This window comes from Cygnus atratus, chromosome 2 (assembly GCF_013377495.2).
Source record: "Cygnus atratus isolate AKBS03 ecotype Queensland, Australia chromosome 2, CAtr_DNAZoo_HiC_assembly, whole genome shotgun sequence".
Taxonomy (NCBI): Eukaryota; Metazoa; Chordata; class Aves; order Anseriformes; family Anatidae; genus Cygnus; species Cygnus atratus.
Window position 1 is genome coordinate 110178735 of NC_066363.1, and position 130355 is coordinate 110309089.

Here is a 130355-nt window from a genome sequence, read left to right on the forward strand (position 1 = left end):
GCTTCATAAATGATTTTTTGTTAGGCACAGTGGAAAAAGAACACCATATAACAATTCCAAACGAAGCCATCTGGCTTTGTGTTTGTCTAACAATGTTAACAAATATCCCACATTTAAAAGAAATATGAAGCACTATTTCTGTGGTGTGTTCATTTACTTTATGTCGAAGGAGCATAACACTTACATACATATTTTCAATGAAGCACATATTTCTTCATTTTTTTCCCATGACATTTCATGGCTCCATTGCCCATGTTTCAGTGATCTCGTCCTTCGTTGTGGTTAACATTAATATACTCAGAAAGATGAACCAATTCTCTCAGCCATGACCTTACTGTGCAGTACTTCTGTGTGTGCTCCCAGCAGAAGGTAACTCACCCAGCCAGGACTGCAGGTAAAACCCCTTACATCAAGAGAAAATAGAAGGGAACTGCATTATCAAGATGCAGCTATGCTATAAGCTCATGTTCTTAATTTACTTCAGAGCAATTTGTTTGTCTCTCTCATACCCTCATGGGTGTACCCTTCCAGCAAGCAAGCACACTGAATGATGCAAGATAAAGATGCTCCCATATGGAAAATGTCTCTCTGTTGGCATTTTGATATTGCTTGTGGGAAGGAAAAAAAAAAAAAAAAAAAAGAGCAGAAGGGATTTCAAGCTAAATTTGTGCTACTAGGAAAGTCTTACAATTAGTCTACACCCAGTGTTCCCTTAATGTGTGGTCTCCAAGACTTCAGAAGGGAGACAGTGAAACAATTGTGAAAAATTAAGAAAACACACGCAAACACACATATTCCCACAGATGCAAATAAGGGAGCAGGCAAAAGGGGGGAAAATAAAACTAACCGGTGTGGTTTTGAAGCTTAGCCTCAGTATTTGGTTGTAGTGAAAACTATTTTGGTAATGCCATGCAAGGTGATCCTTGGACTTTCCTTTCACCAAATCATTACATGGTACTTCAGTAAGGAGGACTGATAAACACAGGCAAGTGCCTTTAGTGAAGACACAACTTCCAGTGATAAACAGAGTTTTGTGTTTACACAGCAAAAAGACTTCATGGAGCTACATTGCAAATACTCACAGAGTCTGTTGGCAAAATTTGTCAGTTTTGGGAATTGCTCCTTTCTGATAAGACATATGCCAAGCACACTTCACAGCGTGAGTCTTGTTGAAAACCACCAGGAGGGAGGCCAACTTTGACGAAATAGCTCTGCTAGTAAGTGAAGATGGGCATCTCTGCGCATGAAGCAATATTTTGTTTTGGAGGGAACAGCATCCCTCTTGCAGTCTCCTGAAGGAGCTTGTACCTGCCTGGATTATTATGCAGTGAACTGCCCCTTGTGTGAGCGTGGGTGAGGATGGGCAATGTCCAAGGACTTGTGCTGCTGCAGCCCTCTTCTCCCATCTCTGAAGGAAGCTGCTGGCGGTGGATATTAGGAAATACAGGAGAGCTTCTGCAGGACACATGTGTCTGTCAGGGTCTGCACCTCTTTAGGCCCAGCACTGACACAGCTGAGCAAGCAGAACTTTGTAGAAGAGCCAAGCTTTAAGACAAACAAACAAATATATAAAAGCAATGTTTATATATCCAGCTCCTAATGTGTATGTAGCACCCACCTACAGAAACCCTTCTGGAAATTATCATTTGACCCACTTAAAGGATGAGAACAGCTTGTCATATATATCAGCCATTGCAATCTGTTGTACTTGTTTATAAGAAAGAAGAAAGAGTCCAAGGAGCCCCTTGTCTTCAAAAGGCCAGGAGTTGGGGCAGCCACCAGCAGTGGTGGGATTCCCGCAGATGTGAACGTGTTCCATATCAGGCCACAAGGTCTCGTTCTGGGAATCCCAACGTTTGCGTGTACACACACATGTGCTTAGCTGATGCAACTTCAGTGCTGCTATCAACAACTTCGCTTCTTCTTTTTCATGGACATCTGCAATTTTGACTCATTTCTTGCAAAACTGCCCTGCTAACCAGGACTAGCTGTCTAAAATTAAAGATCTTAGCTGATCTTAGCTTTCTTTTCCTTTCCCTTTTTTAATCCTTACTGTGGTTTCATTAATTCTGCCCTCTTCTGCTCTTGTGACTTCAAGGAGCTCAAATAGGTGCCGTAAAACAGGGAAGAAGAGCACAGAAATCCTGTACAGTGGCATTTTCATGTAGGTTAAAGTGTCAGAGAGAGCACTGAAATCTTCTGTGCCTCTGCCTCAGACTTTCTCTTTTCCACAACTGCGGTGACACAAGTGTTTTCTTTGCCATTAGCTCACCATGTGGGAATCAGTGGCTTAGCATGCATAACAGTACAGCAAAAGTTTAGAATATGCTACGAAGCTTAATGACAAAAATATGTGTAGAATCAAATAAATCAAAATCTTACTTTTGGACTGGTTTCTGTGGGCGGAAGGTTGTTCTTTCATTTCATTTTAAAGCCTTAGTTCATTCTTGCAATAGTAAGCTGTTTTGTTTCTAATTTGGTCAACTTCACTGTTCTTCACATGCAATTATCTATAAAAAGCTAAAACTACACTAACCATTAGACAATGGATTTAAGATACCTCTCTGCTCTCTTGTCTCCTGATCCAAGATCTTTTTAAAAAGTATGTGATGTTTACAATTTGATGGAAAGTGATATCTTTTACTCATCTCACAGGGCTTAGCACCCGGGGCCCCATCAAATGTATGTCTCTTAATCACACAGCCAAAGAGTTAAGCAGAGAAAGATGATTCTTTTTAACTCAAACTCATAGAAATATGTCTTGTGGAGGCCTCTCGATATGATGTAATACAAAAAATATATATAAACATAGGAATTATTCAGTGAAGTTTTGCAGTCTTGACAAGCTATCCATTATGATGGATCTTTTTCCTGAGAGGGAAAGCTAATCTTAGCATCAGAACAGAGCCATTTTCAAAATCAAAAAAAAAAAAAGGGGTGGGGAGGGCTGCATTTATTCACAAGTAGTTGAAATTTGTATAGACCTTCAAAACATTTCAGACGAAGAAAGTCTGTTGAATTTTGCATCAACATGTAGAGGACAGCAATAGGAACATTAGGGCTGGTACGAAAGGCGTAGGAGTGGGAAGGTCGAGGTGGGCAACCACCTGCAGAGCAGCAGGGGAAGCAGTCCATGAAGATCCCAACAGATCTGTAGGCCACTCCTCAGGACACCAGATGGGGAAATGCAAAGATGGGACATGCTGGAGTAACTAGTTATTCTCAACTCCTAGATGGTAGGAAAAAAGCATATCTAAAATCAGGTCATTGTCGCCAACCTGAGAAGAAACCAGGAGATGTGGAGAAGACTTCATAGGTGGCATCCCTTGTCTTACCAGCCAGGGAGTCCTGACCAGACCACCTGGATACTCATGTCTGGATCCCTGAATGCTGGACGGGCAGTTTAGGTATATGTCCCTCCTCGTGCTTGTCAGCATCAGCCTATGGGCACGAGAGTGAGAGTATGACTGAACTTTGTTCAGTTTTCCAAATAAAATCAGCTTTCCTTGTATAGGTCCTTGCCTTGATCTTTTCCACAGTGCTGCTAGTGTTGCAGCATTATTTTCTACAGATGTATGGGAAACTCTGGCTTTCAAACAGCTTTATGTGTTGTTATGAATCAGCAATCACTCTGATGCCTGATTGCAATGATCACAGGCAGGTTCCAACATAATTTGCCTCTAATACAGATACAAAGAGGAGTTACACTTCCAAACCCATCATATGTTTGTTTAACTGTATTGGATTTAAACAGCTTTCCTTTCATCCAATAAAATACAAAATAAAAATAAAAATAAAAATAAAAATAAAAAATAAATAAATAAAAACAAAAACAAAAATTAAAATTAAAATTAAAAAAATAAAAAAATAAGAAAAAGTGATCCCCTTGGCATACAGTGAAATCCTGACTGTGCTGAAACCAGTGGCAAATATCCCATTGACTTCAGTGGGGCCAAGATTGCAGTGACAGCTTCTGGGGTTCCAAGATGTTGAATGTGAAATTTTAAAGTAAAGGATATCTGTAAAGTTGGTGACTTACTCGTCTCTCTAGAGCTAGGAGAGCTTCCTGGTGGTAAACCACCATCAGAAGAGCAAAAGTAGTAAAAGTGCTCTAAAAGAGCCTCTTCAAAGAGCAGCTGAATGTCAAGTAAATATTTAACAGCTTTTAAAGAATTAAACAATGCAGATTCCTGTAAGAGACAAAAAGTAAATAAGATCTTTTCCATTGACTTCAGCGGCAGCTCACTCTGCCTCTCAAGAAACAAGCAGCAATATCTGCATCTACATCTGCATGCATCCTTGAAATGTGGTCATTTCCTTCATGTGCAGGTTTTAATAAGTTGCTATCTTGTCTCAGAACAGTACCTAAAATACTGGCTGACTTTTCCGTCAAAATGTTTTCCAACACAGTAGTGCTCTTTTCATCAAAACTAAAATATTTTAAAATATGTTGATATAAATGAACTCCACCCCCAAAGGCTTTCAGCACAAACATTGACTATTGCAAGAAAATAAAATTCGTCATACCTTACCAAACTTCATTTTGACATTCTGAAATGGTGATGCTATTTGCCTTCCATCCATTTCAAAATCACTTCTGAAACTTATGACGTTATACACCAGTGCAGTTGGCATGACAACATAACATAATGTAGTACATACTAATATCACAGATGAAATATTTTATTCCTTCACTGGGTGTTATCATCTATTTAAATTATTATTGTGAACTGCTATATGACACTGAATGAAACAACTTTCCTTGATCACAGTGTCTCCTGTTTATTGCAAAGAACTGGCATGTCACTCCCATCCAAGTATTTCCTGTTTGTATTCGAACTGAACAACCTGATAAACAGTTTCAAACCTACAGAAACAGGAGACATTTACATCTACAAGATAAAATGTTTCAACGAGCAAACAAAAGCTAATACTAATGATTTTTTAAAATCATAGAATAAAATATAGTACCACTGAAGTCATATACTGATTTCAAAATACTAAAACCTACATTAATAAATATCAATATAAATACATAAAAACATAAAACAAGAAATACAGAAAATATTTTTAAAATTTAAACCACAATTTTAAAGACAACCATGGGGATAGAGAAAATACTTTTCACATGTACTCTCTCTTTTGAGTCAGAATAAAATCATATTTGCAATAGCAAAATTTCCTGAGCACATAAATTCCATGTTTTGATCAGGACTGATATTACACAAACGAGTTAGAAGAATATTCCTCTTTACAAAGCACCACATGGCTATAAAACAGTGTGAGTCTAAGTAAGTATTCAATCAAAACTGCTTAAATTCACAATGGTATTAATAAACCATAAAGGAATTCAGTCGTTCCAATATCAATTCATATTTCATCACTACATACACAGTAAGATTATATATAGATTTCTTAATGGCCAAATATGCTGCCCATCAGCATAATTGGGAGGTAAAACTGTGTAATTATATAAAAACCATTTCAGTTCACCCTTGCCAATAAAAACATTAACAAAAGCATTGGCTGCATGACCAATTAATTCCCACAGAACAGTTAGCACATCGGACCATGAAGGAGAGGCTCTTCACCTGCCACCCTTGGGCTGGCCCTGCAGGGCCAGCTGGCCCTGCACTGGCTGCACATCTGTCTAGGTTTGGGTGTAAATGAGATCAGACATCAGCTGCTGGCAGATTATAGGACAATTAAAGATGGTCATTTACAAGAAACTCATGATCACAGGGCTATGAGGGTCTGAAGTCATTCTGCTGATTCTGTAACACCAGGGTCTACAACCAAGCAAACACTTTATGCTGCCTGAATACGTCAGTCGTAAGGGTGTTTTGCCTGACCAGCATCAAGCTGCCACAAATCACCAAGAATAGAGATGTTAATGTGTAATTTCAGCTGTCACAAAATGATCCACTCAATAAGGGTCAACTGGACGCATACAGAAGATTGACCTGTTCTCTTCATTCTTTGCAATTATTAGTTGCAGTCTCATCTTCACGAGACTTTTCTGATTCAAGTTACCTTTTGCTAAGAAAAACCCATTATGACAACCACCACCACCCTGGAAAAGGTTCCAGTGGAATAAAATGCTGCAGCCTACTTGGTTAGCAAAGCAGATCATATCCCAGTGCTGCACTCTTCACTTTTTTTTCACCATATAAGAAATCCATTTCAAGATTTCTTGTCTGGTGATCAGATCCCCACAGAACTATATCAATGGACAAATTTATCTCCAGGATAATTACCTCCTGCATCTGTTGTGTTTCTGAGGCAACTACCAAAGTCAGCAAAAAGCTCCAAGGTTCAGAAAATGGAGGGCTCATGGGAGAGTGTCTGCTCCTAGCTGGATAGCGGAAGCTGGATCGTGGCCATCCTACGTAACACAGGACTATGTATTGCAAATGGCATCAGAGCAGAGAGGATTTTCATATTTGCTAGGTCAGAAGTTGAATTGGGACAGGAATCTATTCTGAAAAGATGTAAAAAGGATTACAGACTCCATCTTTTTCATATAACTTATGCAAAACACATGTTCTTGATTTAGCTTTGTTCCAACAAGTTCCTCACAGGCACCTACTCTGAAGAGCAAGTGCATTTAAATCAGCTGAAACTGGGCTATCACTGACTTCCTTTCTAAATGCATAACTCTTCCCACTCAAATAAATACCTCAAATGCTATAACAAGATGATTTGTTTTGAATAAATGGAAAAGTGAGGCTTTACTGTAATTATTTCTTCTTTAAAACTTTGGAACTAAGATGTTAAGGAAGTGGGTACATGAGCAAGCCCAGACAAGCACCAAAATGTATGGTTAAAAAGACTGGCATTATGGTCTTGTTGCTACTTGGGACATTTGTCAAGGCAGGGAAGTGCCGTTCCCTGAATGCTTATACACATTTAGAGCCTGGCCGTCTGTTAGTTCATCACCATTGTCACTTCCTCTGGAAGATGTTGAACATTTTTTCTAAATTGGAGGTTGTAATTCCATGTCTCTTTCCTTCTCCCGAAGACGACAAAAGGTCAAAGGCATCAGGACGAGTTACCAGAAAGCACTGTAAGTCAGAAGAAGCTCACTCCCTCCAGGAGGAGGAAATGAGAGATGGCTACAGTTACGGCCAAGGATCACTTAGCTGACTGTACTTGCTGGCAGCAGCTCAGTTCCTCTCAGGCAAGCTAATGTTTGTTTCCATAGCCAGCAAATACAACCAGTTCTCACCCTCATCCCCGGAGGCTATGAGCTGCTGCTGAAGCAAGGCTACACAAAGACAAATGAGCCAAAAGGAAAGGGGCAGGGAAGCAGAGACAGCTTACACTCATAAAATGAGAAACACAGAGCTAGAAGTATTACAGAAACGACAAAATCCATTTGCACGCTGGAAGGTTCTTCCATCAGCAGAGCCTGGGAAGTCCTTTTCCCCTCAAGTAAGTCCTCTTCTATCTCATCCAAGCCCCAAATTTCTCTCTGGGAATGAGTGTGGATGGGGCTTTATTTCCCCGTGGTTAGTTTTGAATGACTCAAAACTTTTCCCTCCCTTTTCCCGTGGGACTGAAGGGCTACATCAACCACCAGCAAAACTTTGCATTCTGTGTTTCATTTCTGTGAAAGAAGTGGCATCTGGACCAACATGACATGTGAATGGCTTACAAGCCTCAGCTTTCTTTAATTGCAAACACAAATGCTATCAATATGTAAAACAACACAATGACATAAAGTTAAGCCCTTTGGTTAGGTTGAAGGAGGCTTGCAGGGGAAAACAGAAATGTATGGCTTCATAGTAGATTCACTCTGTCCTGCCTTCACTACAACATATACTATTGCTTCTATGAGCTGGGCCAAAGCAAACTGCCTCAGAGCATCCTTTCTGTATTGCCACAAAAGTCCCACACCTAATGTGCATTAACCTGGGCATATCTCTAACAAGTTCTTTCTAGGGCATGGCTGGTAAGGTTAAGGGAGAGAAGATGACTGTCAGTAGCAACTGACAGTCTCCAAGCTGGACCCTCTGCTGAATGTAGCAGATGAGTCAATAGTAGCAGAGTAAGGCTGAACAATGCCTTCTTCTTCTCTAATAAGGTCTCCCAGGCCTTTGAACCGAGCAGTAATGGTCAGGGAAAAAAAAAAAAAAGAAACTCTCAAAAGTGGGAAACCTAGATGTATACAAGCCCATGGAAGCAGATAGGGTTTGCCCAAGCGTCCCAAAGGAGATTGTTATGATGTGTCATTGCACATCATCTTTATCATCTTTCAAAGGTCATGGAGACTGAGGAAGTATCCAATGGCTGGAGAAAGACAGATGTTGCATCCAACTGTAAAAAGGGCAAGAAGGACAATCTGGGAAACTACAGGCTTGTAAGCCTCATTTTCATCTCTGAGTAAATCCTTTAGCAAGTCTTTTTGGCTTCTGGGCAGATAAAAGAGGAGAAGGTGACTGGGGACAAAGGATAAATCATGCCTGACCAACCTCAGTGCCTTATGATGAAATGACCATACCTGAGGATGAGGGAGCAGCAGTGGATGTCATTTACCTCAATTTTAGCAATGCTTTTGACATGGTCTCCCACAGCATATTTAGTTTAAAGATAGGATGCTGTGGTCAAGGTGGGTGGACTGTTGAGATGGGTGAAAAACTGTCTGGATATCCAGCTCAAAGAGTAGTGGTTATGGTTCCACCCCCTGTCTAGAGACCATGTACAAGTGAGGTCTATCCTATTTCATACCTTTGTTACTGACCTGGAGGAGGTGATGGGGTACAATTTCATGAAGTCTCCAGGTGAAACTTAACTGTGCACTGGAGCAGTGCTGGGACCTAGGCAGGTTGGAGGAATGGGCCAACCAAAATGTTTTGAAATTCAAGAAAAAGTAGAAAATTCTGCACATGAGATGGACTAACCTACTGCAATGGGATAAGCTGGGCAGTGGCTCCCCAGGGGGCAGTTTTGTGGGAAGGGCCCTGGAGGTTATGGAGGACAGCAAGCTGAACAGTTGCCAGCAGTGTGCCCTGGCAGCAAGGAAGGTTGTAGTGTCTCCCTGGGCTGCATTAACAGGAGGACAGGCAGCAGATCAAAGGGAGTGACTTTCCTCTTTACTTGGCACTCATTAGATCACATCTGGACTACTGCAACCAGTTTTGAGCCCTTTGGTACAAGAAAAGAAAGTCAGCTAGAGCCATTTCAGTGGAGGGCCGTCAGGATGGTCGGGGGCCCTGGGAGGAGAGCCAGTGGGACCAGGGCTGAGACGAGAGGGCGTAAGGGGCTCCTGTCAGCAGCCCCTGGTACCTGCGAGGAGGTAACGGAGAAGATGGAGCTGGGCTCTCCATAGTGGTGAGTGGTGGGAGAACGGGAGACAATGGCATGAGTTGAAATGAGAGAGGTTCACACAGAATATAGACAGAAATGGTTTCACTCTGAGAACAGCCAGGCAGCAGCACAGGTTGCCCAGGCTGTGCCATCTCCATCCTTGGAGGCTTTCAAGACCCAGCTGGGCAAAGCCCTGAGCAACCTGGTCTGATCTCACAGCTGGTCCTGCTTGGAGCAGGAGGCTGGACCAGAGACCTCCTGAGGTCCCCTCCAACTGGAATGATTCTGTGTTAGAATTTTGTTATACAAGTAATTTTTGTTCTTTGATACTTCTTTAAAACATTTCTGCATATATTTCAAAATTTGTTTCTTGGCGAGTACTTTGACAAGATCCATTTACTGAATAGAAAAATGGGGCTTTATTGCACAGGCAAGTATCTCAAAGGGAAAAAAAAGAACATTGCAATCAGACCAGCTGCCGGTTACCAATTTTAAAGTATGTTATAGAAAGTAATACAACACAAAACCAGTAACCTTAAATTCAGAATATTAAATGGCAACAGAAGAACCAAACTCCTCTGTACTTGAACCTGTAAATTGCCTCCAGGAACAGGAGTCAGGTGGTGCCTCTAGTGCCTTGTCTTGTTTTCATTGCCTGGGAAATGTTTCTTGCTTGCACTGCATATGGCACATGAGCTGAACAGTGTCTGCTGCTGCTTTGTGCTTCACACTCCTCCCTACTCTTGTGGTTCACCATTGCCCAGAAACCCCAGAGATCTCCAGATCATAAGGGAAAGGTTTGAATGAACAGGTGTTCACATACTTGTTCTGCAGTTCATGCTGATTTTGGCAGGTTTTGACCAAAAATTGCTCTGTCAAGGAGTATACCTGGTCTCTTTCAGTGAAGAAAACAGCATTACAAATGGCAGACTGCAACCTCTGCCCTTCAAAGTTTTATCTTATCAATGCATAGCAGAACCCTTCCCTCTCCATCACAACTGTCCCTGCAGCAACAGAGCTGGCAAGTAATATGAAGCCACCAGAGGCTTTGCTCTTGGTGTCTGTGCTTTTTCCTCTCTGAGATCTCTCCTAAGTTCGCATCCTATAGCTTTTTCCCAGGCCATCCATCAGAACTGCTTGCTCAGAAAACAATCCCTGCCAACTACAGCCACTTAAGGTTGATCTCCATCTGCTTTGGGGCTTTCCCCCCAGGTCACCCAATTTCACAAGCTCTGCGCATCAGCCAGGCTGGAAAGGGGGCTGCAGTGGGCAGAGAGCTCAGGGCCTCAATATGCTCTCTGAACAGCTGCAGATGTGTTGCCAGATCATAAGGGAATTATTTTCAATCCCAGTACTCCACTGGAGCACCTGCATTGAAACGGGCTAATAACAGCGCTTGTTTGCTGAACATTAAACCGAAACGCATGGAATATCCTGTCCACATATATATGAGACTCTGCAAACCAGCTGCATGTTGAGAAGTCATCTTTCAAGTAGAGAAAAGGATGGTCTATCTTCTGTCCTGGTAGGTCTGGATGGCTAACGTAAGACCATCTGCCAAGAAAGGTGGTGTCATCTGTCATAAGGCAGTGGGTAAATATGAAACTGGGGAGGACATGACTGGGGACCAGGAATTTCTTTTAATAATCTTTTGCTCAGTTAGACCTGTGGGTAAGTTTAAGTGGATTTCAGAAAGATATGAGTGCACGTATGTCATTTCTCTTACATTTCTCAAGTAGATGAAACTGACTTCTCTGCTGGGGACAAAGTTTTGCTGGCCTTTCAGAAAACCTGACAGCCTGGAGTGACAAGAGAAAGGCATAAGTCAGTTTGTTCCCTCATGTCCTTTCCATAGATATCTCCAAACACATTTTGGGCGCTATCTTCCCATTACAGGACTGCATGATAGATGGAAGATTAAAATCTCTGTCCACCATGGTCATTCTTTCTTCATTCCTCAACTGTTTTTGGCCTTTTACTGAAAGTTACCCAATACTTTCCATTATAACGGCCTTAGAGCTTTGCCAAAGTTCAGTCATTCTAGCTGTAATTTCTCCTGCTGGCTGGATGCCTCTGGCTGATTTTGTCTGGACCTCTTTTGATAATTTTTTTTCAAAAATTTTCAGTCATTTCCAAGAAAAAACCTAGGGGAAAATGTATATATTGTTGCCTATGTCAAAAACTAACAGACATTTTCTTTTAAAAACTCTAATTTCCCAGGCTTTGGAGCACAGTCATGAAATGTGGTGAGTAGGTGATCTTTGCATCTGGAATGGCCTTTCCACTTTCCCAGTGGAAGTCTGCAGAGCGTAGAGGCAAGATGCAAACCACAGAGTTGTATAGCGAAGAAGACTTTGAGTCTTTAAGAGCTCTGAGTCACTTGTTTTAAAGGTCGAAGAGTGTGTATGAGGGACAAGGGAGAAAAGGCAGGGGAAAAAAAGAAATTATTATTTTCAAAGCTGGTGTCTTCAGTGCTACAGAACAAGACTGACTCTGCCAGAGGGTTCCTGTGTGTTCCCCAGAGAGTCACTCTGTGAGTGACTGTGTGGGGTCTGCTTGGGATGGAGTTCATTTTCTTCATAGCAACTCATGCAGTGCTGTGCTTTAAGTTTGTGACCAAAACAGTGTTGATAACACCAGGGTTTCAGCAAGAGCTGAGCAGTGCTTGCACAGTGTCAAGGCCACCTCTGTTTTCCACTCTGCCCCTTCAACAAGTAGGCTGGGGGTGGGCAAGAGGTTGGAAGGGGACACAGCCGGGGTGGCTGACCCCAAATGACCAAAGAGATATTCCACACCATATGGCATCATGCTCAGCAAGAAAACAGGAAGGGTTTTTTTCCAAAGCTGGTCAGAGACTGACTGGACATTAGTCTGCTGGTGGGTGGTGGTGAGTGATTGTGTTTGCATCATGTTTTTTTTTTCTTTTTTTTCTTTTTTCTTTTCTTTTTCTCCTTCACTTATTAGACTGTCTTTATCTCAACCCACAGTGTTTTCTCACTTTTTGCCTTCCAATTCTCTCCCCGCTTCCTCTGGGCGGGAGTGAACAAGCAACTGGGTGGGTGCTGAGCTGCTGGTTGGGGTCAAGCCCCCACAGCAACTCACCAACAACCAGCTCTTCCTAGCTTGTCACTACCCATGTTTTTCTCTACAATTCTGACAGGAATCCTATGGTGTCATTTGGAAGGGCCGAGTACTTACCCCTGCCATGGAAGTCAATGGGATCTAGCCTGTGAAATACTGTGTATGACTGTAGCTGGATTGCAGAGTTTGTGCCATCTGCAGCACACAAATGTCCCAATCTCTCCATCATCCACACATGAGATTTGGCTCAGAGTATGTCAGGATTGCTTTCTGTAGGTTTCACAAACATGGAAAGCAGGGAGAGGAAGGGCAGAAGCAGCATAATGTGTAGCTGAGTTTCATGGATTCTCATGGAGTTGTGATTAGGGCTTTTAGCCAGCCTTACCAAGTAGAAGGTGGAAGGTGCCATTGGGTCCATAGCTTAAACGTTGGCTATAACCCTGAGTACCCTGAGAAATCAAAGAGTTTAACATGATACACTGCCTATGAGAGGACAACTTTTAATTTTAGTCTTACTGTGGTTCAGTCCTATAAAATGGAGGTAATGATACTCCTTATTGTTTGCAAAGACATTTGCAAAATGTAATTAACATTTGTGAAACATACAAATGCTACACTGATGATAGGCATGGAGGAAATCAGTAAATTTATCTTCAGAGCAGAGCCCGAATATTAAAGTGAATGGGACCCAGAGGAACAATGAAGAGAAGATAAAATACTGAATGGGTGTTCACTAAATGGGTTTAGTCCCTTCTCTGTACTGAATAAAAGTGAGTACACTACAGTAACCTAAAATCCATATCAATACTTTCTATCAGCAGGAATAAATATGTCTTGTCAATAATCCCAAACACATTCAGGTAAATTAAGGTCACATGGGCAATCTTTCTTCTGACATTTCCTAGCTTCTGAGTGCTTGATTTCACAACCTCGGAAATGTTCTTTGACAGTAATACTTTGTGTATGGTATTTATGAAGTCTGACAAAATGAAAAAGATATGGGATGTCTCCAAAGCTGTAATTAATAATTCAAGTGAATATCTAATGCCATGTAATCTATCTGAAAGGAGACAGAAATACTTTGTTGGAAGCAACTGTTGATAGCACAATCTCAGAGGCAATATGCAAGGGACTATTTATCACTACCTATCATTTGATTCATCTGTTCCCTTTGAAGACTGTTCAGTCTAAAATACAAGACCAACATACATGTGGTAAAAAAAAAAAAATAATAAAAATACTTATTAGAGTGGCTATCATTTATTGTCATTTGGCTATCATTTATTGTCATTATACCCCAACAAGCAAAACTTCAAAGGTTCAACAGTCTCTATAAACAGTAATTTACATGCATTACAGATGTGTTCTACGTAGTAAGCAAAATACTTTACATTTGGAATCATGGTGTTCCCAGATTTTCAAAGTTTTTTTTTTTCTGTACTTTTTGAGCTAAACTCAGAGATGAGGAGTTGTAATTCAATATTCCCTTGGACCTACTTACACCCACTTGTTGAAGCGTCAGGGAGTCCTAGTGGGTGTAACTCACATGCTGAAGAGCCAAAATACGTTGTAATAACATTAACTTAGTGGAGGGAGGATACACTGTCTTTTTATTTGCTTTTCTTGCTGTGTTCATCTCCTGTGGCCAAGCAGTGTACAAGGCATACTCGCTTAGCATCTGTTTGACTCTGAGGCCTGAGGTGAGAGGTCAGGAAGACCATAAAATTAGCTGTGCTATGTGGATCTACATTGGCATAACCAATAAACTTTGGGAGAGGACACACCTGAATGCAGTGTCATGCTGGTGTCTGATAAAAAAATAGGCTACACCAGCTCCCACTCTCTCTAGTGTCAGATGGCCTTACAAAGACACCTCTGCACATCACCTTAACTGTAGGAGAACTTGCACAGCTGTACAGGAGCATGCAGAACATGTCCACCCATCTGTGAACTGTAGATAAAATGCATGGCGTGTAACCAGAACTGTAGGATGCTCCTCTGGGCTGAAAGAGCTAAATTCTGATAGGAGATTGCTGCTTGCAGGCTCCCACTGAAGATAACCAGAAGTGGAATGTCACTGGCATTTGAAGAGCCTCAAAACATGGCAAGATCTTTACCTCCTTCCATCAACATGAGCCAAACCATGGCCAGTATTATTTTGGCATATTCCAGCCAAAGAACTGACACAAACAGACCTTGGGCAGTGAGAAATTATTTCTGAGGAAATCAGAATTATTTTACTTTGTGTGTTGAAATAAATCAACACTATGAACAAACAAAATGTTATTACTAATCTATAAAAAGCTGCTTCTGCAAGCATCCTAATAAAATCTGGCATTAATTATTTGGTCTTGGTTTTTCTGTCTTCAACAGTTAAGCATTCTAGCAGTAATGGAATTACTTTTTATTATATGAAATCTTGGTGCACAAAACTCAATCAACTGTAGCAATAGCTACAGTTGTTTTCAGTAATTTTGACAAAATACTGTGCAAGGAAATTGGTCTATAAATTGCCAGAATACAATTTCCCAAACTTTTTGACCTGGAATTAATCACCCTTCATTCAAAATACAAAACAAGAACAACAACAACATAACAATAATGGTGTGTTTCATCAAATATAAAAAAAATATGAAAAATAGCAGTCCATAAATATTGTCTGCAGGTAATAGCCATAACTGTACTTTTGTTTGCATTCCAGCAGTTTGTTTTTCTTTAAATGTAGGGCAATACAACCATCCAGTCCATTTTAGAGCCCTGTCATGCTATTCCTACAGGAAGTTCAGCTTCTGAAAGAAAAAGATCACAGCAATCAACAGAAAAAAAAAAATGGCATGTGGGCCTTCACATGATCAACAGTCAAACCATACCTAGAACACATACCTAGAACAAAAGTCTGTCTCTCTGAGTAACTTTGGCTTACTTAAAAGATAACCAGGTGTTTTGTTGCTTTCAGAATTTTCTTCAGCTTCCCAATTAATCAAAACAGGAAAAGGAAAACAAACAAACAAACAAACAAAAACTCACTTGTCAGAAGCAAGTCTAGATAAATAAATACTTTCAAATTATGATGCTAATTACCCAGAATAAGAAAAGGCTCATCTGTGGATTTAACAGAATTATTAGTAAATAACTTCAGCATTTGTTCCGGATCATTTACAAACTCATTACCCAGATCCAAGGATAATATCTTTGCTCTGGGCACAGATCCAAAACGGTCATTAACAACAATATGAAATTGTTGTGGAGAAAAAGATTTATCATTAAAATATGTTATAATACTCAACTCTTACTTTTCAAATGCACATTTTGTATTGAGCCCAAATGGTATTTACTTCAGACAAATGATCTCCCACATATGGTTCCTGCATCACATGCAATTCTTTTCAATGATGCATTCAATTTTTCTTCAGGTTTTTGTATTTAATTGTTGCCCTTCACATTGCATGTGGGCTCAGGCAATTAGAAGGCTGCCATTCAAAGAGAATGGCACACATACCTTTACATGCATGGACCACAGCTTCCAGCATCTCTCTAAGATGCGCCAAATAGCTTGTGGTTGGAGGAGTGATTCTGAAAAAAAATAAATAAAAATTTTTGGAGGCTGGCCTACAGGAAAGAGCCAGGTCAGAGTAATGGACTGTTGTGAAGTGGAATCGGAGTGAGCAAGAACCATGTATGTTTTGTTCTAATATCACTGCAGCGATTTTTGCACAAATTGTTCAAAAATACAGATAGGAAGATAAAATTAACATCTTTTCTTTTGAATCGCTGGCAAATTTCAACATGTTTTGCAGAGCAGAAGTGAGTGTGAAATCTTATAAATGAACTTATTGCTATTCAAGAGAAGACTGTAGCAAGGAAAACATTACCAACTAACACCTGGTTGGCAAGTGCTTAAGGTCACACTATGCCACGGCAACTGTCAAGTTCTCACTTGGGTACCTCATTTCAGCATTCCATTAATAAATTGTAATAGTTTTGTGTAACTGAGGCATTAAATTTTCTAAACAAGGACAATTTGTTTAGATCCTGTAGACCCTGGCTGCAATGAAGGATCGCTTTGTGACAGGCTGCCATGGCAAACTTGCAGTAGCACAATGTTAGATTATTGCTATTGGATAAAAAAACAGGCTTCATAATTTTTGTCCTCAACTAGAGTAACAATAAAGTCCCTAGAATGAAGTATTATTGTGAATATAGATTTCCCTAGAACACAGCCTAAATACATGTAGGCTCTTAAAAAGGAAAGAATAAGAAAATATGCTTGAAACTGTTTCTGAAATCAGTGAGTTTAACCAGAGAGGCAGTGGAATTGTGTTTGGTAAATGCCATGGCTTTGAATGAAACTTGAAAAACATAAAAGAGAGTATAAAAAGCTCAATATGCAGGACTAGGGACAATGCTCACAGGGCATGGGAAGAGAAAGGGAAAGATGCCCAACCAACAGGACCACCACACCATCTAGCTCTGAGCGGCCCCAGTAATGCGATCTCATTCCACCCAGCAATGGTTCAAACCCTAGGATCTGTGATGCCACTTCCAACAAAATATTCCTGGCAGGTTGGCTGCAGGAAGTGCCATGGGGACTGCTGTGCTTCTGTCAGCTTTGCCTGCTGCAGTACTGTCCTCCTGTACCTTCACTGTATCCTACACCAGGGGACTCCAGCAGCCCTATAGAAAACTGTAGCCCACAACCCACCGCCCAACGGTAGGATGGGGTGGTCGTAGCCAAACTAAACATAAGACAGGTCTCCTTTTGAAGTACTCAGACCATCATTTTTAGAGTGCTCATCCCTAAGAAATGGACATTTGGGGACATCTGGGAAGCTGTGTATGAAGGCAGTTGAAACAGAAACAGTGGAGAAGAGACTGGAGAGCAGAGTCCATTTAGGGATAGGGAGAGACATGCTCTTGCTGATTTTTAAAGCCAATGTTTCTAAACTATTGTACTAATTTTACACGAATGGGCAGCTAAGAATCACCACACTGCTCTCTCACTTTCCCACCTCAAAAGGACAGGGGGAGAAAATACAATGGAAAGGGCTCAAAGGTTGAGATAAGGACAGGGAGATCGCTCAACGATTATCGTCACGGGCAAAACAGACTCAGCACAGGGAGATTAGAGAAATTTATTGCCTATTATTAACAAGCTAGAGAAGTGAGAAACAAAGAAAAACTAAAAACACCTTCCCCACATCCACTCTCTTCTACCTTCTCCCCCCAAATGGTGCAGGGGAACAGGGAATGGGGGTCCCTGACGCTTCATCTCCACTGTTCCTTCATGGTCACTCTCTGCCCCTGCTCCACGTGGGGTCCCTCCCACGGGATGCCGTCCTTCCCAAACTGAGCCTGTGTGGGCTGCCCACAGGCAGCAGCTCTTCAAGAACTGCTCCCACATGGCTCCGTACCACGGGGTCCATCCCCCAGGAGCAAACTGCTCCAGCACGGGTCCCCCACGGGTGGGCGGCAGCTCCCCCCAGACCCCCTGCTCCTGTGTGGGCTCCTCTCCACGGGCTACAGCTCCGGCCCGGGGCCTGCTCCTGCGGGGGCTCTCCATGGGCCGCAGCCTCCTCCAGGCCACATCCACCTGCTCCACCGGGGGCTCCTCCACGGGCTGCAGTGTGGAGATCTGCTCCATGTGGGACCCATGGGCTGCAGGGGGACAGCCTGCTCTTCCAGGGGCCTCTGCACAGGCCGCAGGGGAACTGCTGCTGCCTGCCTGGAGCACCTCCTGCCCTCCTGCTGCACTCACCTGGGGGTCTGCAGGGCTGGCTCTCACTCCTCTCTCCCAGTTGCTGTTGCACAGCAGGCTTTTTTATTTGTTTGTTTGTTTGTTTTTCCTTTCTCCAATCAGCTCTCCCAGAGGCCCAACCAGCATCTCTCCCTGGCTCAGCTCTGGCCAGCAGCAGGTCCCTTTTGGAGCCGTCTGGAGCTGGCTCTGATCTGACATGGGGCAGCTGCTGGGCTCTGCTCACAGAGGCCAACCCTGCAGTCACCCTGCTACCAAAACCTTGCTATGTAAACCCCGTACAACCATGCCAATTTGTTTATTTGGTTGGTTTTGGGTTGTTTTGGGTTGTTTTTTTGTTTTGTTTTGTTTTGTTTTGTTTTGATCTTCCAGAATTCTCCTGTTTCTTCAAACTGTGTTTGATGAAGAGGGTATATGCTCCATAACATTGCAATCCATTGACATTAGGTTCATTAATTATGCTCGATCAACTTCCCCATCTCCAACAACCATCAGCAATCTGGTTTCCCCTTTTGTGGGTTCATTAACCCTAGGGTTGATAAGGGTGGTGACAGTGTCTAACAGCTCTACCTTCTTCTGTCAGACAAAGATGAGTCAGTAGAAAGAAGGAACACTTCAGAAATAGAAAAATAAATACTTGGGTTTAGAGGGAAAATTTGACACATGAACAAGAGTGAAATGCATCGATGAAAGTGAAAACAATAGAACAGTTCACAGCTCATCTGAATTTCTTTGCTAGCACAGAGTTTAAAATTTTATCAGTAGAAGATCATCAACCATTTTAATATATAAAGTATTTATAAGAAATTTGATGTGAAATACAAGTTATATGAATAAAAGAGAATATAGAAGCATAATTTAGAAATATGAAGTTTCCCACTATGTCTGTAATTATTAATTATAGTCACAAAAATGGAGGTAGATTTGGGACCTAACGAATCAATCATAAATTTCTATATTAATTCAAAATACTAATAATTTTTCTTTCAGCTAGTAAGGAACACATTTTCCTCAGACACAGCAGTTCACAAGTCACAGACCCGTTAAGTCTCTGCAATGTTTGGTTGCTATTGCTTGGTTCACTAAAGCTGATCTCTGAAGAGTTAAAAGTGTTATCAGTAACGGCTTTTGAGGAATTTTCTAAATTCCTGCACATTCCTGCTCCTTGTCCGTTCCATGATATCACAGTTTTAAAGTAATGTTCCTTTTCCTTTTCCTTTTCCTTTTCCTTTCCCTTTTCCTCTTCCTCTTCCTTTTCCTTTTCCTGCATTCCTTCAGCACTTGGCTTTCAAATAGAAGTAGTTTTCCTTTCGAAAATGGGGCTTCATTATTGGATTCATCCAGTCCATGAAAATTAATGGAAAGATTTCTACTTGGAAACATATCCATGGGCTTTGGATCAGAGTCAGGATAGTTTTGTAGTTTGTGAAACTGAACAATATTGGTTCTGCAAAACAAAAACTGTAAGTTAAATTAGGATCCAAAATAAAACACAGAAGTGACCAAGCATTAATTGGTCCTATAAGCATTCTGAGTGCTGTTGTCCTAACCCAACACTCTGCTACAGGACATCCTTAACTACCTCATGACTCAGATTTTTGTGTTTTACTAATGACTTGTACCAAAAATAGATATTCCAGTCAACTACCAGTGTGCAAACTAAAAGCCGGGTCAAGTCTCTTTGATATCTGAGCCCTGCTTTAAAGCAGCAAATGGCTACTGCAGCTGGTGCACAAGTATTTTCAGCAACACCGCACTGCAAGAGAACAGGTACCGCTTCTGAGACAGCAAAACTCGCTCAAGTGATTGTCAACACAAGGTATCAAAACAAATGAAGGGACTTGAATTTCTAAATCCAGGCTTTAATTTTTGCTCTACAACGGTTACTGTTTGTGATTTTAATCCTCTGTTCCTTGCTCAGGTGAGATCCTACCTGAGAGGTTTCCAATGCTGTTTGACCTGGTGTTAAAGTAATCCTGAGATACTGCCTCATGACCATTGCAGTACACAGTGATCCCCATCGGAGCCAGAGACCGGCTGAAAAAAACACACAGCACAAACAATTCTTTGGGCATCTACCCATTCAACAGGCTGTGATACCTCTAACTGCAAAGCTGAGGCAAAATTGCCTGCATCTCCTTTCCGCACCGGGAAAGCCTCTCTGACACCTCCACAATTTCGTTCATCCCCTGAACAAAACAGTGCATGTTGCTCAAGCTCTGCTTCATTGACACTGATGTTAGTCGTTAAAGCTGGACCATAAAGTGTTATCACTGTCTTCAAAGACTAAAAAAGAGTACGTTTGCATAAAATCACAGTGTGCCTTTCATGCAAACAGGAGTCAGTAGATGATCCATTATTCCTGGCAGCATCCACAACTTGAGAGATAAAAGACGCGTGGCCTGTCTGTCCCCGACCCCACAAACATTCACACTCAACCTTCAGTCCACGCACCGCACACGACCCCGCGGAACTCAACAGGAGCCAGCGCCAGGCTGAGCTTGGCACGTCCCGCAGCCCCTTCCCAACCGATGGGCGCACACCCACGGCGTTGGGCTTTCACCCAAAGGTCCCCCCCCTCTCCCTCCCTGTGGGGAGGGACCTGTGACACGAGGTGACACCGGGTGACACCAACTGACACGAGGTGACACCGGGTGACACCAGAGACACCCAGTGACCGGCGGGCGACCAGCGAGCCCCCCGCTCAGGCCCAGCACTGCCCCGCCTCAGGCCCAGCACGGCCCCGGCCGCGGCCCCTTCTCCCCGGGGCGGAGGGCGGGAGGCGGGGCCGGGCCGCGGCTCGGCGGGGCCGGGCCGGGCCGCTCGGGGCTGGCGGCGAGATCGCGGTGCCGCCGGCGGCCGAGGAGCCACGGCGGGCGGCAGGGGCAGGGGCAGCGGCAGCGGCAGCGGCCGGGCGTGTATGAGCAGCGGCACGGCCGGCGGCGAGGGCGCGCCCGGCCCCCGGCATGGCCCGGCTGTAGGCAGCCACCCCCCGCCGCGCCCCGTCCGTCCTATGCGAGCCGCCCCGGCGCCAAGATGAAAGGTAAAGGTAGGGACGGCAGCGGGGGGAGCGCTCCGCCGCCGGCACCACACCGGGCACCGGGAACCGGGAACCGAGCACCGGGCACCGAGCACCGGGCGCTGGGCACCGGGCACCGGCACCGGGCAGCCCCCGGCCCCTCACCCGGAGCGGGGCGTCCCGGTGTCCCCCCCGCCGCCCTCCTTTTATTTCCCCCCTTCCCCATCCGCGGCGAGCCGAGGAGTTTAATTTCTCCCTCTTTTATTTCTTTACTTCTATCTATTATTATTAAATTTTTATTATTTTTTTGCCGGCGTTGCGCGATGTTCGCGGTGTCGCTGCTGAACATCTGGCAGTGATTAGGTGCCAGCGGAGGCTTAAACTGGCTCGTGAAATGTATTTGGCATATTTCTCCTCGACGTCCACCGACTGGAAAATATTTGGGCTTCGCTCTGCATCTGCTAAAGCTGAAACTTCGTTTCTTTTCCTATTTCCCTCATCCTCTCCCCCCCCTTCTCCTTTTAAATGGGTGAAGCGTGCCGCTGCTGCCGGCTGACCCCATCCTAAAAAGTTGTGACTGAGGTGTAGTAGATAATAAACATGGCAAATTGCTACGCCGTAGCCCAGTAAAGATATATCGGGGGTTGCAAGAAAGCCTTCTGTTTATGAAAATTGATAGCCTTACAGCAAAAGGCAGAGAGCCCTTACACGCCGGGCGATAGCTACAACGAGAACATCAAAGGACGTTATGGAAAGTTTAGGAAGTACTGGGGAGTTTGGGAGGGTTGGGTCTCGTTTTGCTTCGGAGACAAAAATAAACTGGAAGGGTGGAAGGGAAAAAACACAACACACACACAAGAAAATTGCTTTTGGGCACCAGTGTGCCTGTGCTTGGATTGCAGAGGTTGGTTCCAGATGCCAGGAGGCCAGTAAACATCATGATAGTTACGCTGAGTTTCCAGAGCCTGGGACACCAAATGATGTGATTATTTATTCACTTGCCAGAGAAGCTGCCCAAAGGGAGGAGAAGCCTTTTATTTATTTATTTATTGGGGGGGGAGCTGTTTCGGGGTTTTTTGCTTTTGCAAGCCCCCCCCCCCATTTAAGTTACTTCTGGCCCTGTGACACAATCTCTCTGCAGGACCCCACAACACATTAAAAATAATGTATTTATAACGTTCTTTATTTATAAGGGCACTCGTGCCAAAAGTTTTGTCATCGGCTTGTCATTATCAGCCTAAGTGTAATGGCAGGAACAAACCAAAACAATGGGAATCTAGGGATACAAGACCACGGGTGTTATCACTGAAAGCCTTACTTTCCGTTTTTGCTGGGGCTGAGACCCTGCTGGTTGTGTGGGGGGAGGCAAAGGGCAGAGGACAGCAGTAATGTTTTTGTGTAGCCACGTGCTGTGATGCGTGGCACCTGGGACCAGGGTTTGAATCCACTGAAACCAGCAAGTGTTTTGCTGTAGTTGTAAGCGTGTGTGGGATGTGGTCTGGCACAATATGACTTCTGTCTCCTTCTGCTCTGCCTCCGGTGCTCTTCTTTGCGAAGTGGAGAAGTGGTGTTTGGAGGGGCGATGTCACCCCTGCTGTGAGCACGTGCTGACGCCCGCGCCCTAGCGAGAGGGAGATGCTTCATTCTGCTTGCTAGCCTTTGCCAGTCGGCTTCCCTGAGAGCGATCACAGCCATCTTACTTCTTTCCCCCTGCAGAATTACAGAAGTCAGTAATAAAACATGTAAAAAAGAACATGACTGTGCTAATAACCAGAGAAATGAAAGCCTTCAGACAAATCATCCGGTCAAGTGCCATTGCCGGTGTTACGGAAGCTATAGAGCCAAAGCAAATTTTGACTCTGTGTTTTCATTTTCTGAGTGCATATTTATTTTTTTGCACATTTTCTCTTTAAACTTGATGGTGGTGATAATTGTAGGACCTTAGAAGTCAGTGTAGCTACACATTTTTCTCAGTAACAAGATGATCTGTTGATTGCAGCTGCCTATGTATCTACCCTCTCTGGATAACAGAGGAATATCTAAATCATTACATCACTAAGTATCTGTAAGGAATAAATTATATTTTCCATTGCTGGGATTTGTAAAGTGTTATGTTTTAAATCAGTAGAATAAATTGAGGTTTATGCTTAATACTCTTGCAGTTTTACTTCCAGCAAACTACACTGAGCTCACAAACTTTGTGATACATTTTAATAATAATTTATGTACTTTATAAAGGGATTCAGCTGCTTTAGGGTCAGGTGTGTCTTTATCAAATGATAAGTTTTCTTCTAAGTTTTAGTTGTGTATTGGGGTACAAAGCAGTATTTGTCGCCTAGGAAACAAATGAAAACAGCTTCCTCATAGTCAAACAGCACCACATGTTCAATAACACTGGGCCTGATTTAAGGCAGGGAAACGTGTTGTTCTTTCTATATATCCGTGGTATATTTTGTAATTTTTATTGTAAACCGGATCTGTACTCAGTGCAGGCGTGGCTGCTGTGGTTTTGCCATTTGAAATGTGGATTTTGTTTGGGCAATGACAGACTACTGATGACACAGTCAAGGTGGTTCTTTGGGACTCTTGCTCCGGGGTGGCAGCAGTGCTCTGCGGTACGTGGCTAAGGCAGCCCAGCTGCTTCTTTCCACTTATCCTCCTCCGACCTCTTCCTCTCTGCCCGAGCAGGCACCTTGCTGTACTGCTTGTAGAGCGATGCTCGTGGCAGAGGAGAAGTCATCTGTGTTATACTTGGGAACAAGAGTCTGACCGAATACCCTGTCCTGTGCAGTTTGTCTCGTTTAAAAAATAAAAATAAAAATGTATGGAGTGAAATGACTGGGGAGGTTTGTCCTTGGTTGTATGCCGCTGCAATCAGTAAAGCCTCAGAAGTGGTCACACCGCCCAGTTTTCTTAGCGTGGATGCCTCGAAGGCAGCCATATCTGCTTCGTCCAGAGAGTTTTCAGCGGACCAAAGCTGGTCCTGTATACCTGTTTGCCTTACACAGCGTACACTTTACCGGGCAATTAATAGGAGATCAGCCCAGAGTACTAAAACCACCCCCTCTGTGTTTTAACCTAGAGCCTGGATATAATCTAGAGGTGAAACCTCTGCTTTCAACACTTGAATGTGCATGCAAAATTCTCCTGTTCTCTCTTGACTGCCTTGAAAAGTCTTGAAGTAAATAATCTCTTTATATGATGTCTGCCTTCTTGACACATTTTGTCTTTCGAACCATTTTGATGCCACTGCTGTTTTTAAAGAATAAAGCTAATTTTCGAATGCTGGAGAAATGTGTCTCTCTCCCTCTCTAATCTTCTTGTGCACGTAATCGAACAAATGGCTGTCTGCAAATAGGTCTTCCCTGGATAGAAACAGCAAACTGCAAATTTCAAAAAATCCAGTCCAGAGCATTTTGCAGAAGCCAGAAGGCATCTGAAAAACAAGGATTAGAAGTGGAGTGATCCAGTAACCTTTACTTACTCCAGTTATAACAGAGTTTATATGAATATAGTGACATAAACATGAAACATATGCAAAAGCTCTGAGTGGTGTGTGTTGGACATGTCACAGGACCCTACTACAGAAGTTCAAAGGCATGAGCAGTTATAATAAATGTGTGATACAATGCAGAACAAATCCTGAGCAACACTACCATACAGCCAGTGTATCCTGAATTGGCTGGTAGCAATAGAGGATTTTAAATATGTGTATGAGAAAGATGATCAGGCATGCATGTGTCAAAGGATATTCTCCTTAGCCACATAGATGGAAGAAAGCAGAGTTTTAGAAGCTGTGAAACTACAAGGGAAATCTGTTACTGCACAAGTAGAAATATGACTGTACAACAGTAATGGCTCTTAAGCAGAATTAGCATATAAGTTATTCAGTACGGGGTTATTTTTGGTAAGAAGTTGTAACTGTGCATCTTAGCTTTCAATACTCTACTTTCCCAGACACGTAGGAGCAAGAATAGCACTGGGGAGTCGATCTGCATGAGGAAGGCAGTTGTTTAAAATCTCTTGTGGCTCTTTCTTCTGCTGCTTTGGAGAAGAGGAATTTATTCTAGGCTGGTTTCGCTACAGCTGAGAGCTGAATAGAGCCCTTTTTGTCACGGCCGCTTTACGCTTGGTTTACATCCATACTCAAAGGCCATTGTTTTCATAGGTTCAAACACCTTTGCTGGCTTGGCTAGCAGGTAGGGAGGGAAACAGTCTTGGACGGTCATACAGGGCTTGCAGAGCAAAAACAGAGTGAAAGAAAGAAAGAGAGCTGGAAGAAATGTCAAGGATGAAGGCAATTCAGCACTGCGAAAGATGTGTGCCCAGTTATCTTCAGATTCACAAAACACTCCTTATCCTGAGGTTCTCTCATATCAAAACAGAGATTTCCCCCACTGGAAGCAAAATAAAGGCGCTTTTTAGCGGGCACTGAAAGTGAACATGATCCTCCTAATAATCTGAGTGTGGTCTGTGCGAGCGAGGGTTCAGTGTAAGATGAATTATCTTTGGAGTTTGACTGCTTCCACCTAAAATTGCAATCCCTTTTGGTGCATAAATTTGAGGTGAAGACTGGGACGTCGCTAGGAAACAAAGTGGATGACTTATGGGAGGCAATATAGAAGTATGTTGTTCAGGAATGCATATGCTCTTTTAATGCTCTTGTTAATTGCCTCCTCCAACATGCAGACAGGGAGGCAAGAGTTTTCAGCGCACTAATGAGAACAGATCTGTTTGCCCTTAAATCATTACACTGAAATATGATATGATTTAAACCTTTAACTTCTAAGGTCAGCCCTCTGCACCGTGCAGCTGGTCCTGGCCCCAGCAGTGCAGCGTTGCTCTGTAGCATTCATGGGCTAACAAGTTTTGTTCAAGAAAAAAAAAAAACTATTTATTCTCTTCATTTTGTGCCTAAAAAGCAAAACTAGAGTCATGGTTCTTATACCTCTGAGTCTCTTAATCTTCTGTCTCTCACTTTTTTTTTTTTTGCATTCTTACTGTGAGCTCTCACATTTCTTGGGCGTAGGATTTGGGGTGTACACCAAGACCATAACACTGAAATGCACCCACTTGCCATGACTGTTTTTTTTGTTTGTTTTATGCATGTGGTAGGTGATGAGAGATGCAATCCTAGTCTTGGGTTGTAAATCTCAAGAGAGGGTCTGTGATCTGCGACCTTGCCTCTTGCTTTATTGCGGTACAGACAGCGGACCAGTTCCCAGATCTGAAGGACAGGGGTGGGGAAAAGCCTCAGTCTCGTTGCCAGGATCCAGGCTGAAGTGACATCCCAAAGGATGCTTGGGGATGCGTGGAGGTGGGCTCTTTTCCAGGGCTGCCTCAGCTGAACCTCTGCCTCAGCTTCTCCAAAGACCCGCTGGAGCCGGCTGCTCTGCAGATGCAGAATATATATAACCCCCGTCCAAAGGAGCTCTCTCAGAGAGGAGGCAAAGCACTGGATGGAAAAGAGTGGTGCTGAGCTCAGAGCCAGCCATGGCAACATGTCGGCGCGGGACTGCATCAGTAGGGAAGGGTTTTCAACGTGGGTTGGGTTTTTATGCGGGAGAGCTTGTCAAAATGGAAGGGAAAGACTTGAATATGAAAAGCATCCATAAGGAAAAGGGAATGGAGAAAATCACAAGAAGAAGACAAGTGAAGTGAAGCATCTGTGAAGACAGAGAGGTTACAGCCCGTTAGCACAAGTAGGAGACTGTCCAGAGTAAAAGCTATGAAAACCAGTGCAAACCAATTAGACTGATGAAGTCATCAACATCTGAAGGCTGCAGCTGCTTGCCGTGCTTCTGCTGGCTCAGTTTCACCTCTAGGTCAGCACTTTGAATGTAGGCTCCGTTAATAGTGACCAGAAATGCATATAAATCTGGTCGCTGCTCAAAAAGCTTTTGAAATGTGATATGAGAAAGATATTGGTGCTCACTGTGCTCTTCTGTCTGAACACATGTTAATATTACAGAAACCTCACAAGTGGACAAGCCCAGTGAGAGGGATGAGACGGAGAAGGTGGGAAGAAACAGCTTCAGGACACTGCAGGCAGTCCCTCCGGCCACCCTTTTTGCACCCATATGAGCAGCATTCTGCGTTGATGCTGGTTTATGGGATAAAGAGAGGAATACCATAATGGAAAAGAAAAAAAAAGGCTTCTTGATAACATTATAATGAATTTTACAGAGTTGCACTGCTATATAACTATACAGCTCCCATTAAGCTGCTAGGAAATGCAGCACCCTAACGATTAAAGCTCTTTGAGAACGCACATTATAGAGAGATTTATTTTAAAGGAAACTCTTATACTGGATGTCATTGTTGCTGCAAATTAGTCTCATAGTCCCGTGTTCCCAGCATGGTACTTAGGGGTAAGTTGTAATGCGCTGTAAATCCAGTTTTCAGGGGGTTATAAATTAGCTTCTAAAATCTGAGGTGAAACTTGGCACAACAATTTTCAGCCCGGATGCCTCCTTCTCTCCTGAAATATATTTCCATGGATTTTGAAATTTAGTATGGAACATTTGTGTCTTTCCTTAGTTAGACTTTAAACAAAGGTTCCTTTTTTAACCCGTGTTTACCACACAGAAAAGTTGTAGGAATAGTTGAATGCTGTGTGTCTGTAGCCAGCACACAACCCAGCATCTCTATAGTTCTGAGGTCTACTGAGGTTCAACATGGCCAAGTGCTGGGTCCTGCACTTTGGCCACAACAACCCCATGCAGTGCTACAGGCTTGGGGCAGAGTGGCTCGAAAGCTGTGCAGAGGAAAAGGATCTGGGGTGTTGGTCGATGCTCACATGAAAATGAGCCAGCAGTGTGCCCAGGTGGCCAAGAAGGCCAACAGCGTCCTGGCTTGTATCAGGAATAGTGCAGCCAGCAGGAGCAGAGAGGTGATTGTTCCCCTGTACTCTGCTTTGGTGAGGCCGCACCTTAAGTGCTGTGTTCAGCTTTGGGCCCCTCACTACAAGAAGGACATCGAGGCCCTGAAATGTGTCCAGAGAAGGGCTACGAAGCTGGTGAAGGGCCTGGAACACAAGTCCTGTGGGGAGCGGCTGAGGGAACTGGGGGTGTTTAGTCTGGAGAAGAGGAGGCTTAGGGCAGACCTTATTGCTCTCTACGACTACCTGAAAGGAAGCTGTGGGGAGCTGGGGGTCAGCCTCTTCTCACAGGTAACCAGTGATAGAACTAGAGGGAATGGCCTCAAGTTGTGTCAGGGGAGGTTTCGGTTGTAATTTAGGAGAAATTTCTCCTCAGAAAGGGGAGTCAGGCATTGGAACGGGTTGCCCAGGGAGGTGGGGGAGTCACCATCCCTGGGGGGGTGTTTAAGGAGAGGCTGGATGTGGTGCTTAGGGACATGGTTTAGTGGGTGACATTGGTGGTAGGGGGATGGTTGGACCAGATGATCTTGGAGGTCTTTTCCAACCTAAATTATTCTATGATTCTGTAAGTTAATTATATTGAAATGGCTGAGCAGGGTGTACTGTTAGAAAGTGACAGCTGGACACGTACATTAGCAGCTTTGCAAAACACCTCCCATATGCCAAAAAGGCACCCGTTAAAGGAAAGGGATAAAATGGAAACAATTTCCCTAAAATCACACTGCACCAAAGACTTCTCAGATCCTGTGCTGCTCCAGAAGGGAGTGAGCAGTGCAGTGGTTATAGGACCTGGGTAGTCCCAGGGCAGATTTAGCATCCTTTTTGGCTCCAGGCCAGCTCTCTCTTACTTGACCTCAGTGCTGACTCAGAAGTGGCCCGTGATTAATTTATTTAAGATTTAAGAACAAGAACCAGAAATTACACAGTTCTAGTCAACAGATTTTTGCTTCGCCTCTAGCAAATTAATCAAATGAGAGTCCAATTTGTTTTAGATTAAATGAATTCCCTCTGTTCACTGTGTTAATCCCCAGTTGAACTGCCTTCTTATAATTTCCACTCCCTTGAAGCATTGTACTGTAACTTATTTAACTCTACAACTGTATTTATTAGAGGTGTTGCAGTAATAATTTATAACTGGAAGGCAAGCAGTATTTGGCATTTGCACTCAGTGTAGCATGGATCTTGCCAAAATATCTCAAAGCCTTTTTTAGAGGGGATCAGAGCTCTTGCTTTGTGCTGACTACCTACAATATTTGAGGTACTCCAACTCAGCTACAGAAAGCCACTTATTTTCAGCAGTGTGCTGTAAACTCCATGTGACAATCTGTTGTAGGCCTCCAAGGAGGCTCTTGTAAACCTGACGGAACAGGAGGTCTCCAGTGGTCCTTCTCCTGTGCGGTTAAATACAGTTGGCTGCTCATGTGCATTTCTGCTTCACCCAAAGTTCACTTTTTTTTTAATGAACCTTCATTCTGTTCTAGATTCTCTCTCTTTCAGCTCGCAGCTCTGTAGGCCAGCCTATACCTAAACTATGGCTGGTCTTTCCAACCCTAAGGAGTAAATTCTACCTGGGACATGAAAACGGATACTGCTTTATTATCTGCTTCAAGGAGGAGTATGCCCTTCAGATTTTTCACCCAGGGAGATATTCCTTGCCTGTATATAAATTTGTATCTATGTAGCAGAAATGTTGCATTCCTTCCAATCCTCTTCAGAACCAAGAAAAGTTGAATTTAAACTCAAGTAAAATATTTCAAACTTATGACTTTTGCTATGTCAAACAAAACTCTCTTACAGCAGCTGCAGCCCCATGCAACTGTATGGGCAGCACTGATGTAAAAAAGTTTTTTTTTTGTTGTTTTTTTTTTGTTTTGTTTTTTAATATCAGCCACAGGTGCTCAAAACTCATGTATTTCTTCTGCTCTGATCTCTGATACTGTCTTTAAAATCAGAAGTCACAGGCGCTTGGGGTGAAGGCACTTGATGATGGCCCAGGAGGAAATTCTTGGAGATGTGGTGTGGGGTGCAGCCACAGGATCTAAGCACAGCCTGGCTGCATAAGTCAGATATGGATCAGATAAGCCACGTTGCCCTCCAGAGAAACGGGAGGTGATTGTGTTAGCAAGGGAAGGCAGGAAGCTGAGGGCTCTGGTGCTGTTATCTTTTTTTGTGCAGCTTTTATCTTTTGTGCAAGAGGGGAAGGTTTTTACAGAGTAATTCACTGTTGGGATGAGAGGCTTGCTTGTTGGCTGTTGATGGTTGCTTAGTTTATCAAGGTTTGTCATGTTTTGTCAGGTGACCTTGTCTTCAGATAAGATTTGGTATGATTGTGAGGTGCTGGATTTTTTTGGATTTCTTGCTGCCTTCGAAATCAGGATTTGTTTGTTTTGCCTAAGGAGCTTCCACTGGTTCTTCCATTTCCTAAATGTACGTCTGAAATGGGGGTCCAGCTGAAGATAGACAAGAACACCTCTGACAGTGAGTGAAATGTATAATTTCTGGTGAAGAAGACAAGTTTTGAGCTGTTTTGTCAAAAGTGCTATCTGAGCAAAGGGTGAAGTTCTGCAAAATGACACATTTCAGGGACTTCTTAGCTACATCAGGCAATGTCTTCTTCAGACTTCAACATGTCAGAAGTAGGCGCAGGTCAGATTTGTTCCTGGTCGTACACCCAAGCAATTTAGACTTTGCTGAGCCTGGATGAGGACCGTATCTTTTCTTTACCTTTGAGTCTATCCTTCCAAGACTGCAATGCAAGTGAAAGCATGGGAGCAGATGGATTTCGAAGAGCAGGGATTGCTGTCAGCCCCTGGCATTTTCCACAGTGTGGAGGCAGGCTGGCACCCCCTGAGAAGTGATGCCCTAGGTGCTGATTTAAGAGGGCCCTGGAGGCTTCCCCACTACATGAAATGGTGTGTGCAGGAAGCGGAATATGTCTCTTTCTCTTCCTCCTAGAAATCAGGAATCTGAGGGCAACCTGGGCTTGGGTAAAACCTGGTTCTGGGAGCAGGCAGGGCTCTTGCTTCCCTCTGCCTCAGCAGAAGGAAGGGTCAGGTTAGCAGGAGGCGGCTGAATGCACAAACACAAACATATCCTTTAAAAAAAAAAAGAAGTGAGTGTGTTTCTTCTGCTGATGCCAGCTTTTTCTTTTGTGTAATTGCTGCTGGAAGGAAGTGGAGAGAAATCGAGCTTCAGACAAAATACATTTGTGATTATTAGCATTTTGCAGCTTGGTAGCTGGTGAAGGTGAGAACAAAAGGACTGAAACAGTTCTTATATTTATCATCTGTTTGAATTTGTCAGTTCTATGTCCCACCATTTATGGGATCTCACCTCTCTGGGCAAAGCTAGTGCATCTGTAACAAAATCTTCCCATCTTTTTCCAGTGGTAGTAGTAACCTGGTGCTGTGTCTTTCTTTCTTTCTCCAGACGATTTTGCAGAAGAGGAGGAGGTGCAGTCCTTTGGCTACAAGAGGTTTGGTAAGTGACAGCAGGTCTTTCGGCTCACTATTGCTGAGTGCTTATGTTAAGTGAAGCAACTGCTATTAAAATCTCCCTTAGTGGCAGCATGCAAACATATAGGTACAGGCCCATCATCCCATTCAGTCTGATGTCTGCCAGCAGCATGTGTGATGAGAAACGAACTGGTTAATTATTGGATCATTGCATGAAGCAGTGTTATGAAAACCATGTCCACACTTCAACACAGAAGTGTGCTGGCTGTAAAAAAAGAGTCCGAGCCTCTGAAACATCATCTGTGCCTTCCTTAGGCCCCAGACCGATGCACAGCATGGTGTGTAGGTATCTCCAGAGCAGTTGTATGGGACCTTCTCTAGGCTCGCCAAATTCATCATGACAGCTGAGCCAAGAACTATTCTGTGTGCTGATCTCAAACAAAAAAAAAAGCATACAGTATGAATGCATTCTGATATCAAAAAACAGTCCTGGTAACAAGAATCCCTTACCACAGCTTTATCTGCTCCTGATCTGGAGGGTGTGATGATCTAGGTGTGTTTACTTTAGCCAAAACCTGGTTAAACTCTCCCATGTGGTGTTCAAGGATTGAGCAAGTTCTTTGTTGTGCCTCTGTTGATGTAGGGGAACTTTTTTGCCTGTATTTACCCTCGAACGAACCCAAAGGTTGGACTTAATATGCTGCATAATAACCTTTTATAAACTACACCTTAAGCTAAAAATTCCAAATAGATAAAATCTTAAAGCAATGTCTATCGATTTTTTTTTTCAATGGTTTTTCACTGAAAATGGCCTTGTTGTGTGAAGAAAGCAGGGCCATGTGTCTCTGAACAAGGATCAGCATCCTTCGAGACTGGAACGGGAGTCACTTTCATCAACCCCATTTGGCAAACAGATAGGAAAAGCAGGCTGAATTTAAAAAGAAAAAAAGAAAAATGTCAACAATTCCCTCCAGCCCAAGAGGAGCAAGGGGAGGCACACTTGTGGCATAAGGAGTTGCAGTGGCTGGGAGGTGGGGATCACATTCGCATGACCTCTTCTACCCCCTGAACTACTCCACCACTCCCCGCTGTTGAGCTTTATTTTGGATAGGTCAGCCAGCATCTGTGGCTTGGAAAGTCCTGCCATACGGCTGCACATAGTTTGTTTCTTGTCTTTTTTTTTTTTTTCTGGATTAGGTCCTGGAACAGCAAAAAAATCTTGAGAAATGGGGAAAAAAATTATCTGTTCATTTCTGTCACCTCCAGCTGAGGAGAATAAGAAATATTAGGGTTCATTAGCACCTATAAAAACAGCTTCCCTCCATGTTGCCCACTAACTAACTGCCCCGTGTCAGCATGCTCTTGCAGTGAACTGCGAGAGGTTTCAGCAAGGAGTGGGTGTCCCACTATGCTCACAGTAAGTGTAATAGTTGTTGTGACCTGATGGGGTTTCTGGGTCTTGACTTGCTTTCCTCCGTTTTTTTTTTCCTTTGCCCTGAGTAACAATATGATACCCACAAGAGGTAGGTCAGATTTATCCGCACTTCTCCAGAAGTGCTTGTGCCGTTGCTCTTGGTAGGGCAGATGGCAGGAGGAGGATGCCAGCATTTGTGGAGATACCTACAGGGCACAGCCCACCTACAGGGTTATTTCCCTCCTTTAGAAAGCCTGCTTTGGTGCATTCCCATTTCTACAGTGATCGCTGCATCTCCAGCCACCCTCCAAGCAACATCTGGGGGGAGCAGGAGCCATATGCCTTCAGCAGCGTTGGCTCCTCCATTTGGGAAGGTGATGTGCACATCTTTTGGAAACCGGAAATATGCTAACCAGCCAGAAAGGCATTTCCGGTGGAGCACCGCAGGTTACTATTGGGCCTGAAATACAGCCAAGTAGTTTGAGACCAGTAGGAAGCGTTTTGCCTGCTGTCCCAGCTGGTGTTCCTTCTTGGCCCTGCATCCTCACTTGTAATAGCAGGTAATACTGGGAACATTCAGGTAATTAAAGATATTATTAAGGATAAAAGAACAAGGATAAAGGGTAAACATACTATTACTAATGTTGGTAGAGATGAAATATTCCTTTTATACCATTGAGAGGTTTTACATATGGCACTAAGGGATGTGGCTTAGTAATGGGACTTGGTGGGTCAGGTTGACAGTTGGACGTGATGATCTTGAAGATCTTTTCCCACCTACATGATTCTATGATTCTATGTTTGGAGAAGCCCAAGACAAGAACCACGCTTTGTTATGCAAGCCCTTGATTGAAGGTCATTTTGAAAGGACGCCTGTCCTGTCTGCTGGATGGTGCTGTAGAAATCTCAGCACTTTTTGTATACAGCCACTGGAGCGAGCAGTGCTAACAGCAATAGTTATTTTGTTTGTTTCAGGAGCCATCACACAGCAGTTATATGAATATATTGTGACCAGAGTAGTCCCTGTGTACGCTGTTAACACGAGACAGGGTAGAAGGACCATGACTCAGGTGTCTTTGACTCCATCTTTTGTAAGCAGGAGGCCTTGTTTGAAGCAAAATGTGTTCCAAGAGGGAGATGGCTAAAGCACAACTTGTTCATAAAGAACATGGCTTGTGGTGAGTCACTGCTGGCAGCTGGGAACATGTGTTGGTCAGCATCTGGCACGCGAAGCCTTGACCAAACTGCTTTCCTCGAGTTCAGCTGAGGAGTTATTATTAGCTGCCTTGTTGCTGGAGCCTGTAGTTTGGTTCAAGGAAGGAAGAGATCTGTGAAGGGCAGGAAGCACTCTCAAGCAATACTCGTTTTGGGGAAGAAGCTTTTGAAAAGCAGAGTGAATACTCACCATCCTGCCAGCACGCACTGCTTCCCCTTTTTCTGAACCTTTCTGTCCCTTCTCCTCAGATAAGCTGATTTCAGAGAATTTATCATGCAACTCTTTAGTCCACTGAACTCTAACCGGTTATATTAATCCAAACACGCTAAGCACAACACAGTAACATATTAAATAACAATCAGCACGCATGCAGACAGCCTCAAGATCCTAGGAAAATACACACCAGCATTTTTTTGCTTTTGAGTATAGGACAAATTCACTGCAGGGGGTCAGGGAGGTGGAGGAAAACGCTCTTTCCAGCTGACTGAGGCTGTTTGCTTCTTCTCAATGGATGCTCCAGATGTGCAGGGATGCTGCCAGAAGAGCACTGGCTGGTGGCTTGGCTGCCCAGGGCTTCAGGTTGCGGCAGTGAGAAAACGATGAAGCATGTTTCTTGTCACTGTTACTTCATCATCAGTCACTGCTGAGACTGCTTTGAAGTTATCTGCTCCAGATAACCAGCTGTGCCTCTCCACTGGCGAACCTCTACTGGATTGCCAGATTGCCACCAATGTTAACCATTCCATCGATCGGAGTTTTACACCCCCCGCCCCCTCTTAGGGAGGGAATGAATGAGGAGAGGTCACAACTTGCTTTTCAGAATTACACATTTTGGGGATGCTCAGGCTTGAGAGCTCATTTTCTAGATGGTAGGTATCAGGATAAGATCTCTTTATGTTCAGGTTTTGACTCTCTCCTCTGAGATTCTAGCTCTGGTCTTAATTGCAGGCAAGGAAGTTAAAGGGAACTAATGGACTTTGAGGTGGCAGGTCTGATCTTCCCAACTTGCAGCATTCCCAGGTAATAGACATATAGACAACTGTGAATTTTGTTTCTTTATGTTAATGTGTTAGAATTTAAATCCTACACTTAACAGAGTAATTACTGTATGAATTTCATTGTGAAGTTATTCATCGAATATACATTGAATAGTTTGAAGTTATACCACAATATGAAATAACCAAAACCAAAGGGGATGGCCTTTGAACTGGTGCAAGCCCAGTTTTCATGTTCCAGAAAACAGACTTTCAAGAAATGAACTGAAAGCCTTGATGATGATGAGAAACCTCCCAAGGAAACAAAAGATAGGGCCAGTACACTGCAGATAAGCAGAAGACTAAACAGCTTGTGTGAGATAATTAGCCTTTGCCCTCAAAAAACAAAGCCAGAATTGGAGGCCATAAGCCTGTCCTCAATATTAGGGCCCATCTCGTCACCCATGCTCAGGACAGTGTCAGGACCCTTCACCTTCCATGGGGTATGCAAGAGATGACTGAATAGTGATGTCCATTCCACACAGTTACGGCAAAGCTCCTGACCGTCGTTCCTGCTCTAAGAATTAAATCTAGGGATTTCTGGGCCAAAAATGGACAAACCATCTTGCCACACACTAATGAAATCTGCTATACTAAAATGAGGCTGGAAAAAAAAAACACACACGGGTTCTAAAACATAGTTAGAAAATATATATTTTTTTTTTCCCTGAAGATTGTCTTAGGGGCAGCTGAACTTGATCCATGTAATAACCATTTTCTCACTTTATGTTGTTTATAATATTTTACGCAGAGAGAAGCTGTATATCATTTGGTGTATATTCCTTTGATAGGATACAACTGGGGAGTTTTAGGAGTTTAACTGCTGATGAAAGCCTTATGAACAGTTTACAGTGACTTTGAGATAGAAGACTTTTTCAGAAAATGATTTAAACTAATACATTTTTTTCCTGTCTATAAATAACAATTCAAACATGATCATGGTAAGCTTTTTTAAAACTCGTGACTTGGATTTTTGTGATAGTTCAGAAATAGCATTTATTCATTAACGCTGCACAGACAGAATAATTTTAGCCTTTATCCCTGGATAAATCCAGGCCATTGTTCACATCTATAATAACATGCACAGAAAAATGTCTGGCATCAGTCCGGTGGTGAGTTATCCACACAAACCTTAAGCCCCTGACATGAAAAATAAATAAATAAATAAAAATCTAAGCTTTAGGAATTTGTCAACTTTTCTTTATGGTTTGTAAACGAGCAGCAAGGGATTTCAGGTGCCACAAGCCACATACCTCTCTGGGCATTCTTTCACGTGTTTGCGTGCAGCATGCAATTGTGTGGCTTAATAAAAAGTCAGGGGTCACCGTTACTCAGAAAGCCAGAGGAAAGTCTGGCGTGTCGCTTCCAGGTCAGTGATCTGGCCGTGCCTATCAGATGAGAGGATTTTGTCTGCATGTGTTCTGGGATAATTAAACCCACAGTGCGTGGCGGTGTCAGCGTGGCTGTTCATTTTAGGTAAAGACATTTCATTTGGAGCCACCCTTCCCATTGCAATGGCTCCTCAGGTGAGCCCGGCATGGCCGGCTGCCCTGGGGCTGATGCTGGGGGCTGAGGAGTACACAGGCACTGTGTGTGCAGGAGTTTCTTTGTCTGTCTTTTCATTTTCAGGATGTATCCAGAGTACTGGGGCAGTTAGCAGGGAACTGAGCTCTAGATAAAAAAATAAAGAGGAATATATGCAGGGAGCTGTTGTCAAGGTGCCTGCATACCTCTGGCTGTGTCCCTCCTCTGTCAGCAGCTTCTGTCTCTTACCATGTAGAAGGCACAGCTGATAAATAGATTATTGTTGAGATAGCCCAACTGCAAATACAAAACTGCCAAATCTTTCCGTGCTGGTAAAGATGGAAAACAGTTGGCACGCCGTGACAAATCCATCAGCATCAGGCAGTAGTAGTGAGATCCAAAATGTTGACAGAGCTGTGTGACCCATGCTGACGTAGCCCGGAGCTGTAAGAGCTGTTGGGGCCGATGGGCATGGAGCTGCCCCTCTCCAACCTGTCCTGCCGTGCCTGGCTGAAGGCACTTCTCCTAATCCAAGCCCCTAAAGAGGCCTCTTAGCAGCGGAGTGGGTGACCAAAGTCATTCCAGCTGTGTGCTGGTCTGTAGGCAATCTAGTTTTTCTTTGTTATGGGTTTTTTCCAATCAAGTACAATTAAAATTCTTGACATGTTTCTTCCTATATTGCCTTTGCATGCGTGGAATCATACCTGCTAAGTCAATCTCTGCCTTTCCCAGAGATGCATTGGAAGGTGGCATGGTCACCATTACGCATGAATTTTGCTCTCTAGTTTTCATTAGGGCTATAAAATAGGTGTGTGGGCTGAACAGAGCGTTGTATTTACAAACAGAATGAAAAACGCTGGCTCCACTGTAAGCAACACCTGGGGATTTTGTATTTATTTTCCTGTAAACTAGCTGGACAAATAATGAAGCACTTAGCATCAGGTTGCTGCCAAAACACCTAGGCTGTGTTCTGGGCTGTTCACCTTCATAAGGCAATAACCTGCCAGATTAATGCCTTGGAAGGAAACTAAGAATTGTATTTTTGGCACTCAGTACTGTTTCCATGGAAAGGAGCAACACACAAAAACTATGAAAGAAATGAAAATTTAAAATAAGAAGCCATGACAAGGAGGAAGGGGAAGATAAAATAGTTGGGGATGCCTGCTGGTGGACTGTCCCAGTGTTGCCTTGGGGTTGTAGCACACATCAGCATTACTAATGTCCCTGGTGAACTCCTCTTCAGCTTTATTTAGGATACAAGTCTGCCTCTGTAGCTAGCAGCTGCCGTACTCTGCTCTTTACAGCCCGCTGCTAACCGTAAGGCTGCAAGTGCTCAGATGTGCCAAACTGATCCATGGCTTTTCTGTACCTGCTTCAGAGTCATCCCACACCAGAAAGCTGCAGTGCTGTGCTTACTGCTGTTGTTACAGGTTTGGAAGAGGCACACTGTGGCAGGGAATGCTGTTTTGCCTGGAGGATATGTTAGATATGCCTGGCAGCACTCAAACATAAAACCCCTACCTGTCAGGTGCTGCCTGCATTTGTGTCCCAGATGCCTTTTATTTCTTGGCATTTTCATCAAAATGTCCAGGAGGTCTAACACTGGCATGCCACACCTGATTCGGCAGGGCACTGAGCTCTTGGCAGATGCTCTTCAGCATCCCAGTGAGTCCCCAAAGCTGCAGTCTGTGTGAAGCAGTGCTGCTGCCGTGACTTTGTCAGCAGTTTGTGAACAGCAAGCATGCTAACAGCAAAGAGCTAGATGTTTTACTTAGCAGCCACCGAGACAAATAGTCGGCACAACTCAGCTTGACAGACGTGTCGCTAGACACGTGCACTGCCTGATGCAACAAGCTCCTAGCTGTCAGATTGGGAACAAAGGTGTCGCAGAGTTTTGACATAAGATGTCATCTAATATTACATCAGGCCAAACCCTTGGACCCAAACCCGGTGGTCTCTGCCCTCTCCCACCCTCACACTCAGCAGCCCTGAGCCTGGCCAGCGTCCTGGGATCGGTGACACCACCAATGCAATATGTCATGTTGTACTTGGCAAATTCCGTGGTGCTTTCAGGGAGAAAATCTTATGTGCGAGGATTGACTTCCATACGAAAACTTAATTTAGGGCTTAGGCTGGGATTAATTCCACCTGCTTGTAGGGAGCCTTTAAAGACACCCATCCTTCAAATGGCAGTGGGAAGGAGAGACAGAGGCTGTGTGAAGGCACGTTTGTGCTGAGCCAGCGCTTCTCGTTCCTGGCCATTTTGGGTGACTGTACAGATCCTCAACTCCAGGTCTCTGTTTTACATACAGAAATGCTGGGGAAAGCATACAAATGCTTCGGGAAAGAAGCCCGTGAGAGATAAAATGGATAGTGCAAATAGACTTGCAAAGCTTTTGGGGCTGTGTCTGCCTGTTGCAGACATTAACAAGGAACAGCACGCTGCTTCGCAAAGTTAAAAACTAAATCAACCTCCACCGTGCTGCAGCGCAACAGCTCAGCCAAAGGAAAGCTGGAATACGATTTTCCCCGGTCTCAATTAATCTTCTGTGTATGGGTAAACCTAAGCAGAGCAGGCAGGGAGCCAAGAAATTTCCTCCGGTCCCGCTTCGGCCTGGGAGAAGCGGGTGGGCCGAGGGCCTGGGAAGCAGGCGATGGGAGGGAGGCCTTGTTGGGTGCCTGGAGCCGACGGGGAGACCTTGCACAACAGGGAGCAGAGAGCTTTGTGTCCTGCAGATGCTCTTCAGCTCGGTCAGGAATGCATCTGGAAAATCCACCCGGCCAGAGCGAGAGATGGATGCCTTACGTAAATACATGCCTGGGTTTTCCGTGGCGCGGCTAGTGGCGCTTACTGGAGGCAGCTGGAGGTTTTGTGGGAGCTAGAGCGCAAGACCAATGGGGTCCACTTCTCTTCAGCCTGGCTAGGGCTCATTAGGAGATTTTGTGTTAACAGTCTTATCCAGACGTTTAGGTCCAGCCTAACTCAACCTAGTAGCAAGTGCATCTTTTCTGAAAGCCATTCTGTGACGCCACAAACAGTCAGGGCAGGTAGGTTTTCTTTTAAGGACGTCAGGGCACTAGGATCTGCTTAGCAGGGCTTCACCACATATGTTTCAAAACACGACGTTTTAAAAGTTTGGAAAATGCCTATTGATTTTCTTTGTGTAACATATTTCCGCGTGCTTGTTACCAGGGTCTTGGCCAGGAGCACGGAAAATTCCACCAAGTTTTATATTCTGAGTTAGCCTGGGAATGGGCATGCAAGCTTTTACTTGCCAGGCTTGTTAAGGTCAATGGAGTCTACTCGGTCGTGTTCAAAGGCAGAAAAAACACTAGCCTTGTATATTTTGCTAAGAGGCTAAGGTATGATTTCAGACCATCTGTGCATGTAGGGACAACTGGTAACTGGAAGATTTCTTATATACATTTCTGCTGTATTGTTTAACAAAGAGCAATCTGGTTACAAAAAATTAAGTAATACACAGAGCCAAGGGATATTTTTTTCCTTCCTCCCTTCTCCCTGGAAGTTAATTGCTTTGGGTGGAAATACGACATATAATGCCCCATGTAACTAATGATTTCATTTTAAATCTGGCCTGGAAGACTCAAGTTTGGAGGGGAAGAGCTCTTGTCCTTAATTAACATTTTGCACAGGCTGAAGCCAGAGTAATCTGAACACCCACTGTCAAGTTTCAATGTAGCATCTGTGCACAGCTAAAGTCGCTTCTCCCCAGAAGTTATTGCATATCACCATTGGTGCGCGCGGATGTTTATATTTAAATGTATGTGCTCAGTTTCATATGAATACATCCAGATTGGATTTGGGTCAGGGTGTTGGACTACCTAGCAGCACAACTTCAGATATACAAAACCCAGACCCGTGGACGTTTAGCTGTCATGTAGGTTCCATCTGGAAATGTATTCCAAGTGTGTTTCTGGGCGTGCGGTTCCCATGGTCAGGAAAGCCAAAAACCTGAGAGGTTGGTTCTCCTTCTCACCCTGTTCCAAGACCCCAGTCAAGACTTCAGAAATCATCTTGCCACCCCAAAAAATGATGCTGCATACATGCATTCCTAAAACGGGCCAGCTAAGCATTGCTCCGTAACTTATTTGTCTCCTTCGGAAAACAGGTTTCTGCTTGATTAATGATACTGTGTGTTTAACCTCTTTTACAGATGTGTAAAAATGACCATATGTGTATTTCAGTGCTAGGGGAAGTTTCTTTATTAAGTGGACTAAAGGGTATACAGCATGGCTCACTTCTAAGGAAAGGAGAAGCAAACAAACCAACATCTGGTTCTTCTGCGTATTGCAGAGGATTTGAAAAATCTTTCCAGAATATTAAAATGTCTAAAACTGGTGCGTTTTCTAAATAGTTGGTCACCGTTAGCTAAAATTAGGAGAAAACTTTAAGGTGTCAAAATAATGACTTGAATGTGTGTGAGGACTCGAACCGACCAAAATAGTGGAGGAAACGGAGGAGGAACAGACATGTCTGTCTGGGTCATCAAACAGAACCAAATACAGACCATTTTTCAGGGGTCTGTAATTCAACCCCTCTTTGTTCCATCCCTGCTGGTCTTTCCTCTGTCACGGATCAGCCTCCATGCAGGTTCCAAATCTGCACGTGAAACCACCTCTGTGGAAGATCCCTCTCGTTTCTGTGCCATTCACAGCGCAGGGTGTGGTGCTTTGTAGAGATGCTGCTCTGGGGTGCCATAAGGGAACCCCACATTCTGCTGTTTCTTTTCTAGTGACAGCAGGAGCAGAGCAGAGGTGACTCCTGTCCTTCTGCTCTGCCCATGGCCTGGAGTGGGCCAGCAGAAGGTAAAAAGCAGATCTCAGCCCCAGGCTCAGTACTGAGCCCACCAAGACGATGCAGCAGGGAAATTAGGTAGCAGGAGAAAACACCTGCCAGTGTCAGAGTGCCCTGAAAAACCCATAAACTTCACAGCTGGCCTCCTGCTTGAGCAGACCCTGACTCTGGGCTGGGATCAGAGAAGGCAGCTCAAGTTTTAACCCCCCTGCCCAGCACATTACTGCTCCGCTTGCTGGCACGTGGGATGGGGGCTGTTGGCCAGTGTTTTGCCTTTGTAGCAATGGCCACATCTGTGGCTCTGCTGCAGCTTTGCATCCCAACTCCTGAGCAGCTCGTATTCGTGGCAGATGGCTTTGGGAAATGCTGCGTTGTGGGACTGTATTTTGTTCTCAGCCATCTATGCAAGAGGTTACTGTGAGCGGTTCTGTGATTTATTAGAGAGAAACGGGGCTGTGTTTGCCACAACAAACCCTTTCTATTGCACTTGGTTTGAATAGCGATTGAGCTTCTAATCATGTCTCCAATGGAAAGAGGACTCCTTGTGAAGTCCGTCATTTATTGCAAAGAAAGAAATTTCACATGCGTGAAACCAGATGACCTAAAAAAATCAAAACTCAGAATAATCAGAAGAGCTACAAGAATAAGTATTTGTCCAGCAGGAGTTCAAGGTGGCCTAGAAGAGATTTAGGGGAAGTCTTTTAGTAAAGGGAAGCAGAAGAGCTGACAGTGAAATTAAAAGGCTGCCTATGTCAAAGCAGTACTTACGTCACTGCAGTTCTCTCGATTTGGAGCTTGCTGGTTGCGCTGATGTGGCACTATAATTTAATCACTTTATTTTATTTTTCCCCCTTCTGGGAGGTTTCTAAAACACTCTTTTAGAAAGAAAAATAAATAATCTCTAATGTCTTTTCAGTTGTTCTTCTGGGAAGACTTGTGGTGAGTTAAAAGAAAATACTCAGTGAAGCTGTGAATGGGAGACATTTCCAGGGTGGGTGTGTTTTGAGGTTTGTTTGGGTTTTCATAATACTCTACTCCTATGTCTTTTTTTTTTTTTTTTTTAATAGCTTTCAGATGCTTTTAATACAGTGGAAATTCAATTAAGAAACTCCTCCAGATTCCACAAGTTATGGGAGCTTTGTGGAGCGACGTGTTGTAGGACCATCTCAGCCAGTGCAGATACGCCCCGAGGACAGTTCTCTGGTCCTGCAGCCTTTACTTGGGTGAATTCATAACAAGGAGTTTTTTTGCAGCCATTTTCTTCTCCTTTTGCTTACAGATCCATATTCAAAATGTATTTGTAACCTCAAAATTGTCATAGGCACATTTTTTTTGTGGACACAGGAGTTAGGAAAGCTGAATGGGGTCAGCTTGGGTCTTTCTCCTGCCCTGTGCTGAAGCCTGGTGCTGACAGCAGCAAAGAACAGAGGAAGATGCTGCAATGTGTGTGAGATGCTCTGGGACTGCAGTATCTATCATGAGAGTTTACAATTTTTTGGATGCCGCTCGGCACAGTTCATATTTCTGAGCCCATTTATCCAAAACAATGCAAATCCCTGCTCCAACTGCTCCCGGCTGCTTGGAATTGCTTTTATTTTACATGCTGTGCTTGACTTCATCAGCGCAGGGCAGGCACGCTGCAGGACGGGGTTAAAAACATCTGCAGCTTGGAAACCAGCGGTGTTCCCGGGAGAAGGCGTGAAGCCCGGGCAGTGCTGACCTGTTTCCTGCCTTTGTTATGATTTCTGCTCCGTAACCGAATCTCGGCCGGAGCCCGCACGGACGGGCGCGAGCCCGGTGCAGCTGTGTCAGCAGGGCAAGGGCTGCTGCTGCCGCTCACGTCTGCGGGGCCAGCAGCCCAAATCCCAGCAGAGAGTTTGCTAATTTGCAGGTCATGCCATGTAAATCGGTGGGTGCTGGCCGCCCTTGATTGCAAGCTCCAGAGAGCAGCGCAGCAAGCAGGAGAGCGGGTAGCGAGGGTCAGCTGCAGCTGTGCCCATCCAGAAGGGATGTACAGGGCTATAAACGTAACTCCTTGCTGCTTATATAGCTCCCAGCACAGCCCTTTAGGAAAATCCTGTAGAAAATACGCGTGGTGTTTAAGACTCTGGGTGGGGATGCTTTTTTTCCGTGTTGAACTCCAAAGCTGTTAAAAGGCTTTGTGTTCCTAAAGAGAAAAGCGCATTATCCACACGTTTCCGCACCACACCGTCTGCGTGGCATCGCAAGCTCGAGTGAATAAAACGGCATGTGGGGGACGGGGAGATGTGTGGCATTTGCTCAGTGCTCACCCCTGGCACAGCCCCGTGCCTCTCCCAGGCAGCATCACCTCTCCAGGTGCATCTGCTTTGATTCCCTCCGGCTTTTATCCTCATCGCCTCAGTTTGCAAGGGCCACAAAAAGTCATCTTCGCTTTCTGTTTGTTTTTTCTTCTTCCTTGTGAGACTGATGCGAGCTGGCCCTGCCGTCGGGTCAGTGTTTGATCTTTTTTCTAGCGCGGGCTGTGTGTTTTTCAAAGCGTTTCGCTGCCAGAGTTGACCACTACTAAGAGAGAGGGAAAGCAGTCCGCAAACATCCTCGTTTACAGATGTGCTGCTTGAAAGATTTGCAGATTACGTTGCTTGTTTTTCAGACCAACTCACAAGGATGTTGCCAGCAGATTTCCAGTAAACTAGACATTTAAGTCTAAGTGGCTTCTCTGAAATATTTGAACGGTGGTGTATGGAAAGTTTTGGTGAAAAAAAAACGAGGGAGAGGATCTGTGATGTATATGCAGCTCTTCCTAGGGCAGATGAAGTACCCAAAGCAAGCCATCATTTTCTTCAGCTTGTGATCTGTTATGAGGATTTTGGATTTTTCACATAGAGTTACCAGGCTTTAAAATACATATTAGGCAGTTCAACTGTAGTACACTAGACAGAGAAATAGTTCTTTATGGGATTTCTTGCTTCAAGCTTTTTTGGAAGTTCAAGGGAGCTGTCTATAACAATTTTCTCATAACTATTTTAAATGGCTTTTAGGAACGTGTGTGCAGTGGACTAGTCTTCTGACTAGTTCTCATGAGTTACATGCTTAGGTCACAGGTAAATCTACTGTAAAGAGGTAGGGCTCCACTGACTGAAGTAGTGTGGTCCCTACCGGTGTCTAAGCGTGAAATGATTTGCTTGGATTTGCATAATCCTGATCTCTGATACAGGGAGTTAAATGATGCTCATGCAGCCAGCTGAAAGGTCTAAATAAGTACGTTGTTTTAAATCACGGTGGTATCTATCATATACTTTCATGGTATTTCGTGAGATGGAGTCAGGCTCTCAGCGAACAGTCCTCATTTCATCTACGATAGCACACGCCATGCTGTCCATTAGCACCTGTCAGAGGAATCTCCTGGGTCCTCCTGCAGAAAATAAGGTGTCAAAGTATGTTTTAAGATCCTAAATATCTGTGTAGATCTGTACCTGACTATGACCGAGCATTAGCTCAGGCTGCCCACAGAGGTTGTGGTGTCTCCTCCTTAGAGATTTTCGAAAGCCACCTGGACGTGGTCCTGGGCACCCAGCTCTGGGTGGCCCTGCTTGAGCAGGGTTTGAACCAGATGACCTCCAGAGGTCCCTTCCCACCTCAGCTACCCTGTGATCCTGTGATTTTAATTTTGCACCTTTGTATTTTGTTATACATATCATAAAAATGAGCATAGCTTACATTATTATGTTATTATACCTAGTACATAACATAGGGTTCTCTCTCTCCACCCCCAGTTCAAGAACATTATATAAATAAATAAACAAGTGTTTGCTAAGACTGGTATAGTGTCAAAGTATTTTTGCATCTTACTGTGAATGTATTAGAGTTTTGCAATAGTAAAGTTAATCCCATCAGATCCGTGTAGGATTTACTAAAAATAAATAACATTTTTTTTAATCCAGTTCTAGATCTTCTCACTGAGCAATAGTAATAAGAGTATGTTTCCTTTTATTTACCTAATAATTTGGGATTTACTACAGGCTGATTTGAGGTGGATGTTCCTACATCCTCATTGCTGTATCAGTAATTTTTAATGAGTAAAAGAGATGTTGCATGTGGTCCTAGATGACTGGGTGATAAAATGGCCAACAGCTGAACTTGGTTTCAGGATATTTTATGCTTCAAAGCAGTATCAATCTTCATCTCTATTTGTTAATACATATTATCCCCCCAGTATGTTTCTGATATTTTCTTAGTTTTTATTAGGGAAAAAGTTAAAAGAAACCAGCTGGATAACTCAAGAGTTTGCCACCTTGCAGCTCTGTTCTCTATTTGCATTTCTTGCTATGCGTAGAAGAACGACATTAGTTACTTCTAGTTACACTTCAACTTTCTTGCAAATATATGCTGAAGGAGAAGTAGCAAGGACCAGGCTTATCTGACTATGCCTATTTTGCTCCAAAAAGCATCAATACTCACTCAGCTCCCTTGAGGCAGTCCTCTGTATTCGTCTAGATTTAAGAGGGGCGTTCAGTGCTGCTTTAACATAGCTGTTCCTCCAGGCCATGTGCACGTCTGTGCTTGGTCCATGACCTGGGAGAGCAGCACCCACGTGGATGCGCAGGTGGGCTGAAGCACCCTGATGTGGGGCTTCACTTGTAGGACTACTTGGAGCACTGCCCAAAAGACAGAGGGGAAAAATGGAGGGTTGAGCAAAGCAGGAACACTAAGCCTTACTTCTAAGACAAAATATGGTCACGAGCATGAGCAGCATCATGATCTCATCCGAGCTCATGCTTCCAGCCGTTCAGTAGATGGCATCTCCATTGCAACTGCAGGGAGTGTTCTGGGAAGAGGCCGTAGGAGAGAGCACCTGCTTTGTTCCCATTGCTGCTCGTTGCAGGATCAGCGTGGTCTGGGCTAACCAGAATTGACAGCAATTACGAGTAATTGAGGTTGTCTTTCTAACTCGGTGATTTCCCCGTAGCTTTTAATAAGGAGAAATCAGAAGGAAAAACAAATGCTGTTGTTCCCTAAGCTCTCACGAGCCATTTCTGATTGTCTCAGGATTCAGCAACTCATTAGATGGAGAATTGGCAGCGTTCAGATTGAGTAACACCAGTTTTCTGCATGTCTCTATGATGACATTTTTGTTTACATTCTTTCGACATGTGGAATGTTAATTGTTCTTTTTTTTTCTTTTTCCTTGGTACAGGGCTCTGGGGTTATTTTGAGTCTGAGCTTGTTTTCCTCCATTATGTAAGAATTCAAGATAATAGGAAGTGTGATGTGCCTTCCTCTCGTGATACTGCACTTAAAGGAACTGCAGAGGCAGGGCTGGCCAAACAGGATCCTTGTCACAATAAATCACTGGCTTGGAAAACATAGTACTAATAAGATTTTTTACATGGGGGGGTGGGGATTAGAGTATTATCTGTGTTTAACGTGATGAGGACAAATAAATACCATATAGACTGCAAAGGGGATCCATGCTTGTGGTGGTGACAGCCCTGGCTGCCTCACCTGCAGCTTTTGCACTGGGCAGTCTCTGCTGGGACCGTGTCTGAAATACCAAACCTGTGAGCAGTGGCCGGTGGCTGCCAATGAAAAGAAAAAATGTCTAGAGAAATATTTCTGTCTTATACCCCTGTCCCAAAACGTGTTGCTTTTTTTTTTTTTTCCTTCCCATTTATTTTGGCCTAAATTCAGGACCCCAGAGCAAGGATCGCAAATGGTTGGTGAGATGGGGCAAAGAAGGAGCCATGTCAACTGCTTGTCTTGCTGCCCATGCAGTGGAGAGCCCCTCATGCCCCCTGGGCAGAGGATGCCCTTGTCACCCCATACCTGTAGGCAGATTTTCATATTCATGTGTATCTGAGAACGTGGGTCTTCAATAGCCTCTCTTCATAGAGCACAGCCGAAATAATGAAGTCTCTGCCATGTTCTCCTCTTAAACACAAGACTTCTTTCACAATCAAGCCATTCTAACATTGCTTGGTGTCAGTGATAAGCCGTGGTGGAGTGATAAGTCTCAAAGGAGAAGATTGTTGGAAAAGTTTTACTTGTAAATGCGTAGGCTTTTTCAGATACAAGGAGGCAGATGCTGATAAATTCTTCTAGTTTACAACAATTTCTCCTAGAAGATTTGCATTTTTCACTTTCTGGACATCAAGACTTCACAAATAAGGCTTACAGGCTGGTGTGTTCATTAGGTACCCATCAGATAACTCAGATATTATTTTGGAGACTCTGTACACTCTCAGTCTATCTGTAAACAAAAAACATATGTATTTATTGCATCGTAGAAGAAGCAAATAGAATGAAATGCCTTCATCTCTGCTTAGCTACAACTTTGAAAATACTTTTTCAAAACACAATTTTCATGTTTAAATAACAAACTGACATGTTCTTCCTTCTTATGCACCACCTGCCTCACCCGGATTTTGGTGTGCAGTATTTCTGTCATCTGTGCAGAAGCAGTCATCTTCAAGTTTGCTTTTCCAAAGCCTGATTAAACCAGGCCTGTGGCTCCCTGTAACACTGGGAAAATCAGAGAGTCTCTATGGCTGAAATGTTTGTATCAAAATACATAAGGAAAGCTTTACATGGAAAAAAATGGGTGGTTAAAAGCAAATCTGTGCCCAAAAGCAAATCCCATAGCCACGATGGCACACATCATCCAAGCAACTGGAACACCTTGGCTGGATCTCCACTCTTGGTGCATGGGTACCTCTCCAGGTACATCTTTCATGTCAGTGCACAAAGTGCTGCCACGTGGGCACCACTCCCCTTGTACAGCTCAGTGCAAGAGCTGCTGACATAGACCAGAGCCTTTGCCATCAAGGGCAGAATCCTTTTCCTAGGTGTGGCTGTCACCGGTGTGCTCTGCAAAAAGGTGTGAGGAACTTTGCACTGGCAAAACATGAAATAACTTGCCCCTTCTTTGGGATCCTGTGACTTAGAGGTTGGCCTTAATGCAGAAGGATGAAGATCCAGAATTTCACCCTGGTTATCACACTAGACATTTTTGTATGTCACCACTTTTAGGAGTGAATCCAGGAGCTAAATGAAAGACTGGGTGGAAAAGATATTTTTTCTGTCTGTTTTCAGCATGGTTAATGGCTCATGTATTTGTGATGTGGAAGTTTCTAAGCCCCAGCTACCTCTACCATTTAGGTCTCAAGTTAGGGGTAACATACAGCAAATGTGATTGCATTGCGCAGGGCTGAAATTTGTCTTGAATTCCAAGTATATTTATTTGTTTTTATGTCCAAATACTTCTGTTCAAAGAGAATGCAGTGTTGGCATATTGCTCCAATACTAGACTTTGTCAAAAACTTTGATTCTTTTGTCTTAGAAAAAACTCTGGTATTTTATTTTTTTTTATTGCTGCCCTGAATAAAGACAACATGATTTGCTCCCTCTTCCCCCACCAGCAAGGGGCAACTGTAGAAGGGATCATCTAGGAGGATCCTAGAATGCTTTATTTCAAAGTCTTCAATTGAACTGAAATTTCAAAACTTCTGACCTACTGAGCTAATCCACTTTACTCTGCTTTGGTATTAAATTCTGTTTCTTTGTTTCATGGGAAAAACAGATTAGATGAACTATGTCTCAGTTTTCACCGGGAGGCTGGGCTCCTCAGCCAGAGATGCATGGAGTCTCGCAGCGATTTAATAAGAAATCCTGTCCCTGTTTCCCTTTTTCGTCACCTCAGAATAAACACATTTCAATTCAGTAAACCAATTTTTCGGTTTTGCAGAATGTTTTGATGCTTGTTCATTGTAATTGCTTTCTCCAGAAATCTAAACATGGACAGCTTATTGTAGCTTTCCTAAAAGATTTGAAAATGTTTGTAAAATTAAATCTTTCAAAGTGGAACTGCCTTATTCCATAGACACAATATTCTACTGCAAACTTCCACTGGGTTTAGTTTCCAAAAAAAGGTGTCACATTCTTCACTACGGTTTAATCAGCAGCGCACTGCTCTAAAAATATTGCAGACTGCTGCTCCATTTATAGAAACTATACATTGCATGTGTGCAGAAAAGCTGAGAAGTGGCTAAAAGGCTTCATGCTTGCAGTGAACAACTGTTCCCTTCCTAGTGTCTAAATGATGGGCTCTTGCTGTTACTAATGGTGCTGGTTTCGGTAGCCTCTGTTGCTAAGTAAAGCTTATGCTAAGAACTGTGCAGGTATCAAAGTGCTTGTGGTCTCAGGAGCTGGGATAAGCAAACAGTGGGTAATGCCCTGTGGGCCAAGGGGTTGATGTGACAGCATCGGTCAGCACAATAGCTCAGCAGGCTTCCAGGCTGGAGGCCTAAATGAAGTAGAAACAGAGGACAGAAGGGTGCAAGTGAATATTGAGGCAGCATTTTGTGAGCATCTGTGATTCCAGAGAGCCTCCCCACTACATGGCTGAGTCCTCAAGTCTTAAGAAGTAGTAAATAAAGGAGTTTTTCTGCTCACCCTCTTACAAAAACAATGGTGTCCAGTGATGTGACGAGGCGATGGGCACAAACTGAAACACAAGGGTCCCCCTGAACATCAGGAAGCACTTCTTTGCTGTGCAAGTGGTGGAGCACTGGAACAAGTTGCCCAGAGAGGTTGTGGAGTCTCCTCCAAGGAGACCTTCAAAAGCTGCCTGCACAGGTTCCTGGGCACCCTGCTCTGGGTGGCCCTGCTGGAGCAGGGGTTGGACCAGGTGACCTCCACAGGTCTCTTCCCACCTCAGCCACTCTGTGATTCTGTGATACTGCTTTCCACAAACATTATTTTGAACAGCCAACTGCTTCTAGATCTGTTTGTAAACATCTAGTAAACAGAAACTTAAAGTATTATCCAAGCAAATTCATACAAGTTTTTTTCACCTTTTGAGGTTCTGTTTCATCTAACACATCTACATCTGTTGGCACAGGCCAAGGAGAGTCTTTGTATGTTGGTCGTACTCATTCATGTAAACTTTATAACCTGGAACCCACACAGGGACATTTTTTTCTGAGAGGTTTCTGGTCACTTCATTATTCTAATAACTTCATTTTTTTTTAAGCAGTTTGTGTATCAGAATATAATGTGAGTCTATTGTGCACAGTCAAAAATCTCTGAGAGGATATCTACTAGAGCTCAAAGTAGTTCCTGGTTGCAGCCAAGGTATGCCTTAGAAAATAAATAACTCTCTAAAACTTGAAGAACAGGACATGGGAGTGGACAATGGAGAGACATGTAGCGTTCCCCTTTCTTCTGATCAGATCAGCAAGCCTCTAGCATCAAGCACTCTGGTTGTGGCTGCAAAACTGCTGAGCTTCCCACACAGATCATGGCTGCATTGGCCCTGAGCACTGTGTGCTGTAAGAGAACTTGTTGACAGCCTCCTTGCTGCAGCAGCATCGCAGACAGTATTACAGCTAATTCGGCCTCCCTGGCAGGGGTGAGGCAAGTTTGAGGCTTCTGCGGTGTCACTTTGCTTCCACATCAGTGTTTCTGAGAGCTTACTCAACTCCTTGTAAGCAAATATAAACAAACCAGGTCAGGTTGTACAAATTCCAGAGGTGGTACCAGGGCTCGCAGCTGTGGCAAAGCAGGAGCATAACCTGTCCTGAACAGAGGGATAGTGTTTTTCCTGAAAGCCTCTAAAAGCAGAGATGGAACCTGCTGAAAACATATTTTTACTCTGATGAAAAAACAACTGTTAAGTTGCTGGATTTTCTGATATTTAACTTTTTCTGTTCACCACCTGAGATGATGGCAGAGGCCGCTTATTATTCCTGTAGAATATGTTCATGTCAAAGAACCAAGTTTCATGTGGTTAGACCATTTTCAGCAAAAATAAACAAATTGAATTTTTTTATGAAGGAAGAGAACAGCAAGAGCTGACTCTCATGCAGTTTTTTCCAGACAAAAATCCATGGTATTCAATTATATCTTTGTTTTGGGACTGTGTAAACAGACAAAGTGCCTGCTGAACCTGATGAAAGTCTTCCCTTGGATTACTCAGGCAGCCGAGGCCGTCAGCTCTGCCTAGTTTTCCATCTGAATTAGGCTGAATGTGATGGAGCCAGGTGTAGCAAAGCAAGCTGGACAGATCATGTTTCTATACAATGCATAGCTTATTGTACTGATATTCAACATTTTTTTGAGGGCTTGCAGCCCATCCTGCTGGATGTTTGTAGGTGGATGCTGGCTGTGTTTGCTTTTTCTGAGTGGCTGCTGTGAAAACTTCAGCTCGCAGAGGGAGGTCAGCATCGAGGGCTCCCATGGCCCGTTATGGAGCAGTCCAGGAGTTGGCTGCAAATATTTTATGATCTGCAGCATTACAGCTGAGGTCCTCTGTGCCCCAGCTCCCAAGACGTGTAGTGCAAACAGGATAAGTATTCTGCTTTTTCTGGTGAGGACTGGAAGGAGTCTTCCTGACCTGCTGTGTTTCTCTCCAAAAGGTTTTGGACACCTCACAGGAGCTAGGGAACAGCCAGGGGGTTGAGGTATTAAGCTGTGAGGAAACTTTTTAAGAATCAGTTTCGGGTGTGCTCACTGCTGAAGGCTAGTGAAGTATAGCTGCCTTTGGCTCAGCATGCAGCAGTAAAGGAGGGGCTGACTCCCTCGTGCCTCACTCTGGGTGGTGGAGGTCTTCAGGGGACGAGAGCTCCCCTGAGCTGACCGGGCTGCTCGAGCCTCTGCACCCTGTTTTCTGCCAGCTGCAGGCTTGTGCTGGTGGGGAAGAAGCCTCCATACCCAGCGTGAGCAGTCTCAGCTCACTCTGGCCTCTCCCTCCCTCCCATCTCCTCCCCAAGCTGCAGTGGGCTTTTTATGGAAACTCCTGGCTCCAGTGCTCCTCAGGTGACCCTGTGACGACTCCCTCTGTTCCCAAAGGATAATACTGAGATATTTAGCCCGTAGGCCAATTCCATGTAAATTAAACCCCTGGTGCCTTTCCATGTGGGGGAGTTGGGATTGCACCATTCCTTCTTCTATTCAGAGCACTTTTGGGGTGGTCTTCATACTTCTGAGACTCGCACAGCTGTACAAAGTGTATATCCCAGGCAGTGCTCAGCATGCAGGCCTCTTCTTCAGTCCACGGTCTCCATCTCTGGATGAAGCACCAAAAGGGGTTGGAGGACCAACCACCACCAGCTCACCTCGTGCCTGCAGTCAGCCAGCCGTGCTCCTGGATCTGCCCCTGCGTTTGCCAACAGGAAGGGCTGGTTAGGCCACAACCTGAGCTGGGAGGAGGCGTTCGGAAGAAACGCCAGCAAGCCATCAGATGTGTCTCCTGGCAGCGCTGACCCCTAGCCCTGTCAAAGTGGGGAACTGGCTTTTGGTCTAACTTGTCCAGCCTCAAGTTTTTTTGCCTATTGAATTCATTTCGTCATGGCTGAGTGAATTAAGGAGACATTGATGTGAGAGAATTTTGTGTCCTGGACCCTCCATTAACTATTGCTTACACATGACTGTGAGCTGCAGGCTTTTTCCACTTCTCTTCTCCCCTGTCTTCACAGGCTATTTCCATGATAAGTTTAAACAGCCTTCCTCAGGATGCAGGAATTAGGGTGAAGGAAACAGTCATTTGCAAGAAGGATAGAGCAGCATGGAAAGATATGTTAACCTGGGCACTGAAATAAATTCTGGATTCTTGAAAATGTTTTGCGGGGGCCATCCCAAAGCTCATGTAGTCTCAGTAATCCATGATCTCTTCCAGCTGTTAGCACGAGCACCACAGCATAATAATCACCTCAGCGTGCATTACTCATTCTTCATTTTATGGTATGTCTCTTTACTTATTAGATCATTGACAGAAGGAATAAGCCATCCGTTGAAGGAGACCTGGATGTAATTATGCATAGTTCGACTGGATCCTATTAGTGCTAAACAACAAAAGATGTTACACGTAATGCGAGTTAGTAAGCTACACGGAGGAGTATGGCATAGTCAGGAAGACAGGGACTGACACTCAGCAGAGGCTGCTGCTTGCAGAGATGCAGTCCTTATGAAATATTAGCCATGATGCATATTAGCCATGGGTCATTAATTTTGGCTTAAAATTCTCTCCAGGTATGAGAAAGAAACACTGAGATTACACAGGAGGAGTTGAGTAACGACAACCAAAACCTGGCCGGGCTCAGGAGAGCAGGAGACTTTTGCAGTCTATACTGAGCATACGACCAGGATGCGTGAAGACAGGAAACATTTCAGGCTGGTGCCTCTGCTTTGTCACAGGAACGGGTGTGAAATGCCTGGGGAATCCTCTGGCCCTCTGAAACGAACCAGTAAGAGTCAGACAAACTGCTATCAGCAGCCCCCAGCACGGACATCAGGTGGTGCAATGCGGGGACACGCAAACATGCTTCAACATTCAGGCCCAGGGCTGCTCAATCCCTGCCGTAGGGCCCGAGCAGGCTAATTAATTCCCAGCCCCATAAAGTACCAAGATAGTTTTCTGACTGACTTGCATCCAATGTGCTGTTTGCACCTGGGCTCAGATCACTGGGAGATTTAAGGGACCAGTTTTAGGCTCTGGCTGGCTGCTAGTCTTGCCAGTGTAATTGTGCTCAAGCACTCAGTTTTGAACAGCTTTCCTCTTAGCACTTGGAGACCTATAAATGTTTAAACGAAAAGGTTAGGGGAAAAAATCCCTCAAAAGTGAATCACTTGATTTACCACTTAATGTTCTTGGTATCAGTGCAATACTGTTGGCTGACTGTAACAGTGTTAATCCACCATAAAAATGATAAAAAGAACACAAATTTTCAGTCAATTGTGCAGGCTTTCCCTGTTGGTATAGCTGTCAAAAGAATCTTCCTGATTTTTTAATAAGAAATAAAATAGCTGTGGCATGTAGTTTATACCTCAAGTGTTCAAACACAGTAAAATAACATAGGAGTTAGGGCCAATGGGCACAAGTGCTGAATGCAATGATGATGAAAATAATGCTAGTAGAATTAGGGAAATATCCTGGTCATTATTATTTTTGTTATTATTTCATCAGAGGCCATTATCCTACAATTTTTCTTTCAGAACCAGATTCCAAAACTCATGAAGGGATTTTCTTTACCCAGTTGTATTTCAGGAAATATCATTCTCACAGCATACATGTACAGAGGAAGATGCTTAGTTACATCTTTCACATCCCTTTGACCTATTAAAGACATCTGAAGCAAAGAAGATGTTTGCTAGCCACTCCTCCTTTTTTACTAGAAAAAGAGAAATCAGTCTGTCTCCAGCGCAGATCTTCTGGTTTCTCATGTATCATATCATGGAAAACTGCATATTCATCAGCAAGGTGAGGAGAGATGAAGAGTTTTTATGAAAATCTTTTTTTCAACAACAGTAGGAATTCACTGCTCATCTCGTAGTGATCACTGATCTTTTCAACAAGGGAAATATGTCATCATCCGCTTGGTACGGGAAGGGAAACTGAAGCCCAGAGGCAAGGAATATGCTTGCAGTCACAGCAGATCAGTGATCCTGAGGAACCTGTGGAGCAATTAGAGAACTATTTGAGCTCTGATATGGGGCAGGAGGAGAGTTGGGATGTGCTGATGTTCTTCTAGCTCTAGTGGGAATGCCCATGTCAAGCTGGGGACACTTAATGTCCATCTGGAAAGGTAAGGAGGTGAAAACTCACTTTACACATTTGTATGGTTCTTCACCTCTAAGAACAGCAGACCACAGAGCGAGGGAGAAAGCGAGGGAGCTGCTGACAAAGCAAGGCCAGTGAAGGGGATCCGCTTAACTTGCATGGGACACTAGACATCTTTATTCAAGAATATCTCAGATCCACGACCCCAGAATGGAAATAAAATACAAAACACATTTAACAAATAACTTGTAACCCAAGAGATGTGCCAGAAGTTTTGTGACACTTACTGAAAGTTTATCACTACTGTGGGAGGTTTTTGAATTGCAACAATGGTGGGGAATGGCACTACTAGGGAAATTTATAGATATTTCTAAAGCTTGCAAAATCCTTGAATGAAAAGTAGCATAGCAGTGCAAATTACCTTTCATGTAAAGTATCTTTCAAAATGTAGTTATTAGAAATAAAGGCAGTAACTGTAAGGCCACCTTGTGCTGTGGCTGAGAAACTTTATGGGACTAAACATACCATACAGGTCTTTTCACTGCATGATCTTTAGTAAGACTCCCCAAAAGGTCCTAGGCCCTCAAGCAGAGTTTCTTGGTTGCACCTTAACTATATTATGCAGGACAATGTATTTTAATTACATACATAATAGCTTCTCTAGAATACATCCTTTAGGAATGCCTCCCTCTTCCCCATCTGATATTTAATCCATAAGTCAGTCCCATGTCTCTGTTGATGGCACATTCAGAGGGAGCAGATGACAGTTGTACCACTGTTCAAGACGAGTTGCATCCAGTCTGAACTGGTAGGAATCCAAGCTCAATTGCGTTTCAGGAAGGAGAGATCAGATCTCAATTTTAGATCAAATTTGACTTTGTGATCTTTGTTATGAAGTGGTTTATAACTGGGAGAGATCTTTAGTTTGCACAAAGTTCAAACCTTAAAATGCTAATTTTTCTAAAGAGGTTTCTGCCATTCAAAATAAGCGATAATATTTTATTACGCTCAAACAAGAAGCTAATGTATTTGTCCACGCACCAAGCTCTCCGATCATCTGTGGTAGCTGTGTTTGTCTCAGGTGAAGGAATTTTTCAACTGCAGGAATTGAGCATTGTCCAGTTTTCTGTTTCTGTTTTTTTAAATGAAACTGCAGAAGTACTAAGTGTTCTGTACTGACTAAAAAAGTCATTAAGAAATCACCTGAGAGAACTTTGCTGTTATTTTCAGAAAATCTGTGATACCATTTTCAGGTAAGACATTAAACTGCAGAAAATAAATACAAACCTCCCAAGTCCTACACTTGAAAGATATCATCCAGATTACAGGTCTGTGAAAAGACAGACTTTTAGACCCACAGACTTTGTCCTGTAGCTGTGTGTTATTTCTCTTGTAGATGGAGATGACTGGTGGTCCACCAAGACCCCCTGTTTTGTTTCCAAGCCATGTTGTAGTAGGGAAGTGAGCGCTTGTAGAGACTGAGTTAGGAGCAGCTCTTAGCATACTTTTTATCAACAGTATTTTTACACAGAACTTTTGGTAACAATAACAGTAGCATATCTTCTTGTTCACTGCAACGTTGAGTTTTTGATGCACCACTTTCCCTTCTAACCATCAAGCAACGCAGGGATTTGGAGAAGTGGCTGAGTTCAGTGGTGTCAAGCAGGCTTACTTGAGCCGCACAGTTACTGTAGCTATGGGAGAGACAGAAATAAAATTTGGTAACCCATCTCGAAGATCACCAGTTTGTACTGTTCCCCAGCCTCTAGAATCACTGGAGCTTGGGTCTCAAGATCAGTGGAACAACCCACCAGCCAGGTGTATACTAAAAGTAGTACAGAAAAGCATTCACTTAAGGCAGCAAGTAAAGTGCAACTCTGCTGCTGCTGAGAGAATAGAAAGTAAAATCTGTCCTTAGACTGGCAAGGATGAAATCCAAGCTCTTTGGCTCCCCTTTGACAGGGGTAATCCCCTTGTTTGTTAGTATGTATGACTCTCCTTGACCTTCAAGAAGTGAAAAGAAACTTTGGAGGAGCATTTCATCAGATGCTTGCTGAGCAGGCTGAACAACATTTCTCATTTTTTGAGATCAAGATACATCTTAGCATTTCTTGACTTGCTGAAAAAAAATCCCTTACTGACATTCAGCCAAGGTAGCCGTAGAAAGGCAGCATGGCTTGAAGGTCTGTCGTAATTCCTAAAGTCACTTTAAGCACCCCGTGCTACTGTGGGAGAAGTAACTCCTGAAACAATGCGACTCCTTCATGGCCATGTAACCTGGGGAATCTGTGCTGCAAGATGGTTTGGTGGCTGCATTTCTGCAGGAGAGGACCCTACTATGGTCTGCCAAGGCTCGGAGCTGCAGTTAGCCAAATGGCAATCACTGCATGCGATGCCAACAGCGCGACGAAGCTCTCTGTTGTCTTCTTCGAACTGAGGTGCCCAGAGCAGAGATCCTGGTTACACAATAAAATAATAAAAATGCTAGTTTAAATTTTGAATTAGTAAAGGACTATTTTTGGCTTTCTCAGAGACAGCATCTGTAAATAATCAGGCAGAAGCCTTTCCATAAAACAACACAGAAAAACCTCAAAGAGCATTTAGATTCTGCAACATTTAAACAAGATTTTTAACCCATGGGGAAGCCAAAATCAACACAATGCTTCCTGCACATAAAAGCATGGAATTTCTTAGCAGTGTGGGGGCAATAAATGACTATCACATTTCCCTCCTTTCTAAAAACTAAATATTTTTCAATGGAAATAGTAATATTGGTGGAAAAAGAAAAGAGGGCTGTGAGTTATGTAAGAATTGATTTAAGGTCTGAACCCCCATACACTGCAGACTGGAGGCTGGTTAAAGAAAAACTTAAGCTGCTCAGTTTTGCTCTAATTGTCCTCCAAACTCAAGAGATCAAATATGCTAGCTGAGATCCTTCTTGTAATCATCCAAATTCATGACCCAAGTTTCAAGTTCATTCCTGCTGCTCCCAGCCAAGTCCATCTGTAATGCAAACAAAAGAAGTGAATAATATACTCTTAATTATGTTCCCTACAAAGAGGGGGGGAGCATGATGACTAACAGCTCTACATATGTGTGCTCCTAGCAACCTCTGACCACAGCATTTGCCCACAGCGTGTGTGAAATCAGAAATTTGACCGTAACCAAGTACATGTGGATGGGTTATTTGCTAACGAAAAATGTAAACGTTGTCCACTGTACAAAATTAATACTTTATGTAAGATGTTGATACCTTGATTTCCTGGCTCTTGCAGGAGGAGTGCTATTGGCTTAAGGGGCTACTGAATCAGGCTCTTGTGCGTTAGAGTAGAAAATTGTTTATGAATGACTGGCTACATTTCTGGTCATTGGGTTGACCTGACTGAAACCTATATATCTCCAAGCTGTGGATGAATGAACTTGTAAATATGATTTTTGGGAGTACGACCAGCGCGGGCAAACAAAACTGATATATTTTATGATTTAATACAGCTCCGTGAGCAAGCTGTGTGGTTCCATGAACCACCCCTGGTTTGTGAACTGCTGCTAAAGAAGGGCTGAATTAAGCATTTATTTCAGCTGTGTGAAACTCTGGGTAAAGAAGCAAAAATCACAGCCTTGCGATTCCTGTTTACCAGTCTGGTTAGTTTTTAGCTCTGGTTCGTAAGTTGTCATTTAGAGTGACTAATTGTCTAGCTTCCCACAAACGGTGGATTTGTGTCTTTTCCCAGATGAGGCATAGCTATGAGAAGTTATATAGTACAAGAGTCAAGCTAATGGCATGGCCAAACTGTGCCTAAATCTGTTTTTCTCTGCTAAATGATTTGCTCATTTCGATATTCCAAGAGATGCCAAGGCAATTTCAAAAACAAACAAACAAAAAAAGCATTTTGCTTCAGCAGCAGCTTTCAGACTAAAAAAAAAAAAAAAAAAGGCAAAAAAAAAAACTTGTGGCTCAGACATAGGAAAAGATCATCACAGAGATACTGAGTTACCAAAGCACATCCATTGTAATAAATCCCCAGAGCCCTCAGTAATGTGTCATGCACAATTGGTGGGACCTGGGAGCCCAGCACAGCCGTAGCTCCTGGCAGAACCGTGTCTCCTGGCCACCTCCTGCTTTCTGGCTCCTCCAGGCACATAGATCTGGAGCACAACAAGCTGTGCCCCTTCACAGCCCATGGGTGGTCTCTGGAGCTCAGTGCTGACATTTCCGAAGGGACAAAGAGCATCTAAACTGATCCACCCCTTTGAAAATACTGATGGACTAGTTGGGCCTACCACAATGTGAAAATGCTTTGATTAAAGCACGACATGAATGATGAGAGACTTCGTCTTCTGTAGCTAGAAAGGTTTTATTCTGTCCCACAGTTTAGAATTTTCTTTTTTTTTTTTTTTTTTAACTCTGTCAAGCTTGGAAGCACTGCAGATTGGCACACTTTGATCATGGCACTATGTGGAAACCAAAAGTTTGTGCTGCAATCACCTTCTCAGTGTAGCTGTCTTTTCAAACACCTAAACATTTTTTCTCCAAAAATCTAAGCTGCCAGCAGAAGAACAAAAGGCCAGCCAGGAGTTTGTTATCATGAAACTAAACGACTGGCAGTGATGAAAGCATGTGTCGTGCCCAAAGTATTCCTGCACATTAGTTTGCTTGCTTGTTAATGCAAGTTGTGGCTTTATGCATTTCGCTTTGACGATAGCACTTAATGATTTATGGAAGATACAGTGTAATTGGGAAGGATGCTGAACAAAGGGACTAGCACAGGAGTTAACTACCAAAGCAGGGCAAGCCTTCAAGTGCAACAAGAAAGTGTCACCTGCAATATGGGTGATGGAAAGGTTTTTTAACTTGTTCAACACACACATCTTTCATATACAATTATTCCGGTTGTATAAGCCAGTGAGAATAGATTTTTAGTACCAAAATTGAAGACATAAAAAGCAGACATATTTCCCTCTAACTTGACCACAACTGTCTTACACTGCTACATTTTCGTACAGGCACTCAAACTTTTTCACATTAAATGCAGAGCCCAGGCTCTGCACAGGCACAGTTGTGCCCAGGCACAACTTTTCACAATACTTTTCATGAGTACAAAAAGTCAAGGTACGAACAGAGCTGAAGTTGTCTTGTAGATTAAAAAAAAAAAAAGAAAAAGAACAATATCATGCTATTCAGGTATTATGAAACATTTTCCACTGTCTTAACTCAATAAGTGCAGCATGATAAACACAGAAGTAATAGCGCACAATATGGTTTTGAGTTTTTTGTTCATATCTTACCCATTCAGACTCTTCATACCATGTGGGTAGCAAACAGATGTATTACATTACACTACATTAAATCCTGTGGAGGCAATAGTCTTAAGTGCTGCGTCAAATATTTATAATGTGGAATTATTTTAGGACAGGAGCCAAGTGCAATATGGCATCCTTCATAGCGTCTCTCTTGTTTTTGTAAGAACCGGAAGCTTAGCTACTGCCTTACAATCATGCTTCTTCTCTGACTTCCAACATCCCTTTTCATTTGTCACCATCTGAATGTGTTTTAATTATTATCATTTACTAGCGCCTCTATTGTTTCATAAGCTTTCTCACTTAAGCAGGGAAGAGCGAAGTTTTCAGGAGCTCCATCCTAGCCCTACCACTCAACTGGGTGGGCAAGACCCCGCTGTCTCGTGCCTGCAAGGCACATCACATGCCTACAGCTACGGGCGAGGTGCTGAGACCAGCAGTCCCATGTGTCATCGGTGTGGTTGGGTGCAGGGTGACCCACACCATAGCCCTGGCCACAACAGGGGTCCTAGGACACATTTGGTGCTTCTGGCCCATGGGTGGGGGGGCCCAGGGGAGGTGGGTCAGGGCAAATATGTTTGGCACATCCAGCCAGCTGTGTTACGATTGAGTCACTCAAAAGAGGCTATGTGGTGGCTTTTCAAGACTGTATTCTCTTTTGTGCATGAGACAATAATAATTTCAATAGCTAGAGTAATTTTCACCCTTAAATATACTTTATCTGCATAATGTTGCATTTCCAGGTGTCATCTTGCTTTTCTTTTACTTTGCAAAATTAAGATCCTAACCACAGGAGCCTATTCTGAAAACATTCAACGTATCTGTAGCTATTCTCTCTTTAGAAAATTGGCGTGTTAAAGGAGTTTGTTGTTCATCTATGGCCATGTGTCTTCTATTTATGAGTCTACTTAAATGCCAAAATTTTGCATGCTTCTTTTACTTCCAAGCTTAGCCAAATCACCTTTTTATGGAATTAATTTACATGTCAAGTTAGTCATTAGAAATTCTTTACTCAAAATTTTTGGCAATATTTTTATTCTTTACTCAAAATTATTTATCTCTGAATGCCTTTGTTGCACAACTAGCCATAGGACTGACTTCATAAACGAACTGTTCAATTCCATTGATCATTTTAATAATTTACCCACAAATACAGGTTCCTACCTCCCAGCTTCACAGTTTGACATTCAACAGGGGAACTTCCCTTTGTTTTTAGATGGTTTTCTGAAGACTTTGAATGTCCTTTTGTCATGCAGATGACAGTTTTGGAGAATCATCTGTGCCTGCTGCCAGCGTAGCCCCCAAGCTGGCCTAGTCTGGACTCAGGCAGCCGCAGGGTGAGGGTGCACCCCAGGTAGGTCCCCCAAGCCCAGGTGCTCAGGATTAGATGCTGATCAGCATGCTCCCACAGACTTCACGTACGGCCCATAAGAAGCCCACAGACTAAAGCCTGTGGGGGGCAAGTGCAGCCTGCCTTACTCATACACAGTTTTCTTTGCCGTCAAGATGCAGCCTCGTGTAACCTAAGTTACACAAGGCTGGTTTGTCTCCCTCTTACCTCCTCTTTGTGGTTAGAATATTTAACATATTGGCAGATGCATGAGAGCTTGTGGGTCAAAGCTGCCAGAACAAGAACATTGCTCTTCATAGTGTGCTGCCTGAGCCTGCTGGAAGGATTGATCTTTCCCTCTGTGTGTGGCTAACGTAGCATGGAGGATGCCCACACGTTTCCACAGGGTTATAGTGAACCGCCTCAGTCTCACGAGGGGATACATAAACAGGACTCCTGGCTATCGCCTGAAGTAAGCCTTTACACTGATCAGCGGTTGAAATACATGGCATGCTGCCCCCACCACCTACCCCACAGAAATGCAATCAGATGGGGAGCGTGCAGAGCTGAGGGAAGAGATATGTGGCTTTGTCTTCTACAACAAATGTTTGTCCTCTCCCAGCTTTTTTCTAAGCAGAACCAGTGCTTAACTCCGTAGAAGAAGACATACGTTCCTTTCCATGCTATCAGTCTGTTGGACATTTTTCTGCACATTTGGGAATTTGGAGAATGTATTCAACTACCTAGTGGTATTTTATTGATATTTGCTCGCCGTAGAGCTGATTTCCAAACTAAAATCAACACCTTCTTTATTCTAACGCTTAGTGTGGTATGAAGAAGGGTAGCTATGGGCAAGTACATAGCAGGGAAAATGAGGACAGCCTCCAAGTTTCTCTCTCTGTCAGGGCCCTCTTTCAATACTTCCAATCCCAAATCCTAATGTGAAAGTACCATAATTCTTATCACGGCATCTTGACAACATTAATCCTTTCTGCTGGCACAGGCTGTAACTCACTCTTCAACCCCCTTCTCCTGTTTGAAAATGTCTCCAAGGAAAATGGAAACCACTATCTGCTGTTACTTTAAAAAAACAATTGAAACATAAATATCTTGCCATAGAAGTCCAAGTCAATCTATCTTTTAGTTTCTCAAATTCAGCACGGAATTTTCTCATTTCATAAGAAAGGAACATTGTCTGAGGTTTCCAGTTCATCTGGGTGGGCTCATGAGCCAGTGAAATGGAGGGGTGGTTTTTACCAAACTTGGCTCCCTTTCATGCAGCAGCTCGTAAATACAGTGATTTGCATAACCTCTCCAGCATCTGAGGGAAAGAGGCTGTCAGTCAACACTTCTGGTATGTCAGGGTCATTCTTAACAGATTTAATCTGAAAGAGCACCACCGGGGTGAACTTCATGTCTTTCCACTGATGTGTCCCACATACTGCCTGAGATAGGGAATGATACTTTCAGTCAAGTCAAAATGAAGATGACTACATGATGAGACCATTCAATCTCTGAGCCTTTTATTAGTCAAATTTCCTATGTGATATTCTTGAAACTATCTAAATTTGAGGTCTCATTGAGACATAAAATACCCAGACTGTCAGTCTGGTTTTCATTTGCACTCCTTCCAGATATGATGCAATTGAGAGCAGACCTAATACAGTTTATCTATAGCTTCCATACAACTCTTTTAGGCCTGTTTGATTCCTGGTTTCATACAGGTTCTGCAAGCATGGCAATGAAAAACAACTTCAAGAAAAAAAATAGAAAATGCACAGAACATATTTTGTATTGATAGATTATTTGACTAGATGATCCTGAAAAAAAAATGTATATTTTTAATTCATGCTTGCCTTCAGTGTAACAAGGTGGTATTTTTTGCTTGTCTTCTAAGGCTTCTTTGATTTCAGGAGGATTTAGTTGTTAAGGCACTTTTGAAAGTCACAGAAGGTTTGTATCTGCATCTTTAGGTGATACAGTGCTTGTAAGAGGTTGTGCCTGTGTGACTTGCTCTGAGGCCCAGTGGAAGCTAATGGAAGGACATTGTTCACTTCAAGCCAACGCACTGGCTCCTGGGATGGTTTTCCTCAGCTGTACCATCATGTGTGATGTACAAGAGGGCAACAAGGAAAATTTAAATTAAATTACTTTTTTTTTTTTTTTAGGCAAATGGCTTTATGAAAATGGTCACATCTGGGTCTGAATGCCTCCTTAAGCCATCTGGCATTTCCTAGGACACATAAGAGGAGTTGCAATGCTTGACTGTCTGGAACTCCTGCTTTCACACTGTGCATGTAGTTAAGTGCTATTCCTCGCCCCCTCTGAGCAGGCTTGGAAGAGGGAATTCTTTTAGTCAGGACTTTTGAAGGCTTATCCACTGCCATATTCATTGCCTGCTATGGCAAACTAATCAGCTTCATTCTTCACATATTTCCTCAACGTTTGCTTGTAGTTGTTCATTAGGGTGTTGTTTTTTTCAGTCTTGCTTTAGATATAAAGAGTTGTTGGATGCTCTGGTATATGGTGGTATGTATTATCCCTAAAGTTCATGTATTGCCTAGTATTTTTCTGAAGTGAATATTTTCAAAAGCAGACAGACTCTGTGTATATCTGTGATAGCTTTCCATCTTTTACATCCAAGTATGATGATAAAAACAATACCTGAGTTGTAGATTTGTACTTTGGTCTTTTGGCATTAGATGCGTCTGACGACTTATTGCTTAAAGCAGTAAATGCAGCTGTTGTCTTCCTAATTTGTGGCCTCATCTCCTTTTCTCCATGTCCAGGGGAACAGTATGTTATTACCAAGGTATGAAAATTAATTTTGTGTATTCATTCTTCTTTCCAAGTAATATTCGTACTGACCCCAAGGTTCTCATTCTTTTTTATTTTGGGGGAGGGGGGTGGGGGCAAGGAAGAGGGAGTGGAATGACAAATTAGTCATAATTTCTTTTTGTGATGCTGAATGCTACTTAGATATTTGCGTTTTGTCTGGGCTGTCACTTAAAAGAGCAGGGCTATGAGCTTACTGTTGATAAACTCTATGATAACTGTATTGTAGACCGCTACACTTTTTTCCCCAAAAGTGAAGTGCTAGTCAACTAATAGAGACGGATATGGGGATATTACTATGGTGTGGGAAGCATATAGAATCACAGAAATCATAGAATCATAGAATATCCCGAGTTGGAAGGGGCCCATAAGGGTCATCAAATCCAACTCCTGGCACCGCACAGGTCTACCCAAAAGTTTAGACCATGTGACTAAGTGCACAGTCCAATCGCTTCTTAAATTCAGACAGGCTTGGTGCAGTGACTACGTCCCTGGGGAGCCTGTTCCAGTGGGTGACCACTCTCTCGGTGAAGAACCTCTTCCTGATGTCCAGCCTAAACTTCCCCTGCCTCAGCTTAACACCGTTCCCGCGGGTCCTGTCACTGGTGATAACGGAGAATAGGTCACCTGCCTCTCCACTCCCCCTCGCGAGGAAGCTGTAGACTGCGATGAGGTCCCCCCTCAGCCTCCTCTTCTCCAGGCTGAACAGGCCCAGTGACCTCAGCCACTCCTCATATGTCTTCCCCTCTAGGCCCTTCACCATCTTTGTCGCCCTCCTCTGAACGCTCTCCAACAGTTTAACGTCCTTTTTGTACTGTGGTGCCCAGAACTGCACACAGTACTCGAGGTGAGGCCAGACCAGCGCAGAGTAGAGCGGGACAATCACTTCCCTCGACCAACTAGCGATGCCGTGCTTGATGCGTCCCAGGATGCATCACGCACGTATGGTTAGTATTTGTAAGAGAACCTGGGAAGACAAATAAGAGAAGGCCTTAATGAAAAGAAGTTGGTAAGTAGGAGAGTGTGAAATGCAATTCTCCTTTCTGAACTGGGTTTTGAAAATTTGGGGTCATGCCAGCAGATAACAAATCTATCACAATTCTCTGTGGAATAGGGGCAAAGCCATGGTGATTGCATCAGGGATTTGTCAAAATTGTCTCTACCTCCGTGGAAATTTTTGAAATTTGACAGACTGGTGAATTCAAACCATAAAAGTGTCTTTGGAATTTTTCTACTGTTTTTTTTTTTTTTAATCCCAGGGAGATCTAAGCTGGGAGTTTTTGAACTTATTCAGAATGACGACAACTATAATTACCTTCTTTTATGCAGAGAGGCTAATGAACAAATGTGTTCCCACTCAGTTTCCACAAAAAGGGATTTGGATTTTTTTTACCAAAGTGAAAAGTCTACGAGCTGTCAATGAACACAGGAACTTGCCTGTTTCAAAGTTAAAAATCAACTTTGCTCTCGTGAGCTGAGTACGCAGTAGAACAGCAATGCATTCTGCTTTGATTCTCAGCAGTGAGCCTTGTAGGCTGCGGGGCGCCAGAGAACACGGAGAACTTGATAAGCTGATGGTTTGCTGGTCTGACACAGTTTCTTTGGGGCATTGGAAATGCCCCAGCAATGGGTTTTGGAAAGTTAGGGAGGGTGTGCACCCTTGGGGGAGTTCCATGTACTCCTGTATGAATTCATCATGATTTTACTGGGGCAAAACAGCTACCCCAAAATATTTAGTATGATTAATAAAAAACATCGTATTGGATGTAAGGAGAAGAACGTGCTTGTAAAATTAAAGACAGATCCTCCTTACAATCAGTCTATTATAATGTCTGCCTTTTGCAGACCTGACTGTATTAATCAACTTAAAAAAAGGGACCGAAACGTCATCATGCTGAACCTCATTTGAAGAGTAACAGTTAAAATAGAAGGGAATTCAAATGGAGATCCTTCTTCTTCTTCATTTTAAATAACTTATTTTGAATAAGGTCCAAATGACAAAATCAGAGTAGTTTTCTGATGCTTTTTGTCAATTGATTTTACTTCTTTTTGACAGGTTCATCCCTGTGCAAATGTCAAATACGAACTCCCCGCGGAGTCTAGAGTTTGGAATAATTCAAGCCTTGTCTGAAAATCTTTTTCCAAGCATCAGTACTGCCATCCTTTATGTATATATGAAGTGCAAGCCTTTTTGTTATGTGGAAATGATTGAAAGATTTTTTTTCTTAACTGAAGACTGGTTGAGTAATGTTTAATGCATTTAATTCCAAACAGTCAGTTCCACGTGTTATTATAAAATGCTTTGCTTTGCAAAAAAGGTAATCTCTTTATTACAATTTTATGATGCCAATACATCATTCTTTCTCATGAGTCTTCTACATTATATGCAGCTAGTAAGAGTGCTATAAAAGATCCACTTATACAATATGCCTATGTGTCTGTGTGTACATACACATAAGACATACATGAGTGTTACACAAATCTGTGTAAGTAGTATCATATAGAGTTCCAGGTTTATCTTTTGCCATGTTGTTTAAGATGATGGTAAACTTCCAATCATATTTTGCATATGTTACACTGAGAAACAATGAGAGCTTTCCAAAATAGTTTGGATGCCATATAATTATTTTAGCAGCTGTGGTTTCAGTTACCTTTAATTAGTTCCCCCTGCAGCTCTAAATAAAGAGAGGCTTCTGTTAAATGCAGTTACTTTCTTCTGCAGATGGTGTGGTAAAGTGTGGCTACTCATAAAAGGAGGCTACTGAACATTGCGTGGCAAACCTGGGGGCTTTGATCAAATATGATTATTAATTAAGGACCAATTCTACATGGATTATTCACGATTTCCAGTAATCATGATTTAATATCAGAATGGTCAGCCCGAGGTTTTATGCCAGCTGACATTGCTAGAACAGTTAGCTTAGATGCTTAAGAGCTGGTGGGACAACCCTCCACCACGTAAGCAAATGGTGTTTTGACATTGCACTGTGTTTTCCTAAATCATTTACTTGGTTCACTGACCCCAGCATTCCTAGAGAATGTGGCTCTGTCTCTATGAACACATGTTAAGCAGACGAAAAAGCCTCCTACAGAGTATTTCTTTCTCTTACATATAGGGCAAATTCTCAGATCCCACTGAGGCCAATATGGTTTTAAAATGCTTCAGATAGGAACTGTAGGACCACATTCAGTTCCCATGGAACTTAATGGTACATGCCAACTGGCATCCATAGGATCAAATGTAGGCACTACTTCCTTCCAACAAAGATTTCATACAATCCTTTCTTGTAGTGTCCTTCAGATATTTCAAGTCCGTCAACTCTGTGACTCTTCAGTCATAGTTATAAATAATACTCACATGAAACAGAGTAAGGGTTGACAACAACGTAACTTGAGATTTAAGAATTACTTTTTTAAATGTTTACTTCTTTTTTTTATTATTTTTTTGAAGGATGAGGACACTTAGATGAATATATCTGACTCTAATGGCTGCTGACTGCACATCAGTAAAAGAGTGTCTGCTATAAACATTATCATTTCACTGAGCAACTCTAGCTAGCTTCAGCCAGGAATTCTATGAAGGATGAATTATCAGAATACGTAAACATTTCTATTCAAATATTATCACTCTGCAGGGGGATGCAGATTTGGGATGGGTATGCCTGTTAGGTGTGTAATGCTGGGCACAACTACGGCAGCTTGTGGGGGCACATCCTGAAGAAATTTCTGTATCACATTAGCAGCATTGGTGTGATTTTGCTAATAAAATTAATCGCTGTCAATAGGAAACTAATTGTTTTGGTGGGTAAATTACAGCTCTAAGCATGCTTGGATAAGTGAGAAACCTGACCAGAACAGGTAAGAGTCCCATGAAGTCTCTGTTTTTCCCAAAGAGGCTGAATGTGTTATAGTCCCTTAGCACCCATAAAAGTGAAATGCAGAGAAAAAGGAGAATGGTACAAGACTCGTGGCTTTATTCCCTGAGCTTCAGCTGGGAAGGCACTGTAAGATTTAGTGCAGTAGATCTCAGTAAGCAGAACTCACTAAGCAGCACTGCTGGCTTCTCTCTGTCATTTCTGGATCATTTAATTAATTGAAGAATCATTTCTGTTGCAACCACAAATGTTCCAGTTTGCACTATTACCCAGGGTCAGAACTTGCCTGACCTCCCTGGCAGAGGAAGAGAAGAGTAAGGAAATCGGAAAAAAGAGAGTAAGTAAATCACTTCAAGGAAGCCTTGTTTCCCTTACTCCCAAACCCCGAAGAGCAGAAAAGGCTGAATTGAAAGAAAAAAGGGCTAAGACTAAGGCTGATTAAGAGAGGTCCAGCCTGAAGAAAAGGCAAAGAATGAAACAAGTAAGACAGAGAAAAATAAACTTCATTAAGAGTAAGCTTGGATGAGAGAGTCGGCTGGCAGCCAGGAGGGAGCAGCTGCAGCAGGAAGGCCCGGATCCCATTGAAACGGAAAAGGGGCCATCTCTCTGCTGGAATGAAAGGGAAACAAAAAAATAATTCACCTTTAAAGACACAGAAATGGGATTTGAGGCAAGGGGAAGGGCAGAGGGGAATGAGAACTTGTGAATGAGATGAGTTATTTTTTCTAAGAGCAGTGCAATGACTGTGAAAATCCTTCCAGAGAGCTGCGTGATGGCACAGATAAATCAGAGTGGCCAGAACGGATAAGCCACTCTGAGCAGTTTCATGTTGCATTAGGACTTTCAAATGAATGCTGAGCATCAAGCAAATTTCCTCATTTTTACCAGGGGAGATGAGGCAGATGACATACCGTACTGATGACATCATGCCTCATTCCAGATGTGAACAAAGAGGGAAGAAAGTGTAAGATAGATATTTCACCACAAGCCAGAGCAGTCCTCAATATTGAGGGGGAACATGAGGCTGCAGATCTCAGCACATTGAGGTTCAACAAAATAAAGGACAAGAAGAAGCAGGGTGAAACCCTGGGCGATTCTGAGAGAAAATTTCAGGTTCAGGCAACAGAGAACTTACATCTTGAGTTAAATACTTATACCTTCTAGAGAATACACCATGCATGATCATAGAATCATAGAATGGCTCGGATTGGAAGGGACCTTAAAAATCATCTAATTCCAACCCCCCTGCCATGGGCAGGGACACCTCCCACCAGACCAGGTTGCCCAAGGCCCCATCCAGCCTGGCGTTGAACACCTCCAAGGATGGGGCATCCACAGCTTCTCTGGGCAGCCTGTGCCAGTGCCTCACCACCCTCACAGTGAAGAATTTCCTCCTAATGTCTAGTCTAAATCTCCCCTCTTAGTTTAAGACCATTCCCCCTTGTCCTATCATTATCTACCCGAGTAAAGGGTCTTTCTCCATCTTTTTTGTAAGACCCCTTTAAGTATTGAAAGGTCACAATGAGGTCTCCCTGGAGCCTTCTCTTCTCCAGGCTGAACAACTCCAACCCTCTCAGCCTCTCTTCATAGGAGAGGTGCTCCAGCCCTCTACTCATCTTTGTAGCTCTTCTCTGGACCCGCTCTAACAGGTCCACATCTTTCTTGTGCTGGAGGCCCCAAACCTGGACACAGTACTCCAGGTGGGGCCTCACAAGGGCAGAGCAGAGGGGTAAGTGACTGTCATCAGTTTCAGCTGGCTGCCATTCAGAGAGACCTGGACAGGCTGCAGGAATGGGTCAACACAATTTTCAAAAAGTTCAACAGAGAAAAACACGAAGTCCTGCCTCTGAGAAGGAAGAGCATCTGGCAGTGAAACAGGCTGGGCCGTGGCTGCTTCAGGAGCAGATGGGCAAAAGAGGACCTGGGGCCCTGGGCATTAATTGGAGCACAGGCAGCAGATCAATGGGAGTGACTGTCCTCTTTACTTGGCACTCATTAGATCACATCTGGACTACTGCAACCAGTTTTGAGCCCTTTGGTACAAGAAAAGAAAGTCAGCTAGAGCCATTTCAGTGGAGGGCCGTCAGGATGGTCGGGGGCCCTGGGAGGAGAGCCAGTGGGACCAGGGCTGAGACAAGAGGGCGTAAGGGGCTCCTGTCAGCAGCCCCTGGTACCTGCGGGGAGGTAACGGAGAAGATGGAGCTGGGCTCTCCACAGTGGTGCATGGTGGGAGAACGGGAGACAATGGCATGAGTTGAAATGAGAGAGGTTCACGTGGGATATAAGCAGAAATGGTTTCACTCTGAGGACAGCCAGGCAGCAGCACAGGTTGCCCAGGCTGTGCCATCTCCATCCTTGGAGGCTTTCAAGACCCAGCTGGGCAAAGCCCTGAGCAACCTGGTCTGATCTCACAGCTGGTCCTGCTTGGAGCAGGAGGCTGGACCAGAGACCTCCTGAAGTCCCCTCCAACTGGAATGATTCTGTGTTAGAATTTTGTTTTCAGAGTGATTTTTGTCCTCTAAGGTGAAAATGGAAAGGGTCTTGAAGATGGCTAAAAGTAAATAGTGACAGATGATTGCTTTCATTTGGAAGTGACAAGATGGAAGTTCTACTCCGTAAGCCACACTTCTTAGTAAGGAACTAATTAAGTTAGACACTAATATAGCTGTTCAGCTAAAACTTTATGTAGAGATGAGATGAGGACTGAAAGAGTATGTTCAACAGCCAGCTTCCTGAGATGACTCGCCTTTTTGTTCTACTTTCCTTCTTTCCCAGTTTATGAAGCACACATAAAACTGGACTTTTTTTGAAAAGTCCTACAGTGAAAAAAAAAATAATAATAATAAAGCACATTTAATTCTGGGAAGGAATGGAAATAATTAATGCATCTGTTTTATTTTTCATTCCTTTTCTTTTTCTTGATCTTATAACTTTTTTTTTCATGATGGTAGAAGTTAATTAATAATGAGCTGATGTGAATCTCTTGGTAGTGTGGCTGTCATCTTTGAATAGGTGATGTCTTGTGTGCCAGATACTAAAACATCTCACAACTCTACCAGAAATAACTGTTTCTCAGCACTGCACAAATTGTCCCAGATTTATACTGACAAACTATGCAAAGACATTCTGGAGTTTTACAATATTGCAATGCATGTTAAAGCTCTCCTGTAAACATTAGGTTAAAGAATAACCACCATTGTGGCTATTTGGATCTTTTGCAACATTTTCCCAAACTCCCAAGTACTATTGTAAACAAACAAACAAAGCCACAGGAATGATTACAATTAAGCAGAATAAACAGGCTCCATCCAGATCAAAACAAGGGCTAGCTAAATTCAAACAGTTATAGTTGTATTCTTATGCAAAAGAGGTTGGTTTGTAGTCCCAAAGCCGCTATCCTTGCTTATTTATGTCAGTCTTTCCATTATGGTGTTTACTGCTAGAATCTGCAGTTGGGTGAACTGGAGGCCAAAGCACAGCCGAGAGGCTGTGTCTCAGCCTTGGTTGTCCGGTGTCCCACACATCTCCCACATAACCATTGCCTGGTACCGACCTTCCACCTTTTAATGCTTTGAGGGGTAATTCAGTACAATCACACCCGTGTCCTTGCTCAGCCTGGTGGCTTCTCTGAGTCGTGACCTGGTTTCTCAAGGTGAGCAATGTACATGCAGCCTGAGTTACGGATCACCCATTCCTGCTCAGTGCAATGGTGCACAACATAGCAGAGCCCAGCCCAAGTAGAGCCCCTAGATCTGCAGGGAGGTTGGCTTGCATTTCATCCTTGTCTGGCAAGGGCGAAGCAAGCAGAGACAGTGGGGAGTCAGAGGGGCACTGAAAGAGCCTGAGGAGGAGGTCTGTGCAGAAGGAGACACAAGGATGATCCTGGACTAAAGAAGAAGCAAGAGGAGAGGAGAAATCAGAAGCAGTGAGGGCCATCTCTAAAAGACTTGGGAATTAGTGTATGTAGCAGCATACCCAAAAGTGAGATGCTGCCTAATCTTTGTGTGGATCAACCCCTGGCTGACCAGCCTAAGCAAGCTTCTTCCAGCATCTTTCTTGCTTCTCAGCTAGTGAGATTAATGCAATGTCGAACGTGAAAGACATGAATCTGTAGTGTGTTGAAAGAGTTGTTGTGACATGTTGCCTGTGGTGAGCAATTCCTAGCAAGTGGGAAGCCAGTGTGAGGCAGCTGTTGCCTCTGAGTGATCTTCAGGGGTATATCCAAGCTTGAGTACATTGCAGTTGTTACATCTTGAAGAAAAATTAAATAAGTAGAAAGCTTTGGTTAACTACAGCAGGACATGGGCCTGAAGAAAGGGTTGTAAAGCCTTCAGTGAAGTAAATCTTTCAGTGATGCAAATACTCTGGCAACATAACCAAGAGGGTGGCACCACTTCCAAATCACGAGCTTCTTACATGAAAGAAGAATGAGCAGTGGAAACAACCCCTTCCAGTCCATCATTATCTTTCACTTCTGTCTCTGGAGCTTCACTCCAGGCCAAGCTGAGCTTCAGCAAAAACTGTCAGCCCAAGCCAGAAAGTGAGAAGCAAAGAAAACTCTATTGCACAGCTTTATTGAAGGCAGGTTTGACATACACATTTTACCTCTGAGTAATGTGGGAGCCCCATAGCACTTGCTGAACAGGACCATTGGCGCTAGGATGGGCAAAATAAGTTGCATACAAATTTTTCATTTCTAATTTCTTCAAAGTCTGTTTTGTCAAACCACTGTGGAATGTTAACTAAACTTTTACCATCTATTTATATGGCAGAACAGATATTTTGTATATACTTATTGTCTCTAGTTGAAGCATTTTTTTAATCCAATCCCAGGTTTCCATGGTTTTCTCAAGATAAAGCCAGAAATGTTAATTGTAGTCAAATGTTTTACACTACTTTGGTAATAGGAACATGAGAATTTAGGCACAGTTAGACTTAGCTTTGGTTTTGACCTATCTGTACCCAAGTGCTTTCTCTCTAAACTCTTCCAGTTCTCTATATTATGCTTTAAAGAACATAACTCTTGTGAGTGGGTATATAAACATCCCCCCCACAGTGTGAAATGAGGCGGCGTGCAGAACGTGTGGTTGACGTTGTCAGCTACAGATATTTCTCCACATGAAGAAATGGATATCTCAGTGACATTCAGCTGTTTTCAATCTGCTGAAGTATATTTTTTTTTTGTACTAATTCTTTTAGGTTTTTGGTTAAATTAAAAAGATGGCAGGCACCTTATAACTTCTCTGCAGAATTTATAGTGGATGTCTCTCTCTGTAGTTGGTACATCACACAGATATGCTGCAGTAAGCAGCTTCAGATGAGATCTTGTGTGCTTACTGTAAGACTTGGAGTCTAGTACTGTAGGTCCCTTCTCTACATGCCCTCTCACAGAAACATTCTCTGAAAGCTGTGAGAGCTACACCACCCCTGGCTGATGCTGTTATCTTTTCAAAACTTTCTTTAGTAGAACAGGACAAAGAGATGGTCTTGGGATTCTTGATGTTTCTTGAAGTCTCGCTGGGACTCTGAAAAACTTCAACATGCTGTAATACTTTTGGATTTAAAAAAAAAAAGGCTAGAGGTAGATCACTGCTGAAGGTATTCAATGGACAGAAAAAAACATAAGGCTTTATCTTGACTCAAAATCATTTAAAAAAATGTATGTATAGCTAGCCCTCTACAGACTTTCAAGAGGGTTAAGAAACATGAAGAGATTTCCCCTCTTTGTGCAAGGACAAACTAATATCCTTAGACTTTTGCTCCAGAATGGAAAAAGTCTGGGTTCAGTGATGGAAATTTTCTTTTTGGTATAAGGAGCAGTTACAAGTTGAATACTGGCTTTAAGATCAGACCTTTAAATGGCTTTTCGGAGTAGCAAAAGTACTGAGAGCAAAGCTGCAGACCCTGCACAGTTATCACATGGCCTGAGCTGGATCTGAGGCTTTGAATGTCAGTGGAAGCTTAGCCCTGTATCAAACTTTGTGTCCCACAGTGAGTAGGCTTATTTTGAGCATCCTGTAGTGATGCAGGTATTTATCCTTGTGCAGAGGAATACAAGGCTAATCTGGCTATCTGAACACAAATGCCCATGAAGGGTTTGTGTGCACAGTGTTTTGTGAGAAGCAGACTTTGGTCTCAAGAGGCCATATCATCCTTTCACAGTGCTAATCAATCAGCATTTTTAATTTTACATATAAATGCTTTTACACAAGAACATCGGCATCTCTTCCTGGCCCCTCATTGCTTTTCACTGCACATCACAACTGTAAAATGGCTCAGCTTTGAAGCTGGAAAGTGAAAGCCTTTTTATTCTCCCAGATAAGAGCAACCACATGAGGACCTAACTTGCTTCGATTCACGTGCAACATGCTTCGTATGTCTAATTGATTTATCGTAGCTTTCCCACAAGTCCTCACACAGACATGCCTCAGTGCGGCTTGAAAGGAGGGAGTACAACCTTATGGCTGAAAAGCTGGTGGTAAGTAATTAAACCTAGCAGCAGCAAGAACCCCTGAGACAAAATCTTTGGCAGTTTTCTACACCATGTAGTGAGCTTGGGTCACCAAGGGCCTGTAAATAGCATCATAATGACTGGTTCCTCAGCAGGGATAAACATGTGCTTTGAGTTTTCTAAATGATTCAGAGGCGTGCTGTGAGATAACTACTGATAACAAGCAGATGTGAAGTTTGCTTTTCAAGACAGGGAGGCAGAGGGGGAAAGTCAAGTAGATTTTTGGCTTATGGTCCACTCAGAAAGCCTGATATTTGAACATCATTAAGGCTTTTTTTTTTCCAGAAGAGCCACTCAGCTGTATCCAATGAAGGTAATGCTTCAGTTCTTGTGAGGGCTAGTGAGATAATGTAGGCAAAGCTTTCTGAGAGTCTGTACCTGAAGACAAAGACTAGAAATTTATTTTGCAAGATTAGGAATTTGTATACTTTCTAAATGCATTTTACATTATGCTAGTGTCTTTCCAAAATCTTTCTCAAAACTTACATATGCATAAGGATTTTTATTTGGTTGTTTTTTTTTTTTTTTTAAATAGTACCTAAGCACTGAAGGATGTGTTTCATCACACCAGTCAGTGGGACCCAAAACTGTTACACCAATGTGAACAACGCATCTATACTGGTGCAGTGATGGTACTCAGTAGTGTTACTGCTGTGATGCTGTGAGCACAGGGATGGGGTCAGTGTTAACGTGGAGCTCTCAGCACCGTGTTTCATGTTAGCAGGATAGACGTGAAAGCAGCAGTCCTGTAGGATGGTGCGTTTGCAGGGTCTCAGAGGAAATCTGTTGGAGCCTCCCAAATTAGAGGCTCTTACCAACAGGTCACTTGCTCTTTCTCAGGGAGATCTGGAGTTGTGCTAATAATATACAAATGAAGTAAAAGAAAGAAATTGCATTTTGGGCATTATTTAAAAAGCTAAGGTACATGTCAATATTTTTCTCAGTTGCAAGGATCCCTGGCAAACTGAAAGCTGGAATAAAAGTTGATACAAGGCTCAAAGAGTGTGGACCGTTCACTAAGGAAAGAGTCACTTATCCACAGTGACTCTTCTGAAACATACTAGAATAGTTTTCAGGATGAATTTTTAAATAAGCAATTTTGTGTGCATTTTTTAGGATTTCCCTTCTAAATGGAGTACCCTGATGCCTTACAATACTTTAAAAAACAACAACAATAACAACAACAGCAACGTTTAGATTTCCCTAAAATACCAAAGAAAAAGTTTCTACCTGCCTGTTTTTGGTGGGAGGGTGTTAGAAATGAAAAGACACCATGGAACCGTATTGTGGCTCATCAGTTGCCTTATACACATCGGTGTCTACCTCTTCAGTTTCTGCTTTGTCCCGGATTTCCCGACAGAACTGCACTGACCTGTTGGGTATGGGTTTTCTGCCCAGCAATGGCTGCCTGCGTACTGTGACATCAGCGCACTGTCACAGAATCACAGAATGGTTTGGGTTGGAAGGGACCTTAAAGATCACCTGGTTCCAACTCTCCTGCCATGGGCAGGGACACCTCTCACCAGACCAGGATGCCAAAGCCCCATCCAGCCTGGCCTTGAACACCTCCAGGGATGGGGCATCCACAGCTATTTGAATGCTGAACCCCACAGTGATGGTGATACACGTTGCCTGCGCAGGAGCTCGCCCCTGGTTTGAATGTGGAAGGAGCCAACTGGGCCCTCAGGCTGGGAAACCCCACACAGTGGGGTTGTGGTGACACTCGAGTCCTGTGTGTCCTGCCAGTCTGAATGTGACCAGCCCGACCCACACGGCTGTGCCAGCACCAGTCCCAGCACAGTTACTAAAAGTGAGAGGGAGGTAGCCAGGGTGACTACTGGTGCAACAGGAAAGCTGAGTTCTTATAAAAATCTCCTCAAATGCACAAAGGGGACAAGCATGATACAGCATTAATAGTTTCCTTTCTGATCTTCTTCTTCCCAAAGAAGAGCCTCAGAGCTCAGGCTCAGGAGTCCTCAGGGAGTCTTTTGTACAAACATCCATGTGGCATCTGAATGTTCGCTGTTTGCAGTTTGAGTCCATTTCCTATATGCATCGCAGCTGGTTACTATCTGTTGTGAGATACCCTTTTCTCCATCTAGACAGTGACTCATTTTTATAATCATATAGTCTGTTGATATTAACTGTTTTCAAGAGCTTAGAGTGCTTTAAAAATGCATAGGCTCATAACTTTACAACCAGTGAGGACCATTATGACCATGTCATCTGACCTTTTGCAGAACAGAAGAGAGAATAATTGCTGAATGATGCTCATAATTTTTATTTCTGGATGTAGGGCATGTCTTTTAAGAGACATCCAGTCTTAATTTTAAAACTTAATGTGACAGAGAATCCATTAAATGTCTTTTCCACTGCTTCCCATTGTTAATCATCATCTCTGATAAAAATCATCGGCTTGTGTCTGCTAGGAGAACGTTTAACTTCTCCACGCATTACATTAGATCTTGTTGTGACTTTGTTTACTAGAAAGCCCCATGTTATCAGAAAGGGTTTTATCTATGAACAAAACATGAATGTCACCTTAACCTCATCTTTGACTAACTGAATAACAAGAGGTTGTTCAGTCCCTCGTTTTAAGGATTTTTTTATCATCCTTTCTCCTGTACTGTTCAAGCTGTTGCTGCATTTTAGGTTTTCAATGAGTGGATGCAAAAATGACATACGTTATTCCAGTAGCGTCACCAGACACAGTTGTACCACATCTCTAAATCTTGGTTATACATCCAGCTATTGCATTTGTTCTCAAGTAGTGGGTTCCTGCTGACAGGCTCTGGTGGTTACCCCCTCTGTGACCATCCTATTGCTGAAACAGTCATCTCTCTCCAACATGACTGGGCTTTGGTTTTTATATTTAGTTAGCAATATTAAAAAAAAAGAATAGTGGCCGAGTTAAATCATTTGCCCCACAACTCAATTGCTTTGTAGATTTGTCTCATATGTATTTTCCTAAGTTTACCTCCTCTGCTGGGGTTCTCACCCCTGACCATACATTCAAGACCCGCAGGCTGTGTTGAACCCTTCTAAGTATCCATAGCAGTTGCCAGGTATTTTATGCTGTACAGACATATTGTCCGTATCCTCACAAGTCCTGTTAGAGGTTATATTGCCATCTGAAAGGATGAATACAGATTTTGCATCAGGCTTTTTCTGGCTCAGCACCTCTTTGATGTGTCCTCCCTCTTTCAACAGCCAGGTGGGCTGCCAGCTTAATACAAAAGATAATGGTAATGTTCAGACAACGAGTTTCTCAATGCAGTGATAACTGTCTTTTGATACACCATCACCATCTATTTCTGTCACAGACGTCTTACATGATACGAGAGTTGGTTCTGTGATTTTGGAAAGGCATTTATTCCTCTGAGTCTTTGTTGAAGTGGTGTTGCCATGGAAATAGGTGGATTATTTATCTCCTGTTCTTTTGGGGGCTGAGGGGCGAGAGGGAAAGATGTTAGAGGGTTTGGGGCTTTGTTTTGTTTTGCTTACAAATTTTGTTCTGCAACATTTCAAAGGCCCTCACTGTCAGGACTCCAGGCAGAGTAGCTATAATACTGCATTCACCAAGTCATTCATAATACACTTGAGGTTACACCATTCAAACTGGAACACGTTCCAGGTTGACTGTAGAGTCCCTGCCCAGAATTTCTTCGAGGTTAAGCACAGGGATGTACGTGACACAACAGAAAACTCAGAAGAAAGCCAGGCCACGGACGTGTGCAGTGCAGCCGCTGGGTCTCGATGGCAGCAGGGACTCCTGCAGAGGAATAGAGAGAGCAGGAGGTGATGGAGCAGGGCTGGGGCTCTGTGCACAAGGACCAGGAGACAGAGAGCAGACCCAGCATCCCACTGCATGTCTGCAGTTTTGCGAGGGAAATGATGGGAAGAAAGAACAGGGTTTGAGAAGAGAGACTTCAGGAGTCAGAAGATGGGTATAAACAGACCTCTGGAGCTACCAATAGGTCTATTTATGTGTTATGGAGATGGAGAATTGAAGGTGAGAAGAATAGACACATAGCAGAGGAATGCACGAAATGCAAAAGAGTCCGATGGAGGAAAAGGAGTTAGCAGCGGCTGCCATGCTCTGCTGGAGGAGGTCAGAAAGCAATGTAAAGAATCTGGTGTCAAGGGGATTTTAATCATTGAATCAAGAGGTGGCCAACCTGGGGTCCAAAATTTTAGCAGAAAGAATGTGGAGAAAGCACATTGTAGAAACTTCTAAAGAAATAACCTGTAAGACTTAATGACAGCTTCAGCCTAAGTTAAAAACCTCGGATTTATTCACAAACCAGCAAGGAATGAGCCATTGATATGCTCCCCTTTGAAACAACATGGAAAATTAACACATTCTTGTGGATACCTATGAGGAGGGATTTCTGGCAGCTTTAATTTTGAGTTGTGCAAAGCTTTAGCTATCACACGGAGAGCTGAAATTCCTGAGCAGAGGAGAAACGTCCTGCAGAGGCAGGCAGGATACCAAAAGAAGCGGTGTGTAGCATCTAGCTGTCTATACGTTCGTATGGGGGAAATTAGCTGTGTGACAGGTACTTTCAGTGGAGTGTTAGAGACCTGCAGAGCTCTCAGGATGTTTGTAAGGGAAAAGATAGGGATGTGTGAAGTAGACTGAAGTGACTATTCAGTGAGTGACACCATGTCAATCACTCAGTTTTTACCTCCCCTGGCTAAAATTCAAAGCCTGGTTACAGGGGGCTAATTCATCCGAGTCTTGTTCTCATTTCTCCAGTACCTACCAAACTGGCTAGCTAAATTAGAAGAGAGACCCGGGACTGGAGCAGCAGGAAAGCTAGGTAAGGATGGAGGGATGAAAGCTGGGATCACACCATTCCTCAGTCTCTCATACATACACACTTGACTGAATGACGTGCTGTTAATTATGAAGCATTCTGAATGCAGTTCATTGCTGAAGCTGTTAAGTGAGCCTTTATATTTTTCTCATGTACAACACATATAAAGGAAGAAGTACGGGAGGCATTACAATCATGCACAGTGCACAGTGACCAAGCAGAGAAGCTTTACTTTGCAGTAATTCTCCTATTAATATTATTCCCTATGGCCCAGGCTAGATTTTGTGCATTTGCACAGTCCCCAGTGGTGTTGATGGAGGCACTGCCTCGACGGAGAACCAGGAAGGGCTACTGAAAGATTTGATCCTGAGAAGAGAGAAGCTGATTTTGAGCATTATTTTTGTTCTGAATCAATGACCTTCCTTCACTTTTCAAGCCCGTTTGGGCATCCCAGAAAATATCTTAAAATACACAACCAGAGCTATTGGACAGGGCTTCTACAGTTTATTTCAACAAGTAATATCTTAAATACTTCAGGTGCTGTTCTGTTTTCGCTTGTACCGATTTAGATCTACAGTTAAACTGTGGAGTCATTCTGGATTTTTATGGATGTAAAAGAGTTGAGAATCCAGTTCAGCAGAAACAATTTGCTCAGAAAGGCAGGAATTTCCAAGAAAACCTGTGGCTATGGCTTTGCTTGGTGTATCTCTTGCAGTAGAGGGACCAGGTGTTTCAAACTCTGCCTGCTGTGGGTCTATTTTTGTTCCTGTGCTGTTTAGGGAAGACAGTCAGTCTGTATTTAAAGTCAAAGGAGTAAATACAGAAAAGTACACTTAAAAATCGTCTATCAAATATAGCAGAATACTGCAGATCTGATCAATGTAACATTTTAGGGTTGAAAAATGGCTTATGCTAAATATCTAAATTTGGGGCAAAATTTTTGTGACTAAAGTAAAGAATTTTTAGTTAGAAAAATGTTAAAATTATAGAAAAAAATATTTATTCTCTGTTCAGTTCTGCAGTCATTGAATCATAGATTTTCCCGTGAATTCAGTGTTTGTACTGAGTTTGTAGGTTTCTTTTTCTAGAGCTGTTGTTTCGCTCTGCCTGCTCAGCCAAAATCAGGAACTCCAGTCACTTTTTGGTTGACAGAAATAAGTAAGAAAGTGGGATTAATCCATAGTCTTAAAAACAGAGACCTTGGCTATGAAGGAACTAACTAAATAGTAGTAAGACCGATTTTTAGAAGAGCTGAACCACCAGCAACTTAAGTTAACCTCCTACTCATGTATTTAATGTTAGACTGTTTCTTTGTTGAATGGTCCCAAAATCACTAGGAGTTCCCAGGTAAATTTTAAATGCAGGCTGTTTCTTCAGTATCTCTCCTGAACCTGGAAGTGCTTTACGTTCTTGTGGCACAAGAGCATCCCCTTTTCATATTCCAAGTAGATCTGAATGGCATGTCATACTGAAGAAATGTTTGCTTTGCTAACTAGCATGTAGAGGCAGAGAAAGATAGACCTGAAAAACTGCAGTAAGGTCAGAAATAGAATACCCACTAATTCCCACTTTCTCGTCATTTTTATCAATGATGACGTTTTATGCTAGATAGCCTGAAACTCTTTATTACAAAACATCTTTAAATAATCTGTTCACTTGACAGTCATAATACTTTAAATGTGTTATCAAACAATTGCAGAGTTAGGGACAAATTCTGTAGATTTCTGAGCGCCTACAGCTGCAAGTGAGTTGGCACATCTGCAAGGCCATATGAATACCAGACTTGATTTACAAGGTGAATTTACAGTACAGAAAGTTATCCCAATTCATTATAATAGTATTTTAGAGCTGAGTTTCAGCCTCCAATAGCTGCTAAACAAATTCAATCTGTTTAAATAAATATACATTCACCAAAAAGAGTCTTGATCAAGCAAAGTGAAAATACAAATTTTAGAAGCCATGTGTTTTGTAGCATTCTGTGTCCTACAAAACTGAAGGACGGTCCATCCTCTTTTTCAAAAAAAAAGAGCTGAAAAGCAGGGAATGGGCAGCAATCAGCATGCCAAATTTTGATTTAAGTTTTATCTGTGAGATGGTAATGACTCTGTGAATCTCCATGGAGCAAGTACAAATAGAATTTGGCCTTGCTACTGTAAGAAAGTAAAACAGATGAATCCGAGACTTAGCTTGAAGATGGAGTAAGCAAATGGGAACTGGCAATAAATCCAAACACTAAGACTTAATGAAAATTCAAGGCGATGTTTTCTACTTTGTAAGGTTGCCAGGTACTATTCAGATAACTTAAGAAGACACAGGCCCTTGGTATTTTGTTTTGCAACACATTAAACAGCCCTGTTGAAATGCCACTCTGTTAATTTAAGGCACCCTCAGTATTACAATGGCATTTTATCGGTCAGTAGGTGTCATACAAACTATGTGATCCATTTGTCTGCAGTGGGCGCTCAGCTCGCCACATTCTGATGCCTACCAGACCAAAATGGTGCAAAAACCAGTAGTACATCTACAGGCTGCCGAAAAACTCAGCATAAATGTGAACTCCCCTGCCTGTGGCGAACATGGTGAATAATGAAAGTTGCAGCTCACAGGGAGGCACTTTTCTTGACTGTGAAAGGCCAGTGCACAGAGTACTCATTGCACCATGAAAAGCTGACAAGAAACCTCATCAGTCTCTGTTCTCCTTGCCAGTTGAGGGAACCATCCCGACGGAAAGTTTGCAACAAAACAGGTTCAATGCTCAAGCCTTTGTGCACAGTTGAAGAGGTTCTTCACCAAGAGAGTGGTCACACACTGGAACAGGCTCCCCAGCGAAGTAGTCACTGCACCAAGCCTGTCTGAATTTAAGAAGCATTTGGACTGTGCACTTAGTCACATGGTCTAAAATTTTGGGTAGACCTGTGTGATGCCAGGAGTTGGACGTGATGATCCTTATGGGTCCCTTCCAACTCAGGGTATTCTATGATTCTATGAGTTGCCCAGTAGTTCTAGAAATCTTCCAGTACTCAATGTATTATATCATTCATTCTGCCTTCTTTGGATATAATCAAATTGTCCTGAAACGCAGCATTGACTTTTATTGCTGTAACTAAGGGGTGCAAATACAGCAGGCACTATGTTCGGGGTAGGGACTAGCTGGATCGCAGTGTTTTCTTGTGAATATCAGGTGAACTCAATCTTGAATAGTACTTCAGTAAATAGCTTCTACAAGCCTACAGTTAGCACTTTCCAGTTTTCCAGAGGATGCTACTGTTTCCTGTCCTGGTCCTAGATCTTTACTTCCCATATTGTGCCATTTAGTAGTCACTAGCATTATCAGCAACTTTTCATTGATTTGTGTAGTCATGGTACGTGTGATTTAGTACTATATCTTTTCACATTCTGTATTAATTGACTGAGACATTCTTCTTCTTTCATATTTTTCTATATACTTTGAGTGCTTTTCGAGGAAGAAGTTACACATTGATAGAAAGAGCTTCCCCCCAGAACTTGGTGAGCTACTCTGAAATAGTTCCTGCAGACTGGAAGGGTCAGCTTCAGGACTTGGATTCTGTACATTTATTTTAAAAATAAATAAATGAATAAAAATAAAGAAGGGCAAAGATCACAAGTGTGTCCTTTGACACCTAGCTAAGAGACACTTACTTGCTTTGGTTGTTGTCCCACCAGTTACCTGTGTGACTGGAGACCCTGCCTGAGAATGGCCAGGTCTCACACTGAAAAGGGTGCCCACTCTCAGGGCAAAATAACAGGGAATGTGTTAAGCAAGTGGGACCAAAAATGTCCCTCCAAAGCTCTCAACATTTTCTGGTAGAATCACAGGCCCATGATTCAACATAATGGACTGTCCCCTGGGAGTTTCTCCCATTGTATTAATAGCTAAAAGGCTTTTAATTAGCTTCCAGCCTTTATTCTTTTTTCACATTCTTTTGTTTCTTCATCAAACGGACTTACCACATGGTTTATAAGAAAAAAAAATGCTGTGGTGTTCCAGCGTACAGAGCTACGCTGACCCTTATCATCTGCTCTCCCCATCCAGTGCCATAAAACATCTGGGAGGGTTATCTGCTCGCTCCCCGTTTTCATTCTGGGCTAAGTTAAATGCAAGGGCATGTCCCCCTCAGGGCAGTGAGACGCCTTGTCAGCACCACTGATTTCCCCTAAATACATAAGCTTTCTGTGCAGCAGGCCAAAGCAAAGACACACCTATTTCCATTTGTAGGGATTAGAGCCAAAGCACTTAACTGCTCTGACCTCTTGTGTATGATAGGCCGTACAATCATATCCAGTTACTTCTGTACTAAGTCCAATGAATTGTTTTTTGGCTAAAGCATATCTTTTAAATGAGGAGACAGGCTTGATCTAAAGACATTAAAATACAGGGAATCCCCAGTGATGGTAATTTGTTCCAGTTGTAATCACCCCCACTGCCTGAATTTTTGCTTCATTTCCAACAGGCATCTTTTTACCTCCAGCTTGTAGCCAAGGGTTCGTGTTATGCCTTCTCTTCACAGAAGTGCCCTTTAGTGCCAGCGCTTCATTAAAACACCCAGAGTCTGCAGCCAAATCCTTTTATTTTTTAAAATGTTTTTAATGTTTTCTTCTGAGCAGGAAAGGCATTTGGATCAATTCAAGCTTCTCACTGCAAACCCTGTTCCCCTGATAAGACTTGTAGCAAGGTAATGGCAAGTAAGACTTTGAGACTCCATCCTATGGATGTAGGGGGTCATGGGCATCTGTGGCTCGATGGCAGCCCCCTCTCATATGTGCTGCCTTGGAGCTTGAAGCTCTGGAGGCTCCTGACCACACCAGGAGCTGCCTTTGGCCACCAACTGCAGCAGGCCTTTTCTCATGGCCTATGCACAACGTGCCTGGCCCACAGCCACCAAAGCTGTCCCGGCTGCAGGTGTTGTCTCCAGCAGGAGAAGCCTGGAGAGCTGCAGCAATGGGTCAGGCTTTTGGGGTCCCTGTGTCAAGCTGGCTGTCCATCAGTGCCGTGTTCCCCAAGGCCTGTCCGACTTCCAGCTCCTTGCAGCAGGCCAGGAAGATGGATCTGCCCTCTTTTGCACTAACGTTGTGATGGGGATCCTTTGTTAGCTGTGGTGGGAACCATTTGTTAGCTTTCTTGTCTTCTCATCTGTCATTGTCCTTCTTGGAGGCACTGCTCTCCAAGCACACACAGCACACAAGGCTTATGCTTTTTTTTCCTACCATACTTTAGCCGTGCAGACAGTCATTTTCTGTAAGTGGTCCCAGCTTATCCCGCAGTTCAGCTAGCTTGAATGGCTGCCCTGTATGCCTCATTAGTTATGTGTTAAGTTTTGTGGTCCTTTGGAAACCTTACCAAGTTTGTGTCCGCAGCTGAGAGAGGCCAAAGAAGGATCTCCCACAAAGCTGGATGCCGTTTTCAGACAGTGCAAAACATTATGGAGCAGCTAAGCAGTTTAGTAACTAATGAAATAATGATTAAAAATAAAGTGCTCTTCTGTCCTCTGGCTTCTGTCCATGTACAGCAAAATTCTGACCTGAGGTTGCTCATGCACCTTGGCAAAAGACCTAGAGGAAATTTCTGTAAGTGCCTTTAACTTGTGCTTAATAAAGCTCTCGATAAAACTAGGAGTGGAAGAGAGAAGAATCTGCCTAACAAATTGTACTACCGTTAAAATTTCTACAGGATTGTAGGGCCTTCACTGGGCGTATCCTCTCTCATCTTTTGACACAAGAGCTACCAGGATATTTATCAAGCGGTTTAATCTGTTACGTTTGCATTGTGTGCACAACTGTGTGCTCTAATTACACTGCATTCATCTTGTAAAACTGTAGAGACTTTACCTTTGATCTTGCCAGTAAGCAACAGTATTCATGTGACAGGATATGAAGGAGCTGAATCCATTCATTCACCTTAATATTTTTGAAAGTTTTTGTTTTCAAGCATTAAAGAAAGTCTTACTTAAGCTATTTAAAGAGGAATGCATCTTTCACGTGAGCAAACAGGATTCTGACTTAGCTTGTGGATCAGGCCAGCAGTGCAGAACAAGAGAAAGCAGAGTGGTAAAAACCATTATACCCTTGTGTGACAAGGCTACATCTTCTGTGTACAACAAACATTTCTTCTTTGTGGAGGCTTGAGTAAGATTGTCAGAGTACAAGGAGGTGATGTGGGACACATGCTTAGCAAACAAAATACAGCTTTCATCAAATTCACGCTAATGGTTCTGCTCACACTGAAAGCTCTGCTTTTCATGATGTTGTCTGTGACGTGAGCCTTTAGCTATAGTTTATGGCTTTCAACATTTCCAGCTCTGCTTTTCAGGAGTATATAGTTCAGCCATGGAAAAATTAATATTGGGCTGAAACTTGGCATACAAGGAACCAGCCAAGAAGTAAATGCTCAAAGTCAAATAAAACTGCTGAGAAACAGATATTTTTAGAAACACTTTCACTTTTAAACATGAAAATTATTTTTCAGCCTATTATTTAGAAGGCTTAGAGCAGTACAGGGACTTAGTGTCTGTGGACTCTGAAGACACAAGGAAGAGTTATTTTGAAGTTCATCAGACTTTTCTTAAATAGGTTATAGTGCTGCGTGTTAATTTTTTTATTCCAGAGTTTCCACTGAGTTGCCAGTCTGGCTGCTTCACCTGCTCTTCTTGTTCTACGCTTTTAGCGTGGTGTGGAAGAAAAGCCATTTTCCAGCTCCCTGGTTTGAGTGATGCACCTGCACTGCTATAAATTGTGTGCAGCTCTGTGGAAGCAAGAGAGGTTACACTTGTGTAAGTGCAATCGTGATAAGAAACAAGAGCGTTTAGTGCAGTGATCTACTGAAAACATTTGACACTTGCATTGAGCAAATAAATTATAGTGTCTCCACATTTAGGTTGAAAGAGTGTGGGTCAAGGGTGCGATGTATTTCTCTGTTGGAGTTCCAAAGAGCAGCTGCAGAGTATGGCATAAATAACATCAGATATTGACTTCTTTTGGAGTGAAAAAGCAGGATGTATTGACCCTAAAGTTAAATATTGACCCCAGATTTGCTTCAGTTTCTTTTTGCTTGAAGGAATAATAAATCTTGGAGTTTGGCAAAAAAATAAGAGTTGAAAAACAAATTCAGGCTTGACATAGTTGTGTACAAATTTGATACCTTTCTAAGTATAGAAAGGGTCAATTTTCTTTCTATTTTCAGTGGTATATCATATTAAAATAGGGAAACTTGATTATTACAACAATTATTTGAGGACTACAACATTCTTTAACAAGGTAAAACATATGATCGAAAAACGCTGGAAACCAATGAGTAAGTTATAAGGCAGACACTTAGGTTTGCAGTCTAAAAGACTTTGGCACTAGCTTCAGGAAGAATAATTTTTCAAAATCAAAAAATGTACACATCTCATCATTCTCAGTTCACTCCTTTCCTTTTCTCCTTCTTGCCTGAACTGTTTCCTTACAAAGAAGTAAATGTTGCTTTCACTTGCCTTTGGCTTGCTTTCACAGAAGCACAGGCTAAGAGTTGGGTTTTTATTTTTTTGTTGTTGTTTTCTACTTTAATGTATAGGATTATACATTTCTCAAGAACTTCTAATATGTATTTGCAAATTAATTGAGAAAAAAAATCAGGTCTTACAATTTCAACTCTAATTAAAGCACATAAAGTTGGTAGCAAAATCTAATTTCTGTATTTGTCCTTCTGAATAAGAAAAAGCAGTTGGTTCAGTTTAAAGCTTTCTCCATAAACCTCAATTCCCTGATTCCGTAGCACTGAGCCTGAAACGCCTGGTTAACACCTGAGGCCTCTGTCTGCAGATGTGGGAGTCACAGGAGTCCATGGCCTCATAGCGGCTTCCATGGCTGCTCCCCTACATGCTGCTCTGAAGCCAGAGACCCTAAAATTCCCTGGCTCCATTCAGAATATTTTGCAAATACTTAGTTTTCCACGATTTCATAAGCTCCCTAGCAAAGGATTAAAGATGTTCTTTTTAGCAAATTCAGCAAGGGATATATGTTTCAGGAAGATTATTATTATTGCAGGTATTATTATTGCTATTATTATTGTTACTATAGCAACATGTCTGCTGGTTTGTTGGGGGTGGTCTAACAAATTTCCCACGATACCTAAAAATGGCAGGTTGTTACAAGGCAGGCATGCACAGAACAGATTTAGTAGGTTAATGCTTCTGATGGATTTGTCAACTTTTGTGTTTCTGTGTTTGCAGGAGAGTTTTCAGCTCTTTGATGTGGTGATTGCATTGGCATTAGGAAGGCGGTACATTGGTGCTACATGGATGGGTAGTATGTTCCTTGTATTCCTGGCTAACCACTTATAGCTGTCTGCAGCTGTCTACAGCTACAGTGCTCTGGATGCCATTTGATATAGCTTTTCCTCACTTGGGATGAGCAAATTTAATTATTCTATTTTCAGTGATTGTCGAGACAGTGTAAATTTGCTTGTTTCTTTATTAGGAGGGAAAACAAGAATTGCATTTATCAGCCATGCTAATCCTGCACTACCTTTGTGCAGGAAGTTATAGTAATGTATGGAAGAACAAATTTTCCTCTCTAAATGCAGAGAAGAACACTAAGCAAGGAAAAATCACAGGAACTGTGATGGTATTAGGTGGAAACACCCCATTTATCAGGGCTGTTGCTCCTTACATTGCACAGCCATTGCACATTGGCTCAACTGTGAAAAATGTTCTGATCACATGAGGAATTCAGTCTTAGTCTGCTTTTTATCCAGGAAATTGGATGCTGGTGAAATTAAATGAGCCAGGACATGGGGAGAGCTCAGGAGCTGGAGACAGTGCAGGGCATGGAGAAGACAGGAGAGGGGGGACAAGGGGGGAGGTGAATGAGAAAACTGAAAGGTGCTAGCTGAAATGGGTCACAGTCCTTCATTTTAGCCCAGAAATCTAGCTTTATGGAGGAAAACACATCTTTTGAAAAGATAAGATTCAGGAAAAGGAGGTAGAGACTGAGGTTGGTTGGGGGAGGTTGGTTAGGTTGGAGGTGGAAACAGGTTTTATTGTCTCTGTTATCAAGACTGCAGTATTTCTGAAGAAAAAGCCATACCTTAGGTGGCTTTAGAAGAACAGTAAGGTGAAAAATAAATCCTACCGCTGTCAGCCCGTTGCCTTTGGAGGTGATTTAACACCATGTTCTCGATTCAGATGAGAGGAGTAAGGCAGCACCATTCCAGAGGAGCACTGTTTGTGCCTGGACATAATCTCACTCCTGTAGTTGAACATAGCCTTAGGAAATGAGGTATGAATTTACAGTCAGTGGATTTGTGACCGCATGTTGTGTTCAACGCAGTGCCTGCAGGCACCCTTTCTTCTCCATTCAGGTACTTCAGCCATGCAGTCTTGATATTTTCATGGAAAAGGTCAGTCAGAAGTGGCAATTTACATTCACAGCCATAATTAAATAAACCAGTAGAGCATGCTTCCATAAACGTGCTGTGTTTTCTGCACCCACATCCCTCTGTGAGGTCCTACTGTGTTCTTCCTCATGGCCCTCTCTGTTTTTGGGACCCAAATCCAGTTGCTTGGTCATGTTCCACTTAGGGGCCTGTTTCACTGTTAAGTACCCAGCACCAGTAGGAACAACTTCACCTCATTTTTTACACACATAAGTCTTCCCAATAATGTCCTCAGACAGACTTCTTAGCTGGAAAGAGGCAATTCCTGTATTAGAGAATGCTTCTTAATGAAGGCAAGAGAAGCCTTGCCACTAGGTCCAGTGAAGGCTGGATAAAGGCCTGCATTTCAACTTGAGACATTTGGTTAACTTTTTTCAGTTCTGTTCATGTCAGTTGTTCATCACAAAATTCCAGCTGGAACATGTAACAACATGTATATTTGTAGATAGAGATATATCTGCAATGTAGTGCTAACTAATCACAGTCTTTATAACTTTCTCAAACTTTTGCTTTTCTGCATGAAGTTGGATATACTTGTTCATAGCCTGCAGGCAATTATTTTTTTTCCTCCTGAAAGCCTCATCAAAAGCAGCTCTGTATTTTCCATAATGGAAAAAGAGAAATACATTTTTATGACATCAAGTATGGTTGAAACTCTATTTCGTTCTGCTCCAGCAGGTAGTGGAGAAGAGAAAAAAGCTTGATGAATGAGAAGGGCAACCAGCGTGCTTCTTCCTGCCTAGTGAAAATTGGTTTAGATTCATATGTGTTGCAGGAGTTTAAAAGCACTTTACAGAGACACGTGGGATTTTATAATACACTTGAATGAACGACCTGCCGCGACGGCATTAGAAGTGCACGTGTGCATATGCGCACGCTCATAGAAACTTTCACAGAACAGATGGGCTCCAAGTATTCCCATTTGACTTGTGCAGGCACATAAAAATGTTTAATTTCTGTAGATAGCTGGAATAGTGTGTGTGGCAGCATCGGTGAATACAGAGCTGTTGCCTCGTCGTGTATGACTGGAGTGTTCATTTGGAAAAGGCAGGCTCTTCTTTGGACTGTAAAACAGTGATTCAACCTATCACTCTTTAGCATTGTCTTCAAAATGATGATAAAAGTTGCAGAAGTTAGTAAAACCGACAGTGGAAGCTTCCTGCAAAGAGAATGTGTTTTGCACCTGTGCTCTGGCTGACTTCACCACAAAATGACAAACCACATTTGCAGCCCCAACCAAGATTGTGTTGCCCTCTTAAAGAAATTTATCTTAACAGCCACAAATCACAGAGTTGTTATTTTTTTCCACCTACCAGTTAATGTAACATCATTACTAGAGTTACTAACACCTAAATGCTGTGTTATAAAAATACAGAATATTAGGGGAAATATATACTTAGAGTCTGTTACCTTGTTTCCTCCTTTCAGTCTAATGTAATTTGAATTAAGGCTAAAAACTATGTGCATTAATCATCAAATTATACCACCTTAATTAGGAGCTAAGTTTCATAAGGAAGCTTGCTCAGTTAAGAACAGAGGGCCCAGATGTAGACAGAAATGGCATTACTTTGCCATCTGGCTAAATGCTGTAACTCTGAAGGACACATCCCTTCTGTGACTTTGCTAAGTCTTTGTTCAGTCTAGTTTTAATTAACTCAGTGGATGGAATATCCTCAGATTGTCTTAGGAGACTATTGAACAAGCCAAAGATCTGGCTTTGATCTCCCTCTAGCTCTGTCTGTATATCTTCTTGCGAGTCAATCTGAAACTCTCTTGTTTGGGCTACAGCTTGAGAAAGGCTTTTTGCTGTGATGTTTTGTGGCTGTCTTCCTGTCATTGAACAGGTCTTTAATTCACACATTATTTTTATCTTCTTTTAACTGTTCTAGTTTTTCTATCATTTTCTGAAAAGCTTAATTAGATCTTTGGGGTTAGTTCCAGAGGCATGCGCTGAGTGATCTCCTGCTTGATTTTCATTAACCGAGGGCAGACACATCTCTCCTGTTCCAGACAGTTATTTAAAAGCAAAATCACTTACTGGTTTTTGTTCTGGTTTGAGTTAAGCTCTAGATATGTCTTTAAATCTAGTAGTCTACAGGATGTTGGACCCTCTGGTAGCGTGATATCTTTACCACATTGCTATGGCTGGACCTTAAACTACTGCAAATCTGTGATTGTTCTTAAAATCTACCATGCTAGTTCTTCAGTTCTGCTCATAATATTTGCGAAACATACAGTTCAGATATTCAGCAGTCTTCGTTCATCCTGTGTTGTGGTTGGGCTTTTTGTATCCTTTCAATTAAGATATTTGGTGTTTAATCACAGTAGGACATTGTTTAGTAATGGTATATAATTAAATGGTGATGGTTGTTGAAGTGTATAATTAGGATTTTTGACAATTCATTGTGAATCTCTGGTCTGCTGTGAAGAGGAACAAAGCCAGAGAGAAAATGCTGGCTGGGTTATATAAATAAGTGGGAAATGATGGTCAGGCCGAAAATGAGGGTTCTCCCCTCCTGTAATGAAAGGCTTTGTGTACATTACATAGAATAAAGTATTTCTTAGGCTGAAAGCTTTCCAGAGATAATAGTGTTGGCCCTCTGAGACTCTTTATTATGTCAGATGTGGGATTATGGGTTTACGGGAAGCGGCTGCTACCTCTGACAGACTTGGTCTCATGGAGGAGACTTTGCCTCTCCTGCCTGCAGAATTTCAGGCTGCAACCTGCACATCGTCACAGCTGGGGGCTTTCCAAGTCGTCCAAGAGAAGAAAACCCCTTATCTCCACTGAAATACCCCAGGCTTTTTGGACAAACTGCCCTCTCATGTCTGCCTCCAGTTTCAGGGTACATGGTGAGCCCTGCTGGCCCCAGCCCAAGCATTGCACCCGCAGTGGTGACGATGGCTCTTTGAGAGTAAGATTATGAAAAAGCCCTGCCAGTGGTAGATTTTTTTATTGTCTTCTGGCCTTCAGCCTTACGGAAAGACTTCTTTTCTTTTTTTTTTTACGAGTCTGAGAACACGCAGTTCTAAAATGCAATCTGAAAGCCTCTCATCACTATATAGCTGCAAGAAAGGGATATTCAGGTGAAAAAGAAAATACCCCAGTGTGAAGCTCATGGTAAAATCAGAGGAACCATCATCATTGTCCCCAGCAGGAATTGCACAGCTCTTTCAAGAAATGAACCCCCATTCACAGAGCAGGCTTTGGAGGTGTGCTTTTTTTTCCCTCCAGAGGTTATTCATGCAATCAGGTTGTGCGAGACCCTGTAGAAACCTGTGAGGACAGAGTGGTTTGGGGTTGGTCTGTTGATTTATTAATTTATGAAGAAAGAGGCACTGTGTCTTGCAGTGTTTACTTGAAATATCAAGTGGCTGTTTCAGCCACGGCCTTGCTGCCATATTTCATGATTTTCCACCTGGCACAGGAAAGCTGGCACGAGTGAGGTGAATACATACCCACTGCTTAGGTATCAAGTTTAACTGCTTTGAGTGCTTCCTAGTAAATAACCACAAACCTTTCCAAAATAAACAAAGCTTTCTTTTATCCCTACTTGATTAGAAAAACAGAAGCGAAACTGCTGAATTCCAGAACAAATGACAGCGTGTTTGTGCTGAATATTTTTACCAATAGCACAGTAAAAATCTGAGCATGGAGTCAAGCAGGTCGCTTCCGTCCACCTTGGATCACAAGCCAGCATCGCACCCCCTGGGCTAGCAGGACCATTGTCATCATGAAGACCGTAGATGTGGGAGGAGGGCTGGTAGCCATGGGCCCCTCAGGGTCGAGCAGAAAGGAAATCATGGCAAGAGACTGAGCAAGGAGTGAGGCAGGGGGTGGCAGCAGGGACAGTTTGGTAGTCTCACTACTCTCCTATTATGTCTAATAAACTGAGAGTCTTGGTTTCGCTGGCTGATAGCTCTCTCCAGCAAAGCCCAGAGATGGGTTTGCAACTTAAGGGCTCCTGCAGACCTGTCCTGCAATAACCACAAAGTTTACTCATTCAGCCACACATACCCCTAGGATGGGGTCGTCAGGCAGCATTTAGGTCACAGAGAGGGGCAGTGGCACCATGCGGTCAAGGGGCAGCTGCTTGGAGAATCCTCAGTCCATGCTGTGCTCACCAGGGCAGCAGCCTCATGCTAAACTCTCCCCATCCCATAACCTGGTGTTGTGTGGGGATGGACCATCAGAAAGGGGGGAAAAAACAGGGTGTCTATTTGAACTTAGCTCAAGTTATAGCTTTATAGTGCAAGGACATACTCCAAACTAAGGGAAGGAGATTTTTACTCAGGGAAAAAAAAGAAAAAAAAAGGGGGGGGGTGTAAAAAAACAGAATGAGAGAAGAAAAGAACTATGAACCAGTCTGAGTTTTTGCCATTTATAACCATTATAAAGAATGATTGCTTTCTGAGGTAAGTTAGTCATATGGAGCCATCAAATCATCCGTTTTGCTGACTGCAGCTAAACCATTCATGGAGGATCACAGGAATTGTTTCCATGAAGGGTAGGTTAATAACCTGTAAAACCACATAGAAAAGAAGACAAAAACTTCAGTTTGAGTTTTGTGGCTGGCTTGATCCAGTAATCTCTAAGCTACACGAGGTTTATTGTTGGCAAAGATGTATCTGCTTTTCATTTGAGTGTGCTGAAGTAGTATGCTGAGTTTGTGTCTGTACAAAAGCTTCTTTCTAAAAAACATATACATGCACATGTATGTATATATGTGAACATAAGAATGTGTAAGTATATATACTTACGTAATATGTATATATATATGTGTTCACTCAAATGACAGAATTTTAAAATTCTCTCAGTCCTGTAAGATAGGTTTCTTTACCTAATGTCTAATCATGCTTATTTGTAAAAACAACAACAACAAAAAAAAAACTACTTTTTGCACTTAGGTATGTGAATTTAAACACTTACAGCCAGTTTTTGAGAGTTTTAGTTATCTAAACCTAGAGATAAGTTCCTCCTGGGATCATCTACTTTTACTAGTGAGTTCAGCACCCACTGGGAGCCTGTTAAGTGCCTCTCAGTATTTGGTTCTTACCTACATGTTGTATGTACTCAATAGTTTATTCAGGGCCCTTTAAATACAGCTCTTAGATATACTGCTCATCAGTTTTGAAAACATTATCCTGGAGAAATTTATCATTTGAAGGCTGCGAACCAGGCTTGAAGTCTTCCTTCCGAACTGCAAGGGATGTTATCTCTTCACAATGAATCACACTGGGGAAAACCCCTCCTAACTAATGTACATATTTTCGTTTCCTGTACTGCATTTCTTCAATCATCTTATCAGCACATTTTTGTCAGGGTTGCAAAGGGAACCTTGCATCTTTGTCAAAACTGATCTGCTAGCAGAAATATTATGGGGCCACCTAAGATCCTGCAGCAAGAGCCAAGAAAAGAACACAGAGGAAAAGACTTCTAAAAGAATTATTCAGCAAGAAAATGTGTGTGCATATCATCCCCAAGTGTTCGGAGACGTGCTCCTGAAGCGCAATATAGTTGAGGAGTTAGGTATTTTATAAGGTAGCTGCTGCATGTCAAAGAGCAAAGATATTTGGTCTCCCATTAAAAAGCACAGAACAACAACAATAAAAAAATAAAAGCAAACAAACAAAAAGCCCCTCCCCCAGCAAAACCTCTGCTTATCTGGAGCCCAAAAGGCATCTGCAGATGTATACCCCCTGCGTGAGAACAAAGTCTTCAGTCACTGGAATGCAATGCTATAAAAACAAATACTACAAAGCCTGGTAACAGGGGGATGTCTCACTTGCATATTTTTTTGTGACCATCTTGGTTTGCAGAGAAGGGGGTCCCCAAAGCATGTGAGCCAGCAGGATCTCTTTGTACTGGGTCGCTGTCTGTTTGGTCAGATGTCTTCCCAACAGTGAGATAGAAAAACCAGAGATCTTATTAAAATAAGTCAGGGAAGGGAATGGAAAAAAGCATGTGTCCAGCGAAACAAGGCACATCATGTCCCATCTGATATTTATTAAACGTTGATCAAATCAGCGGTGAGAAATGCACATCGTGCGGAAGTGACCTTGGCTCCCTGGGTTTTGAAGTCAGTGACAAATGTCTGGGAGCAGACCAGCATTAAAACCACGTGTACGGGACACAGAGAGGAGTATGCTGGGATAGAAGCAATGACAAGAAACCAAGAAGAGCAGACTGGAGCCAAGAACCCAGTTTTGGAGGTTTTATGTATGTTCTAGCAATGGGATGGGCATGCGGAATCTCTCCCTGTACATTTACTGTGTGGCTTTCTGGATGAGATGTTACACATCTCCTGGAAGAACACAACATTATGAGCGAGCCATGAAAACAAGCAGTCAAGTGGGTAGAAGTGCAATTGATTCTGGTGGAAATTTTGTCACATTAAAGCCCAAGCGTGGCTTGCTTCAAGACTTGGCTCTGAGCTTTTGTGATAAACCTGAATACTTTTATGCCAACCTCCTAGGTGTTATGTAATCACAGTGAACATTTCAAACCACTTCCCATCTGTTCTTGCATAATGTTTTGGCTATCGTGTCTTTTCAGAGCAACCCTTCAATAAATAAAAGAGTGTCCTGAGAGTTTGGACTAAATGTTTCTCCTGTATCGGAACAATCTTATTTGGGATTGGTCCTAAACCAGGGAGCAGGGAAGAACAATTGGGCAAGTTGAAGCCAGGTTCCTTGCTTGGGGAGGAAGTGGAGCCCTGATTGCGTTATAATTCATCCGTATACAGAGAGGGTTGCACTCCTGGCGTTTATCTTTACTCACAGTCTCTTTTGTTTAACTGCACAAAAAGACATCAGAAAGAGTCTTCCAAAACTTTTCTTCAAGGTACCTCTATCTTCAGTAATTTTTATATGTTTAGCAAACTACAAAGTCAACTGGGATTAGCAGCAGTGTTAAGGGCTATGTGTTTGCAATAAAGAGTACATGTAATGTACTCTAGAAGACTTTACTGTGTCCATCTCTAGTGAAAGGACAACAACGGAGCCTGTCAGAGATCCCTGGCTTTTCACTGCAGTCCTGGACCTGGGGCACATTAGATGAGGGTTGGGGGGTTTGCTGACAGTCAAACGCAGTTTTAAGCTGACAGGCAAAAAGCACCAGCAGGCACTGCTATACGCTGTTCCAGCCCCGATTAGTTAATGGAATCTCTGTAGCCTGTGTGATCACTTTAGTACATGGTGTTTATGTTATTGATACCAACAGCACTGGATTGCTAAGGGATGGAAAGATCTGGCTTTTGTTGGGGTGCTGTTCTGCTGTCTGTTTGAAATACACTGAAAGTAAAAGTTCCAAAAAGCCAAAGTGCTCTTTTATTGAACCAGCGATAGAGAGGACTGAGACAAGTGAAACAAGATCTTTGTGATGTACTGGAGCATGCACGATACTAGGTGCGGGACTGCGATATATCCAATGACATCAGCACTGCTTCAGCTCATTGTACTACCCAGGAAGCTGGAGTACAGTGACAGAAAGCAGGTCATGTCATAAAATGAGTAATCTTAATATGAGACTGCCATCAAGTGAAACTTTTCTACGTGCAGTCGCTGTCAAAGGTTTTGTTTTGATTTCTGCCTCTCTCTGGGCTTTGTACTTCTGCAGTCTGTCAGTCTTCCCAGTTATGGATTTGATTCTGCTTCCATTAACACTGAAATAGTGAGGATCAAGCTTTCTGTTGTCTGTACAGCTTAGAAGGTGAATCTGATGTGCTTTGTGCTGCAAGCTTCCAGTGTTTTTTGATATGTGGGATGTTCAGAGACTTAGAGTTTGGGAATATGAATTTTAAACCCTTCAGAGGAGGAACCTTGCATTCAACAGTACACAGCCCTCAATAAGCCCATTAGTACCATCTAACAGCAAAATCGTGCTCCTTTACTTTGTTTACTGCAAAACTTTAGAAAATCGTTCTTTCCTTCTTCAGCTTTTTCAGCAAGCAGAGCTTCCCCACTTGCAAAGTCCTTGAGACTATCAACCAGACAAAGAAAACCAGATCACACACCAGAACCCATAAGCAAACTTGACTATCAAATTATGGACTCCTCACTTTTCTTTTTCAGGAGTTACCAATCTTCCAAGTCCAAGCAGTGATAAATGGGCTCTCCAACTGCCCGTGTGGGCACCAGCTCCTCTACTTCTCAGCCTCACAGGGAGGAGTGAAGCTTTTCCCCTCCAGTTCCTCCTCTGTGGCTTTGTCTTCTTTTCCCCTACCGTTCCTGAAAAAGAGAAACAATTGTTCCCAACTGGCCTTATGCCGAAACCTCAAGTAACCCAAACCTATGACATCGCATTCATCACATGGCAGCAGAACGCGTCGTCACAGCTGAAAGGTTTAGGAAACATGAGATAACGTAATGTGGAAAGCAGGCTGACCTGTGAGAGAGGCATTTCTGCCTTTCCGTGGCTAGTATATGTGCAAAGGGAATTGAGAAAAAGGCCTAGTCAAATAAACCGTGCGCAAATCCTCCTCCTGAGTTGCTCCAGTTTGTTCATCCCTCCTTCACGTACCACAGGCCCGAGGAAGTCAGTAGATGCTATTCTTTGAGAGAAATAGGTTGACTTAACGTGCTGTGTCGGTCACCAGTCCTCAGTGAGCCGAGGGTAAGAGGCCTGTGCTTTTCTCTTAAGAAACACAAAATAAAAACAGCTCTGCAGAGGGGCATGAGCTGGGAAAAGTAAAATCAGCTGTGGGCTAGGCCTCGGGGGAAATATAAGTTACTCATAAAAAGCTACAGAGCAAGTCTTGATTAGTTAAGTAATCTGGTACACAGAATTTATTAGAACTTAAAGCTTTCCTGTGGGACTCCCCTAATAGTTCACAAATAGAGTAAAATATCAAAGAGATGCATATTTTGACAGACACAGAGAGCTGCATTTATCCTGGCCTATTAATGCATGTCATAAGGAGGAATAAATCCAGCCCTTTCATTTCAGTGCATTTTGCATGTTTTTACACATTCATGTTTCTCCCGAATTTCTTGGTAACTTAATGCCTCCAAAACTCTCAACCTGTTCCTGAGGAATACATTAAGAAAAGAGGAGTATTAGCTCCATGATATACTTAAAGATATCAAAACATTCTGCAAAAAGCTCGAATTTAGAATAGTAAGGGTTTGTTTTCTGTCCTTGGTTTGAGGCCCTTTTTCTTAACCATGTCTACAAGGGAAAATTCACCAGCATTCTTCTGCTGGTATGGATCTGCCAGTAGCTTTACCAGCGTAACAGTCCTTGTTCTCTTTGAAAATAGCACTCTCCAAAAATAAAAATAAAAATGAAAAAAATCAAAATAAATCTCATTATGGAAAGAAGGTGTTCACACAGCAGGCATTTGTTTTAATGGTTGCAAGGCAGGGTCTTTACCCCTATCACACTTCCACAATGCTATTTTATTTCTGTATTTTCCTTCTGCCAGAGCATCTACTGTCTCATGTTGCCTCTGCTGGCTGACTGAATGCTGAGAAAGAGCTGCCATGGTGTGATGCCTGACAGAGGATATGCTGATAAACATTTGACTTCCAAAGCTCATCACAGTCTTGTTAACAGAGTTGAAAAATAGTCCAGTCTCCCAGGAAAGCTCCAGTTTTTCCAGCAAAGAACCTACTTCTTTTCCACAGCCTAAAACCCAAAGTGACTGTATCACAGAGCTGATGCTTTAACCACTGCGGAGGTTATCCTGGAAGGCTAGGCAGAGACACCCATTTATCATCTGCTTACATAAATATTTTGTTTGTTAGAACACGGAGGAGAGGAAAAGGGAACATAAAACCAGCAATGTGTCCTTTTCCCTTGTTTTAAAATTCTTTAAATCTTCTTTTGCAGGTATTCAGGAGGGGACTCAATGTACCAAGTGTAAAAATAACTGGGCACTGAAGTTTTCCATCATCTTATTATATATTTTATGTGCCCTGTTAACAATTACAGTAGCCATTCTGGGATATAAAGGTATGTATGAATTGAGCGCAATATTTCTCGTTCAGTCAAGCATCCAAGAGCATTTCCATGTACTAGATAAGCAATTTATCACGTTTTCACCTTAAATATTCACCTTTGGCAATGTGGTTTGTTGTACACACATGGCAACAAACCTCAGCCTTATATTTTCATTTTCAAACAATTGTGAAGTTTTCAAATTAGATTAGAAATTTGAAAAGAGGAAAAAAGTTAGAACAAATTGATTGTCCTTCCACCATGAAGGAGTAGCCTTAATTTCATTGAGCCCTTTTACATGTATCAGCACCTTTCCGGAGCAAATGTCCTTCTTAGTGGGAGAACCAGGAATATTTATCACAGGAATAAAGTGTAGGATCAATATTACTTTGAAAAATCTGGAAGAAAGATTGAAGCAAGAGATGCCAATTTATTGAGTTACCCACAATTATTTTGATGAACAAAGATGCTTAGAAGCTTTTGACAGTAATTTCAAAGATTCTGACATTTTGGCAACCCAGTAATGAAGGAAAGTTGATTTTTACAAGTCCATGGTACAGCACATTGGAAAGCATAGCTTAAAATTCCCATACCAAATGGGGACTAATTAACAGTAGCAACTTAGATGTTCTTATGAATGAATCAATGTAAATGTCTGCTTGTTGTGCAGTCACAGCTATAAATTAAATAAATTAGATGTGAAGTTCTTGAAAGAAAAAGAAAGTGAATAACATTATTTTGAGCATTATAGTAGGACACTGCAGCATGTTGTGGAGAAAACTAAGCTAGCTCTAAACTAGCTGCTTGAGTACAACTCTCAGTTGTAGCTTCAAAACCCCTCCAAGAAGCTGGGTCAAATATTCATGTGATGAGCATGCAGTGCATCCTGTGCCGCTAACAGCTGTGCTCGTAGCATAACTGACATCATCTCTGGTCCTTTGCCAGCGAAAGAAAAGGAAATTGTAGAAATAGAAAGGGATAAATACTTATTTGAGAGGATTCACTAGAGTTTTGAGTGGGAAGAAAATGAAAACTGCTTGGTTTAGGTGGAAAATTTAACAAGGGAGATGATAGAATGTGAAGAACAAATATTCTATCAGAATAGATATATTCTTTTTTTACTATAAAGCAGACAGAATGTGGTAAATTAAAATAAAATGTAAAAAGCAGTATAGTTGCTCAGATATTCTCCTGAAGAATGTGTAAGTGGTTTCTGAAAGGAAGATTCTGAGGATAAAGATTCTTCAGGATTCGAAAAGTTGTTCTTGATCTATAAGGATAAGATAGGTTATACTGACTAGGGGAGGACAGACTTAGGCCTTTTGCAGGTATAAATCTGCAGAGCTCTGCTTCCAGCGAGTAAGGATGTGATCTTTCCAGGCTATAAACCAGACACTAAACGCCTGGGATTTAGCGGAATTTTCCTCAAGAGCGTTTTATTACATGGTTGTCAGTTCTGGGGCTTACTAGGAGAATCAGACCTCACTTGGCATCAGAAACAGCACATCAAGTTGCAGGGACCATTGCTCTGTATCTCGCTTTGGCAAACATTTGCTCCTATATGTGTAGGAAGCAATAGCAATAAGGAAACTGTCCAAAAAAATCTCTTTGGGAGTTTCTCTTCTTCATTTCAGTCCACGGTTTTCCAGCTTCTTTCTCCATGGGCCTGCAGCACAGTCTTTTCCACAAGCTTTGCTCTCGTCTTGAGGCCCCTTCTTTGCTACACTCAGTTCTGAACCTGTTTCTTGCTCTGACTAGTTACTCATGCCTGACCAGGGACTAGTCTTTCTGTTACAGCCACATTTATCCAGGGTAAGGACAAAATAATTTCCTCACCCATAGAAATGGGAAAAGGAAAATAGAAACGTGGGTAATGCACATCTACACTGACCTTAGGACATCTTGGTAACCACTCCACCTGAATTCCAAGAGAAAGGCATACATTGAAAAAAAGTCCTTTTTGGTCCAAAGAATCCCTTCAGAAACTCCAAAGCAGCAAGCAGACATATGTCAGGTATTAATTTCACCCTTTGTACCTTGCAGCTTAAGAGCTTTGTCTCCACAGTGCCTAAAGTGCTAATTTGCAGGGAAAACATGAGCTACACAAAGCCCCAACTGATAGTACATATTCAAAGGAATTACTGCAATATTTTTCTTAGTTGGGATGGAATTAGGCCTTAAAGGAAGAACAAAACTCAAAATAAAATTTTATAAAGCTCTTGAACTCTCCCCTCTGCATCAGTTTGGCTTGTCTTTTTTATTGCAATATTACACTGAAAGAAGGAATTCTGCTGGCATCAGGGATTCTTGCAGTCTCCTAGCTAAGTTTCCATTAAATTTGCCTCCCACACTTATGTTTATAAAGCCCCAAACTACTTTAAAACTTTCATTTCCTACATAGTATTTAGATATCCTTTGTGATTTAAAACGTTAAAACTACTAATCAGTGGATTAAATATGGCAGACAAAAAATAACTCAATGGGAGGCAAAGTCAACACAGAGCAAACCTCTAAATTGGTGGTAAAAATTACATAGTAGGTTGGAGAAACCTGAAACCAAAACATGAATTAAATACCCAGGTCATGAAGGAATAAAAAATGAGTTTACTATTAGTCTGCTTTAGAAGAAATATTAAATTGTTGTTTTAAAACGTTAATAAAGGAATCTGTAATTTTTTTAACATACTTTCTTAAATTAAATGTGAAAATACAAAGCTATAATTTTTCTGGCATCAGGCAGTGTCAGGTTAAGGTGAATGGTTTTTCTGTGACTCACTCCATTAAGGGAAGCTACCATGCTCTGTTTGAATTTCTGGTAGTTTTCAGTCGCTGGTCAGTTTGGTGGTTGGAGCTAATGCCAGGCGGGAAAGGCATTCCCAATAATAGGATGCCTGTCCATGCTACTGTTTTTGAATGCAAGAGCACCAAAAGCAGCTTTGACCGTGGGCCTGTATTCATTCTCCCCACAGGGCAGTAGCAGGAAGGGCTGCAAGAAGGTAAATAAGTCACAGCTTGCTTGGGGAGAGAGTTTGGGCAGGAGACAGGTCAAGACCCCCAGGACTGCAGTTTGCTTGACAGTGGAGGTTAAGATCCTGCCCCTGTACAAAGCAAATACATACAGACTTGCCGTCTGAGGGGAAACAATTAAAATAAAGGAAATGGTTTGCCTGATAAAAACTAATTCTGCACTCAACATCAGTTAATCTGGGTAAGACATCAACAGCCTAATGTCATGTAGACAAAAATCACTGCCTTGTGAGCAGCCTTCTCTTTACAGCCTCTAAACTAGCATCTTCCTGCTAAGCATCATGTCAGCCCCTCCTGACCCAGGGCTGCTGCCTGGTCCCCAGATACACAGCAGAATTAAAAGCTGCTACCTTCTGCAAGGTGCTGGGAACTGAAAGACCCTTTAACAGTGATCCTTTGCAATCTCAAAGTCCTGGCACGGTCTTCCACACATGCTACAGCCAGTTGTCAATAATACCAGTAAGGCGTCTGATTGAATTGCTGCTTCAACAAAATTTGGGGCTGTTTTACACAAAGAACATTCATGCTACAGAACACTTTCAGTCTTTTTAGTGTGGGCTTTTTTTCTTCTTTTTTTTTTGTGGCAATGCAAATACCATATGCTGTTGTATCTGCAATTCCATCCACTCTCACCACCTGTCAGTACAGGCTACTACATATTGATAGGATTTCTACTACTTTCATTTGCTTTGGGCTCTTCAGGGCAATACTTTAATATAAGTTTCCAGTGTTAGATTTCATTCAGCCATGACAACATTCTTGTTGTTATAGGGCAGCATAAAGCCTCTGGTTTACAAACTTTAGATCTGAAATACAGGCTGTCACTCACTTGAACTGCAAAAGGAAGTAACTACATTTTCCTGTCATTGCTGTTACATATATTCATTTGCCAACTCCAAGTGTGCTGCATAACTGGAGCAAACAGATGAGTATTACACTGAATTTGAATTAACGTAGGCAATGTGACATTGGTAGTCAAGGCAAAGATTCAGCAAAAACATTTGGAGTGGCACTGCTTTTTAAATCCAGATCCTTTCACTGGGTCCTCTGTGACTGCCCAAAGTGAGCCATGTCCTTCACAGTGACTATCCATAAACAAAGCAGAACATCGCAGACTGAACAAGGAGTTGCCTAGAGCTGGCCAGAAAGAAACACTAAGTATGGTCCACACGCTCACCGTATATATGTGCATCAGTGGAGTAGGAGGAGTAACTGAAGGACCTCTGCTGATCTGGGCTCCAGCCTGGAAGACAGTCAGGTAGGACAAAGAGATGATCAGCTCTGGCTTCATTTAGGAAAAATGGCACACAGTATTTTGACAAGTACCTTTAATAGGCAGAAGAAAAGTGAAACTTTAGTGCTGTACTGGGAGGAAAAATTATTTCTAAAGCAGATGTTATTGAGCAATGGCCCCCTGAAAAAGCAAATCCATTGTTGCAGCCTGGTGATTAGCAGGACAGCTGCCATCATCTCAGACACTGAAATCTGCACCTTGACTCTATGTTAGTGCACACACGGAGCTTCTCTTTTACTGGGGTTGTTAGCAGCACAGAAAGGAGAAGGAAGGTAATTCACTGTAGGATGGTCGCTCACTCTGAAAATCTTGAGAATTTTTCTCTGTTGCAACTCCACTTACCTCAGTAGAGTTACTCCAGAGATAATCTTGGTCTGCTGTTTGTCCTGTTGGTTTGGGGAAGCATTAGAAGCCTGCTGTGTATCTGTGGTACCCATAGTCAGAAAAACAAGGGCAAAAGTTAATGAAGAAGGAGCAATTGGTGGATTAAACTCCAAAGGTTCGGGATTCTTGTGGTTCCTCATACAGTAGCAAAATATTCCCTAAATTTCCACTTCTAGTAAAAAACAATTCTTTACATAGCAAAAACTTCTATGATCCTATTTCATGGCTGCAGATTACCTCACAAACAAAAAGAGTTAGTGGAATCCCCTACCCCACACGGGCCTACAGAATTGGTTTTGCCAAATAAAAATGTGGGAAACACCTTCCTTCTTCTGTCTGAAGGGAGGGCTGGCACGATACTGCATGCAGCCTCTCCCAGGGTTGGTGCAGATTTGTTCTGCTCCCAGTGTAACCAAAGCACCAGATAATCAGGGGATGAGAAGTTTGTGCCCCTGGTTGTGGTTTGAATGCAAAAGCATGTTAGAGTAGGTTTGGTGTGGAAGCTGAAGGCAGCTCCTAGCCTTGCAAACATTTCACTACATACTTTTGTCACTAGAAGCCACTCCATGCTCTTTATTTGTTGCTCTTTTCCCATTTCTATATCAGTTCCATCAAATCATCAGATTGTCTCAGTGACAAGACAGTGACTCAGACATTACAAAATAAAGAGCTCATCAGCGGAAGCCATAAATCTGTACTTGCTGACTGGCCACCATTTCAATCTTAATGAGTCAGAAGGTTTTCAAGACCATTTTGAGCGATCTGTACCATTATCAAGATGTTTAAAAGTTTGTCCCAGCCGTATTTAATAATTATGTCTTCCAACTGCTATCTCAGACGAGAGATTGCTAGCCAGGAGGCAATTCTTAATGATTAAAAGGCTCAGGAAAGAAAAAAAAAATCTTCAAGGAGAGATGGCTCATAGCAAAATAAAAGGAAGTTTTCTCACATGTCTGAGCCTTTAGCAACCAACCAGTCTATGTTTACCACACAACACTGTGCTTGTAAACATGGAAGTGCCATAAAAAGACTTGGTTCATGAGGAAAACTCACAAAGAGGGATTTTCTCATTCATAAGGAAGATTGCTCCTGAGCAAACAAATGTGTGGGGGCTGTCATCAGAGTGAAGAACTGGAGGGCTGCTGGGTTCCACCAGCAGATAAGAGTTATCTCTCCAACATTTCACGGAACAGCAGAGTGTAGTGCAAGCAAGGCAATTTTCAGGCTTTTATTTTGTTTTATATTAGTGATGTTCTTTTGGTTTGCTTTATAGTTTACTAGACTTTTTTCATAATTGTACTTCTCTTCTTTGCATAACACACTGTTCTCTTTTCCCTAGTTGTAGAAAAAATGGACAATGTGACAGGTGGCCTGGAAACATCCCACAGAAGATATACAGAAAAGCTCACAGAGGTGGAGAGTGGTCTGAAGAAATTAGGTAATCTACATGCTATCAAAGCCCCTTTGTATTCTGTCTTTGAGATGTTCTCCTGGAAGATTGTGGCCAGAAATTTGTCAGAAAAAAACTCTGGCTATGACAAGATACAGCACTTCTATTCCAATTTCTCAAGTACTTGGGAAAACACTTAGTAAAATTAATACCATCTCTACCCAGGACATCATTTTAAGAATACTTTAGTATTTACAGTTCCCACTGAAATCACTCTGAAATCATCTATACTTAAAAACACACTTAAAAGTTGTCCTCAGGAGAGAGTCTTCTCTGAGTTAGAAATGCAAAATATAGCAGAAGCTGTTCCACAAAACAAGGCATTCTGCATAAAATGAATATCTGTTATCTAGTCATCTTGATGCTGGTTTAGCCTTTAAGATTCAAAACTGATGGCCATTGTAAGGGGTGCACAAATAGTCAGCTGTTCAAAACTCTTACGTCTGAGGCAAGTTGATAACTTCCATAAAGCGTGTCTGAATCATCTCAGGGAATTCAAAACACGAAGTTGTTATGAGTTCATGTCTCTCAAGTGTTATTATGGTTCTCAAATTTCAGGAAGATGGAAAAAGATCATGAGTAAGGATTCTACTCACTATATTTACATTTCTACCTTTCTTACTTCTCTGGAAAACCAGCAGAGCTGTTTATTATCAACTTATAGGTACATAGACTTAGAGTTTATATAATTAGTTTTTATATAAGTATTGATATGCACATACATGCATGTGCTGATGGAAATAAATTTTGTTTAGCTTCATAAACCATATATTGAGATATGTAGCTCTTCTAAAATTGACTAACTTGCAGCTTGATTGTAATTTTTACAGCTTTTTTCCTCGGAAAAAAAGCCTGTATTCTGAAGTATTTACACGCTGCATTTAGTTCAAAGACGTGGGATAATTCAGTGGCATGTACTTTTGCTGATACATACATAGAAGTAAACGTTACACCTTAAAGCACATGCAACCTTTTGTGTTTTTTCTTCTGATTAAATTAATTGCAACTTGGAGCACCTTTGATTCAATTCATCCCAGACATTTTTACACACTGCTGGATGGATGGCCAGTGAGATGCTCAGGACAGTCAGTTCCCAATTAAGTGGACTTGCTATTGAGGAAATTAAAAAAAGTTACAGGGCAGTTTTGTGGGTGGCATAAAGGTAAGAGAACTGTTGTAGGGTTGGAGGGATACCAGCATGTGGCAAATGAAAGGCAGGCCTTCAGGGATTAGCTGTATGTGGACCTGGCAGTTGTCAGATCTGTGTGAGGAACACAATATAATTTGAGCTGCGACTGAGAGGTAAACATAGAGTCAGAGCTGAGAAGATCCTGGAGCGAGACAGAGGAACTGTGCTTGGGAACATGTCCATCCATGAAAGGCTCCATAAACACTTCAGACTGAAGTCTCCCTCACAAGTCACCATTTACTGTTAGCCATCAGGACTCATACAAACACAGGAGAAAGCTCCATACAGAGCCGTATTCATAGTTTATGAAAAACATCCTACCCTCTCTTGGAGACATCTGAAATAATGAACTTCAGACTGTAATTCACAAGTATAGCTATACTTAGATGGTACAAAAATATATGGACTGTGTGTAGCAGAGGGAAGTGATTGAGGTCAAGAAAGGGAATCTTCCCTCAAAGTGAGTGTTGACTGCTTATTTATTTGGTTTCTGTGTCCTGGATGATGAGCTGTGCAGCCTCAAAAGCTTAATCACACTCAGACAAGCTCCCAGAAGAATACTGTAGAGCAGTGCAAGCAAGAGCTGAGATGTTCCTCAGTGATTAGGGTTTTGCCTTCCTGAAACACAGAACATGAGGAAACAATAACAGCAAAAGAAACGTCATTAGAAGCAATAGTGGTATGTTTGAGAGAAAAAAAAAAAAAGGAAATCTTACCATATCCTGTCATGTCTGGAGTACCCTGCTGGCAAAGCTTTTGTCTCTAGCCAGACTGTTTTAAAATAGGTATTAGAACTATTTTAAAACTAAAACCAAGATTTAAAAAAAAAAAAGACGAGAAAAAAAAAAGAAAAGAAAAAGAAATATAGGTACTAAATCACTATGAAGATACTCCACCTGGCAGAAGAAGGAGGAAGAAAATATGATGTGCTAGAATTTACTTCTGAGGTTTCAGCAAAAGCCAGCTGTAACTTCAAAACATAAACCTTCTGATCCCTCTTTAGTATTTTGAATTCTGTTTACCATTCAGTTTTCATTCAAAATGCAAGCACTGTGTGACTGTGTATATTCATCATAGTTTCTAAGAGTAGGTTTTCCCATATATGACAATAGAATCACCATTTTGCTCTCCTCAGCAACACACAAGGTCTTCGTCTATTTGACTTCTACTCTGTCTAGTGACAAAACTTTGTTTAGTGTTTTTTTTTGTCTGGAAAATATATTGTAGAAGTTCTATTGACAGAACGTTGGACAGCCCTACTGTACTTAAAATATATTGTAATTTTTAATACTGTGTTTTAAAAAACTCATCCTAAAGCTTTTCTTTTTTTTTTTTTTTTTTTTTTTTTCCTGTACAACAGATGACCAAGCTGGACAAAAAGCCATGAATACTAACACTGAACTGTCTAGCTTCAGATCTGACATTCTGGCTCTTCGTCAGCAGCTGCATGACATTGCAGAGAAAACTACCAGAAACAAAGATACACTGGAGAAGCTGCAAGAGTCTGGAAATGTGCTAGATGATAGACAGAGCCAAATGAGAAGTGCCTTAGATAGTAACTCTTTCATGATCATCAGTGTCAATAAGACTCTTCAGGCATATACTGGCTATATCAACAATCTTCAACAAGACACAAGCGATATCCAAACAAATTTGCAAAACCAAGTGCATTCTCATAATGTGGTCATCATGAACCTCAACAACTTAAACCTGACACAAATACAGCAAAGAAATCTTATCGGTGTCCTACAGAAGTCAATGGAAGATACGAGTTTGGCTATTCTAAGAATAAAGAATGACTTTCAAAATCTGCAGCAGGTTGTCCTTCAGGCCCGGAAGGACACTGACTGGCTTAAGGAAAAAGTACAAAATTTACAGACTTTGGCTGCCAACAACTCAGCATTGGCAAAAGCTAACAATGATACACTTGAAGACATGAACAATCAGCTCAGCTCTTTCAGCGGGCAAATGGAGAACATCACCACAATTGCCCAAGCCAACGAACAAAATCTGAAGGATCTCCAGGAACAGCATAAAGAATATGAAAACAGAACTTCTGCCAAATTCAACCAGCTAGAAGAGAGGTTCCAGGTCTTTGAGACTGATATAGTTAATATCATTAGTAACATCAGCTACACTGCTCATCATCTACGGACACTGACCAGCAATCTCAATGAGGTCAGGACAACATGTACAGACACCTTAAGTAAACATTCAGATGAGCTGATTTTTATGAACAGCACACTAGCCAATATTCGTTTAGACTCTGCATCTCTGAAGATGCAACAGGATTTGATGAGGTCAAGGTTAGATGTTGAAGTTGCCAATTTGTCAGTAATCATGGAAGAAATGAAGCTGGTAGATTCCAAACACGGCCAGCTCATCAAGAACTTCACTATCCTACAAGGTATGCAGGTTCTCTAGTGATGACCATAACAGTCTTTGATGAATTCTTGTTTGCAATACATTAGTTCTGTGGAAGTTAGTGCATGTTGGTACCCAGTCCTGGGGTTTTCCATTATCTAATACTCAATTTTGGAAGTTTATATGTAGCCTGAATTTTCCTTACTAATTTTCGTATGACTTCTTTACATACCTAGAATGGGGATGTTATAAAAGAAGGTTCTGACTTAGCAAATTTTTTTTTCTGACTGACTGCATGGATCTGCTTTTCATTTACTTTCTAAAATAAGCCAGTGAAGGTGTGGAACCTCAAAAAACCAATCCCTGCTAAGGAGGAAATGGCTTAAAAATATATATTGGACTATTCCCAGAAAGGTCCACCCTTACTGAAAAACAAGTTGCTATTTTACTTTAAGCCAGTTGTTAGTCTGCCAGAAAACATCCTCCTTTGCTTAGTTTTGAATCCTGGGATACTTTATTTCCTTCAGAAATAAATAGCATCAAGTTTAGGAGGTTTCTCCCAGCTAAATGAAAAGATCGCTCATATTGCCAACCTGATGGGAACCAGCCAGGCTTAAAATTCTAATCATAAACAAAAATTTGCTGTTCCAAATAGACTACGCCTGAATTAGAGCCAAGATTGCAAGTCAGTACCCTTAAGCTTTTTCATTTAAACCAGGCCTAAGTGACTCTAGTGGAAGAATTTGTCTCTGAAGGAGTTTAAATGATGTTGAGTTGGGGAAAATATGTATGTATATGCAAAGTATTTACTCATCCATGAATAGAATCCAGAATTATTTTGTTGTTTATAAATGAAAACTGCCACAATATTACCATTTCCTACCATGTGTATTGTTCTGTTTCCTGTTATAACCTGCAAACTAATGAATAGTACTAGCCTTTCCCATAGCTGTCCTATTGCACACTTTCCATCTTTTTTGTCTCTTTTTGACAACCCGTTAGTGACAGAGTAAGAAAGAAGGCGTTACAGGAGTGTTGCTGTAGTCCTGTAGTCTAAGAGAGGAAGGAGGAAAAAGGAGTGTAGCGGAATAGGAGAATGGGAGCATCAACACACAGTACTGCATGAATAACCAGCACAGAGCATGTGTTGTAGGGACTGGCACCTCAGCTGGTCACCTGGGGCATCACGGCACTGTCCGGTTCACAGGACAAGGTGCATCAGATGATTTTCTTCTGAATCTTGTATTTCATGTAGGCTTAGGAAAGAGAAATTGTGTATAATGCCTGAGAAGCAGATGTATTTTTACAAGTACTGTTCAAAGTAGGTGTTAGCCCAGTTTTCACAGTGCTGCATGTCCAGTGTCGCTGGTCTGAGGTATATTAAGCAAGAACCCCGAATGGCCTTTTTGTTTTGTTGTCTGTCTGTATCCCCACTTTGACTGCTTACATTATTTCAGGCCCTCCTGGTCCAAGGGGACCTAAAGGTGACAGAGGCCCACAAGGCCCTCTTGGCCCTGCTGGCCTAAAAGGACAAAAAGGAGAAAAAGGAGAGCCTGGACCACCAGGACCTGCAGGTGAAAAGGGTCCACCTGGGCCAATTGGGCCACCAGGAGAAAAAGGAGGGAAAGGTTCAAGAGGATCACCGGGCTCCAAAGGTCAGAGAGGTTCTCCTGGCAAGACGGGTCTGCCTGGACCAAGCGGAGACCCAGGGCCACCAGGGCCACAAGGCAAAGATGGTCCACCTGGGCCACAAGGCCCACCAGGATTTCAAGGCCTACAAGGAACTGTGGGAGAGCCAGGAGTACCAGGACCTCGAGGACTACCTGGGCTACCTGGAGTCCCTGGGCTGCCTGGCCCAAAGGGCCCACCTGGCCCACCAGGGCCACCAGGTCCCGGGATGCCAATGGCACTACAGAGTGAACCTACGTCGGTGCCTGAGGCTAACGGTAAGCGATCGAAACACCGCGTGTATCTTTTACTGAGATCCAAATATATCTAGCAGAGGGTGCACACCAAAGTTACTGGTTCAAATAACCTCTGCTACATTAGACTCAATCTTTGAGATTTGTCATAAAGAGCCCTGTCAAATGAAGCTATGCTTGTTGATCTTCAGACGCATGACCTGAATCTAAGTTAATATTTACAGCTAAAGAAAAATCAGTTGTATGAGTAATAAATAATCACCTTGACCACACAGTTTAACCTTGATTTCACAGTGTCAGGACCTTGGTAAATAAATTCTCAAATATCTAAGTATTTTATATGGCAGCACATTGTAGGTGGGTGTGGGATCCTCTATTTATTATTGGCCAAATGCAGAAAATTACCACTAGCTCATTGATTTCAGTAACTGGTTTAACGCAGAAAAATTCACATCATAGGTTGTTCTCCTCATTGGAAGAACTATACAGAAAAGTGCTACTACTTTTCAATTGAAAGAGAAATCTTCGACGAGGCAAAGTTATTCTGTGAAGAGAAGGCATCACATTTGGTTATCATAAACAACAAAGAAGAACAGGTAACTAGGTTTTGTTTCTGTTTCTCAAGGAGAGTCTGAGATTATTTAACATGTGGAAGCCACAGGGCAAGTGGGAAGCTGAAAGCATCATGAATTCATATAGTGAAGGAGACACAGTGGTTGACTCCAGTTATCATTTTATCCACCTTCTGCCTGCTCAGCAGTTATTCCATGTGCAGAAGGACAGTGTGAGCAGAGCAACTCAACCTGAAGGTGGTGGGAACAGAGCACACAGAAAGGCTGGTGAGAATTGGAGGTTTGAACCTTTGGAGATGCAGTCCAGTACGCCTTGCATATCATCCAAAATGGGGGGGAGGTCTGCAGTGTTGAAAATAATTTATTTTTAAATTCCCTTTTAATATATGCAGCCTAAGACTTCGGTGACACAAGTGTTTTTAATATAACTATATAAATCTAGCTGTACTTTTAGTACTGTTCAACATAATTATTCAGTGGCTGTGTGGCAGCGGGAATGTCAAGATACAATTGCTTACTGTGTGGGGTTTTTGGTGGTTTTGTTGGTTTTTTTTTGTTTGTTTGTTTGTTTGTTTCAATTTATAGCTATAAGATGTAGGCTGTGACTTTATGTCAATCTAATTTTGATGATTAGCCCTCTCTACTGCACCTGCAGGTAGCACTATGGATTCTAGGCAGCGGGTCACAAGGCAAACTCCTGAAACCTACCTTCAGCTTAGAAAAATTCCTCTGGCCATTCCTACTCTGATAGCAAAGATGCTCATGAAGCCAGAGTATCTTATTAGCTCCAAAGACTGTTGTGTTTGCATGTTATGGACTAAGATCTTCCTTCCACAGCAATGGATAAAAAGGCAGATTTCAGGGAAAGGCAGCTTCTGGATTGGACTTACAGATTCAGAGAAGGAAAATGAATGGAGATGGCTGGATGGATCCTTACCAGATTACACGTACGTAAATAAAAACAATAGTGTTTATTTTCTGCAGATGCTACCATTCTTGCTGACACTTCTAAAAACAGCATCTAGAAATTATACAGTGGATCCAGAGCTTTGTAGATGCCAATGAAATAATTCTTCACTGAGGATGCTGTTGAACTGGTTTTTTTCTCTCTGCCTTCTCCATGCACACAGCTTTATTTCCTTGCCAGGAGGAAAACTGAACACTGAATGAAAGAATCACATAACTACACAGCACTGTGTTTCTTGCCAAAACATTTGCTCCTGACTTTTATTACAAAGTTGAGATGGAAAGCACAGACTTTTTTCTGTCTTGGTTTGATTTTTCCTTATTTGCATTACAACTGGCTATAAATAGAGTGCTCGTTCTGATAGAAAATGACCAGCTTTCAGATAAAGCCCAAATCCAAGTGGAAAGCATTAAACATAAGGAAAATGCATGAAATTAGCGTGTCTAAGCTTTGGCCATCTGAGAACTGAATTGGCAGCTCTCCAGGAATCCTAGGGCTACACCTAATTTGTCCTAAATGGAACAGATTGCAACCACCCAAATTTTTAATACCGAGGAGCGGACTGAAGAGTTTACAGATCTGAGCATGCTGTGCAGCAGAAAAACAGGCTCACTCTGTCAGATGTTACGAAATGATTAGCTGTGATTTCATTGGTGTTCATTTAGATGAGAAAAATGGAAAAAGTCAGATGCATTTCAAATGAGCCATAATATTTTTCCCTTTTTCTCCCTCCCTGTTTTCATTTTTCTTCCTCTTTATGGCAGCACTGTGTCCAATTTCCACTTCAGCCACTGCTTTCAACAGATTTCCACCACCCCATGGTTTTAGGTGCCCTGTAATAAACTCAGAGCTGTCAGTTACTGATTTTCAAAGTATTTCATTATTTCTGGAAAGCCATGTGTCCTCCCAGGTACCAGGTAAGATGCTATGTGTCAGGCAGGCATGTTTTCTAGCTGAGCATGGACCATATCAGCCAGCAATCACAAGCTCCAGTCAACAACCTGTTCCTTCAGGAAAATGGAGCTTTTAAGTCCCAAGGCTGGAAGTGTTTCTCACTTGTCAAACAAAAACAGGATGAGGAGGCACTTGCTGTAAGGTCTTTACATGCTGGGTTAAGTTTCACCATCAAGGCTAATAATCTCAAAAGACACGTAGATACATATTTTGTACACTCTTTATAAGCTCAAGAGTTCACTTCCTGTTGAAACACCAATCCGTAGAACAAATAAATCCTTGCTGTGCCTCCTGAGAGGCCCATCTCGGTGCAGACATTGAAGAAGGCACCGTGCTGCCATGGTTTGCAGTGCTTGCAAGCCGGCTTGTCACAGTACCGTCTGCTGGCAGGAATGAAGTGCACAGGCTTTGCAGGTTTGGAACGATGCACGCGGAGCACAGAGCACACTCCCACTGTATGTGCATGTACATTCAGAAACTAAAATAAAGTTCATCGGTCTAATTTTAGGTCTTTGAGTTTTGGCAGCCCGAGGCCGAATAGATTCCCTTCTCTGTTATACATCTGTTTTCCATTTTCAACAAGAGTCATGTATTGTTTGTCTCAATGTGTATTTCCCGTTCAGAACAGATCTCATGATGTTTTTGTTAATTTCATGTGGTTGAAAAACTGTCATGTGTGCCGCATTGTGCAATAATATCTATTGCCTTTTTTTGTTGAAAGAAACTGGAAAAACGGGCAACCTGATAACTGGAGCCATGGGCATGGGCCAGGAGAAGATTGTGCTGGGCTAATCTATGCTGGGCTCTGGAATGATTTCTACTGTGAAGATGTTAACAATTTCATTTGTGAAAAAGACATGGACAAAGGTAAGCCAGGCACTTGGTTCAGTTATTTCACCCTACCCATAGCAGGCCAAATTCAAGTCAATTTTGCACAGGTAGTGGGGATATGATCCAGGCATTAAGCTCATTGCAATGGCAGCGCTAATACTTTGTGTAACGTGGATGATGGATTAATCGCACTCTGGAAAAGCAGCCTCCAGACTGACTGCAGGCATGGCATGTTCTATATTTTGGCCATCTCCTGCAGACTTGAAATGTGCCTAAAATTTCAGGCACAGTTTGACACGTGTTCCAGACCCTGGCCACAATGGGAGCTGTTTTTATAAACTCAGTGGCTAATCAGGGGGGAAAGCTGGCCATTAGGGTGGCCCAGAAAGCAGCCTTCAAAAAACAAATAGGCTCTGTTTTGAGAGTTTGTGCAACACAAAGCACTTGGTGACTGCTAAGGAGGTCTTAAAATTCCCACCAGCAATGCTGCCAGGAGATGTCTCATAGTGCAGAGAGGCTCGGTCCAAGTGGCGTGAGCAACTGCTCTGTTGCAAATAATGGCCATTGGAGTGGAGGGCTCATAAATGGCCAATGTGTCCAAGCAGTCACTCAGGTGGTTGCCACAGGGGTTCTCTTTCTGGATGTACAGGCATTTCTGCAAACGGCAGAGCGCAGGTGGTTCGCGTGGCTGCTTAGAGCCCAGCCCTGCCATCATAGAGCGAGGTGGTAACTGTGTTCAGGGTGGCGCTCTGCTTAGATGTTATCGCCTACGTACAGCCTGGTGTAACATTGCTTTGCCAAGAGTGCGTGGCTGCTCCGGTTGCAAATGTGTAGGCTGAATTTCAGTGAAGGTAGATGGAAATGTCAACTACTGCCAAAAATACATCCCATCCACAAAAACATCCCCCTAAAGCAAAACAAAACAAAGTGCTGAACAAGCTTTGTGCGTGTATAACCCTGTTTGAGTGTCCAGAGTGAAGGACTGTATGTAAGTAACAACATAATGTGTCCTCATCTCCCTACATACATTTGTTATTTTAGCAAAACTTCATCGTTTACAAATATTTATCCTCCAGGATTTACAGATACTGCATATGAGTCCACTTAAATTTTTAACATACCTTGATCTCAGTAAGCTTTCTTTTCAGAAATGTGTTTAATCTTCACAAGCTTTTTATGTGATTTTTTTCTTTTTCTGTTTTTCTTTTTTCTCTCGTACTGTAGGGCAAATATTTGGAGCGTAACAGGCTGTGACTTTACAGATACCTACGTATTATGGAAATTTACTTCAAGAAAAAGAAAATCCAGGGAGAGAGCAACATTGCCTACAAAAATTGAAAACAAAACAAAACAAAAGCAAGCACTGAAAACTGGTTTAAATGCATAAAGGAATTCAGCAGCAATTCTTCTTCAGCATCCTACAATTGTTTGAGGCCTTTCTACCCACAGCATCAGGAAATACTGTTGGACTAATTCTGTTATAGATTTTCTTCCCAACCAGTAACCACATACATAAGCAACTTTTGTCTTCTGGAAGAAGACATTCTGTCAATCTGAGTAAGACTGTTGGCCACTCATCTATAGAAAAACATATAAAGCAACTGTGTACACAGTATGTTTCATTCGCTAAAATCCCAAATGTAGGAAAATTATACAGATACACGAATATATAGATTTATATAAATATATATATATAGTCCAACTCTTATCAATAATATGGAATATACTTTTAAGAGCTTTTAAAACTTTGTATTTTTGTACAAAATATTTGCTTTTTACAATTGTTCTCTTTTTTACTGACTTTTTTTTTATATAAATATAGTGCACAGGGGCCAAAGAAAACAATAAGGTACTAATAAATCATTAAGGTTTGCTACCAGGCCTAGTTCAGCTATAGAGAAATATTTTTCCAGGTAGAAATATTTGTACTTTCCCAGATGACTTGTTCTGGACAAATAACTTTTTAAACAGATTTTAGGTAGTGTTTTTCTTATTTTACGCAATCTAGTCTGCGTGTGTAACAACTAAGTTGACTAAGGACTAGATACTCATTGTAGCTCTGATTTCAGTCAGTGTTCCATCAGGGTACTCCGCAAAGACCATGTTAATAAAAGTTTTTTCCTTCCTTCTTTCTTGCCTTCCTGCCTACCTTCCAGCCTTCTTTCACTCATGAGGAAATGCTACAAAAGTTGAAATGTTTTCATTCCTTCGTCCTCTTTGCGAGGAATCCTGCCCTAATAGGTGCTACCCACATTGTAAGTCAAGGCCAGGGGAAGGATTTTATGGAAACAGAAACAAAAGAGCTGCACATACTAAATAAAATATGTTTCTTTTCAAGATAGATTTCAAAATTTGGTAATAAAAACATGCCATACTCAGAAAAGTCTTGCATTTCTCCAAAGTACTTTGTAAATTGATCTCTCTATTTTCTTGGACCAGTACTTCTCTCCCAAACAAACTAGAAAATAAAATATGCTACAAACAGAAAGCACTGTGGCTAAATGAGATGATATCATCAGCCAGACAGTTTCCTCCACAGTCCCATGAGCCGTTGTCTAGGCAGCAGTGCTGCTTATCAGAAACTAAAAAAATTAGCGACACGTTGAAGTTCATTAGCAGAAACCCTGGTTTTGGTTCACAGTTTCTATGCTCTTCGTATGGCCACACTCTATACCACAAGGGAAGTTGTTTTGGCTTCTTCTGCTGGAGAGTTGTTTTTCCTTTGCCTCCTGACCTGCCGTTTACCTTGGCTGAATGCAGATGAGTTTGTTGAAATATTCCAGCTCTGTTGGAAGGAGACAAGGTTTTGTACTTCAGATTTTCAAATATTGCTCCTAAGAACATCCAATTAAAGGCTGCTGCTTTCCGAAATCCCACACTCCCTCCAGTGTTCATTTTTTTTGGGGGGTGAGGGTGGGGAGAGAACGACTTTTAAAGTACAATTTACTTAAAGAAAATGCACAAAATGTTGCATTTGGGAATCTGTCCTGTGGCATATACTAGATGCGAGACAGGAACAAAATGAAAATTGCACATATATAATTAAAAGTGAAAGGTCTGTGTATTGCAGCTGCACAGACCATGTGTCTCCATCTTGGAGGCAAGGCCTTTCTTGAGATGCACTGCTTTTCCCGAGGCTTTTCTGTTGGCTTTCTCATCATGTTTCATGCCAAACGCCCTGTCATGTTGGCTCTAGGAGCTGTGTGTAGATGCATGCTGTAGTGTTTACATATATATTGTACAATGTCTATGGAGATTATGTTAAGCTGTTATTTTTGGATAACGAGGTCCAAAACTATTACTTTGCATGCTCAGAGAGCCTCACAAACCATGGTGAATGAAGCTTTGCAGAACTACACTGGATTAGAGAGCACCTCCATCTTCATTTTGGATGTTGGTGCATTTAGGTAAAATAAGCCCCTCTGAGCATCTACCATGTTAGATGAAGCTCTTTATGCTTTTTACTGTTGTGATGGACCTATATCCACCCAAGAAGTTCACGACAAACCTCTGTGTAAGTCCCAGATAAACCGTTTTCTCACCCTGATATCATCCTTCTCTTCCTTGAGCAATAGGAGTGATGGTATGTTTCAAGATAGGGTAATCCAAGAGTCACCTCATGCCCTCCACTCCTTCTAAAGAGGTTTTCTGTGCAGATCAACAGCCATAGCTGCACTGCAAGGTTACAGTAATGGCTGTTCATCAGCCAGAGCTGCTTAGCTTGTTGAAATCTAGCATAGCAGCTAAGCTAAATCACAGGCAGTTGGGTGGTCTTCGCATGGAAATAACCATTGAACTAGGGCAGTTTAAAAATGCAACATGTTTATAAATTAAATACTTATTTCAAAGTGAATTTCAATGCTGGGTTGTAATTATCTATAATAATGCTCTAATTATCCACCTCTAACTGAGAAACAAAATGTGCCTGCTCTAAACTCTCTGTTTGTGTATTTGAAGCAAAGACTGTAGCTGTTAGTCAAAACTGGCTGGAGATGGATGCCACATTTGCATGCCTAGTGCATTCAGTCAGCCTTAAAATCTGGCTTGAGCAGCCAGGAGGGCTGAGACAGACCATCCTTCTGACCCGGTGATCCTGCAAGAGGGAAATGGAGGTGTCAAATGGCAACAAAGATTGAAATCACTGGGAGAACTGGGAGAGCGTTAAGGCAGCTCAGGAACCTGTCACAGACAGAAGAGATTGGCAAGGATGCAAGCAGGACACCAGAAAGGGCCAAGAAATCGTCACAAAAGTCAGAGCTGCCACATGGGGTCTGGAAAACATCCCTGTTAAATCTGCTTTCTGTATGGTTTGAGTGATAGCGCAGGTTGTATGGAAAGTTTTAAGTGATAGGAAATCATTTTGTCCCAGCTAGAGTTTTGGCTTTTCTTCTTATGCGCAAGTACTGTAACTTGGCATACTGAGTACACATTTCCATCGTTCTTTTTCTCATTTTACATCGAACTAAATGCAAGTTCATATCCCCTGGCAAGCACTCTGAGTGTTGCAGGAAAGGGAGAGGAAGGCAGAGGGGGTGCAAAATCATTTGTGATTTACATCCAGTGCTGGATCTCTTAAGTTCATTTCTGACTCATTTCATTAATTTATTTTGAATCACCTTCAGCTGATTGGAGCTTATAAATCTCAAAACTTTCATCCTCTTCGATGTCTATAAATAACACCTGCAGTTGTTCCAATAAAGGAAGCACTAAGTGGAAATGTAGACCCGAATGGTGTTTACTCCTGCGCGTGCTTTTGTAACCAAGAGACACACTGAGAGCTGTGTCTACAAACAGCCAGAAGCATTCATAGGCATTAAAAATCAAGTTGGTGCACATTATTTGAATTAAAGCCTTTCTTCTCACTTACACCCTCCTAGTTCCAAGCATGACTGTGGCCATTTTATCCCTTAGTTGCAATTTTAGTGCATTGCTCCTGCAGTACATTAGATGCTAAAGACTTGGTTTTGAAGCTGAACAAGACAAAACGCATCTGAGCTTCCTCTAGCAGTTCCCTGTCCTGATGGAAGAAGGCAACAAGAAGGGCCCCTGCATGAATGGTGCCTTGACCTCCGTTGAGCAGGACCCATCCTTAGATGAGCCATTATCGTGTCTGCTTTAAACGGGCTGTTTGTAACAGCTAATCTGATCCTGCTACTTCCCTCTCTCTCAAGCAGCTGACCTCCTCTTTTAATTTTCTGTTCTTGGCAGATGGCTCCTCTGTTTTTAGCAAGTAGCAGGAATTGGTCTCTGCTCACTGGCAAGGAGAGGAGCCGGTTGGAGCACGGACGCTGGCTGTCAAAGGAAACAGCTCCGCAGCCAGTAGGGGAAAGGCTGCTGAGGGGGCCGATCTGATCCTCTTGTGAGAAAACAAAACTGTTTTTCTTCAGTGCAGCTTCCTTGGTTAGAAGCACAGCATCTCAGGCAAATGTAGCATCCAAAGGGAACAAAATGTCTCCGGCCCCAGCCTCCAGATTTGCTTTGCTTTTCTTCCCACCCCCATTCTGCAGAGGTCTCTGTGCGCCTGGGGATATTTGCTCCTCTGTGAGCACCAGGCTGCGCCAGGAGCAGGATGTGTGCTGCATCCAAGCTCACTCCTCATCTGCTGGTAAGGAGCAGCAGTGGGACACAGCCACCTTCACCTGGCAATGCCTCAAGCCCGGGACATACAACAGCTCAGGCTGGAAGGGACCTGTCCAACCACGTCTTGAAAACCTCCAGTGATGGGAACTCTACCACGTCCCCGGGGAGGTTGTTCCAGTGACTGATTGTTCTCACTTGGAAAAAATTTTTATATCAAGAAACCTCTCCCAGAGCAACTTGTACTCTCCATGTGGCTCCTCCTTGGGAAGAAAGGGCCTCCATCCTCCTTCTAGCCACCCTTTAAGTACTGGAAAACCATGGTGGAGTCACTGCTGAGCCTTTACAGAACCAGAATAACAGTGGGACACCTTGTTTCGCCCATGGCCCAGCTAGGAGTGAGACAAGGAGGCAGCCATACAGCTCCTGGTGTGTACCCAATGTTCACACAAAGGTAGTTTGGGTATTTATAGGCTAAAAAGCATTGTGCCTGATGGACAAGATCCTTGTTCCCTAGAAACTAGGCCTTCCTAAAACCAGAGTCCATTTGTTCATTTATCATCTCCACCTCATTTTTTTCCATGTTGGTTAATAAAAAAAAAAAAGTACTTGGCTAAATTTTTTTTGAAAGTTCTCATGTGTTTCCTTTCTTAGGATGGAATACATTTGTTTGTTCTTTCCATCTGGCTCAGAGATGAAAAAAAAAAAAAAAAAAAAAACATTCTTTGATTTATTTTTCAAAATAAACTCTGTGTAGTGCTCCAAAATTTGTGTAGAGATTTTTTTTTCTTTTTTAATACCAGAACAATAAAAGCGAATCACTAGGCAAATAATGCTCTTTCTGGAGAATATGTTGCATGTGGATAGGATTTTCTTATCCAAAGGGCTTCCCAGAGGCATGTAAGTATTGCCATCCTCCTTTTGTGACTGAGGGAAGAGGGAGATTTTCAAGCATATGATTCATTTTGATATCTTGGTTTGGGGAGTCTGTTTCCATATGCTGGGGAGGTGATTTTTAGGGGCAATTTTCTGCAACGAAACCAATATTGGCACAGAGCACATTAATTTTCACACACCTCAATTTGAGAGGAAGAGGTTCAATGCTAAATTAATCAGAGAGGCACCTCTCCCACATCACCATGCATATGGGAGGCTGCCGTTTCTGCTCTTGTTTTGGAGAGCAGACCTCAGTGTGATCTCAGCAGAGCAGCATCAGCCCAGCAGAGAGCAATGCCTTGCGGGGATAAGATGGCTCTAAATTACCGAGAGACCCCTTGATCACAGGAAAGCAGGTTAAAGGACTGCTGAGACTATTGACTCCTCTGCAGACCAACATCAATAACTCATCCAGAAAATGTGACAAGTTCTATTTTAAAAATAATTAGGGGGTGGGGGTTTTCTTTGCCCCTTTAATGCTTTTGGCTGCTCTTCAAAAACTTTATTAGGAACCTTCTTTTAATAACCAGCGTGAATGCAATTATGTCCAGTTTAGACACATTTGTTCTTGTTCCAGTGCTGTCCCTTAGCTTAAATAGCTTCTCTCCTGAGACTACCGTGCAATTGTAGTGGTCAGTCTGGAGCCATTCATCTTGGGACTCAGCGAAGGGTGGTTGGGAACAAACACGTCCTCCTGACCAACCCGGGAGCCCTGATGACAGAGCCCGGCGCTGATTCCACCACCCAGCCCCACGAGGGATTATCTGAGGACATGTCATGCTTCTCGCTGAGTGGTGGAAGTTTTCATATTCTTGTCTTGTTGGTACTGCTAGAGGATAGATAGCAGCAAAATGGGTGTAGGGGATGGTCTCCTGCTGAACTGGGGTAGGTTAGAAGTACTTGTGCTTTGGTTTTTGTTTTTTTTAACAAGATAATGCCACATTTTATAAAGCATTTGAAACATTAGTCTGTCAGTCTGAGCTCCAGAGCACTTACTCTGGTTATACACCAGAGCAGAATTTAGGTTTAGGTCATACTTTGGCCCTTGATCTTCAAGGGATTAAAATCTCCAGTTCAGAGTTTAACATGGTTCTCCTGGTTAGCTTCCCTGATCTATCTGTCTTGCTGAGGCACAAATCTGAGGTTCAGACATCTGCGTGCTGCCAGGCAGCGAGAGTTGCTTCCAAACGCCCTGCATTTGCAGTCATGCTCTTGCCAGCCTTGCCAGAGGTCCTACTGGTGGAAGCTGCACATCTGAAATGCGACTTTGGAAGAAGTTTGTTTGGGAATCCCTCTCATTCAGAATTCTGGGCATATTGCAGATGACATTTCCTTAATTCCAGCTCTATTATCCACATTCATATAAAACAGATGATGAATTATTGTTCTGAATAGTAACAATGTCCTTTTTTTTTTCTCACGTCAAAATAAAAGCCTGGAGGTGGAAATTGGACAAAACATCTTTGGCATTGCGGTGTCCCACTGTAGCAAGCAAATAACGTTCCTGGATTAATGCCTGTGAGAACAGCATGAACAGCAGAGAACATTTGAACAGCAGACAGCTTAGTGCTATCTGCTCATGGAAGCAAACTTAACTCCAGGTACAGCCTTATTGCAAAAATAAAACTGCCAGAGATGAGGGAAAAAAGTTAAAGAGAGATGAGTTGAAGACAGAAAGGAAACAGAGAAAAACAGAAAGAGACAGACAGAAAAGAGAAATAGCTGGAGAATGACTGAGGAGTAAAACAAACCCTAATGTTCTCATAGTGGTTTCTAGTCAGATCAACCACAGAGGAGCTCTCTTCTCAGAAACAATATAACCAGGCATTGTCATGGTTCTCATAATTCCCATTCTCGGCTGGGAAAAGAAAACACCCTTGCCTTGCGAGAGAAGCATGTCATTCAGTTGGTGCCCGGAGTCAAGCACTACTTTCCCAGCACAAAAAAAAATTCCTGTTGGCTCCAAGTCCCCAGGGGGCTGGGTTGGGACTTTTGTTTTGGTGGTTGGTTGTTTTTTCCCTACACGTCCTTTTTCCTCCTACGCAAGTTTTGAAACGCAGACTATTTTCTAGTTTTCCAGCTGTATTAGAAGTACTAGAGCTAGACTTTGGAAGAAAGATTAAAGCAAGAATATACAGCAGGTCTCCAAGCAACAAAACAATGTGTGCAGTGGGAAATAGGTCCGCAATGGTATTTGGACTCATAACTCCTATTTTAGTGCTAAACTCTCATTGGTATCTGCATTTGAACAGGTGCACTTAATGAACAGTCAAACATGCATCTTTAATAATAGTAATAAACAGCAGTATAAATGCACAGATGTTGAAAAAGAGGAATTATTGAAACATAAGGAAGGTAGTTTGGCTTTGAAAAACAGATAGATGATTGTTGAATGGAAAATCAGGGACGGTTTAACTTGAAATATCCGAAAGCTTTTCTTGGGTAAGGATTTTAAGTGTGTCATTTTTAAATGAGCGACCACCAGCTTTTCCCAATTTTTAATTTTAAGGGGCAAAACTTGGAGCCCTCAGGGGAGTCTCAGCAGTCACCAGCTGGTGATTTCAAGCAAAAAGCTAATGCCAAAGGCAGATGAGACCTGTGTATTGCATTTTATCTAGCTTAGCCATGTCAGGAGCGGAAAGTTGATCAAAAGTCCTGATCAGAGCTGTTGACCAGCTGAAATCAACTCTTTCTTTCTGTGTGTTGTGCAATGTTAAATAAGGGAGAAAACATTTTAAACATAGTTCCACTCAAGTATCACTGGGAGCACTTTATTTATTTTGCAGACATCACCACGAGGTTTCCCAGTCTGCATTTATCTCCTGGCATTTTACATATGAGAGAAGTCTAAAAATAAAATAAAACAAGAAAAAAAAACACAGGCAGAACAGCTGTTGTTCTATCCAGACAATGCTCTGAATGAAAGCCATTATGATGGAGCAGACTCTGCAATTGAAAATCCATTTACATTTTCAAGTCTGATTCCAACTGTAAATCTTATGTTATATATATGACAGATTAAAAGACTCTGGCCCCACTACACTTCTCCCTGGCAAGAGAAAAACCATCTGCACAGTATCACTCATGGTTGCTTCAACTCTGTAGGTACACATTTTTAAATGACATGGTGGTATATTTTTTCATTTCCTTTCCCTTCATTTTCACATGCAGCAAAATCATGTGCACTGCATTTTCCTCAGCTCTGTGGTAGTTGGCACTCTGGCTAAGGAGACTGATGTGTGTTTTGATTTGCTTTTTTTCCCTCAATTTGAGGGGCTACTGCACTATTTCCTTTGTAATCACACGAGCCAGGGTGAAAATACTGAATGAACATATGGCTGTGAAACCGGGCAAAAAAAGCCAAGAATATTGCTCACTTTTCAAGCACAGAGAGAGCAAAAAAGAGTGTAGACCGTGTAACAGGCTACACAAACCCATCTGGAGCTGACTCCTGCAACAGACTGACCAGACTCTGGGCTCTGAGCTCCTCGTGCCATGGGTAATGAGTGAGGGATGACACCATGCTCTTCTCCTCAGCAAGAGATGGCACATCCGAGGAGTCACAGTGGTGTAAAACTGGAGGGGGAGAGAAGAATCAGACACTTCTTCGAACATCTTTTGTTTAAAAGAGAGTGCTGCCTGAGAAAACAAACCCAGAGAGGAAGGGATTTGTTCGGGCACTTACTCATAGGTGCTGACTGCTCAGGGCCATCGTCTCCAGCTGCCAGTTCAGAAGGGCTTGGTCTCATGCCGTGTCACATACACCAACCTTCTATGAACATCTCAGGTACCTGGGGAAGTTCTGCACCTGTAATTTGGTGACATCAGAGGGTGCCTGGCACACACCACAAATGCCATGGCGCACCACAGGCCACCTCGGCCTGGTTTAGTTTGGTTCATATCATAATGAGATAAAAAGGCACAACACTGCAGCTCTTGAATTTGCTGGAGAAGCAGTCGCTTTTAGGGGTGCTCACGCAGTGACTGGGAGGTTGGCATTGCACTCTGTAGGGCAGAGCCTTGGCTGCCACAGGAAACGAAACTTGCCAAGAACATTTGCTTCATTGGTCTTTCTCATTGCCATTTATGTGTGGTTTTTTTCTACCAAACTACCGTAGAACAATCTTGCATTAAAACATAGACTTTAATTGAACTAAATATTGATTTTAAAACAGGCTGTAGCATGTCTAAAAAGGGTTTACTGAATGCTATTGCATTCACTGTAGAATTAGGGGCAGGCAACAGAATCAAGAAATATGTTAATATTCATCACCCTTCAGAAAACCAGGCAAAATTCACCTGTTATTTTAAAAACTGTATAGCTTGACAACAGATGATTTACCCAGAAGACATCCACCCCTCCCTACTTCACAGAATCCCCTCAAACACACTCAGTCTGTAGGATCCTTCCTTCATGGGAGTGAGCAAGATTGAGTGCCATCTTGTAATGTTGTCACAGAGACTTTCCATGTGTAGCAGTCTGCCACAAAAACAGCTCATTTTCTTCCCAATTCATCTGAATTTTTTACTGAATTAAACAGTAGTTTCCTATAATAATTAAAGCCTGAGCCTGGCAAAGCTATAGGATATACAGGTGCTACCATCAATTTTCTGGATGACATTTGGCAAAGATTTGAAGGCCTGGTGTGTTAAATCACTTAAACTTGCGCTTGGCTTTAAACATATCACCAAACCTATTGATCAATGTCTAAATGACTCTTCACCCTGGTTTTGCTGGCTATTCACTACAGATGTTGATGAAATTTGCCAGCCAAAGAAAGGTTTTGTGAGTTCCTGCAGAACACCTGCAAATGACCTTAAGAAAGGTGACTGGGAGATGGACTAGACATAAAAACATCTAGAAAATTCCTCTAGTTCACCAGATATTTATAATCAAATGAATCTTTGCCTCATTTACCAAACAGCAGCTGACTAAAGCAATTGCATCTTTTCCTTAGATAAGTCAGTGAATGAAAAGCCCACCCTAAGCAGGCAGACAGAAGTTATGAGGCTGGATTTAGAAGAAGGGCTATTTGAGGTAGATCCTACTCCTCCTTTTGCAAAAGCAGAATAAATAAACAAACAAACAAATAAATAAATAATAAAAGTTATGCTATCTACAGAGAAAAATTGAGAAAGCCATAAACTCTCAATATTGCTATATATGCACTGTAGAATTAAGGCCAGCTCTACCAGCCTGTACCTTCTGCCTATGTGAAGGAGGCACAGGAGCAGTGAGACTACCGCAGCGTTGACTGGCTGCAAATAGCATCCCACTGTTCCGGGAAGGAAAATGGTCTCTCACCAGCACCTCTTGAGTTCCCTTGTGCCAAAAATGGTCCCTACTCAAAAAGCTGGAATAAAATGTGTGTTCTCTTTGCTCTGCTTTGTATAGCTTTTCTTGCAGTGTCCCTCTCCGTCATTTACTTTTTCCTCATGAGGAAGAGACAAAGATCTTAAAACACATTTAGACGCAGAACTGCAGCAAGAGGTTGGCTCCACTGGCTGCAGCTGAAATAGAAATTCCTCTTCCAGCTCTGGATCTGAACGAAAGGCCCCCTGGGGCTATATTTAGTCAGTTCAGAGTCTAATAGATAGCTGAATAACCTTGGGAACCTTCAGGTGAATGCTTTGAAAATGTTATTAATGTTCCCTTGGGTACCCCAGAAAAGGCATTTGCATGTGAAATTTAAGTTGGCAAGTTATATATAACAAGAAAAGATGTGATTGATAGAAAGCTGTAGCCAGATTTTATTTTTTGCTGTTTGGATATTTTATCTTCGAAGTACAAACTACACTGTTATCACTGCTGTTGTGAAGCACAGGGGCACCTCAGTTTACTAATCACACTTTAAAGAAATTAGACAAACATATTTTCAGCTTTTTTTCAGTGGAATTACTTTGCATGTGTCAGCTTTTTGCTTGTCTTTCTCCATGTAACAAGTTCCCCATTTTCTACTCCCACCTGCCCTGAACTGAGAGAAAAACAACTTGATAACAAGGAAAAATATGCCATAAATTCATTTAAATTGGCAGATAGAGTCAAAGGCCAGTAAAGAAAGTAAACTGCTTGCACTTGTTTTGTGCATCTTCCCCCTCCCCAGTTTTGTACGTTTTAACTTGCCCATCTCCCAGGAGCCAGGGGAACCCTTTCAGGTGCTAGCAACTGCTCCCCTTCAGCTGCTTTCCCCGGTCCAGCAAAGCACAGAATTGTCTAGGAATGTTTTTTTGGACCTACCCGCATGGTTCAGATGGTGCTTAAATGTTTGCTGCTTTGGGAGCTTCAGAGTCTTAGCTGGGGGCTTTAACTATTCAGCTTACTCAGCGTGTTTCCAAGTTAAGCAAAAAACAGTAGACTTCATGTTATTAAGAGTGACCTAGTGAAACCTTGTTTCTGAATAGCTGTTATGAATTTGTTGCTGTTACAGCCCTAAGCACAAGCTCAAATGACTGGTCTAAAATCCAAAACCATAGCTTAGTGGCTCAGTTTATTATGCCACCATACAAACACTCTCATTTTAGTTACTCAGTTGACAAATTCCTCCACAATAAAAAAGCCAGTGGTTGGTAGCTATTCCAAAACAACAGAATGGTTAGAGGATCTAAGTGTCATCATGAAGAAAAATGCAATGAAGCCAATAACAAATGCGAGGAAACTGAAATTCTGAATGATACGATAATGAATACAGAAAGAACCCAAGCTTGTGAGAGAGTCTGGGGAACCTTCTAAGCAAGGAGACAAATCACAACACTCCACGTACTGCGGAGTTAGATACATTCTCATTACCTGCTGTTTACTGTCAGTTTTCCTAAGAAATTCTATGTCTCAAGACCATGACCAAGCCCCAGAAGAAGTGGGTAGATTGATCAGATTTTTTCTTTAGTTTTGTAAGAAGCTGTCTAAAAAAGAGGCAGACGTGATTGCGTCTTGAGCAAGTCCGTTTAGCTGCTATTCCTAGGCTGCAGCCTGAAGGAGGGGTGGATGCGTGCAATGAATTAAACCGTCCTGCCAGTAAACTGGTCTACTCCCATTGCTGGCTAGGAATATGGCACAAAAGGAACTGGGGAGATCTTTAACTTATTTCTGTCATTCACATCCATCCTATCCAATTTATGGCACTCCACAAAGTGCCTAAGAGAGAAGCCTAATTGCCATAAGTTCTCTGCATGGACAATGAGCCACCAGAGTATCACTCATCCCAACTAAAACCTGACTCACCCTTGGTTTTATCAGAAGAGGTGCTCAGGAAGGCTGCGATCTTAACCTAGGCTCCAGATGACAGGGATCTCGGCCTTACTGAAGGAACTGGGCTAGCTACGAGGCGTACATGTAAGTAGAAATTAGTAGGTCTTTTACCCCTTACTTTTACCCCTTACCTCTCTTCTCGGTCTGCCTGGGGCTGCCATTCGCACAACTTTTGTAGGAGGGATGCACAAGAGCCTGTCTTCTAGGCTCTTTATCTAAGAGGGACACCAGAGGAAAACAACTTCTTTCCCACTCTGCCCCAGTGGTGAGTAGGGAGATCGTTAAAGAGTCTTGGAGCCAAAGAGAGCTCTGCAATCAACCAGCGCCACTTTGCCATTGTGGGTCTTAGCGCTCACTTTGGTCATTTGTCACCACTTAGCCACATTTATCTGCTGGGAGACAAGAGAAGATTTTCCATAACCGTCTGCTCCCTGCGTGTCATGGTCATAGGGACTGTGAGGAACACCATCCCTTGGGAAGGGCTTGGGTTGCATCACCACAGTGGGTTGTGCGATTGCAGTAATACCTGATCTTCTGGGCCTGTATGTCTCCCTACATCTAGAGAAACAGTTCACCCTGGTGGAGATAAGACAACAATGTGTGAATGCACACATTGTGTGTCTGTGATAGAAAGAGTAAACAGCTTTAGGTTTGCTACCATCTTCAGTGCTAAAGGACAGGGGGTTTCTGTGAGCTTTCTCCGGTAATGCGTGACATGTAAGGCTGCCTGGAAAAAGACTCCTTCTGGCAGCAAGCACTTTGAGATAGCTGACAAAAATGTAAATACTGTCCTGGTTCCAAGTTTGTTCAGACACTCTCTGACTGAACAGGCTAGGCTTCCAAATGCTTCTCTGTGCTTCAGTAGGTGAACTGTGCTTTAGTAGTTAGAGAGACGTTTGCATTAAGACAACGATCAAAACAGGAAATCCTCTCTCCATTTCATGGAGGCCTCTCCATATCGGTGTTGCAGAGATTTTAACATGATTGGATTCTATGAAGCAATACAAGTGACTAATTTCCCTTTCAGTGAATCCACATATGCTCGGCTTTCGTGTACTGAAAGGCAGCCAAAGCAACATTCTTTCAGGCTTTAAGTTGATATAAATAAAGTATAACAGAAAGTCCCGATAGCAAAGTTTATCAACGACACATGCCTTAGAATTTACACACGGACACGGCTGGATTTTCCACTTTGTCTTTAACTGGCTCTTAATGAATGTCACCAGTTGCCACAAGGTGGCAGTTTCCAGCTATGATCAGTCTGAGAGGGTAAAATGAGAGCTCCATGCACAGATGATATAGAACAACGTTTGCACAGCAGCAGGCCAGGGTGAAATGCAGGTCCAGAAAGTGCTAGGTACTTCACAAACTTCATTTTGGGCATTGATACCTTATGGTCTTTGCAGTATTTAAAAAAAAGATACGGTAGAAAGGGATGTCATAGTGAAGTGAGCCAGGAGATGTAACGCACAGTTTGCTAGTTCCCCTTCTGGCCCTCCCTATGGGTTTTTGTACATCTTAATAAAATTGTTAGCTATAGACCTTACCTATTTTAACATATTTAACCAAATCTCATTACAGTTTTTAGCACTATGTGTGTTTTTTTGTTTGTTTGTTTGTTTATTTTCCATTCTTTCTTCTCTTCGTTCTTCACTGGGGAAATTAACACATGTGAGCAGTCCACAGAGATGATGCAGCATCCAGGCAAGAGTATCCTTTCTCCTAAAATGTGTGTTCTTAAGCAGCTTTTTCCAATCTCAAGACTTTTCCCAGGAAATTTGTCTTGGTTTGGGGAGATTTTTGCATGGATTCCTGCCACAAAGCCTGAGCAGAGCTTTTTCACACCGTATTTCTGTAGCTTGAACTACAAGAGCTGGTTCCTTCTTTTTCTCTTGCTTATGCATGTAGCAGTGAGAGGTTATTCGGGCTGGATGAATCTCTGGGTAGGGACCATTTCCTCCTTAACCAGGCTCCCACACAGAGTTACTGGGCTGCCAAAGGACAAATGCTTGCAGCATGGTGGATTTCTTCCATTTCTGGGGAAAGGCAGGCTGATTGTTTGCACTAAGATCAACTGTCTTTAGCTTCTCTTTTATTCCTACAACAGTCTATTCCCTCCATCCTCATGGGGCCAACCTCTTCCTCCAGATCTTCAAGGCTCTGATTCTGCCTCTTTACATCTTATTAGCTCCCACTCTCTTCCTCAATGTCTTTTTGGGATTCTCACTTTCCTGTCTTCTACCATCTCCACCCCAAGGCTGTTGTGCCAAGCAGCTTTGTTTTCTGACTACAAAGTCATCCTCAAAGGAAAGTTCATTTGCAAAATGTTACGATCAGTATTAGTTGCTTACTTCTGCCATGTTTTGTTTGTTTGTTTGTTTAGTCTTGGGTTTTTTAATGTTTTTGTTTGAACTAGACTTCAAGTTCTCTGGGGCAGAGCTGCATTTACCTAAATATTGACAAGCACTGTCAAAAAGAGAATGACAAGAGAGAAGGAATGAGTTTCAGTAGTGCAATCCACAGGAACTGGATCTGCAAAAATAGTATCATTTTTCAGCTGCACAAT

The 130355-nt window shown here is 42.5% G+C and overlaps 1 protein-coding gene across 3 annotated transcripts; it reads left to right on the plus strand.

Annotated features, from left to right (window-relative positions):
• The first annotated feature begins 21060 nt into the window (after positions 1-21060).
• On the plus strand, positions 21061-116159 carry COLEC12 (collectin subfamily member 12). 3 transcript variants are annotated; one of them, XM_035564054.2, is made up of 10 exons: positions 21061-21185; positions 31471-31521; positions 98969-99091; positions 105121-105219; positions 107781-108827; positions 110242-110730; positions 111166-111302; positions 112116-112225; positions 113921-114066; positions 115255-116159. In XM_035564054.2, the coding sequence occupies exons 1-10, from the start codon at positions 21179-21181 to the stop codon at positions 115272-115274; spliced, it is 2229 nt and encodes a 742-aa protein (XP_035419947.1). In that variant the 5' UTR covers positions 21061-21178; the 3' UTR covers positions 115275-116159. The 3 variants fall into 3 exon arrangements, with proteins under 3 accessions (XP_035419947.1, XP_050564767.1, XP_035419946.1); XM_035564053.2 differs by having other exon boundaries at positions 21147-21191; XM_050708810.1 differs by lacking the exon at positions 98969-99091 and having other exon boundaries at positions 21109-21185.
• Positions 116160-130355: the final 14196 nt, after the last annotated feature.

Excerpts from the sequence above, each read along its gene's own strand:
- COLEC12 (XM_035564053.2), top strand. Across the intron at positions 99,092-105,120 it reads AGCCATTCTGGGATATAAAG|TTGTAGAAAAAATGGACAAT; the intron begins GTATGTATGAAT and ends TCTTTTCCCTAG. Across the intron at positions 108,828-110,241 it reads GAACTTCACTATCCTACAAG|GCCCTCCTGGTCCAAGGGGA; the intron begins GTATGCAGGTTC and ends ACATTATTTCAG.